Below are 120,643 nucleotides of genomic sequence, written 5' to 3'. Positions count from 1 at the left end.
CCGAGCGTGTGGTAATGAGTACCTATGAGAAGATATTTAGTTTTTTTATGTTCTAATTATTTACTAGGAATACAATTGAAAACAAAACACATCGAAACACTAATTGATTGTATATTTAAAAGTAAAATTAGATTAGATCTCAATTTTACCGCAAGAATCAAAGATAACTTGGAACGTATAGGCGTGTGATAATCAACTTAATTAATCCGGTGATTACATGTGAGCACGTGTCATTCTGGGTATATATAGATTGCATTTTAATACAGATGTTCATTATTAAAAGTTATTAGACTAGTGCTATAATATATGAGAAGAGAAAAAAAAAAAAAAAAAGTGCTATAATATATAATAACTTTCCTGCTTTTGTAAGTAGTCAACACGCTTTGGCAAAGTATATAGTTGACAACAACCTAATCACACTTGTTCCATCTCAAGGTGCTTTCATTGTTCAAGGTCGAAATGGTAAGTATTGTGTCACCTTATTCCCGAAGGAAAGTTGTCAGTGTCCATCTACTACTACATGCTTTCATATCCTTGCAGCAAAAATGAGCATTGGCCAAGAACCCATTGAAAAAAGAACAGTAGTAAATCTCAGACTTTTAACAAAAAACAATAGAAAGAGAGTTGACAAAAAATCAGGTAAAAAACAACCTAGACAGAACGATTACGATCCTGTTGTAGAACCAGCACCAGACTCGGCTTATTTAGTCAACACACCAAAAACACCGTCACAAGGACATTCAACACAAAAATCACTACAAAAATCCGCATTAAAAACAAAATCAAAAACACCACATTCTAAAAAGAAACTACACTTCAATTTGGAGACCGTTAACGAGGACGACAATGATTCATGTCATATCTCACCAGACGAAAAAAAAAGATAACATAGTTACATTAGATGAGACACCACCAAGTAAAAAAATGAAACTTGAATTTCCAACTCCGCCGATTTCGATTGAAATTGAACAGGAAAAAAAACCATGGGTAGGTACACTTACACAAGTAGACAAAAAAATAATTTCAGATAGAAAGTGTTTAACTTCCGACATTGTTAATTTTGCACAAAACATTCTTTTAAAACAGTTTCCATTAATCCAGGGTTACCAGAACACATGTTATGCTCCAGTTTTCTGTAATCAAAAAAAAAAAAAATGGCTTTCTGAGACAAGTTTTACACCTACACAGGGTCCGGCTGTACAAATTCATCATACAGGACATTCACACTGGGTTACTTCTTTAACCAAACAATCAAATGAAGTTTATATATTGGACAGCATGTACGACACACTTACAACATCTTCAGAAATACAACTTTCACAAATATATTCACATGGTAAAAAAAGTCTGTTGGTCAAGATACCAGAAGTTCAGAAACAAACTAATTCCATAGATTGTGGGTTGTTTGCAATTGCAAATGCTGTAGAATTTTGTTTTACAAGTTTTTCAGGTGGAATACATGTAGAATTTGACACAGAAATTTTTAGAGAACATCTTGTGATTTGTTTAGAAAAAGGTGAATTTATTCCATTTCCAAAGAAAAAAAATGGCATGAAAGGTAAACCGAAATATAAAACTAGTGTGGTGGAATGTAACTGTCAGTGTGGCAAATGTGATTCAGTAGAAGACATGTTAGGGTGTGAATGGCAGAAAGGAGTTAAAAAATGCAACATTTGGAAACACGTTTCGTGTACGGGGATAAAAGAAGGTGACACATTCCTGTGCTCTAAACACATTACTAATTAGTGAATAAACACCAATCAGTGACTTTGAAGTTTTTATTACTGTCAAAACTTAATTTAATTTGTTAAGAGTTTGCTTCCGATAAAAAGGAGATTTTACAGTTTTTAATTTTTGTGTTTTTTTTTTTTATTGTATTGTATGATTATTTATATATATATGTATGTATGTGTATGAAATGTTTTTGATTAATAAAATATAAGCCCATGCCCTTTCAATGATCTGTCTGCTACCTTTAATTAACTGAAAAGAGATCAAATTAATCAACATAACGAAATAAGTAAATATTTTTTTAATGAACAAACCAATAATTATGTTTTCTAAATATGTTCACTTTCATGATATATATCACTGATAAAGCTTAAACTGCAAACTTTGAATAGAATAAAACAAAAAAATCTTTGAGAATTATTTTAAATTTAAAACAAATTTCTTCACTAGTTCCAATGTAATAATGTACTGTCCTAGCATATTTGTTTTACATTAAGAAATGATTAAAAAATAAAGTTATATTTTTTTGAATGATTTGGTCCTAATAATATCAAAAAAGTATGCCAGACAATGGTAATAAAAATACTATTTCATTTATAATTAAAAAATTACGTTGATTTCCGCCATTTATTCAAACATTTAAGATAGTTGGCTACTGTCCTGGCAGATTTTTTTTATGTTTACAAAATAAAAGTTCATAAAATTTTATATTTTCATAAAGCTGATAATACAAACTTTCCAATGAACACACATTTTCTTGCCAGACATGCATTTTGAACAAAATATTCAAATTTATCCATTGATTTTAAGCGAATTTCAACAAAATTTCTGACGCAAAAGGCTACTGTCCTGGCAGATTTTGTTTGTGTTAATGAAATAAAAGTCCATATTTTTTTATATTTTCTTAAAGCTTATATTTCAAACTTTCCAATGAACCAAAATTTGCTTACCAGACATTCATTTTGAAGAAGATATTTAACTTTATATTTTGATTTTGAGCTGATTTCAACAAAATTTCTAACGTAATAGGCTACTGTCCTGGCAGATTTTTTTACCTTTAAAAATCGAAAATTATATTAATTTCTAGATTTTTAGAATGAGTATTCCCTAAACTTTATAATCTTACAAAAATATTATGCCAGACAGTTGTTTTGGAGAAATTATTTCAATCATAAGTAAATTTTTCTCGGCAATTTCAGCCATTTCTTTTTTTAAATTTAACTGTCCTGGCAGATTTTTTTTAACTTATTAATTTTTTATTTTATTTTTTTTTACAAATAATGTAAGTATATACCCTGTTCTTTATTATACAGTTTAAATTTTAACAATATGTTGGTTAAAACAAAAGTTACAGATGAAAACGTATCGAAAATAACTGTCCTGGTTTTATCTGTCCTGTTAATAGACCTTCCCACAAAATCTCAATCGGCAAACCTCGGCAGATTTTTATGAAATCTGCCAAGCAAGACATCTCGGCACATTCAAAAATCGGCCCACTAATGACAAATTCTCTCATAATACATAAATTACATAAATTTATTTAGGATTTAGGATTTAAAAATTTATTAAGAAACAATCTTTTCAAAATTAGACCTTCAAAGCTTATTACAGAGAGGCGAAAGATACCAAAGGAACATTCAAACTCATAAGTCGAAAATAAACTGGCAACGAACACCATGGCAAAAAAAAAAAGACCCGGGCAAGGACAAACAACTGATAGATCCGTGTTTCTACTCGCTTGGCTTTATAATAATTAATAACTATATTTCTGATCTAAATTTCTATTCTATAAACTACATATGTACAGTTATGCTACAAATCTACAACTCAACTCCCAGTTTTAGGCTACACGTACTGTTCTTATCTATGGTCATGCATATTCATCAGCTTTGTAGGCGTGACAAAGTCGCATACGCGATAATGACCAGCCACTACACACTGTTATGATTTCATCATGGAAGTAATATTGCTTCCATGATTTCATTAACCAGTATTAAAAAGATAAATATAACATCCCCGCCCACAAATTAGAAAATTCTATAAATTTCTTACTGGTAAATGAAATCTGTATATTTAAAAATTATGATTATAAAAAAAAATCTGAATATACACACATTAAAAAAAACTCAAAAGTTCTCATTAAAATATTATGTTTTAAATTTAGTAACTGCAAAATTTGGTAATCAAAAATAAAACCAAAAAAAATAAAAGAATTAGAATAAAAGGTTTCTTTTTCTTCGTTAAAATATGCAGTAAAAAAAAATTCATTATGTCAAAATGTATATGAAAACAGAAAACAATAAAACATTTTTCAATCAGTAGAATCAATGATGATGGTTTAAACCTGAGACTACTAAAAAAAAAAGCAGAACAAAATTGTTCATCCTAGCCCCCCATAAAAATCAAATGGTAGCTCCCTTATATTCTTAAGGAAGTTCGCTTCTCAATTTCAAAATAATAAGCTTTTCATAAAACTAGTATATATTGATAGGGGATAATTAAAGGAACCAAAAGAGCGAAAAAATATATAGGTCAATGTGCTTGTTTTCGAGATATTAGCCATTGAAATTTTGGCGGTAAAATGTTCTCTCTTGACTTTTCATAGCCTTACCATTGAAAAGTTCAAGTTCTCAAAAACTATTAAAAAATAACAAAGATTTTATAAGACTTTTACAGATGGCTTATAATTATACATGTAAAAGATTTATAAAAAGAAAAATGGAGGTCAATGGGCAAAATTTGTTAAGGCATTCACATAGATAAAACCAGAGGATTCCGAAAATCTGACAAAAATTCCAAAACATGACAAGCGAACTTTATTAGTTTGTCAGTCTTGAAATTTCAACATATAAAATGCACTTATAGAAGAAGATGTTTTATTTCCATTAAATGGGCTCACAAAGAGCATAATACAATCGATAAGACATTAATAAGACATAAAAAAACAACAAAAAAAAACCCAATAATCAAGTATACATACAAAGAAAAGAAAAAGCAGTTTGAACATGAATGAACTCACTGAATGAACTACACACACACACACATAAATATATTTATATATACCTTTAACAATGTTTTACCTCCTTCTCAGGCACACACCAACACGAAAAAGTTCTTTAAATAAATTGGCAATGTATTGGATATGTAACTTAACTGTGCAAAAGCCACCAAGGGACGGTACTGCATGGCAAGGTGGGAGATAGAGACACATGGTATACATGTATGTAAATAGACAATTTGATTATGATATTATGAGTCATGAGATGCACAAACCTGGTATGTCATCCTCGTGCCTGATGCAGAGGGGTTGATGGATATTGTAAGGTGACCCGACTGCAAGAGGCACCAAGGGACGATGCTAAATGACATGCCCAAGTGCACATAGTACTAAATAGAAAATTACTTATATATAATATGTATGGGAATAATTCTGATTGTCAATGATAACTTGAATAAATACAAGAAGGTACATTATAATTATTGGTGAGTCTAGGTAACCACCATGCCATCCTCGTGCCTGATGCAGAGAAGCTAGATCCATATTTTGCCTTCGTCAATCAGATCACGAACAGATATTAATGTATCAACATTCTCTACATTAAGTAGTCAAATTAGTTTTTTGCTAGGAATCAAGTGCTTAAGGTTAGGACAGAGTGAGTTAATCATGGAGTACATGCAGTTTCTCCTAGTTAAAGATGATGTGCATGAAAATAAAAAAATGTTTTTCATCATTAATTTCATTTGAGGTGCACCTGAGACAAACTAATACCTTGATATCTACCTTGTTCAATTCTTAGTCTATGTGACGAAATACGCAATCGAGTAAAATTTCTCCTCCACTCAGGGGATCGCAATGAAATAAGATATCTTTCAAGACCAAAATTTGTCTTGAAAGTGCTATAGTTACAGAGCTTTCCATCAGCACAGTTGTGCATTTGGAGTCTCCACTGATCCTCATAAAACGGTACAGAATGTTTGTGTATACAAATTTAAAGCTATAATTGCTTGCAGAAGCTAAACTGTCAAACTCTTTTAGATTCTTTAGAAAGAAGTTTAAGGATCCATACCATGATGGAATTTTTGACTCGTGTAGTAATGTTGACTCTAAATATGCCTCCTTTAGTAATAGAAAAGATGAACCCAAATTTTCAAGCCTGTGTCAGTATCTGATCATAGATTTTGCAATGTCAAAATGCAGATGTAATCTATACCTAGTTCAGAAAGAGTGGCAAAATTTGTCGCCCTTTTGCCAACGCCAAGTAATACAAAATTTATGATCAGTGACATTTTCATGCATTACTCAAACAGACTCGCCGTCTAATGAGAGGAAAGCTTGACATAGCATTTACTTGCAGTTTATGCAAGAACACGACCTGAGAAAATGCTCCTGAGGAATCCAACAGCAAGGACAGCGGGATATGGTACCTTCAATATTTGCTTGATTATATATAGCAGACGATCAAGTTATGTAGAAAGAACACTAAGTTCAACATTCACAGTGGTACAGTCAGTTATGAGAAATCCAACAAAAGCTATTCCCCAAGCATCGCCAGTTAATATACCACACCGAAATAGTTTACCACGTATTCTGTCAACATTGGTACCTAACAGGACATTCAACGTTGCAAGTTTAACACATGAACGGTCATCAATAGAGCAACACATGCAACTAAACTACTGAGCCCATCAATACCTGGTGTGCTGCAGACACATACAGCCATACACAGTTCAACACAAGCTGTAACTCGAGCGTCACCAATATGCACACCACACCGAAACGACGTCCGAAGAGTGCCAATGCGTATAGTGCAACCATTGCCACTAAACAGAACAGTCAATGTGCTTCCTCTATCGCCCTTACCGCATCGTTTGATTTCACTCATTATCAAAAGGAAAACGATGACCAGGAGATTGTTGAAAAGTAAGAGATTCGACTTAGTGCAGTTAGTGCAGTTTTATATAAGATTAAATATGAATATAAATATCACATGGGAAATTTAATTCAGTTGAAACTGACATATTTAAGGTAATAGTTATTCTTATTATCACTATGACAAACTGGTCACGTTCTCTCGCGCTGATGACACAATATAAATATATATATGTTCCAGTTCTCACATACGGTAAAATATCAATATTTTGTTTCTCTCAAAATAATCATAATATAATATTGTTTTTTTTAGATAAATGTAAAATACATGAATTAGAACTATTTCGAATAATAGGCCGAGTTTGTACTGTGCCGAGTTTGACATTTCCCAAGTTTGTAATGTGTCGAGATGTCCTGTATTTAATATGCAAACTCGGCCTTTAACAAACTCTATAAGACTATAAGAAGAATTCGCAGTGGAAGAATTTAAGTAAGACTAGAACACACCCGCGACATCGCGGGTCTGTGATTAAAGTACCTACGCCTTATGTTTAGCCTGGAATTTTAGTATTCGTATTGTCATCTGATAAAGTCATGCTGATTATAGCCTTAGTGCACGGTTTTCTCTGCTTTTAAAATCTTTCTGTTTGAACCCGTCCTGGTTTTCTTACTACAAACGGAAACTACATGGCCTACTTCGATTCGTCAAACTCGGGTTGATGACTAGAGTCAGTGTTAATGCGCGTGTGCGCACCCGGGCTTCCCGAATCGAAGTGAAAACTCTTCTCGAGTTGACTCTCAAAATGGTGGATATAAATATAGCAGCAGTAGTTAGTTTTCTTTTTTATATACGTCGATAATAAACAACATGTTCAAATTTTTAACATTATTGAACTAAAGAACTTTTATCATTTAATCTTTCCCGGCAGTTCTTCCCAGGTCATTACATTCATTTTAAAACTCGTGTTGTAAGTAAAGAGAATGGATTGTCGTAATACATTCACATCTTACTCTTAGCAACTAAAATTCACGAAAATATCTTTTTTCTCTGCTCTATTTATAAACATCACCGACAGTATTTACACACGAAAAATATTTATTCGATTCCCAAAAAAAAAACAAAAAATAATTTCACTAACAGCCCCTTTCTCTGGCTGTATTTTGTAAAATTTTCAAGTAGTCTTTGTATCATACTTTTCTTTGCTGGAGCTGCTTGAGACGCCATTTTGAAACTCTACTAAACCTGCCCCAACCCAGGATTGATGTCGAGTTAACTCGGGTAGGTTCATAAGGTCAAACTCGGGGGGTTCGATTGTCAGTCGAGTAAACTCGACAGACTCTACTAACCCGAGTTGGACGAATCGAAGTAGGCCCATGTGACATATACATATGCAGCTTCCGAAGCCAGTACATAGTTGGAACTTTCATGTTATTCGGTTTTGCTTGTAAAGAGATAGCGAAATGTTTATGTTTGTAAACGATGTCATTTTCCAAAAATTGAGTCAGTTAGAACTGTGACATAATATATCGCAAGTCTCGTAAAATCTCGTGTAGTCCTGTAATTAGGTCATATCATAAGGAAAACCCTACGAGATTCTAATCCCGTTAGTATAATAGGCTATAGGTTGGTTCCCTCCGTAAAATATTCAGTATGCCTTCGGAATATGCAAATATTAAAGTCATCACTGGGACACAATATATTGTATAACAGTCCCAACCATCATGATTAATTTCGTCTAAATAATCAATAAAACACAAAGGATTTGTATAGTAATCCTAAACAAATCCTTGAAAACACTAAAGGAAACCTGTAATTACGTTTTTATAATGTCACTTTATTTTAAAAAAATAAAAAAAACTTATTTATAGCAATACACTAACTTAAACACGATTAAATATTTATTCCACACCAAAACCAATAAAAAGGGTGCGAACAGACCCAGGGTGCGAACGTGTGGGGAGCGAACATTCAAGGGGACGAACGCGAATGGGAGCGAACAGACCCGGATTCGTATAATAGTCCCAGGATTTGTGATTTCCTTTTGCAGAACTTCAATACAAAATTAATGGCAAACATTAATGATATTATTGGCAGCTTTATCAGCAGGGACCAACAAAATCCTCGCCGAGTTCTGTTAGCTCCGACTGACTTATAGGCCGAGTTTGTATAAGGCCGGGTTAAACAGCAGCGCTTCCGACAAAACCGGAAGTTGAATATTTGAGCATGATTCAGTAAATTTTTTTTGTGATAGTGCTATCTTCTACACTACAAAAACTACAGTGAACATGCTACCAACAGACCCTTCTAAAATTTCTAAAGTTGTGGTTCATCCACTCGTTCTTTTGAGTGTGGTAGATCATTTTAATAGAATGGGAAAGGTTGGGAATATGAAAAGAGTTGTCGGAGTCCTTCTTGGGGCAAACCGGCAAGGTGTCCTCGATGTCTCCAATAGTTTTGCAGGTAATATTGCGTTTTGATTCTTTCATCAAATAAATTAAAAGTAAAATACATAGTACCAGGCACAGAAACATATGACGCCCAATAATTTCCAACAGAGATGTTTCTTGCCGGGTCGGAAAACTACTGTCTGTAGTCCATTTTGGGATCAGGTACCGTTTTATGTTTAAATATAATTTACCCTTGAAGCTTCTGTAGGCCTGTGCATAACGTAATTTAATGAGCAATAATATCAAAACATCAAACTAGCTGATTGGAACGCTTTCATGTCGATCCGGCCCCAAGTTGATCCGGCACTAGTCGATCTGTCCCCAATATAAAAATATTTATAAGGAATAAAAATAAAGATATATAGAAATTCAGTGTCATTCATAAATGTTTATGAATTTAATAATTAATATAAAAGGTCGATGGTAAAGAAGTTGGCCTTTGACGAATATATGAATATTAAATTTACATTTATTGGAATATTTTTATGCCCCCGCCGTAGCGGAGGGGGCATTAAGTTTTACCCTTGTCCGTCTGTACGTCCGTACGTCCCAAAATTGGTTTCCGTTCTCTAACTTGAGTTTGCCTAAACCAAATGTTATGAAACTTATACACAATGCTAATATTACCATAAATTACAGATCAAGTTTGAATTTTGGTGGCGTCACTTTAACCGTTCTAGAGTTATGCCCCTTTAGTAATGGAAGAATTCCAAATTTTTTTGTTTCCGTTCTCTAACTAAAGTTTGCCTCAACCAAATGTTATGAAACTTATATACACAATGCTTATTACCACACAATACAGATCAAGTTTGAATTTTGGTGACGTCACTTTAACCATTATCGAGTTATGCCCCTTTATAAATCGAAAAATTGCAAAATTTTTAGTTTCCATTCTGTAACTTAAGTTTGCCCCAATCAAACATTATGAAACCTATACACAACACTTATTACCACAAAACTCAGATCTAGTACAAATTTGAGTACGTCAGTATGTCCCAAAGTTGGTTTCCATTTTGTAACTTTAGTTTGCCTCAATCAAATGTTATGAAACTTATACACAATGCTTTTTACCACAAAATACAGATCAAGTTGAATTTTGGTGGCGTCACTTTAATCATCGAGTTATGCCCCTTTAAAAATCGAAAAATTGCAAAATGTTTAGTTTCCGTTCCGAAACTTAAGTTTGTCCCAACAAAACATTATGAGACCTATACACAATACTTATTACCAAAATACTCAGATCAAGTACAAATTTGGGTAGCGTCACTTTTATTGTTCTTGAGTTATGTCCCTTTATAATGTTGTATGCAAGCGGGGGCATCATTCTCCATTTATCTATTTTAAGACTTTTATGACGTATTTAAATGGGTAACTATGGTTGCAAACTCCATTGGAAATTTGAATTGAGATTATGACCATATCTTGAGGGAAAGAATTTTTTTTTTGGAAAAAGGGGGGAGGTGAAAAAAAAATTGATGGGGGGGACAATTTTTTCTCATTTCAGATTTCAGAAATTTAAAAGAAAATTTCTTCAAATATTTTTTTTGGGGGGGGGGGGTCAATTCCCAACAGCATAGTGTATTGCACAAAAGCCAAAAAAAGGGAGGGTAAATCTTTTTTTTTTGGGGGGGGGGTCAATTAGCAACAGCATAGTGTATTGCACAAAAGCAAAAAATTGAATATAAATTCAAATCATATAACCAATTCTAAGTTCTTTGACTACAGTTATTTTGTGTCAGAAACCTATTATGTATCAAATATTTAATTACAATCCAAATTCAGACCTGTATCAAGCGCGAATATTGTGTCCATTTTTGTCCCAACTGTTCAGGGTTGGACCTCTTCGGTCGTATCCAGCTGCGCTCGGCGAAGCAATTTATTGTAGTTTCAGGACAATAACTTGTGTAAGTGTATGGATCTCTCTGGAATTGTACCACGAGGTTCCAAATCACAATGGGAAGGCTTGGAATGAGTTTGGGGGTAATTGCCCCAAATGTTCAGGAATTAGGGGCAAAAAAGGGGCCAGAAACAAGCATTTTTCTAGTTTCCAGACAATAACTTGTGTATGGATCTCTCTGAATTTGTAATCCAAGGTTCCCTACCACAAAGGGAAGGCTGGGATTGAGTTTGGTGGTAATTACTCCAAGGGGGAGGGGTAAAAAAGTTTGGAGGAGATTTTTTTCAAATTTTTTTGGAGGTTTCATATTTTTTTTCTTCAAGATTTTTTCAAATTTCAACTTTTTTTCAAAACTTTTCTGGTGGGGGGGGGGGGGGGGGGGGGGGGGGGAATGGAATTTTTTCATATTTTTTTTTTTTTTTTCTAAAAATTTTCCATTTTTACATTGATTATTTCTGATTTATATATAGAGCAACAAATACTGATATGGCAGGAGATACACACCAAACAGCGTGTGTAAATTATTATATATAACAGATTAACAGTATTGCACAATAACAAGAAATCTTCAATTGCACAGTATTGCCCAATAGCAAGAAATCTTTAATTGCATAGTATTGCGCAATAGCAAGAAATCTTCACTTGCACAGTATTGCGCAATAGCAAGAAATCTTCAGTTGTGCAGTATTGCGCAATAGCAAGAAATCTTCAATTGCACAGTATTGCGCAATAGCAAGAAATCTTCAATTGCACAATAGCACAGTATTGCGCAATAGCAAGAAATCTTCAATTACACAGTATTGCGCAATAGTAAGAAATCTTCAATTGCACAGTATTGCCCAATAGCAAGAAACCTTTAATTGCACAGTATTGCACAATAGCACAGTATTGCACAATAGCACATTATTTCGCAATAGCACAGTATTGCGCAATATCACAATAATGAGCAAGAGCACAGTATTGCACAATAGATAGAAATCTTTAATTGAACAGTATTGCGCAATAGCAAGAAATCTTCAATTTAAAATAAATACAAATCTTTTAACCAATTTCAATGGGATTAATTTAAAGTCTTTAATTTTTGGGGGTTCTAACCTTGTATTATAACTATTTTGGATATTGGGCCCCATTTTTAAATTGGTCTACATTGAGGTCAAAAGGGTCCCAAATTAAACTTTGTTTGATTTCATCAAAAACTGAATTAATGCGGGTGTACGATATGTTGAATCTTATTGTGCATTTAGATTTTTTATTTTGGGCCCTGTTTTCAAATAAGTCCATATTAAGGTTTGAAGGGTCTAAAATTAAACTTTGTATGATTTCAACTAAAATTAAATTTTTGGTGTTTTTTATATGCTGAATCTAACCATGTTGTTAAATTTTGGATATCAGACCATTCTAGGTAAATTAAATGTCCTATTTCAAATTTTTAAGCTCTTTGACCACATTTATTTTGTGTCAGAAACCTATATTATGTCAAAAATTTGATCACAATCCAAATTCAGACAGTATCAAGCTTGAATATTGTGTCCAAACTTGCCCCAACTGTTCAAGGTTCGACCTCTACGGTCGTATCAGGTTGTGCTCAGCGAAGCATTTTATTGAATAATTTATTTACAAATAAAATATGTGTTATGTTATTGTTTGTATTAAATTTCTTATTTTACAGTTCCATTTGATGAAGATGACAAAGACAGATCCGTGTGGTTTTTGGACCATGACTATTTAGAAAACATGTATAGCATGTTTAAAAAGGTCAATGGTACGTTTAATTAAATTCGTATGAAATGAATACATTCTGATCAATATTAGAAAATATTTCAGTCAATGTACATGTATATACTGTGGATTCATTTATTTTCCTGTGTACTTATTTTCGTGGATATTTGATTTTGTGGTTTTGTCAAAGTTCGCATATACGGCTTAATTTGTGTAATAATTCTTTGAAATTAATTCATCTTTATTATAATTAAAACTTCATGATTAAAGTAAAAAACAGCATTTTTTGCTGCATATTTATCTAATTAAAAAAAAATTCATCAGTGATTTTTTCATAAAAATTGGAACAAATAATCTTCATACAGTATCTAATAATGCTTCCAAAAAATATTTGAGCCAGCCGGACATTTTTTTGTTGTCTTATCCCGATTTTAATCCCTTAAGACTTAGCAACAAATGAGGATTTTTTTTACTCTCTTTTGTGTTTTGAGCAAAAACTAAAGAAGATTGAGAGAAATTAAACAGACTAAATGATCAGCAATACAAGATCAACAAAAGAGAGATTTTTGTCATGAATTCTATTTTTGTCTACAATGTTGGAGAGTGTCCTTTGTTGAATATGCACATAGACCAAGGTGAGTGACACAGGCTCTTTAGAGCCTCTAGTTTGTTGTTATTGGCTTTGAACTAGCTGTCAGTAACTTTGAGTACTCTCAGATATGTACTTAATGTCTGTTTTGTTGTAGGAAGTTATAAATACCCTGCCAAGTCCTGTCTGTGTTCTTGTGATCTGATGAGTTCAAAAGCCATTATAAATTGATTTTTATGCGCCCGTTTACGGGACATATTATGGTATACCTCTGTCCGTCAGTCGTCAACATGTTGGACAATAACTCAAAAACGCTTTAACCAATTTGTATGAAACTTTTGTGAATTGTTTATATCTATTGACATGAGCTCCCTTTCGATTTTTATAAATTTAGAATTTACGTTCACGAGTTATGGGGTTTTATTCATTAAAAAAGAGGAATTTTCTAGTTTTCAGACAATAACTCAAAAATGCTTTTAAGTATAAGCAGTTTTCATGAAACTTTGGTGAATTGTTTATATCTATTGACGTACATGACGTAAGCTCCCTTTTGATTTTCATAAATTTTAGAGTTTACGTTTCGGAGTATATCTATTAAAATAACCTCCCTTTAGTTTTCTGATATGACATTGAGGAGTTATGAAACTTTATTCTTTGAAAAAGCGACTGGCGTATCATGTGCTCATGGCGCAGCTCTTTATTATAATTTGTTCTTATGTTGTACTGATTCACTGCTTTCCCAGGTTAAGGGGAGGGTTGGGCGCACGCTAACATGTTTAACCCCGCCACATTCTGTATGTGCCTGTAATTCAGTGGTTGTCGTTTGTTGCTATATATCATATTTGTATTTCGTTCATTGTTGTTTTACATAAATCAGGCCGTTAGTTTTCTCATTGAATTGTTTTACATTTGTCATTTTGGGGCCTTTTATAGCTGACTATGCAGTATGGGTTTTGCTCATTGTCGAAGGCCGTACGGTGACCTATAGTTGTTAACTTCTATGTCATTTGGTCTCTTGTGGAGAGTTGTCTCATTGGCAATTATACCACATCTTATTTTTATATTCAAAATTGTGAACACTGATATTGATATTGATTGGATAAAAGATTATTTGCAGTGGACAGAATATTAACATTTTTATTATACCTTATCCTGCGCATGCTTTAAGATTAGAAACTATATAAGATGTACAAGTTTTGCTGCTGGCTATAAATAAAATTAAAAAATCCAAATCCAGAAATGAATTTAAAACATAAATAAAAGAAGAATGTGTCTGAGGACCTGAATGCCCCCGCTCAAGATTTGCAATGAAAACGGATGGACAGACGGAAGGAAAGACAGTCGCTCAAAGGTAACACTTAATGCCCCCATCCTCTACGGAGGGAGCATAACAATGCAAAGAAAACTGAACAAAAAGCTGAAATGCAATATGATATCATACAGTTCACATTATTTCTGTCGATAGAAGTTGGTAAATTTTTTTCTTCAATTTGAATTCAAAAGTGCTACAAATAAACGCTGAGTTTCAACAAATGGAAAGAGTCCTTTATTAGTCCCCAACCGACAAAGTTGAAGGGACTATAGGTTTGCACTCCGTCCATCTGTCTGTCTGTCCATCCGTCAGTCAGTCCAGCAAATCAGTTTTCCACACTTGCTTTTTGCTTGAAGATATTGATTTGATATTTGGTATATAGTTTTATAATGACCAGTTACAGATCAAATTTGAATTTTATTTCAGTCTGATGATTTTGTGCAGAGTAATGGTCCTTGCACTTCAAAATTTACACAAGTAATTAGTTTTCTGCACTCTTTTTCTTCATGCTTGAAGATATTGATTTGATGTTTGGTATATAGTTCGACCATGACAAGTTACATATCAAGTTCGAATTTTGTTCGGGTCTGATGATTGTGTGCAGAGTTATGGTCCTTGGACTTCGAAAATTTACACAAATAATCAGTTTTCCGCACTTTCATTTGGTTATGCTTGAAGATCTATTGATTTGATATATATGGTATAAAGTTTTACCATGACAAGTTACAGATCAAGTTCAAATTTTGTTAGGTTTGGATGATTTTTTTGCAGATTTATGGTCCTAGGACTTAGAAAATTCAAGCAAATAATCAGTTTTCCACACTTTTTTCGTCATGCTTGAAGATATTGATTTGATATTTTACCTTTCATGAGTTATGGCCCTTTATAAACATAAAAATTGCTAAATTTTTTGTTTCCATTCTCTAACTTTTGTTTGCCTCAACCAAATATTATAAAACTTATACACAATGCTTATTACCACAAAACACAGATCAAGTTTGAAATTGGGTGGCGTCACTTTTACCTTTCTTGAGTTATGCCCCTATATAAATGGAAAAATTGCTAAATCTGTTGTTTCCATTCTCTAACTTTAGTTTGCCTCAACCAAATGTTATGAAACTTATACACAATGCTTATAATCACAAAAAACGGTCTTAATAATGTGAGTCCTGCATCTGTATGTGGAAGTTGACTTGTGCATATTTACAAGTCTGTAGACACATTTTCTATTTATTTTACGAAAATTTGCATACAAGCTATTTTTCACTTAGTTAATTCAAATATGTAATAAAAAATAGACCTTCATGTGCTAAATTTTGAGATAAATGGGGTTGAAAATTTAGACATTTACTTAAAATTTCTGTTTCTTGGTTTTTCTATCCTTTAGACAGACATACTTAAATTTTTTGTTACAAAAGATAAACACATTCGATTTTTGTAAAACGTTTTGGAATATTTTCTTTAGAAAAGTTTGCTCTTAATTTGTGTAATAATTCTTTGAAAGTAATTTTTATTAAAACTTCATGATTATAGTAAAAAACTGCATTTTTGCTGAATATTTATCTAATTAAAAAAAAATTCATCGGTGATTTTTTCATAAAAATTGGAACAAATAATCTTCATACAGAACTTATGATTTTCTAATCATTTGTCATTTAAAAGAAAAGGGGTCCATGTACTTGTTTTCAAGGTAATGATTAAAATCCCTTGAAAAATGCATCTTTTTGCGATATGTCGCAGTTTGACGTCGCGAAAAATAACATAATACGTTAGCAACGTCTCCTGTAACTATCTTATGTCCTTAAATGACTTGAATACAGTAAATTCAGAAATTATTGGGTGCATTTGTTATTGGGATTTTTGAAGAAAGGACAAAAATGCGAGGTTTAATGATTGCAATTTCAGGAAAATCTGCATAGTATTAGATATCAGAATATGAGTTCTTATTATTGCGATAATCACTAAGTTGCATTATTTGCATTAATAAAAACCTCACAATAATTTCTGAATTTAAAGTATTTAGTTTGTCAAACTCTGCACTCTTCATTTCCTAGGCCTAAATGTGGTTGAAATTACTTTCACCAAAAATCTTTATTTTAGGTCCACAACAAAAATAGATTATTACCATTTCAGAAAAAGTTGCATACAGATATACATGTACATGTATCAGATATCAGAATGCGAGTTTGTATCATTGCAATAAGTTATTATTCACATTAATAGAAACCATTAATAATTTTTGAATTTACAGTACATTGTTAGTGGCCCAAAATATCAAACTGGAATCACTTCATCAATCCTTTAAATTAGGGAACTTAAATGAATTGTGTTGACACAAAACTGTGGACAATTACAAACATAATGACACCATTTATACAACCAAATTTTATTGTTGATACATATTGATTAATGTATATAAATTGAAATCTCAAAATGGCAACATGTAAATCATTGCAGAATTAATTTTTTTCAAATGATTGAATGTGTGTTAGTCATCAGATGATCTACTTCAAATAACCCATAGTTAAATAAGGAGATGTGGTATGATTGCCAATGAGACAACTATCCACCAGAGTTCAAATAATGTGGCTGTAAGTAGTTTTAAGTCACTGTACAGACATCAACAATGAACAAAACCGGTACATCGTTTTCAGCCAGCAAGGGAAAAAGAGAGAGTTGTAGCTTGGTGGCATTCCAGTGGGGGCTTACAAGGTACTCTAGACTCAGAAAAAAAAATAGAGACCAGAAAAGACAGGACTTAGCCGCTTGACTATGTATAAAGTGTCCCCTTACTTTACCTTAGAGATGCTGCTTTATACTTAGAAAAGAAAGATGTTGGGGACTTAGCCAGAGTGAGCAGAAAATGAGACATAGGAACAACAGAGTACAATTTTTGTAGATGTATGGCCAATATATATATATATATAAACTAGTCTAAATTGAAAACAACGTTCAAACCTATGATTGCGTTGGATAAAAACCGACATTTTTATACGTTTATACAAATTTGTACACCATATCCGGATTTCGACAATTAATGTCTCTTCAGTGATGTTAGGGATCGAAACGGTATTTGGAAGGCCATATAATTTTCTTCAATTTAGGATAGACTCCTGAATTTTAAAGAGTCGAAATAGGATGAACGGATCATATAAACCCTAAGGAAAATATAATACAAGCCCAAACGAAAAAATATAAACTAGTCTAAATTGAAAACAACGTTCAAACCTATGATTGCGTTGGATAAAAACCGACATTTTTATACGTGTGCATGTAAAACATATTTCTTGGTAGAGGGGTCTAAATACAGCACAAACAACATTTTCCAAAAGACCAAAAGAGTGAAAAAGTATATTATATATATATATAAGTCTAAATTCAAAACAATGTTTAAACCTATGATTGCATTGGATAAAAACTGCAATTTTTATACGTGTGCATGTAAAACAAATTTCTTGGTAGAGGGGTCTAAATATAGCACAACATTTTCCAAAAGACCAAAAAAGTGAAAAAGTATATTTTAACAAAACGCATTTGACTAGCAGGTCGAACAACGGATGTTCTTAAACCCTGTTGACTGCCATGGCAATTGCCAAATAAACGGATCACCAGATGTAACAAAATGGATCTTAATTATTAATTTAATACCAAACAGAAAACAATGAACTTGGGGAAAAGATGGTATACCGCAAACATGAGGTGCAAAAATTTGTACACCATATCCGGATTTCGACAATTAATGTCTCATCTGTGATGTTAGGAATCGAAACGGTATTTGGAAGGCCATATAATTTACCTCAATTTAGGATAGACTCTTGAATTTTGAAGAGTCGAAATAGGATGAACGGATTATATAAACTCGAAGGCAAATATAATACAAGCCCAAACGAAAATATATATATATATATATATATATAAACAAGTCTAAATTGAAAACAACGTTCAAACCTATGATTGTGTTGGATAAAAACCGACATTTTTATACTTGTGCATGCAAAACAAATTTCTTGATAGAGGGGACTAAGTACAGCACAAACAACATTTTCCAAAAGACCAATAAGTGAAAAAGTATATTTTAACAAAACACATTTGACTAACAGGTCGAACAACAGATGTTCTTAAACCCTGCTGACTTCCATTGGCGATTGCCAAATAAACGGATCACAAGATGTTACAAAATGGATCTTTTAAAATTTAAAAATTTAATACCAAACAGAAAACAATAAACTTGCGGAAAAGATGGTATACCGCAAACAAAAGATGCAAAAATTAGTACACCATATCCTATTTCAACAATTAATGTCTCTTCAGTGATGTTAGGGATCGAAACGGTATTTGGAAGGCCATATAATTTACCTCAATTTAGGATAGACTCTGAATTTTGAAGATCGAAATATTAGAAATAGGATGAACGGATCATATTAACCTGAAGGAAAATATAATACAAGCCCAAACGAAAAAATATAAACAAGTCTAAATTGAAAACTATATATATATATATATAAACAAGTCTAAATTGAAAACAACGTTCAAACCTATGACTGCCTTGGATAAAAACTGCAATTTATACGTGTGCATGCAAAACAAATTTCTTAGTAGAGGAGTCTAAATACAGCACAAACAACATTTTCCAAAAGACCAAAAAAGTGAAAAAGTATATTTTAACAAAACGCATTTGACTAGCAGGTCGAACAACGGATGTTCTTAAACCCTGTTGACTACCATTGGCGATTGCCAAATAAACGGATCACCAGATGTTACAAAATGGATCTTAATTATTAATTTAATACCAAATAGAAAACAATAAACTTGCGGAAAAGATGGTATACCGCAAACAATAGGTGCAAAAATTAGTACACCATATCCGGATTTCGACAATTAATGTCTCTTCAGTGATGTTAGGAATCGAAACGGTATTTGGAAGGCCATATTATTTACCTCAATTGAGGATGGACTCTTGAGTTTCGAAGAGTCGAAATAGGATGAAGGGATCATATAAACCCGAAGGCAAATATAATACAAGCCCAAGCGAAAAAATATAAACAAGTCTAAATTGAAAACAACGTTCAAACATATATATACAAGTCTAAATTGAAAACAATGTTCAAAACTATGATTGTGTTGGATAAAAACCGCAATTTTTATACGTGTGCATGCAAAACAAATTTCTTAGTAGAGGGGTCTAAATACAGCACAAACAACATTTTCCAAAAGACCAAAAAAGTGAAAAAGTATATTTGAACAAAACGCATTTGACTAGCAGGTCGAACAACGGCTGTTCTTAAACCCTGCTGACTTCCATTGGCGATTGCCAAATAAACGGATCACCAGATGTAACAAAATGGATCTTAATTAAAGATATATATATATATATATATATATATAGGCCAATCTGCCAGCTTTACATTCGCCTATGAAGATTGATGCCTAGGTTGGGAATTGAACCCACGTACGTCTACTCCATTGTTCTCTATGAACATGTAAATATTATAAATGCAAAAAATGCAGCTCTAATGTGAACATGGTAAATTGACATCATTGTAGCCTTAATTTTTTACAGGGACATATAGCTAGACTGTTTTTTTTTAGGCAAAATGTATTATATAACTCTTGAAAGCAATAAAATACCATCAGTAAATACTAATTATATTTACTGTTAAACAATAAGAACAAAAAAGTGGTCATTACTTAGTAAACATTGGAATCCACAATTTTGACATAGGAAACCAACACTTTTTATACGACCCAAATTTATTTGCGTTCGTATTATGTTATGGTGGTGTCTGCGTCTGCATCTGAAGACATTTTGGTTCGCAGACAATAACTTGAGTATAAGTGCATGGATCTCTATGAAAATTTAGCACAAGGTTCCATACCACTAAAGGATGGTTGGGATTGTTTTTGGAAACTATTGTCCTAGCGGTTTTGTAATGAGGGGCCAAAAAAGGTCAGTTTTACTGGTTCATAGAAAATAAATTGGTTCACAGACAATAACTTTAGTATAAGTGTATGGATGTGTAAGAAATTTTAGCACAAGGTTCCATACCACAATAGGATGGTTGGGATTGATTTTTGGGGTTATTGTCGTAGCCGTTTTGTAATTAGGGGCCAGAAAGGGGCCAAAAACAATTATTTGTCTGGTTTTAAGACAATAACTTGAGTAAAAGTGTATATACATGTATCTCTGTTAAATTTTAGCAGAAGGTTCCACACCACAATAGGAAGGTTGGGATTAATTTTGGGGGTTATTGTCATAGCTGTTTAGGAATTAGGGGCCAAAAAGGGCCTAACAAAAACAATTATTTGTCTGGTTCAGAGACAATAACTTGAGTATAAGTGTATGGATCTCTATTAAATTTAAGCACAAGGTTCCATACCACAATAGGAAGGTTGGGGTTTATTTTGGGGTTATTGTTGTAGCTGTTTAGTAATTAGGGACCAACAAGGGGTCAAAAACAAGCATTTTTTCATGTTTCAGGACAATAATTTGTGTATGAGAGTATGGATCTCTATTAAATTTTACCACAAGGTTCCATACTTCAAAAGGAAATCATGGTTTAGTTAAAAGGGGCCAAAAATCATTCTTTTGTAATACTTTGTATAAATTGCTAATTTCTTTAGCAATTTCAAAGGGGTTTAATTCAAAGTCTTGAGTTCTTTCATTTGGGTTCTTTAATATGCTGAATCTAATTCATTATTTTTTATTTGGATTTTCGGTCTGTTTTTGAATTGATCCATATTAAGGTTCAAAGGGTCCAAAATTAAACTTTGTTTGATTTCTTCAAAAATTGAATTATTGGTGTTCTTTGATATGCTGAATCTAACCATGTATTTAGATTTTTAATTTTGGGGCCTGTTTTCAAATTGGTCCACATTAAGGTCCAAAGGGTCCTAAATTAAACTTTGATTTAAAAAAAAATGAATGGTTGGGGTTCTTTGATATATATGCTATATCTAAACTTGTATTTAGATTTGTGATTTTGGGCTCAGTATTCAAATTGGTCTAAATTGGGGTCCAAAATAGAACTTTGTTTGATTTCATCAAAAAATTGAATTATTGGTGTTATTTGATATGCCCAATCCAACAGTGTTTTAGATGTTTGATTTTGGGCTTGGTTTTTAAAGTTGGTCCAAATTTGGGTCCAAAATTAAACTTTGTTTGATTTCATCAAAAATTAAATTATTGGTGTTTTCTAATATGTGCAATCTAACAGTGTTTTTAATTTTTATACGCCCGTTTAAGGGACGTATAATGATATACCGTTGTCCGTCCGTCCGTCGTCTACATGTTGGACAATAACTGAAAAACGCTTTAACCAATTTGCATGAAACTTTAGTGAATTGTTTAAATCTATTGACGTGAGCTCCCTTTTGATTTTTATAAACTTTAGATTTTACGTTTCCGAGTTATGGGGTGTTATTCATTAAAAAAGGGGGATTTTCAAGTTTTTCGACAATAACTCAAAAATGCTTTGAGCAGTTTTCATGAAACTTTGGTGAATTGTTTATATCTATTGACGTAAGCTTCCTTTTGATTTTTATAAATCTTAGATTTTACGTTTCCGAGTTATGAGGTTTTATTATGCCCCTGTCGTAGTGGAGAGGGCATTAAGTTTTACCCTTGTCCGTTTGTACGTCCATCCCAAAATTGGTTTCCGTTCTCCAACTTTAGTTTGCCTCAACCAAATGATATGAAACTTATACACAATGCTTAATACCACAAAACACAGATCAAGTTTGAATTTTGGTGGCTTCACTTTTACCGTTCTAGAGTTACGCCCCTTTACAAATTGAAAAATTGTTGAATTTTTCGTTTCTGTTCTCTAATTTTAGTTTGCCTCAACCAAATGTTTGTTTGTTATTCTGTTTAAACTAATTTTCTGAATGCTAAAATGCTAAATATATATAATTTTTTTTTTTTTGATGAAGCGAACTCCTTTTAAACAAAGCTTATATTGTGTATTAATGAACATGTATTTAGATTTTTGATTTTGGGCCCAGTTTTCAAGTTGGTACAATTCGGGGTCCAAAATTAAACTTTGTTTGATTTCAACATAAATTGAATATATATGGGGTTCTTTGAAATGCTAAATTTAAACATGTATTTAAATTTGGATTTTTGGGCCCATTTTCAAGTTGGTCCAAATCGGGGTCCGAAATTAAACTTGGTTTGATTTCAACAAAAATTGAATATATAGGGTGAAATGTTGAATCTAACCGTGTATTTAGATTTTGGATTTTGGGCTCTGTTATCAAATTGGTCCACAATGAGGTCCAAAGGGTCCTAAAATAAACTTTTGTTTGATTTCATCAACTTCATCATTCATTCTTTCCATGTATTTAGATTTTGGATATTGGACCATAATAGGTAAATGTCCAATTTCAAATTTTTCACTTCTTTGACCCCATTCATTTTGTGTCACAAACCTATGCTGTGTCAAATATTCAATCACAATCCAAATTCAGAGCTGTTTTAAGCTTATATGTTGTGTCCATACTTGCCCCAAATGTTCAGGGTTCGACCTCTGAGGTTGTATCAGGCTGCAGCCAGCGGAGCATTTTATTCCGTCTTGGATTTAAGGATATATTGCGCCCATTGCCAGCATATCATGCATAATCAGTCGTGTGAAAATATATATCTTTTAATTTGTTTTCTACACTTACATGACTTACTATTCTATATATGTTTCAATTAATTTTATGTTTTAATTTCCTAAAGAATGGGACATCGTTCAAAGAGACGACGAAAAAAAATGTAGGTGGCACTGTTTATGGGCGTAAACATTTTACATACAAGTACTTTTTGTGTCGATAGATTGACCTTTATCTGTCAGATCCAGGCATTTGCCGTTCAACTGAATGTGTGCATTCAATGAATGAACATTTGCCTAATAGGTTATAAAGATGATCTGCTATCCACTGTTATACATATATTGATATGATATAAAGCAGCACTCCAGATTATAATGATAGTAAGATGATGCATATAAGTGAAGTGTATTGAAACAACAGTGAGATTAAAATCCCTATCATTTATTCATTAACCAACTTTAACAGATCTTGAGGTCATCCGAGTAGACAGTACTTCAGTACTTTGATTTTCTTAAGGCCTTCACATATTGAGCTGATTTATAGCATGTGAGTCTACTATGATGAGTTACAGACCAAGTTTACTTTGGTTCTACTCTGCTGATTTTTGCCAAAACAACAGGCTTTGTACTTTGATCATTTTGTGAAAATAACAGTTTTACAGATTTTTTTACTGAACGCCTTCACATATTGATATGATTTTTAGTATGTGAGTCTACTATGATGAGTTACAGAATGAGTTACGGGCTTTGGACTTCGAAAATTTCTTGAAAATAACAGTTATTCAGACTTTCATTCTCAAATTTCCACTCCTAAAAATAGCTTCAAGCTTTTTTGAGAGGGGGTCATTCGACACATCTAGTTATTTATGTCACAAATCAAGATGATCATACACTGTTATATATAAATTTCATTCCAGTATGTATATGATAGCTAAGCTGTTTTATTAACTGGATTTTCGAAGTAAATCAGTTATTGATTTGGGGATGTATGGCGGGCGGCTGCCAAACAGTGTCCATTCATTTACATGAAAACGCTTTGAAGAAATTTAGATATGTTGTTTCCTGTGACCAAATGAAGGTCCAGTTCAATTTTCATGATTTTAGCTTTTCTCGTTGTTAAGTTATAGCCCTTTCCTAAGAATTCAATTTTTGATGAATTAATCCATTTCTGTACAAAGGGAAATAACTAATTTTTTAAAAGATTTTTAAAAGACATTGTATTAATGATAAATATAATTTTGTTTTTTTCTTTCTTTTCTTTGGTAAAATGTTTGAAGAATTTTGTGGTAGGTTTGTTTGTTATTCTGTATAATCTAATTTTCTGAGTGCTATAATATATAATTTTTTTCATATGAAGTGAACTCCTTTAATTAGATAATAATCTATTTTTATTAAAGGATATATTTCATTATAACTACATTGTGTAGATAAAGTTGATAGATAAGTTGTAGATCTATATTAGTTTGTGACAAATGAAAGAAAAAATATTTGGAACTACATGTATTAATTATATTTGATTATAATTTGAAAATTGATATACATTGTGTTACATCATATCTAATTTTAGAGAACTATTTTTAGTTATTACATTTTTTGTAAATCATATCTAATGTTAGAGTACTATGTTAAACCATATATATAAGCTCTGTTATCTATACCCAAGGGAAATTGACATGTTTTCATTAAATTTGATGGAAAATTGAACTTATGCTAATTTTGATGCCATAGATAGAATGCTTCCAAGAAAACCCTATAAAAGTGATGTTCTGATAATTGATTATAATATTAAAATGGATCCATTATTGGAAATTTTCGATTATTTGATTATTATATTCAATAATAGATATAAGTAGAAAATATTTAGAAAATGTTACTTTTTTACAGAAACCTTTAAGGGATTCCTGTAAATGTAAGGAATCCCTTTGATTTTCCATCAAATGTCCATTTTGTACATAATTACACATTGCTTTGGGGTACAGTACTCTGTAAGTTTGGGTAATTCTACTTTGATACTGTAAATGACTTGCACAAGTGTTCATATATAAGGGAAAGTATATTACTGATTTCCTACATTATTTGCATATAAATCAAAGGATTATAATAACTAAATCAATGGAGCTCGCTGTCTGATTAATCTATTATAATTTACCAGCTTATTCCCAACACTTACCGATAACACAATGTGATAATGGCCATAATATCCTAATGAAAGGTTTTAGCTTAAAATTTAGGCTATTTAGTAGCTATATCAACCTACATTTACTCCTTTAGAATTTTCAGCTTCTCTGCTAAGCAGTTTCATACAGTACATATGTAGCAACTAACAAGAGCAAAGAAATTTGATCTTGGAATTGGAATCACAATAAAGTGTCTGGGTAGGGGGACATATATTCCCGTAGGCACCTTCTTAGCTAGCAAGATAAAAATCATAGTCCCGACTGCAAAATATTTGCCACAAGACTATAAACACTAACATGAGCATGATGTTAAACACATGGCATGAATAGGTTATCATCCTGATTATGCTTGTAATATTTGCCACTGAATGTTAAAACTTAAATACAGCCTTAAATATATCAAATCACACAGTGTAACACCCTATAGACGTTTTAAGCAGAGCCAAAAAGATACAACTGGCTTGTTATCAAGCACATCAAGAAAAGAAAACTATACACAATGTATAAGTAAAAAGGTTTGCATCAAATTTATTGAACAGAGTTATAATTAAACTTATATCCTTGTTGGTTTATGTCTCGCCTGCGATGAAAGCCGAGGAAGGCGAGACAAAGGTGTGGCTTTCCGGCGACCTCACGATGGCTTCAACAAAAGTTAAGATTTCTGTTTAAGTTAGTTTGATAGGAACTACTTGTGATAGATCAATGATATTTTGTATGAAGTTGCATTACTATCAGTACATATTAGTTTGGCAACTATTTTGAGACCCTGCCCCCTAGATCATGGTCAAGTGACTTTCTATTAATTACCAATTTTCAATGTTAAGTTTTCTGCTTAAGTTAGATTGATAGGAACTACTTACAAAAGACTATGATTTTTATGCCCTGGCCGTAGCGGAGGGGGCATTAAGTTTTACCCTTGTCCGTCTGTACGTCCGTCGGTACGTCCGTCGGTACGTCCCAAAATTGGTTTCCATTCTCTAACTTTAGTTTTCCTCGACCAAATGTTATGAAACTTATCCACAATGTTTATTATATGTACCACAAAACACAGATCAAGTTTGAATTTTGGTGGCGTCACTTTTACCGTTCTAGAGTTATGCCCCTTTACAAATGAAAAAATTGCTGATTTTTTTGTTTCCGTTCTTTTACTTAAGTTTGCCTCAACCAAATGTTATGAAACTTATCCACAATGTTTATTACAACAAAATACCGATCAAGTTTGAATTTTGGTGGTGTCACTTTCACTGTTCTAGAGTTATGCCCCTTTACAAATGGAAAAATTGCTGAAATATAAGTTTGTGTTCTCTAACTTTAGTTTGCCTCAACCAAATGTAATGAAACTTATGCACAATGCTAATTACCACAAAACACAGATAAAGATTGAATTTTGGTGGCGTCACTTCTACTGTTCTAGTGTTATGCCCCTTTAAAAATGGAAAAATTGCTGAATTTTTTCGTTTCTGTTCTCTAATTTAAGTTTACGTCAACTAAATGTAATGAAACTTATTACCACAAAACTCAGATCAAGTTCAAATTTGGGTAGTGTCACTTTTACAGTTCTTGAGTTATGGCCCTTTATAACGTTATATGCAAGCGGGGGCATCATATGTGTCCCATGGACATATTCCCCATTTATTTCTATAAAGTTACATTACTGTATGTACATCTCAGTTTGTTGACCATTTCAAGGCCCTGCCCTCTAGTTCATGGTCCAGTGACTTTGAATTAATAAGCAATGTTACGGTCCATCAGATTGTCTTTGTCTGAATTTTATGCTGACAGGTGAGACATATCTCTGTGGCAACAGTTTATTTAATATAAACATTTGTTATTTTATAGCTCGTGAGAGAGTTGTTGGTTGGTACCACACTGGCCCCAAACTTCACCAGAATGATGTTGCTGTAAATGAATTGATGCGGCGATATTGTCCCAATTCTGTAAGTAGTACACCATGTATTGAGTAGTATAAAGCACAATATAATAGACCATGGGAAAAGATAGAAAATGCCCTTTTTTAGCTCACCTGACCCAAAGGGTTTAGTTTATGTGTAATCTCAGCCTTTCAATCACAAACTTAATTAACATAAAGTTTTTTGGAGTATATTCAGTTTGTGAGTGAAAAAGCAGGCAGAGTTTACACATCCATAGAATAAGCTTTATTGACTCCTGTGCGTTGCAATATGTGGGGGGATATGGTGATGGTCTCTGTCTGTCCGTCCATCCAAAACATATCATGATCAATACTCAAAATAAAGTTTGACATAACATATAGCTTTGATCAGTCAGAGATATAACTCTATAGGGTTATTACAGAAAATAACTTGCGTGTGTTATTACAGATACTTTCATGAGTTGTCTACTCTTTATTCCTTAAATTTTCTGAATCTGTAATAACATATGTTTGTTATTTGTAAAATAAATCAAAAATATTTTAATTTATAGTGGGCTCTAGGGAACTCTAGAGACTTTGCGCAGAAACTAAATGCATAGCCTTGATAACTAATTTTTTAATTAAAATAATACATTTTTGATTAACCATGGTAAATCAATGAGACGAGGCTTTTAAGGGATAAACTAAGCTGTAATAACAAGGCTTAGTTATTAAAGGAATGTAACTTATTATATGAGACACTTGGGAATTACTGGGAAGCTTGCGCAGAACCTTATTACATGCTCTGGTCATTATTTCTTACATTAAATTAAAATACATTGTAATTAAGCATGATTTATGTCAGAGCAAATGCTTTGGAGTGATATAGAGAAACTGTGATAACACCCTTTAGTTATTCCAGGCATATTTTTTCTGTAATAAGATAGGTGTACTAAGCAAGATTGGCAAACTATGAACTGTTATATCTTTCTATAGTTAAGTATACATAAAGACAATAGTAATATCAATAGAACTTGTATACATTTTCACTAAACTAATGATGTATATTGTCCCTTTGAAACATGTAACATACATATGTTATCACAGTTCTTTGATTTTTTAGTCCACAATAACAAATGTATGTTATTTTTCTGTAATAACCCTATAGAGTTATATCCCTGACTGTTGATAGTTGGTAGGATTTATTATTTGTTGTAATATTCTCTTGACCATGCATGCTATATTTAAGAAAAAATGTATGTAAGTCATAGATTTGTAGGAAATTTTCAGATGGCCTTGATATTATATTTGTATTTTATCCAGAGCATTTATGAGGGATAAAATTAAGGAATTTAATGCCCTAGTCCATGTGAAAATGGCGACTTCTATCATTTTAAAATTTCCTTTGCCTATTATCTCAAAAATTATAATAGATAGATGGAAACTTTAAACAAGACAAGATCTACAAATAAGTCAACATGACCAAAATTGTCAGATGACTCCTTATTAGAGTTATTACCTGTTAATGATGATTTTTACCAATTTTTTCCGTTATTGCCTATTAACTTAAAAACAAGAATAGATAGAGGGATTCTTCAAAAAACTAAATTTGCCTGACAGGATCTACATATAAGCCAATATAGAGGAAATCATCAGTTGACTCCTTATTAGAGTTATTGCCCTTTAATGGGCCTAATATCTTAAAAAAATATAATTGATAGATAGAAACTTTTAAAAGCAAAATGATCAGCAAGACAAGATCTACAAATAATTCAACATAACCGAAATCGTAAGTCGACTCCTTATTGATGTTTTTGCCCTTTAATGACGATTTTCCCCATTTTTGCCTATTATCTTGTATATACTGTAATAGATAGATAAAATCTTCAAATAGCACAAATGATCAGCAAAAAAAGATCTACAAATGTGCCATAATGACTGAAATCTTTAGTGGATCTGTTATTTGAGTTATTGCCCTTAAATGATAATTTTTTACATTTTTATGCATTTTTATGCCCCTTCCGCAGTGGAGGGGGCATTAAGTGTTACCCTTGTCTGTCCGTCCATACGTCTGTACATCCCAAAATAAGTTTCCATTCTCTAACTTTAGATTGCCTCAACCAAATGTTATGAAACTTATACACAATGCTTATTTCCACAAAAAACATATCAATTTCGAATTTTTGGGTTGCATCACTTTTACTGTTCTTGAATTATGTCCCTTTATAACATTATATGCAAGCAGGGGCATCATCTGTGTCCCATGGACACATTCTCCATTTATTTTTGACTATTATCTTGAAAACTGTAATAGATAAATAGAAACTTTAAAAAGGAAAAATTATCAGCAGGATTAGATCAGCAAACATGTCAACATGACTGAAATTGTCAGTTAACTCTTAAAGGGAAAAATTCAGGATTTTTTACTTATCATCTAAATATGTTCATCATAACATAAAAAGCACATTCACAAAGTTTTAAATTTATATTCCCTCTATTAATGGAGAAAATCAAGTATTTGTAACTTTTTTGGTTGACATACGTCATAGGGTTGTGATGTTTTAACCCGATTTGGCGTATGCTGGGAAAAATTAAAATCAGTTAAAGTTTTAATCGCTTATGGAATTTTTACGTAATTAAAAGCACACAGATGCATAATTAATTTCTGGTAGGCGGTAATGGTAGCCTTTTCCTCAATTCTTCTGCTCATATCGTAATCTTTGATATATGTATGATGGCTTGTTTCGAAGCTTTGATATTTTCACATGTGTGGTTAAATTTTCATGGTACGAAGTGAGATTCATTTTTCCAGTAAGTTAGCACACCCCGAAAAATCCTTTCGAGATGAGGCTCCTCGAGGTAAAAAAATCCCTTTTTTCACACAATAAGTTCTTTGAAAATTTAGTTCTTTGCATACATTTAATAACACCATAGTTTTTACACATTTATTCTATGGTCCTTTACTCCCCAAATCAGCATAAATGGTTAAGCTCAGTCACTTGTTAAAAATTGAAACATGTCCAATATCACTACACAGAGATTTTTTGTTTACGCACAACTATTGAGTTCCTCAATTTGAGGCACATTAGAGATATTGACCCATATTGAAATCCATAGTTCTGATTTTTCCAAATATTCTTGTGTGATCTTCTTCAGTATGACTTTCTGAATAAATCTGTGTATTTTTGTCCATTTCTGAAAGAAAATAAAGTTGTTTCAGCACTATAAGGCATTGACCCTTTTATAGCTATATTTATTAATTCTGAATACAATGTGTAAGTATAATTGATTTCTTCCAGTATACCTTCACAGGTCACAATATGGATAAAACATCTGATGATAACCTTCAATTACAATATACAGACCCTGTTAAAGCATTGAATAAAATTTTCTGATGTCTGAAAGTGCATTTTGACTGAGAAATTATGCAAAAATGTAGATTTTATCAAAAACCCTAAAAAAATACTTAATAATTTTTACCACTGAAAATTTTGTATTTTCAACCTTAGAAAACCACTCTAAACTGCTGAATATGTCATATTTATCATATAATTAAAGCACAATGAAGTGCAAATTTTCAAAATTTGTCCTTGCACATAATTCTATTTAAAAAAAAGTTTTTATGCCCCACCTATGATAGTAGAGGGGCATTATGTTTTTCGTTCGTTCATCCGTTCGTCCGTCTGTCCCACTTCAGGTTAAAGTTTTTGGTCATGGTAGTTTTTGATGAAGTTGAAGTCCAAACAACTTGAAACTTAGTACACATGTTCCCTATGATATGATCTTTCTAATTTTATTGCCAAATTAGAGTTTTAACCACAATTTCACAGTCCACTGAACATAGAAAATGATAATGCGAGTGGGGCATCTATGTACTATGGACACATTCTTTTTTTAAAATGTACTTCAGTGAAAACCCTTTATCACTGAGAAATGCACATTAGGTTTTTAAGTAAACATTATGACATCACACGTGTAATGATTTCATTAAATAACAACTGATTAAAATAATGCTAAGCACAGTTTGCAGTGTTACATAATGAACAGTTGCCTCTGGGTTTAACTCAAAATGTGGAGTCATAAAGATCAGTAACTAAGCATTTTTAGCTCACCTGGCCTGAAAGGCCAAGTGAGCTTTTCTAATCACTTGGCGCCAGTCGTCGTCGTCCGTCGTCGTCTGTTAACTTTTACAAAAGCCTTCTCCTCTGAAATAAGGTATTTAGTTTAAAAAATGTGTCCGATGACCCAGCCGGTCAACCAAGATGACGGACATGGCTAAAAATAGAAAACATAGTGGTAAAATGCAAGTTTTGCCTATTGTTTTGAAAACCGCTATGAATAGAGAAAATCTGACAAGGCAAAAATGTTCAGAATGTTGAGCTCTACCCATTGTTCATTTACGTCAAAACTGTCAGGTGACTTCTTGTGGGAGTTATTGCCCTTAGATGATGAATTTTACCATTTTTAACTGGATTTTTCGAAGGAAATATCGGTTATTAAAATGGTGATGTACGGCGGGCGGCTGCCAAACAGTGTCAGCACAATAACATGAAAACGCTTTAAATTTTTTTTTTCAAATTTAAATATGTTGTTTCTTGGGACTTAATGAAGGTCTAGTTCAATTTTCAAGATATTAGTATATCTCCTTTGTGAGTTATTGCCATTTTTAATATCCAAAAGTGGAATTTTTAAATATTTTACTCTTGTTATCTTTTTTATGACTTAGCATAATGTCTTATCTCACAATAAAAATTGGAGTGACAGATTTATTTGAAAATTATCTATTTCCTAAGTGGTAATGATTATAAGCTATATTATTAGACATTTTGAATTTAATTACATTATTAATTATTAATTAGATCTGGGTTATATCTTAGCATATAATATCATTGGAGTGACAGATTTATTTGAAAATTTTCTGTTTCCTAATGAGATCTGTAGGACTGTATATATAAAGTTTGAAATTTATTAGTAGGACTGTATAAATGAAATTTGAAATTTACTGTTCATTATTAGACATTTTGTAGATAATTAAGTCTCCCTAAACCATATATATTCTTACCCCCACCCCCTTTCAATTTGAGAATGAGCTTTTATCTTGTAAACGGTTGAGATCCCCACCCCTAAACCAAATATATTCTTGTATGGGACAATAAAACAAATCAAATGAAATATAGGGGAAGTCCATGGGGGTCACCCCCACCCCCCTTCTTTTTGAAAACTTGTAAACGGTCAAGATCCCCACCTAGAAACCATATATATTGTTGTATGGGACAATAAAACAAATCTAATGAAATAAAAGGTGAGTCCCCTGGGGTCACCCGACCCCATCCTGTTTAAGAACTTGTAAACCGTCGAGATCCCCACCCCTAAACCATATATATTCTTGAATGGGACAATAAAACAAATCAAATGATATATAGGGGAAGTCCATGGGGGTCACCCCCACCCCCCTTCTTTTTGATAACTTGTAAACAGTCGAGATCCCCACACCTAAACCATATATATTCTTGAACGGGACAATAAAACAAATCAAATGAAATTGAGGGGGAGTCCCCTGGGGTCACCACCCCCCCCCCCTTTTTTTTGAAAACTTGTAAACGGTCAAAATCTCCACCACGAAACCATATATATTCTTGTATGGGACAATAAAACAAATCAAATGAAATATAGGGGAAGTCCAGGGGGGTCACCCCCACCCCCTTTCTTTTTGAAAACTTGTAAACGGTCAAGATCCACACCCTGAAACTATATATATTCTTGTATGGGACAATAAAAAAATAAAATAAAAATAAAAGGCGAGTCCCCTGGGGTCACCCCCACCCCCTCCTGTTTGAGAGCTTGTAAACAGTCGAGATCCCCACCCCTAAACCATATATATTCTTGTTTGCAATAAAACAAATCAAATGAAATATAGGGGAAGTCCAGGGGGGTCACCCCTAACCCCTTTCTTTTTGAAAACTTGTAAACGGTCAAGATCCACACCCTGAAACTATATATATTCTTGTATGGGACAATAAAAAAATCAAATAAAAATAAAAGGCGAGTCCCCTGGGGTCACCCCCACCCCCTCCTGTTTGATAACTTGTAAACAGTCGAGATCCCCACCCCTAAACCATATATATTTTTGAACGGGACAATAAAACAAATCAAATGAAATTGAGGGGGAGTCCCCTGGGGTCACCCCACCCCCCCTTTTTTTTGAAAACTTGTAAACGGTCAAAATCTCCACCACGAAACCATATATATTCTTGTATGGGACAATAAAACAAATCAAATGAAATATAGGGGAAGACCAGGGGGGTCACCCCCACCCCCTTTCTTTTTGAAAACTTGTAAACGGTCAAGATCCACACCCTGAAACTATATATATTCTTGTATGGGACAATAAAATAATCAAATAAAAATAAAAGGCGAGTCCCCTGGGGTCACCCCCACCCCCTCCTGTTTGATAACTTGTAAACAGTCGAGATCCCCACCCCTAAACCATATATATTCTTGAACGGGACAATAAAACAAATCAAATGAAATTGAGGGGGAGTCCCCTGGGGTCACCACCCCCCCCCCCCCCCCTTTTTTTTGAAAACTTGTAAACGGTCAAAATCTCCACCACGAAACCATATATATTCTTGTATGGGACAATAAAACAAATCAAATGAAATATAGGGGAAGTCCAGGGGGGTCACCCCCACCCCCTTTCTTTTTGAAAACTTGTAAACGGTCAAGATCCACACCCTGAAACTGTATATATTCTTGTATGGGACAATAAAAAAATAAAATAAAAATAAAAGGCGAGTCCCCTGGGGTCACCCCCACCCCCTCCTGTTTGAGAGCTTGTAAACAGTCGAGATCCCCACCCCTAAACCATATATATTCTTGTTTGCAATAAAACAAATCAAATGAAATATAGGGGAAGTCCAGGGGGGTCACCCCCACCCCCTTTCTTTTTGAAAACTTGTAAACGGTCAAGATCCACACCCTGAAACTATATATATTCTTGTATGGGACAATAAAAAAATAAAATAAAAATAAAAGGCGAGTCCCCTGGGGTCACCCTCACCCCCTCCTGTTTGATAACTTGTAAACAGTCGAGATCCCCACCCCTAAACCATATATATTTTTGAACGGGACAATAAAACAAATCAAATGAAATTGAGGGGGAGTCCCCTGGGGTCACCCCACCCCCCCTTTTTTTTGAAAACTTGTAAACGGTCAAAATCTCCACCACGAAACCATATATATTCTTGTATGGGACAATAAAACAAATCAAATGAAATATAGGGGAAGACCAGGGGGGTCACCCCCACCCCCTTTCTTTTTGAAAACTTGTAAACGGTCAAGATCCACACCCTGAAACTATATATATTCTTGTATGGGACAATAAAAAAATCAAATAAAAATAAAAGGCGAGTCCCCTGGGGTCACCCCCACCCCCTCCTGTTTGATAACTTGTAAACAGTCGAGATCTCCACCCCTAAACCATATATATTCTTGTTTGCAATAAAACAAATCAAATGAAATATAGGGGAAGTCCAATGGGATCACCCCCACCCGCCTTCTTTTTGATAACTTGTAAACGGTCTTGATCCCCTTCCCTAAACCATATATATTCTTGAATTGGACAATAAAACAAATCAAATGAAATAAAGGGGAAATCCCCTGGGGTAACCCCCACTACCCTTCTTTTTGAAACTTGTAAACGGTCAAGATCCCCATGCGGAAACCATATATATTCTTGTATGGGACCATAAAACAAATCAACTGAAATATAAGGCGAGTCCCCTGGGGTCACCCCCACCCCCTCCTGTTTAAGAACTTGTAAACGGTCAAGATCCCTACCCCTAAACAATATATATTCTTGTATGGGACAATAAAACAAATCAAATGAAATATTTGGGGAGTCCCCGGGTTCACCCCCACCCCCCTACTTTTTGAAAACTTGTAAACGGTCAAGATCCCAACCCTGAAACCATATATATTGTTGTATGTGACAACAAAACAAATCAAATGATCACCAAGACAGGATCCACAAATAAGCAATAATGGCCGAAATCTTCAGTCGACTCATTATTTGAGTTATTGCCCTTTAATGATAATTTTTAACATTTTTTTTGCATTTTTTGCGTATTATCTTGAAAACTTTAATAGATGAATAGAAACTTTAAATAAAAGAAATTATCAGCTGGATAATATCTACAAATATGCCAACATGACTGAAATTGTCAGTTAACTCTTGATAGAGTTATTCCCCTTTAATGAGGATTTTTACTAAAAAGTGGCCATTGTTGAAGATGCAGGTGAGCAACACAGGCTCTTTAGAGACTCTAGTTATATAATATCAAGACCATAGCAACAGTTTTCATATCAGCATATTTTCAACATCCGACTGTAATTTCAATTGCATAAATACTATAAATAAACAATTTAGAGCTTGCCTAATAAAACAAAATGCTTACCAGTAATTCAGAATTTTATAAAACCTCTAAATTGCCATCTCAGGTTAAATTGGAATGATATGTCTGAAACTGAAAGACAAAAAATTGATTCAGGTTGTGTTATCATGTCATTTAAATAAAAACTGTATTATTGAGAGAAAAAAAATCAAATACTTGAAAGTTTTATCCCATAAAAAAAAGAGAGATGCTTCTCCCTTGTGGCTTCAGAACCTTCATTTTAACCTTTTTTTAATCAGTAGTTCATGTAGCTTAATAGCTGAATAGGTGAAGCACTTTGTTTTTAAAAGGTTTGACCCTCCCCCTTTTTCACTGATTTGTGATTTGTTACTGTGCATTAAAATATAGCAATTCATTCTTTTTTTAAAATATGTTTGTCTGTTTATTTGCATGTTTTAGTGAGCAGCTGCTAATTAATGGTCAAATTATTGGTGTAAAACACATGTATCAAATTATACTCGTAGGAAGTGTGTAATTTCCCTTGATTATCAGCTATTCCTGTAGCATACATGTGTAGACATGAATGATAATGGCATAACAATGTCTTTCGTGTGTCATGTTGACTTACAATTTAACAATGTTAAATGTTTCCATAAGAAGGTAGTCCCATTTTCAAGTCAATGACATGTGCCTTTCAGCGTCTCATGTAAACAAAAATTTTGATTGTGCCTAAAAGAAGTGTTCCAGCCCGGTGCCAGTAATACATTTCAAAAGCGAAAATTGTTGCTGATCTTTATAAATAAAGTTAATCTAGAACCAGCTTTGATAACTAGGTATTTATAAAAAGACAACTAACCTTCATATTCACAATTTTCTCTGGTGTACAAGATGCAATCATGCATAAATCAGTCTGACAACTTCTAAGATACAGCTTATAAATTGGGCACAGATACATATTTCATTTCTCAGGAAGGCGGTAATGATAGCCTTTTCCTCAGTTCCTCTGCTCAAATCGTAAACTTGGATATGTATGATGGTTTGTTTCAAAGCTGAGACATTTTCACATATGTGGTTCAATTTTTAGGGTACGAAGTGAGATTCATTTTTCCAAAAATCCATAAGTGATGTGGCTCCTCAAGGTCGAAAATCCCTTTTTTCACACAATAAGTTCTTTGAAAATTTAGTTCTTTGCATACATTTATGACTCCATAGTTTTAACACATTTATTCTATGGTCCTCTACTCCCCAAATCAGCATAAATGGTTAAGCTCAGTCACTTGTTAAAAATTGAAACATGTCCAATATCACTACACAGAGATTTTTTGTTTACCCACAACTTTTGTGGCGCATTAGGGATATTGACCCAGATGACTGTTTATCATCCTTCCCTACCGCTATATCAGCTTCCTCAACATATCTGTAAAACTGGTATCCAGTTAGCGCGTGCAAGTGAGGAGACATTATCAAGTGAGCAGGACTTATCAACAAATTCTCCCAACATATTGCCTTGTATTGTAATGGTGATAAAAAAAAATAAATTCTTTTAATAAAATAAATTACACTTGCAGTACATATTTTACAATGAACCATTTCTTTTTTCCTAAAATTACTTTACATTCTGAAACGAGATGTTGATAAAATGGTGTCGATGGCAGTCTTGATAAGTTCTGCAGGGACTACTTTTTTTCAGAACTGAACTATTTGACCTAATTTGAACTATTGATCTTCTTCTTTCAAATACTGCCCACATTCAACATGATGAATATTCTGGCAAGTTGCGCATGATTAAAAACAGGTTAAAAACAGGATAAAAACAAATTGTTCTGTTGATTTAGTTTGTGGTTTTGGTGACTTGAGACTTGAATATCTCAAGAGACTTTGCTGTGGCGGTATCTGGTGGCAGTTTGTTCCAATCCTTGACGGTGTTTATGAAGAAGGACCATTTCCTACAGTCTTTGGTGACTGGCTGTAATAGGTAAGTATGTTGTCCTGTTTGGTTTGAGCTTCTTGTTGGTTTTTGTAGATATTTATTCTTGTCTATGGCTACAAGGTCGTTTGTTATTTTGTAACACATGATGAGTCGTGCTTCTTTTCGTCTTGTTTGTAAGCTTTTCCATCCTAATTCATTTATCATGTTGCTGACACTTGATCTATTTCTATGTCTGCTGGTTACATATTGTGCAGCTCTTCTTTGTACCTTTTCAATTTTATCTATGTGGTTTTGCTGGTACGGGTCCCATACTGTCGTGGCGTATTCCATTCGCGGTATTACTAATATTTTATAGGCATGCTCTTTGATGGATTTTGAGCTAATGTGGAGGTTTCGATGTAGGAAACCAAGGCTTCGGCTGGCTTTTCCTGTGATGTTGTTTATATGTTCTCCCCAATCTAGATCGTTTGCGATGGTGCAGCCTAGGTATTTAGTTGATGTTTCATGCACCAGAGTATGGCCGTGGAGTTTATAGTCCCAATTGGTTGGCTTTTTCTTTTTATACGACCGCAAAAAAATTTTTGTGGTCGTATATTGGTATGACGTTGGCGTCGTCGTCGTCGTCGTCGTCCGGCGTCGTCCGAAGACACATTGGTTTTCGCACTCTAACTTTAGTTTAAGTGAATGGATCTTTATGAAATTTTACCACAAGGTTCAATACCACAAAAGTAAGGTTGGGATTGATTTTGGGGGTTATGGTAATAACAGTAAAGGAATTAGGGGCCAAAAAGGGGCCAAAAATAAGCATTTTTGTAACTTCCAGACATAACTTGTGTGTTAGTGTATGGATCTCTCTGACATTGTACCACAAGGTTCCATATCACTAAAGGAATGCTGGGATTGATTTTGGGGGTAATTGCCTCCAAATTTTAGGAATTAGGGGCCAAAAAAGGGGCAAAAAACAAGCATTTTTCTAGTTTCATGACAATAACTTGTGTGTAAGTGTATGGATCTTTCTGAAATTGTACTACAAGGTTCCATATCACAAAGGGAAAGCTGGGTTTGAGTTTGGGGGTAATTGCCCTAAACGTTTAGGAATTTGGGGCCAAAAAGGGGCCAAAAAACACATTTTTTTCTAGTTTCCAGACAATAACTTGTGTTCAAGTGTATGGATCTCTCTGAAATTGTACTGCAAGGTACCATACCACAAAGGGAAGGCTGGGATTGAGTTTGGGGGTGATGAATCATAATGGGGGTTCAAAAAATTTTGGGGGGGGGATTTATTTTTTTTTCCTTTTTTTTCTTTTTTTCCTTTTTTGTTTCTTTTAAAATTTTCCATTTTAAGTTGGTTATTTCTGATTTATATTTAAAATCAAATAATAATGATATGGTAGGAGATACACACCAAACAGGATGTGTAAATTATTATATAATAAGTATTGTGCAATAGCAAGAAATTTTCAATTGCACAGTATTGCACAATAGCAAGAAATCTTCAATTGCACAGTATTGCGCAATAGCAAGAAATCTTCAATTGCACAGTATTGCGCAAAAGCAAGAAATATCCAATAGCACAATATTGCGCAATAGCAAGAAATTGTCAATTGTACAGTATTGCGCAATAGCAAGAAATATTTAATAGCACAGGATTCTGCAGAAGAAGATACTTCCTATAAATTGCTTATTTCTTGACCAATTTCAATGGGGTTTTATTCTTGATTTCATGGGGTTATTTAATATGCTGAATCTAACCGTGTATTTAGTTTTTGGATTTTGGGCCCCGTTTTTAAATTGGTCCACATTGAGGTCCAAAGGGTCCAAAATTAAACTTTGTTTGATTTCATCAAAAATTGAATTATTGGGGTTCTTTGATATGCCGAATCTAACTGTGTATTTAGATTCTTAAATTTTGGTTCCGTTTTCAAATTGGTCTACATTAAGGTCCAAAGGGTCCAAAATTAAACTTAGTTTGATTTTAACAAAAATTGAATTCTTAGGGTTCTTTGAAATGCTGAATCTAAACATGTATTTAGATTTTTGATTATGGGCCCAGTTTTCAAGTTGGTCCAAATCGGGGTCCAAAATTAAACTTTGTTTGATTTCAGCAAAAATTGAATATATGGGGTTCTTTGATATGCTGAATCTAACCATGTATTTAGATTTTTGATTTTTGGGCCCCGTTATCAACTTTGTCCACATTGAGGTCAAAAGGGTCCAAAATTAAACTTTGTTTGATTTCATCAAAAATTGAATTATTGGGGTTCTTAAATATGCCGAATCTAACCGTGTATTTGGATTCTTAATTTTTGGTTCCGTTTTCAAATTGGTCTACATTAAGGTCCAAAGGGTCCAAAATTAAACTTAGTTTGATTTTAACAAAAATTGAATTCTTAGGGTTCTTTGATATGCTGAATCTAAACATGTATTTAGATTTTTGATTATGGGCCCAGTTTTCAAGTTAGTCCAAATCGGGGTCCAAAATTAAACTTTGTTTGATTTCAACAAAAATTGAATATATGGGGTTCTTTGATATGCTGAATCTAACCATGTATTTAGGTTTTTGATTTTTGGGCCCCGTTATCAACTTTGTCCACATTGAGGTCAAAAGGGTCCAAAATTAAACTTTGTTTGATTTCATCAAAAATTGAATTCTTGGGGTTCTTTGATATGCTGAATCTAACCATGTATTTAGATTTTGGATATTGGACCATAATAGGTGAATGTCCAATTTAAAATTTTTAATTTCTTAGACCACATTCAATCTGTGTTAGAAACCTATGCTGTGTCAAATATTTAATCACAATCCAAATCCAAAGCTGTATCAAGCTTGAATGTTGTGTCCATACTTCCCCCAACTGTTCAGGGTTCGACCTCTGCGGTCGTATCAAGCTGCGCCCTGCGGAGCATTTTATTTGTAACTGTGAGGACACTACATTTTTCAGGATGGAACTCCATTTTCCAGAGTTCTTCCCATTTTGCCAGTTTGTCCAGGTCTTCTTGGAGTTTATGGCAGTCGCTGTCTGATGAAATTGTCAAATAGACCACAGTATCATCCACAAACAGTCTCACTGTGGAGTGTAAGCCTTCTGGTAGGTCGTTGATGTAAAACAGAAAAAGACTGGGTCCTAATACTGATCCTTGCGGTACTCCGGATTCTACTTTTACTTTGTCAGATGTTTCGCCTTCAACAACTACTACCCCAGGGTTCTATTGGTGAGAAATTCCTTTATCCATTTGTTTGTTTTTCTTCGGATGCCATAATGGTGTAATTTATGGAGGAGTAAGCGGTGGGACACCTTATCAAAAGCTTTTGAAAAGTCAAGTATTAGCAGATCTGATTGTTTTCCATTTTCCAGGTTTTTTGTGATGTCATCGATACATTCAAGGAGTTGTGTTTTGCATGATCTTTTACTTCTGAAGCCGTGTTGTAATGGGTATAGTATGTTATTTACCTCTGCATGTTTCATGATGTTACTGGTGACTATGTGTTCTATTATTTTGCAGCAAATACATGTTAGGGATATTGGCCTATAGTTAGCTGCTTTGTATTTCTGGCCTTTCTTATATGCCGGAGTGACATTTGCAGTTCGCCAGTCATCGGGTATCTTTCCTTTCTCCATTGAAAAATTGTATCTGATGGTTAAGGTTGGAGCAATTTCACTGGCTAGTTCTTTCAGAATCAATGGCTTGATGTTGTCTGGTCCAGCAGCCTTGTGTGGTTTTAGATTTTTCAGCTGTTTTTCCACTCCATTAATTGTGATGATTATTTGTTCGCTGTCTGGATAATTTTCTGGTAGATCTGACATGAGTTTTTTCTTTTCAAAATCTCGTTTACTGATTGGACATGCAGCAGAGAAGACTGATTGAAATTGATCATTTAGAATATTTGCTTTATTTATTGGGTCAGTTTCTAATTTCCCATTTCTTCTAAGTGGTGCTACTCCATTTTTATCACTTTTCTTGTGTTTGATATAGGTCCAGAATCTTTTTGTTGGTGAATGGATGTCCTCGTTATCTTCTGGAGTTATTATGTCTTCTATATATACTTCCAATAGGCTTGTCTTGATTTTCTTTGGATGGTTTGTTTCAGTTGTTTAAATCTTTTAACATCAGTAGCATGGTTTGATTTCTTTTTCTTTTTATAGGCTCTGTCTCTTTGTCTCATCAGTTTTTTGATTTCCTGGGTTATCCATGGGTTTTTGTCCTTAGTCTTGCATACTTTGGAAGGTATATGCTGGTTAGTACTGCTTTCTAGGTCTTCTTCGAACATGTTCCAGAGTATATTGATGTTTGTCTTCTTGTTCATGCTTTCTTTTTGAATTTTGATATAAAGCAAATTCATATCCTCTTTTATGCTGTCCCATTTAGCTCTTCTATACAGTTGGATTTTTCTTGGCTTTTGTTTGTTTGTCATTGGATTGGTGTTCATTTCTGCATACACAATATCATGGTCTGAAATTCCTGGAATGACATCAAGTCTCATCATTTTACTAGGACAGTTGGTTATAAGAAGGTCCAAAGTGTTTTTATTTCTAGTCGGCTCTTGTACTAATTGAGTTAATCCATTGTCATCAAGAATATCTGTAAGCTGGTAATGTTGTTCTGCATGTTGAGTTCCTTGGCGGACTGTTTTGTTTGTCCAGTTCCATCCTGGTAGGTTGAAGTCACCCCCAATCAATAAGCATGCACTGTTTTGTGAGGCTCTAGTTACAGCTGTTTCAAATTCTGAGAGGCTCTCTTTGTTAGATGTTTTTGGATTATAATATGAGCATATGTAGAGGTCTTTTGTGCCTTTTTGTTGTATTCGTGCCCATATTATTTCACAGTTAGTGTCTAGTTCTGGTATTTCAGTGCTTAGAAACTTGTTGTGTATGGCAATAAGGACTCCACCCCCAGTTTTATTTTCCTTTCTGTCCTTGCGATAGATGTTATATTCTGGAGGGAATATTTGGCTGTTGGTGATTGATGAATCCAACCAAGTTTCTGTCATTATCATTACGTCTGGCTTTGTACTATCTATAAGATTTTGGACTTGGTGTTGTTTGTTTCTGATGGACTGACAATTCACATTTAGGATCCTTAATGGTATAAATGGTTTATTCCTAGTTTCTTGTTTTTCTCTCTTTGGAGTTGATGTGTGTTTTGGTTTTACACATTCTTGTTGGGATGCTGTACTCATATCAAGTGTACCATCTAGTAATAAGTTAAAGCTATTGTTTGTTGAGATAGCTGTTGAACCATAGCATAAGGAATTGTAGTTTGGATTATCACAAATGATACAATCCCATCACACAGAGATGTTTTTATCATCCACAAGGTAGCTATAATCTGACCTGTATTGAGATCAATCTATCGATACAAATGTCAACAATGTGGGGGTGGCAGTTTAAATTATTAAAAACATTTATAGTGAACATAAAATTAACAGTAAAACTTATAATAAAAATTGATTAATTAAATGCACATATATTATACACTCTAGATTAAACATTTCATTTTAAATAATAAAATAGGGGACAAAATCTACCACAAAACAACAACCCTCTTTCTGACAAGTCTAAAATACTTATTTCGTCTGCTAAAACAAAACAAAACAAACATACAAAATGGTTACCGACAAAGATAATGCTTTTGAAGACCAATCAAACAGACATTTTTTACTTCAATTCGGGGGAAATTCAGCAAATGAAAGTCAAAGTCAAACTGAGTGCATGTACAGATACATGTATCACTAATGTCAAATTATTTGAGCCTGAATTACATATACATTTTTTGTACCAAGTTTTCTCAAATTGCTTGTAAAACAAAGAAAAATAATTGTTTCAAGAAAAAAGCACACATACATTGTTGTACAACAATTTATTATCATGTTCACTGCATATTAAATTGGTATCCTGAAAAATTCCACAAAAAGTCACAATTTAATGTTTTTGTTTTGAAAAATGGTGTAAATCATATATATTGGCTATATCTGTATATGTACATTGATAATTCACATGAAATAGACTGAAGAGGGCAAAATATTAAATGATTAATACATGTAAAACATGTTAAGATTCCATTTATAGTATTTACTGTTTCAGTGTAACTAAGTTAGGATTTGAACCTAAGACCTTCTCATAAAGAGATGCTCTGACCCCTGAGCTACCTAGTTGAATACACTGAAAGCATAATTTTTTTCAAGAATCATAAACATGATGTACCTTGTCATTTTAACTCCAAGTCATCAAAAGAATGATATATCAATGTACATGGACAAACAGAATGCAGCGAATCAATTTTGTATAATATTTCAAAAATCCAGGTGATCTGGTTCTGTTTTTTGTCAGTACAGAAGAAAATATCTGACGGAAAATTTGACATGTTTGAACCAAATATGTTTTCCTCAATGATAACATTTGGCAAAGCACTTATAGGAAATGGTACCCCATAACCTGAACCAGAATACCGTCCCAATGCAATTTGGTGGGGTAGTCGTTTCAAAAATAACACCTACCTTCCTTGTCTTCTCACGTACAAATGGCGGGTACAAGGTGCGAGATGTCGAGGTATTTACATACAAGAAGGACAATTTACCAACATCTGTCTTTCTCAAATTAACTTCTCCTTTACGAATTATGACTACTTAAATATATATGTGTACTTTTAGTCTTGAAAACAAACAGCATTTTGATGTGATTCTGGAATTTTTTTATGAAGCGTATGCTGTTCAGCGGTCAGCGAGTAGAAATTTTCTTCTTCTGGTGATATGAAATTTTACGATCTTTCAATATAATCTTTAATTTTTCTTTTTTTTTTTTGTATCAGCTTCAAATATTATACTCTCATATATGCATTATCATGTACACGAAACATTTTTCTTCCTCTAGTTAATGGGAATATTTTACCCTGCATATTTTGGCCACAAGGTGTATCCGCCGTTTAATATTTTGATGACATGTGTTGCCTAGTAATAACAGAGACACTCTGGTAATAACAATTCCCGCGAAATTATTGAAAAAGGAAATTTTGATAAAAAACATTGCTTTGAAAGATGATAAAAATGTTATCTGAATGTGGATTGTATAGATATTGAAAAATATCAGCCCCCTCGACAGAATATGAAGCTAAATGGCTCGTTCGCTACGCTCACTCGACATTTAGCTTCATATTCTGGCTCGCGGGCTGATATTTTTCTATATCTACATATCCACATCCAGATAACATGTACTTATTGTAGCTAATAACCACAATATAAGAATGAAAGAAAATGAACAAACGCGCGTACCGTTTTGCATTGGTTGAATAAAAATTCCTATATGGTATATATTTTCGATTTAATTTCATTAATTGTTGTTGAGATTTTTTTCAGGAAATATTTATTGAACACAAATTATTTACTGATATTGAACTGAAAATATTTTTCGCTTTTATTTACCTTAATAATTTCCACAACCATTTCTACACAAAGTCTGTGTGAATAGTATGTTTCTATTATTTTGTTAATGCATTGTTTAAATCTCGAATAGATGAGAACATAAAACATTTCGTTTGAACACACACTGTTACAGGTTTGAATGTTGTCATTTTGAATGGATTAACAGAAAGAGTATGGAGAGTTTAATATACCAAGATTAAATACCCGATGATAATAAGAAAAGAATAATTTAATTGTATAAATTCAAAATAAAATTAAAATTTTTAATTACGGTATTCAGTGTATAAAATTAAAAAAGGAAAAATTTTCGATTACGTACTATGCAATTAGCGTAAAGATTCAAATATGAAGAATAAAAGAATAATGCTTTTAATGTTATATTTCCCAATTTAATAGAGAGAAACCATTGCACGTGTGTTTAATTTAGTTTACCGTACTTCTTTAACTTGTATTTAAATCTGGCGATGTATAAATGTTAACAGGTGGAAACAATCGTAAAACTATCTAAAGTGTAAAGTTTTCAATGCAAAAAAATACAACAGTACAACGTGCATAATTTTTATGCCCCCGCAACTCCCCAACATATTGTTTTACCCCTGTCCGTCCGTCCTTCCGTCCGTCCTTCCGTCTGTCCTGTCCGTTCGTCAGTCCGTCCCATTATGGGTATATAGCTATTCCAAATAACTCCTCCTACAGTTGAATGCTAGGAAGTTTTCACCTTGCTGGTATTTTGTACATTTATTGAAGGTGTGCATGTGGTCAGTGTTTTGATTTTTATTGATATTTGCTCTTTTGGAAGATAGTTGAACTTTGTCATTTTTGGAGTATATACTTGCATAAGAGGTGCGTAGGGTTTCCGGATCACTCCTCCTACAGTTTGAATGCTAGGAAGTTTTCACTTTGCTGACTGTTTGTACATATATTGAAGGTGTGTATGTGGTCAGGATTTTGATTTTTATTAATATTTGCTCTTTTGGGAGATAGTTGACCTTTGTCATTTTTGGAGTATATACTTGCATAAGAGGTGCATAGGGTTTCCGGATAACTCCTCCTACAGTGAACCATAGACCTATGTGCTCCATTGCTCAACTTTGTGTATTTTAAAATAACACTCTGCATCTGTGGGATCATCATTTGTGTCTCCCAGACACAATAATATCTCAAAGAAAGTCCTACATTGGCTTTGTTATAATACAGTTAATTCAGAGTGGTGAGCAGGGGCATCACTTTGTCTAGTTTAATATTCTTTTTAACATTTTATTCTTACATAATAAAATTCATATATAACAATCACCTAGACGAATTCTTTGTGAAAAAAATGTCAATCATCATGTATTATAAATCTAAGCTAGTTAATTAATTATTATACCCCAGCTTTAAAAAAGTGGGGGTATACTGTATACTCTGTCTGTCCATTTGTCAGTCCGTATACTCTGACTGTCCATTCGTCAGTCCGTCCGTCCATCCCATGAATATTTTTCGTCGCATCTTTCTCAGGAACTACATTACAAGGATTTCTGAAATTTGGTTTCAGGGTTAATATGAGTCAGGTATACCGTGTGATGCGTTTTCAGATTCATCACTCAACAATTTCCTGCTTACCTTATACTTTTAGCGGGGCGGGGGTATCATTTGTGAGCAGTAGCTCACAGATTCACTTGTTTATTCTGTTTGAGGATTTTTTTTAACAAGTTAATTCAAGATCAAAGGAGACTAATTTTCCTCATCAAATGAACTTTTACTCACATATTTGTTTTCTTATGAAAAGAGTGTGTTATAAATGGTCCCTCAATATATCTTTAAGTTTGAAAACATGAAAATTAAATATAACAATTTAATATTATATGATCATTTGGTGCAATACCCTACAGAGTAGCCGTTATTAATCCAAATTAGTAATAATATTAATTTAAGTTATAGCTTAGTAATGCATTACTGACAATGTTGATTTTGAGAACAGTTCTTCTCAACCCCATTGTTCTTGAAACAAGCTTTATTAGTTTCCTGAGGTATAAGTGCCATTGAAGACGAGCTCTTGAGGTACAGACAAAGCAGACAAATGGTGTACCGTTAGTTTGTTTGTTGGGTCAGGAGAGGCCAACCACTTGAACAGAAAAACAGAATTACCGTACAAGCTTGTTTTGTCAACACTATCAATTAGAGTTCCTATCACCTGATGGGGTATATGAAGGCTTCCAAGAATGTACAAGTGACATGTCTGACTCTGAATAGTCAGTTAACTGACTAAACATTGATCTACAGACATCGACTTCTATTTTTGATATTGTAAACTGCATGCATGTACGTTTATAAGAGTGTTTATTTCTCTTATGTCTGACAATAGCAAAATGTCTGCATGGTATAAACATTGCCATATGTTTTTATTAGTTTGGTGGGTGTTAATTCAAGATCGTAATTCAAATAATGATATTTTTTATGCAAAATGAAGGGACTGAAATTTGAATTGTTTCATGTGAACAGATACAAGGTAATTTTACGAAGACAGATGAAGCATTTCTGGGTTTCCGTACGAGTTTAATCATAGATCAGAAATACAACTTGTCTGATAATAAAACAGGGATTTTGTTTCGAACCATCGTATTGAAGTTTTAAAAAACTGATGTTTTAAATAAAGCCACCTTTTCTCTAGTTTTTCTATTACTGGTGTTGAAATGAATGTCTATACTACACAACGGATATGTTTCCTTGGCTTATATGAGTAAAAAATTACAATATAGGGTTGTTGCGAACATTGAAACTGACTTTATATGTGCCATAAATAACGGTTTCTAAGTAACACATGTGTGACCAGCCATGAGATTTTCAGGCTTATGGAGGTATCAGGGTCAAAATGAGTTTTTTTTATTATACGACTGCAAAAAAATTTTTGTTGTCTTATATTGGTATGACGTTGGCGTCGTCGTCGTCCGAAGACACATTAGTTTTCGCACTCTAACTTTAGTTTAAGTGAATGGATCTCTATGAAATTAAAGCATAAGGTTCAATACCACAAAAGGAAGGTGGGGATTGATTTTGGGGGTTATGGTACCAACAGTTAAGGAATTAAGGGCCAAAAAGGGGCCAAAAATAAGCATTTTTGTAACTTCCAGACATAACTTGTGTGTAAGTGTATGGATCTCTCTGACATTGTACCACAAGGTTCCATATTACAAAGGGAATGCTGGGATTGATTTTGGGGGTAATTGCCTCCAAATTTTAGGAATTAGGGGCCAAAAAGGGGCAAAAAACTAGCATTCTTCTAGTTTTATGACAATAACTTGTGTGTAAGTCTATGGATCTCTCTGACATTGTATCACAAGGTTCCATATCATAAAGGGAATGCTGGGATTGATTTTGGGGGTAATTGCTTCTAAATTTTAGGAATTAGGGGCAAAAAAGGGGCAAAAAACAAGCATTTATCTAGTTTCAGGACAATAACTTGTGTGTTAGTGAATGGATCTTTATGAAGTTGTACTGCAAGGTTCCATATCACAAAGGGAAAGCTGGGTTTGAGTTTGTGGGTAATTGCCCAAAACGTTTAGGAATTTGGGGCCAAAAAACAAGCATTTTTCTAGTTTCCAGACAATAACTTGTGTTCAAGTGTATGGATCTCTCTGAAATTGTACTGCAAGGTACCATACCACAAAGGGAAGGCTGGGATTGAGTTTGGGGTGATGAATCATAAGGGGATTCAAAAAATTGGGGGGAGGGATTTTTTTTTCCTTTTTTTTCTTCAGAATTTTCCATTTTAAATTGGTTATTTCTGATTTATATATAAAAGCAAATAATAATGATATGGTTTGGATAGGTAAATTGAAAATTTTTAAGTTCTTAGACCACTTTCATTCTGTGTGAGAAACCTATGCTGTGTCAAATATTTAATTACAATCCAAATTCAGTGCTGTATCAAGCTTGAATGTTGTGTCCATACTTGCCCCAACTGTTCAGGGTTCGACCTCTGCGGTCGTATCAAGCTGTGCCCCAGCAGAGCATTTTATTTTTATCATGTATACATATAGATTCAAAACACCTTGACAAGTTATTTTGCTAGGTTCTTCAAAATACCAAAATTATGATCATTTTTGTTAGCTTCGATTTTATTAAAAGTTTTCATTTTTTTCCACAATTTTTATGCGACCGCAAAAAAATTTTTGTGGTCGTATATTGGTATGACGTTGGCGTCGTCGTCATCTTCCGAAGACACATTAGTTTTCGCACTCTAACTTTAGTTTAAGTGAATGGATCTCAATGAAATTTTACCATAAGGTTCAATACCACAAAAGGAAGGTGGGGATTGATTTTGGGGGTTATGGTACCCACAGTTAAGGAATTAGGGGTAAAAAAGGGGCCAAAAATAAGCATTTTTGTAACTTCCAGACATAACTTGTGTGTAAGTGTATGGATCTCTCTGACATTGTACCACAAGGTTCCATATCACAAAGGGAATGCTGGGATTGATTTTGGGGGTAATTGCCTCCAAATTTTAGGAATTAGGGGCCAAAAAGGGGCCAAAAATAAGCATTTTTCTAGTTTCCAGACAATAACTCGTGTTCAAATAATGTATGGATCTCTCTGAAATTGTACTGCAAGGTACCATACCACAAAGGGAAGGCTGGGATTGATTTTGGGGGGTAATTCCCTCAAAATTTTAGTAATTAGGGGCCATAAAAGGGGCAAAAAAACAAGCATTTTTCTAGTTTCAGGACAATAACTTATGTGTAAGTGTATGGATCTTTATGAAATTGTACTGCAAGGTTCCATACCACAAAGGGAAAGCTGGAATTGAGTTTGGGGGTAATTGCCCAAAACGTTTAGGAATAAGGGGCCAAAAAGGGGCAAAAAATAAGCATTTTTCTAGTTTCATGACAATAACTTGTGTTCAAGTGTATGGATCTCTCTGAAATTGTACTGCAAGGTACCATACCACAAAGGGAAAGCTGGGATTGAGTTTGGGGTGATGAATCATAAGGGGGTTCAAAAAATTTGGGGGTGGGGGGGATTTTTTTTTCCTTTTTTTTTCTTTAAAATTTTCCATTTTAAATTGGTTATTTCTGATTTATATATAAAAGCAAATAATAATAATATGGTTTGAACAGGTAACTTAAAAAATTTTAAGTTCTTAGACCACTTTCATTCTGTGTGAGAAACCTATGCTGTGTCAAATATTTAATTACAATCCAAATTCAGTGCTGTATCAAGCTTGAATGTTGTGTCCATACTTGCCCCAACTGTACAGGGTTCGACCTCTGCGGTCGTATCAAGCTGCGCCCCAGCGGAGCATTTTATTCACATTTATGTTCATGTATTATAGTTGCTATGTCATATAAGTTTGTTTTTTTTGGTTTTTTTTTTGGGGGGGGGATGTTTCAAGTCTTTTTAGCTCAACGGGGCCCAAAGGGGCCCATGTGAGCTTATGCCATCACTTGGCGTCCGTCGTCGTCGTCTGTCGTCATAAACTATTTCAAAAATCTTCTCCTCTGAAACTACTGGGCCAAATACCTTCAAACTTTAACTAAATGTTCCTTAGGGTATCTAGTTTATAAATTGTATCCGAAGTTTTGATCCATCGACAAACATGGCCGCCATGGCTAAAAATAGAACATAGGGGTCAAATGCAGTTTTTGGCTTATATCTCAAAAACTAAACCTTTTAGAGCAAATGTGACAAAGGGTAAAATTGTTTAATTGGTCAAGATCTATCGGCCCTATAATTATCAGACTAATCGATCAACCTATTGTTGGGTTGCTGCCACCGAATTGGTAGTTTTAACAAAATATTGCAGTTTTTATACGACCGCAAAAATTAAAAATTTTTTGGTCGTATATTGGTATGACGTTGGCGTCGTCGTCGTCGTCGTCGTCGTCGTCGTCGTCGTCGTCGTCGTCGTCCGGCGTCGTCTGGCGTCGTCCGAAGACACATTGGTTTTCGCACTCTAACTTTAGTTTAAGTGAATGGATCTCCATGAAATTTCACCATAAGGTTCAATACCACGAAAGGAAGGTTGGGATTGATTTTGGGGGTTATGGTACCAACAGTTAAGGAATTAGGGGCCAAAAAGGGGCCAAAAATAAGCATTTTTGTAATTTTCAGACAATAACTTGTGTGTAAGTGTATAGATCTCTCTGACATTGTACCACAAGGTTCCATATCACAAAGGGAAGGCTGTAATTGATTTTGGGGGTAATTGCCTCAAAATTTTAGGAATTAGGGGCCAAAAAAGGGGCAAAAAACAAGCATTTTTCTAGTTTCATGACAATAACTTGTGTGTAAGTGTTTGGATATTTCTGAAATTGTACTACAAGGTTCCATATCACAAAGGGAAAGCTGGAATTGAGTTTGGGGGTAATTGCCCGAAACGTTTAGGAATTTGGGGCCAAAAAGGGGCCAAAAATAAGCATTTTTCTAGTTTCCAGACAATAACTTGTGTTCAAGTGTATGGATCTCTCTGAAATTGTACTGCAAGGTACCATACCACAAAGGGAAGGCTGGGATTGAGTTTGGGGGTGATGAATCATAAGGGGGTTCAAAAAATTTGGGGGGGGAGATTTTTTTTTTTTTTTTTTTTTCTTTTTTTCCTTTTTTTTTTCTTTTAAAATTTTCCATTTTAAGTTGATTATTTCTGATTTATATTTAAAAGCAAATAATAATGATATGGTAGGAGATACACACCAAACAGGATGTGTAAATTATTATATAATAAGTATTGTGCAATAGCAAGAAATTTTCAATTGCACAGTATTGCACAATAGCAAGAAATCTTCAATTGCACAGTATTGCGCAATAGCAAGAAATCTTCAATTGCACAGTATTGCGCAATAGCAAGAAATATCCAATAGCACAATATTGCGCAATAGCAAGAAATTGTCAATTGTACAGTATTGCGCAATAGCAAGAAATATTCAATTGCACAGTGTTGTGCAAAAGAAGATACTTCGTATAAATTGCTTATTTCTTGATCAATTTCAATGGGGTTTTATTCTTGAATTCTTGGGGTTCTTTAATATGCTGAATCTAACCGTGTATTAAGTTTTTGGATTTTGGGCCCCGTTTTTAAATTGGTCCACATTGAGGTCCAAAGGGTCCAAAATTTAACTTTGTTTGATTTCATCAAAAATTGAATTATTGGGGTTCTTTGATATGCCGAATCTAACCGTGTATTTAGATTTTTAATTTGGGGTCCCGTTTTTTAAATTGGTCTACATTAAGGTCCAAAGGGTCCAAAATTAAACTTAATTTGATTTTAACAAAAATTGAATTCTTGGGGTTCTTTGATATGCTGAATCTAAACATGTGTTTAGATTTTTGATTATGGGCCCAGTTTTCAAGTTGGTCCAAGTTGGGGTCCAAAATTAAACTTTGTTTGATTTCAACAAAAATTGAATATATGGGGTTATTTGATATGCAAAATCTAAACATGTATTTAGATTTTAGATTTTTGGCCCAGTTTTCAAGTTGGTCCAAATTGGGGTCCAAAATTAAACTTTGTTTGATTTCAACAAAAATTGAATATATGGGGTTCTTTGATATGCTGAATCTTACCATGTATTTAGATTTTTTATTTGTGGGCCTGCTATCAAATTGGTTCATATTGAGGTCAAAAGGGTCCAAAATTAAACTTTGTTTGATTTCATAAAAAATTGAATTATTGGGGTTCTTTGATATGCCAAATCTAACTGTGTATTTAGATTTTTAATTTTGGGTCCTGTTTTTTAAATTGGTCTTCATTAAGGTCCAAAGGGTCCAAAATTAAACTTAGTTTGATTTTAACAAAAATTGAATTTTTGGGGTTCTTTGATATGCTGAATCTAAACATGTGTTTAGATTTTTAATTATGGGACCAGTTTTCAAGTTGGTCCAAGTTGGGGTCCAAAATTAAACTTTGTTTGATTTCAACAAAAATTGAATATATGGGGTTCTTTGATATGCTGAATCTAAACATGTATTTAGATTTTAGATTTTTGGCCCAGTTTTCAAGTTGGTCCAAATTGGGGTCCAAAATTAAACTTTGTTTGATTTCAACAAAAATTGAATATATGGGGTTCTTTGATATGCTGAATCTTACCATGTATTTAGATTTTTTATTTGTGGGCCCGCTATCAAATTGGTTCATATTGAGGTCAAAAGGGTCCAAAATTAAACTTTGTTTGATTTCATCAAAAATTGAATAATTGGGGTTCTTTGATATGCCAAATCTAACCGTGTTTTTAGATTTTTAATTTTGGGTCCCGTTTTTTAAATTTGTCTACATTAAGGTCCAAAGGGTCCAAAATTAAACTTAGTTTGATTTTAACAAAAATTGAATTCTTCGGGTACTTTGATATGCTGAATCTAAACATGTGTTTAGATTTTTGATTATGGGACCAGTTTTCAAGTTTGTCCAAGTTGGGGTCCAAAATTAAACTTTGTTTGATTTCAACAAAAATTGAATATATGGGGTTCTTTGATATGCTGAATCTAACCATGTATTTTGATTTTGGACATTGGACCATAATAGGTAAATTAAAAAAATTGAAGTTCTTAGACCACATTCTTTCTGTGTCAGAAACCTATGCTGTGTCAAATATTTAATCACAATCCAAATTCAGAGCTGTATCAAGCTTGAATGTTGTGTCCATACTTGCCCCAACTGTTCAGGGTTCGACCTCTGCGGTCGTATCAAGCTGCGCCCAGCGAAGCATTTTATTAGTAAATAAAATGTTATTTTGTTACTTTAATATTAAAGTTTTAACCAATTTACACTGAACATTCAAACCATGTGAGAACTGGAAAAAAACCAACATTTGTTTGGCAGTCTGCTTATTAAAATGAAGTTTTATTTTATCCATAGCATGCAGCACTGTTTATTATATTATCAAGTCATGCTTGAAATAGAGGTTTAAATTTTACCAATATGGCCCTAGTAATACAATACTGAAATAACTAGGCACACTTTTAATGCAATACTTAGGAAAATCACAGAAGATATACATTAAATGTTAGAAAGGTAGAAAAAACACCCTTATATATAACTACTTGGAAATGATAATATTACCTCCAGTGTGAATGTTCACCCTGAGATGTTCACCTTGGAAATGATAATATTACCTCCAGTGTGAATGTTCACCCTGAGATGTTCACCTTGGAAATGATAATATTACCTCCAGTGTGAATGTTCACCCTGAGATGTTCACCTTGGAAATGATAATATTACCTCCAGTGTGAATGTTCACCCCGAGATGTTCACCTTGGAAATGATAATATTACCTCCAGTGTGAATGTTCACCCTGAGATGTTCACCTTGGAATTGATAATATTACCTCCAGTGTGAATGTTCACCCTGAGATGTTCACCTTGGAAATGATAATATTACCTCCAGTGTGAATGTTCACACTGAGATGTTCACCTTGGAAATGATAATATTACCTCCAGTGTGAATGTTCACCCTGAGATGTTCACCTTGGAAATGATAATATTACCTCCAGTGTGAATGTTCACCCTGAGTTGTTCACCTGTATCAAACATTTCAGAGGATTATTGAATGTGTTCTGATCAGGATGACAGAAAAACAATATATCAGCATTTAATAAGACAAAGCCATAGTGTATATGTTATAATATCCTGGACAATCATGTAAAGTAGAAATCAATCATATCATTGGATATAAACAACATTTATCTGTGAGGACAGGTCTTTGTAAACAAGTTATCATCAGCAGAACATGACATTAGCCTTCATGTCAACTCTTTACACTATATGACTTTTTATTTGTAAAATAACCCAGTAGAGTAAAAGCAGAGGATACCACACATTTGCTTTATGAACATTTGTCTGATTAACAAACAGTAGTTTCAGTTTATTTAACACAACTGAAATAGATTTTTAATTGCCATGTACTGTATTGAATTAAGTCACTATAGCCAAAAAGCTTTGACTCACTGCATGAAAATAGTCCCTGCAGGTTGAATTACTCCCCCCCCCCTCCAGGAAAGCTGGACTCACTGCATGAAAATAGTCCCTGCAGGTTAAATACCCCCCCAGAAAGCTGGACTCACTGCATGCAAATAGTCCCTGCAGGTTAAATACCCCCAGAAAGCTGGACTCACTGCATTGAAATAGTCCCTGTAGGTTGAATACTCCCAGAAATCTAGACTCATTGCATGGAATTAGTTCCTGTAGGTTGAATAACCCAAAAAAGCTTGACTCAATGCATGGAAATCGTCCTTTCAGGTTGAATACCCCCAGAAAGCTAGACTCACTGCATTGAAATAATCCCTGCAGGTTGAATACCCCCAGAAAGCTTGACTTACTGCATGGAACAGTCCCTGCAGGTTGAATTATTGAATACCCCCAGAAAGCTAGACTTACTGCATGGAATTAATCCCTGCAAGTTGTATAGCCCCAGAAAAATTGACATTCTGCATGGAAATAGTCCCTAGAGGTTCAATAGCTCCAGAAATGTTAAATTGCGGTAGGAAAAAAATCCCTGCAGGTTGAATAACCCCAGAAAGCTAGAATCACTGCATGGAAATAGTCCCTGGAGGTTGAATAGCGCCAGCAGAAATGTTAACTTGTGGTAGGGAAATAATCCCTGCAGGTTGAATAACTCATGAATGAAGAATGATATTGTAAATTGAAATTTCCCTTGACTACACTGATTAATTTCCTGTAATCTGAAACCTCTAATAAATAAGAGAAAAAATGTCTGCTGAACAATTTATTGTGAGATAATATTACTTATGCTTGACACTCAATTGTCTGATTTTTGTCAGTGGCTGTTTAAGGATTAGTCAGGCTTACAAATTTTTCTGTTAAACAACATTTTGCTGACGGGAAACCTGAAACTAAACAATCTTCCAGATTATTTTATCAAATAAATGATATAAAAATGTAATTAAAATGTTTCTCAAAATTGTAAAACTATCAGTATGGATTGTAACTTTCATATTTTATTTCAAATTAATCTTTCAAATTCCTATATAATATAAGTATATTAATTTAACTACCAATAGTTAAAATTTGTTTTAAAATTACTTCTTTATTTACTGGGTTTATTCATTTTATTTATCAGGAAATATTATTTAACAGATCAAAAGACTTGGTATCATAGAAAATAGTCATAAATATGTCTGAATTTAAATTTATATGTACACCACTATACCTCGGTAAGATAAAGCAGCAAGTCTGCATGATATTGAAAAATTATTTCAGTTTTACATGAATTCATAAAAATGTATCTGCTGGACTTTTCTAAGTTTTAATTAATTTCTGCTCTTAGAATTAGGCCATCAGGAGAAAGTCGGGGAGTTTGTATCATGATATGTAACTATTTGTTTGTAAATATTTAATGGAAAAGAAAAGACTTCAAAATGTTAGAAAATAGGGTACAGTAATGAAACTTCCTGTACAAACTTGGTGTAGATTCTAGGGAAAGTAGTAGTATTTTAATTTTCCTGGCTTTAGGTTGCCCTTTTGTGTTCCCATGTGAAGAAAGGCAATTTTGGAGTGCTGTGATTGGATGCATGAGTATTATAAAGATATGTTTTTTATTTATTTATGAACAACTGCAGTAGGTTTGTTTATGGTATAAATTTTGAAACAGACGGAATTATTAATTTGATAGTTTTGAGAAGAACTTGTGAAGATGTATTGCTTGTTTATAGCCAACTATGGTTGATTTTAAGAAGTTATAGCCACCTTTGGTTGTACTGGGATTGGTTTTATGGTTATTTGGTGAAGTCAGCTTTCATTATTCTGTTTCTTATATATAACTGAGTAAATCTAGACTTGGATGTTTAAAGATAAAAGAACTTAGCTAAAATTGTGAAGATTTTGATTTTATGAGAATACCTTCCTTGAACTTTCTGCACTTGGAGGTCTTCTGAATTAAAATGCATGATGTAAATTTAAGTAGGAGTAAACTATATTGTCAAGTATTCACAAGATCATTTCTAACACTCTGTTGACCAAGTTCTGACCTTGCAAATAATTGCTTGATCAATTTTTTAAAGGATTTTTTGTCAATTGTCATATCCCTGTAGACATGGTTTACTCTATAGAATTTCTCACATAAATAACATAATGAAGTGGTCAGTAGGGTATCCTTTGTCAGTTAATCTGATTTATCTCCTATGGATCCTTCTTCTAAAATCGTTTTTATTTAATCATTAAGTAACAATTCAATATTTGAGAGAACACAATTTTTTTTATCTCTTTTAGCAAGTCAAGTTCTACTAGAATACTTGTGTTAACTTATTATTTGAGTAATTTTTATTAGTGCTGATCAACTTATGAAAAGAAAAGTTAAACAAATATATTCTGACAAAAAGTCAGGACAAATATATTTTGACAAAAAGTCAGGACAAATATATTCTGACAAAAAGTCAGGACAAATATATTCTGACAAAAAGTCAGGACAAATATATTCTGACAGAAAGTCAGGACAAATATATCCTGACAGAAAGTCAGGACAAATATATTCTGACAAAAAGTCAGGACAAATATATTCTGACAAAAAGTTAGGACAAATATATTCTGACAGAAAGTCAGGACAAATATATCCTGACAGAAAGTCAGGACAAATATATTCTGACAAAAAGTCAGGACAAATATATTCTGACAAAAAGTTAGGACAAATATATTCTGACAGAAAGTCAGGACACTCAAGCTGTATTAAAAGATCATTTGTTTCATTATGATTTAATGGAATAAATATTGGGTAAGAAATATCTAGTAGTTTCAGATAAAAAAAAATGATTCATTCTATGTTATACATAAGGAGCTATACTACACTTTCTAACACTGTTCTGTTTTTCGATAGATAAAAACTTAACTTAAAATATATTGCTATACAGTTATGCACACTTATTGGCCTATATCATGCTGATACTTAATTTATTGCATTGCACAAGGTCATGCTTTTCTCAGGCTGTTTATGACATCTCCACACTAATTACATTAGATGAGTACTGATTGATATTTTAAGTCTGGTAAAACATGATTTATTTGTATGTTGCAGTGAGCTTTGAACTACAATGTTCAGTAACTGCTTGTCTCTAAGATTGGTACTCTGTGTCTTTAGTCTTTTTGTAAGTTGTTTTTGTGCTTCTTGTCGATCAGATGAGTCTAGGCGTTCCCTACTGACTTGTATAATTTCTATAGCTGTTACACAACTGTTTCAGGTCAGGGGGAAGGTTATGCACTCAGAAAAATTCTTTATGTGGTTTTCGTTGAATGCTGCATGTCATATTTGATGATGGTTTATTGTTTTAGCATAAATCAATTCCCTGGTTTTGTCATTTCAATTGGTTCACATTTATCATGACGAAACTGTCAGACAACTCCTCATACGAGTTATAGCCCTTCAATAACAATTTTCACCTTATTGCAATTTTGGCTATTATTTTGAAAACTATAATAGATAGAGAAACTATGAATTCCAAAAATGATCAGCAGGACAAGATTTACAAATAAGTTACATGCCAGAAATCATCAGTAGACTACTTCTAGGAGTTATTGCCCTTGAAAGACCCTTTTTACAAATAATATGTTGTATGATTGCATGAGATAACTCTCCACCAAATACCAATTGAAGTAGTAGGTTAGCAACTATAGTTCACCATACAGCCTTTAATAATGAGCAGAACCCATACTGCATACAAGGTATCAAAGGTCATGAAATGACAAATTTCCCATTTTTGTTGGCCGGGTTCGACAAAGTGGATCTGTAGTGATTACTAGGAGAAGGTCCTTAACATCCTTTAAGAGGATTAAAGTTTGATATCTGTAGAATAATAGCATAAGACAGATCAAGATATGTTAGCAGAAATACAAAACTATATTTTTAATGTACCTCCCTGTGCCCTAATTATTTCCTGCACCCCAATTAGATGCTCATGTACTTGTTTTATGGTTTTGTTAATATAGAGCAGAATTTATCAGTGATGTCAAACTAAGATGTATGTGTTCTATCCCTATGAGAAAGGCATTATAACCTGTGTATGTAGATAAAATGGAATTGTCTATTTTTATCTATTTTAATAGCAATACACATCTGATAATAAAAACTATCCAGCTAATTTGACTAAGTTCCTGATGTGAATTTATAATTAACCTAGAGCTAAAACTGTCATAAACACACATTTTCTGAAGCCTTTTTAACTACTCCTTAGCCAGTTGATAAAGTATCATTTATATCTGACATATTTTTGCCTGATGACAATTCGACTGAATTAAGAGAACTAAGGAAAATTATCTTTGGGCAAAAATAATAAATTGGAATCTGGAGATGATGCTAAGTAAGATCACACAAATTAAGTATTCATTGACCAGATATTTGTAGAAGTCTTGATTGCTTCCTGTTTAAAGGTTTTACCAAGTTTTTCTAATGGATGGAATGGACTGGCTTTTAGTGAAATATGTTGCTGGTTGTTGTTTTGGGTCATACTGTGTGAAAAGTACCAAAATCTTTCTTGTCTTTTTTTTATTTTCATTCACATAAAAAAATAAAAAAAAAATAAAAACAAGTACTATAAGCAGGAAAATTCTTTGTTGTAATAAATGATTATTTTAAAATGATTGAAACACATGCTGCATTGAAAGAAAAATGTGATCTTCAATTCAAAGTTCAATTGTATGAATGCCTTGCATTTTTTAGAGATAAAATATGAATAAAAGAAAATGAAGGGCATATTTCAAATAGACCAAAATAAAGACACCATCCAGACAATTATGTGTTATCCAATATCAACAAATGGAAGTTTGATCATGAATGGCTTTCATTCACATTTCTCTGATGGCAGTTATATTCTGAGAAAATACTCATTACATTCAGCTGTAAACCATAAAGCATTTACTAAGTCTCTTGTTACTGATTGTGGATCTGATCAAATTTGTTTTCTCCATATTGACAAAATTATTGTTTCATTTCCAAATGTAATGAGATTTCTGACAGTCATGTCATATCACCAGTCTCAATAAAAGGCAACGGTTTAGGGAAATTAAGAAACACTACAATTACTCATTCAAGTTATAATGGAGCTAAAAAAAGATACAGTGGAACAAAATTGTTCATTCCTTGGTTTGAAATCTAATAAAGTTTATTATTGCTGAATTTGAAGTTGTTCTGAAGTGCATGCTTTCTGTGGATGAAATTTTGTATGAATGAAACCAACTCATTTATTTCAGTCAAGAAGCTTGAATAAGTTTACAGTACTGGTATCCTTGGCAATAAAAAGAATACAAAATGGTCATACTTAATTTCCATCATATATCCTTTCACTACAACTTTATATTGCATGGTCCTATCACATCTATTTCCTATCACAACTTTATACCTTATTTTTTTTACAACCTTATTTATTATAAACAACAACAAAAAGCATTAAATTCTTTAAATTACATTTTATAACTTGTTCATTATTATACTCCATTCTTCTGTGTGTCTGTTTGTCAATTCACATTTTGTATGTGCTAACCTTTCTCAACCAGGGACTGAATTTCAATGATATGTTCAGAGAATCTTGTTTTCTGGTATTGTATACCTTCTATTTTATTTTTGTGTCCAAATGATGATATTTGGGGATGGCCATACCAAAACATGGAGATTGCCATATCAAAACATGGAGATTGCCATATCAAAACATGGAGATTGCCATATCTGCAAAACAGACAGTTGCCTATAATTGCTTACATCCACTTCATTTGAACTTTGATGGATAGTTGTCTCATTTGCAATCATACCACATCTCCTTATTTTTATGTTTATGCTGGCTATTTCTTTCAATGAAACTTTCATAGAAATTTTCTTACAAAATGCCATTGTGCCTCTTGTATTCTATTTTTGTGAAGCCTGCGAAATTTACCTCTCGAAGGTGAGACATAGCGATCCGTTGTCAGCGGCGGAGTCGTCAACATTTAGGTTCAGTCTGTGGTTAAAAGTTTTTTTGGACATCAATAACTTTGTCAAACCTACAGGGAATTAGATGAAATTTGGACAGAAGATTGTTTATGACCAAAATACAGTATCCAGCGCAAAATTTTGAAAATATTTATTTTCATTCTTCCATATTTTACTGATAAATGGACTTAGTTTTTTTTAACATTTAACAAAGGTTAAAGTTTGTTAGACATCAAATACATTGTCAAACCTTCATAGAATTTTATGAAACTTTTTTATGATTAAGAGATAATGTCTGAAGCACAGTTTTGAAAATATATTGTTATTTTCACTATTTTTCTGATAGATGGACTTTTTTACAGTTAACATTTACTGACAGTCTGGGATTAAATTTTTTTTGACATGATAAGTTTGTTAACCTTCATGGATTGTTATGAAACTTGAACAGAAGCTAATCTTCAAGACCAAGAAATAGCATCTAAAGAGAAAGTTTGAATCTTTTTTAACATTCTGTATTTTACTAATAAATGGACTCACTTTTTAAGTCAATATTACACTTTTACACTGACAGCAGCAATCGTAGGCCAGACACAGGGATCCGCGGAACTCCTTACAAATTTTTCAATCACAATATTGGAATTGTTTGGATAGCAAATCATGACATATCTATACACATTTGGGGGTGTCTTTGTCAGTTGTCTTGTGACAATTTCACTAGTTTTTACTGCTGTTTTCTGCCTATTTGCACTCACTTTTTATACGACCGCAAAAAAATTTTTGTGGTCGTATATTGGTATGACGTTGGCGTCGTCGTCGTCGTCGTCGTCGTCGTTGTCGTCGTCGTCGTCGTCCGAATACACATTAGTTTTCGCACTCTAACTTTAGTTTAAGTGAATGGATCTCAATGAAATTTTACCATAAGGTTCAATACGACAAAAGGAAGGTGGGGATTGATTTTGGGGGTTATGGTACTAACAGTTAAGGAATTAGGGGCCAAAAAGGGGCCAAAAATAAGCAATTTTGTAACTTCCAGACATAACTTGTGTGTAAGTATATGGATCTCTCTGACATTGTACCACAAGGTTCCATATCACAAAGGGAATGCTGGGATTGATTTTGGGGGTAATTGCCTCCAAATTTTAGGAATTAGGGGCCAAAAAGGGGCAAAAAACAAGCATTTTTCTAGTTTCATGACAATAACTTGTGTGTAAGTGTATGGATCTCTCTGACATTGTATCACAAGGTTCCATATCACAAAGGGAATACTGGGATTGATTTTTTGGGGTAATTTCCTCCAAATTTTGGGAATTAGGGGCCAAAAAGGGGCAAAAAACAAGCATTTTTCTAGTTTCAGGACAATAACTTGTTTGTAAGTGTATGGATCTTTATGAAATTGTACTGCAAGGTTCCATATCACAAAGGGAAAGCTGGGTTGGAGTTTGGGGGTAATTGCCCTAAACGTTTAGGAATTAGGGGCCAAAAAGGGACAAAAAAACAAGCATTTTTCTAGTTTCCAGACAATAACTTGTGTTCAAGTGAATGGATCTCTCTAAAATTGTACTGCAAGGTACCATACCACAAAGGGAAAGCTGGGATTGAGTGTGGGGGCGATGAATCATAAGGGGGTTCAAAAAATTTGGGGGGGGGGATTTTTTTTTCATTTTTTTCCTTTAAAATTTTCCATTTTAAATTGGTTATTTCTGATTTATATATAAAAGCAAATAATAATGATATGGTTTGAATAGCATACATGTGAACCTCCCGACAGGTGTACAATAATCCTGTTTTCAGGAGTCTCCTCCTGACCTCCGGTTGAAGAGGAAAATTATAATCCCGTGTATGAAATTTTTCATGAATGAAAAATTTCTGCCCAACATATCATCTCAGGCATCTTGTGTAACTCACATTACCTGAAGTTATATTTTACCTGTAAATCAATTAACATGCATAATTATATGGCTTCACTTGTCAGCTTGGGTGTCAAACATACTGGTAATCAATGATTTTTTACCTCAGGCTAACTGCCGTTGTGTAACAAAAACTGTGTATTTATTGGGTTACTTCCCTTGATTTATCCTGTTTTAAGTTACTTTCCTTTTAATAATGAAAATTTTTAAAAGAATATAAATAAAATATAAATTGAACAAATAATCATAAAAGGATGGTAAATAAATGATTTTAAATGTCTTAGGACAAATAAAAAAATAATAATTTGAAAATTATTTGAGGATTCTATACTTCCTTTCAAGGCTTAATTTGAAATTTATATAATAACTATGACCCTTGTTTTACAGTTAGAATGATTTTCTGAGTATGCAAACATAAGCTATTTGCAGATAGTTAAACAAATGTTCTGGTTGCAATAAATGTTTTATAGAATATGAAGTAAAAAATTTAAAGAACATACTGAAAAAAAAAAATGTTAGATTGAACATGTAAAATATAAAGATGGAGAAACTTTATAAGTACAAGGGTACTATAAACATAATAAATTGGATGGAAAGTTGAAGAAAACACACTTTAAAAGACCATTTTTACAGCACACGGTTACATTTACGACAAAATTTATGTCGATTAAAAACCTCCTGATCTGAGTCCTAATCTCCTGACCAAAATTTCCCAATCTCCTGATCTGAGTTTCACAGTCCATCACATGTATGAATAGGTAAATTAAAAAATTATAAGTTCTTAGACCACTTTCATTCTGTGTCAGAAACCTATGCTGTGTCAAATATTTAATTACAATCCAAATTCAGTGCTGTATCAAGCTTGAATGTTGTGTCCATACTTGCCCCAACTGTTCAGGGTTTGACCTCTGCGGTCGTATCAAGCTGCGCCCCAGCGGAGCATTTTATTTGTTATTATTTTGAATATTATTATAGATATATATAAACTGTAAGCAGCAATAATGTTCAGCAAAGTAAGATCTACAAAAATTTAATATGACCATAATTGTCAATTGACCCCTTAAAGAGTTATTGCCCTTTAAAGACAATTTTACACAATTTGTTCATCAAGTTTGCTAACATTTAAAAATCTTCTCCTCTGAAACTACTGGGCCAATTACCTTCAAACTTTAACTAAATGTTCCTTAGGGTATCTTGTTTATAAACTGTATTCGAAATTTGTATTCATCGACAAACATGGCCGCCATGGCTAAAAATAGAACATAAGGGTCAAATGCAGTTTTTATACGACCTTTTTGCAGCGTATATTGGTATGACGTTGGCGTCGTCGTCGGCGTCGTCCTGCGACGTCTGAAGACACATTGGTTTTCGCACTCTAACTTTATTTTAAGTGAATGGATCTCTATGAAATTTTACCATAAGGTTCAATACCACAGAAGGAAGGTTGGGATTGATTTTGGGGGTTATGGTACCAACAGTTAAGGAATTGGGGGCCAAAAAGGAGCCAAAAATAAGCATTTTTGTAACTTCCAGACATAACTTGTGTGTTAGTGTATGGATCTCTCTGAAATTGTACTGCAAGGTACCATACCACAAAGGGAAGGCTGGGATTGAGTTTGGGGTGATGAATCATAAGGGGATTCAAAAAATTGGGGGGAGGGATTTTTTTTTCCTTTTTTTTCTTCAGAATTTTCCATTTTAAATTGGTTATTTCTGATTTATATATAAAAGCAAATAATAATGATATGGTTTGGATAGGTAAATTGAAAATTTTTAAGTTCTTAGACCACTTTCATTCTGTGTGAGAAACCTATGCTGTGTCAAATATTTAATTACAATCCAAATTCAGTGCTGTATCAAGCTTGAATGTTGTGTCCATACTTGCCCCAACTGTTCAGGGTTCGACCTCTGCGGTCATATCAAGCTGTGCCCCAGCAGAGCATTTTATTTTTATCATGTATACATATAGATTCAAAACACCTTGACAAGTTATTTTGCTAGGTTCTTCAAAATACCAAAATTATGATCATTTTTGTTAGCTTCGATTTTATTAAAAGTTTTCATTTTTTTCCACAATTTTTATGCGACCGCAAAAAAATTTTTGTGGTCGTATATTGGTATGACGTTGGCGTCGTCGTCATCTTCCGAAGACACATTAGTTTTCGCACTCTAACTTTAGTTTAAGTGAATGGATCTCAATGAAATTTTACCATAAGGTTCAATACCACAAAAGGAAGGTGGGGATTGATTTTGGGGGTTATGGTACCCACAGTTAAGGAATTAGGGGTAAAAAAGGGGCCAAAAATAAGCATTTTTGTAACTTCCAGACATAACTTGTGTGTAAGTGTATGGATCTCTCTGACATTGTACCACAAGGTTCCATATCACAAAGGGAATGCTGGGATTGATTTTGGGGGTAATTGCCTCCAAATTTTAGGAATTAGGGGCCAAAAAGGGGCCAAAAATAAGCATTTTTCTAGTTTCCAGACAATAACTCGTGTTCAAATAATGTATGGATCTCTCTGAAATTGTACTGCAAGGTACCATACCACAAAGGGAAGGCTGGGATTGATTTTGGGGGGTAATTCCCTCAAAATTTTAGTAATTAGGGGCCATAAAAGGGGCAAAAAAACAAGCATTTTTCTAGTTTCAGGACAATAACTTATGTGTAAGTGTATGGATCTTTATGAAATTGTACTGCAAGGTTCCATACCACAAAGGGAAAGCTGGAATTGAGTTTGGGGGTAATTGCCCAAAACGTTTAGGAATAAGGGGCCAAAAAGGGGCAAAAAATAAGCATTTTTCTAGTTTCATGACAATAACTTGTGTTCAAGTGTATGGATCTCTCTGAAATTGTACTGCAAGGTACCATACCACAAAGGGAAAGCTGGGATTGAGTTTGGGGTGATGAATCATAAGGGGGTTCAAAAAATTTGGGGGTGGGGGGGATTTTTTTTTCCTTTTTTTTTCTTTAAAATTTTCCATTTTAAATTGGTTATTTCTGATTTATATATAAAAGCAAATAATAATAATATGGTTTGAACAGGTAACTTAAAAAATTTTAAGTTCTTAGACCACTTTCATTCTGTGTGAGAAACCTATGCTGTGTCAAATATTTAATTACAATCCAAATTCAGTGCTGTATCAAGCTTGAATGTTGTGTCCATACTTGCCCCAACTGTACAGGGTTCGACCTCTGCGGTCGTATCAAGCTGCGCCCCAGCGGAGCATTTTATTCACATTTATGTTCATGTATTATAGTTGCTATGTCATATAAGTTTGTTTTTTTTGGTTTTTTTTTGGGGGGGGGGATGTTTCAAGTCTTTTTAGCTCAACGGGGCCCAAAGGGGCCCATGTGAGCTTATGCCATCACTTGGCGTCCGTCGTCGTCGTCTGTCGTCATAAACTATTTCAAAAATCTTCTCCTCTGAAACTACTGGGCCAAATACCTTCAAACTTTAACTAAATGTTCCTTAGGGTATCTAGTTTATAAATTGTATCCGAAGTTTTGATCCATCGACAAACATGGCCGCCATGGCTAAAAATAGAACATAGGGGTCAAATGCAGTTTTTGGCTTATATCTCAAAAACTAAACCTTTTAGAGCAAATGTGACAAAGGGTAAAATTGTTTAATTGGTCAAGATCTATCGGCCCTATAATTATCAGACTAATCGATCAACCTATTGTTGGGTTGCTGCCACCGAATTGGTAGTTTTAACAAAATATTGCAGTTTTTTGTTATTATTTTGAATATTATTATAGATATATATAAACTGTAAGCAGCAATAATGTTCAGCAAAGTAAGATCTACAAAAATTTAATATGACCATAATTGTCAATTGACCCCTTAAAGAGTTATTGCCCTTTAAAGACAATTTTACACAATTTGTTCATCAAGTTTGCTAACATTTAAAAATCTTCTCCTCTGAAACTACTGGGCCAATTACCTTCAAACTTTAACTAAATGTTCCTTAGGGTATCTTGTTTATAAACTGTATTCGAAATTTGTATTCATCGACAAACATGGCCGCCATGGCTAAAAATAGAACATAAGGGTCAAATGCAGTTTTTATACGACCTTTTTGCAGCGTATATTGGTATGACGTTGGCGTCGTCGTCGGCGTCGTCCTGCGACGTCTGAAGACACATTGGTTTTCGCACTCTAACTTTATTTTAAGTGAATGGATCTCTATGAAATTTTACCATAAGGTTCAATACCACAGAAGGAAGGTTGGGATTGATTTTGGGGGTTATGGTACCAACAGTTAAGGAATTGGGGGCCAAAAAGGAGCCAAAAATAAGCATTTTTGTAACTTCCAGACATAACTTGTGTGTTAGTGTATGGATCTCTCTGAAATTGTACCACAAGGTTCCATATCACACAGGGAATGCTGGGATTGATTTTGGGGATAATTGCCTTAAAATATTAGGAATTAGGGGCCAAAAAAGGGGCAAAAAACAAGCATTTTTCTAGTTTCATGACAATAACTTGTGTGTAAGTGTATGGATCTTTCTGAAATTGTACTACAAGGTTCCATATCACAATGGGAAAGCTGGAATTGAGTTTGGGGGTAATTGCCCAAAACGTTTAGGAATAAGGGGCCAAAAAGGGGCAAAAAAAAGCATTTTTCTAGTTTCCAGACAATAACTTGTGTTCAAGTGTATGGATCTCTCTGAAATTGTACCACAAGGTTCCATATCACACAGGGAATGCTGGGATTGATTTTGGGGGTAATTGCCTCAAAATATTAGGAATTAGGGGCCAAAAAAGGGGCAAAAAACAAGCATTTTTCTAGTTTCATGATAATAACTTGTGTGTAAGTGTATGGATCTTTCTGAAATTGTACTACAAGGTTCCATATCACAATGGGAAAGCTGGAATGAGTTTGGGGGTAATTGCCCAAAACGTTTAGGAATAAGGGGCCAAAAAGGGGCAAAAAATAAGCATTTTTCTAGTTTCATGACAATAACTTGTGTTCAAGTGTATGGATCTCTCTGAAATTGTACTGCAAGGTACCAAACCACAAAGGGAAGGCTGGGATTGAGTTTGGGGGTGATGAATCATAAGGGGGTTCAAAAAATTTGAGGAGGGGGATTTTTTTTTTTTCCTTTTTTTTCTTTTTTTTCCTTTTTTTTTTCTTTTAAAATTTTCCATTTTAAGTTGGTTATTTCTGTTTTATATTTAAAAGCAAATAATAATGATATGGTAGGAGATACACACCAAACAGGATGTGTAAATTATTATATAATAAGTATTGTGCAATAGCAAGAAATTTTCAATTGCACAGTATTGCACAATAGCAAGAAATCTTCAATTGCACAGTATTGCGCAATAGCAAGACATCTTCAATTGCACAGTATTGTGCTGTAGCAAGAAATATCCAATAGCACAATATTGCGCAATAGCAAGAAATTGTCAATTGTACAGTATTGCGCAATAGCAAGAAATATTCAATTGCACAGTATAAATTGCTTATTTCTTGACCAATTTCAATGGGGTTTTATTCTTGAATTCTTGGGGTTCTTTAATATGCTGATTCTAACTGTGTATTAAGTTTTTGGATTTTGGGCCCCGTTTTTAAATTGGTCCACATTGAGGTCCAAAGGGTCCCAAATTAAACTTTGTTTGATTTCATCAAAAATTGAATTATTGGGGTTCTTTGATATGCCGAATCTAACCGTGTATTTAGATTCTTAATTTTAGGTTCAGTTTTCAAATTGGTCTACATTAAGGTCCAAAGGGTCCAAAATTAAACTTAATTTGATTTTAACAAAAATTGAATTCTTAGGGTTCTTTGATATGCTGAATCTAAACATGTACCGGTATTTAGATTTTTAATTATGGGCCCAGTTTTCAAGTTGGTCCAAATCGGGGTCCAAAATTAAACTTTGTTTGATTTCAACAAAAATTGAATATATGGGGTTCTTTGATATGCTGAATCTAACCATGTATTTAGATTTTTGATTTTTGGGCCCCATTATCAACTTTGTCCACATTGAGGTCAAAAGGGTCCAAAATTAAACTTTGTTTGATTTCATTAAAAATTGAATTCTTGGGGTTTTGTGATATGCTGAATCTAACCATGTATTTAGATTTTGGATATTGGACCATAATAGATGAATGTCAAATTTAAAATTTTTAAATTCTTAGACCACATTCATTCTGTGTCAGAAACCTATGCTGTGTCAAATATTTAATCACAATCCAAATTCAGAGCTGTATCAAGCTTGAATGTTGTGTCCATACTTGCCCCAACTGTTCAGGGTTCGACCTCTGCGGTCGTATCAAGCTGCGCCCTGCGGAGCATTTTATTGGCTTATATCTCAAAAACTAAACCTTTTAGAGCAAATGTGACATGGGGTAAAATTGTTTAAAGACAATTTTACACAATTTGTTCATTAAGTTTGCTAACATTTAAAAATCTTCTCCTCTGAAATACAGGTGAGCGATTCAGGTAAGTAAGATGTAATTGTAGCTATAGTAACTAAATAACTGAAGAATTTTAATTCGGTTGCCATAGCAACAATGTACCGGAATCTCCAATCAAAATCATAAGGACTTAAACTTTTTTCTTTCTTTCGTCTAATTGTAAGGAAAACTACATTAATGCTAAGAAAGTGAATACCAAGATATATATTAAACCATAAAGGAGCTGTGTATTATTTAATATGCTTTCTAATGTTCATATATTATCTCATTGTGAATACATATTGTACATGTATCCTGACAAAGTGATTAAATCAAAGACCTGTTAATGCAGAGTAAGATGAAAATCAAACAGCATGACCAATGATATTAGGACATGTAGGTGAAAGGGATGCCAAAAAACTTTCAACAACACATACATCTTGTCTATGTAGTTCTCAGACAGTCAAACATAAAAAAAACTAGGAATAAACATGGGATGAGACACTGTTGGGGTCCTAATGGACAGGTTTATCATACTTAATTTACATGTACCGTTGTATGTCAATACATATAGATATAAGAAGATGTGGTATGAGTGCCAATGAGACAACTCTCCAACAAAGTCACAATTTGTAAAAGTAAACCATTATAGGTCAAATTACGGCCTTCAACGCGGAGCCTTGGCTCACACCGAACAGCAAGCTATAAAGGGCCCCAAAAATGACTAGTGTAAAACCATTCAAACAGGAAAACCAACGATCTATATGTTCATATTTTCGCTTACAATGTGAAACAATGAGATTTACTCCAAAAAATTGGTGTACATGCTGCACATCTGTTTCGGTAAAGTTATAATTTTTCGGTACTTTATTTTTCTAAATAATATCTTGCAATGGTGATATAATTACAACCATTTTGTATAATCGAAAACATATTAATGATTCAGGAGAAACTTCAAAGTGAATTACGCAATGAAATCTAAAAGATAAATTGTGTGAATTCAGAACGTGATACTACACGGGATTTTAACCTAAATTATTAATTTTACGTAAAAGATCTATTTGTTTTGTATATCTTAATATAAAATTCAAATTTTCTCAAGTCATAAAAAAATAAAACTTTATTTTACCGCATGATATAATTGGACACACAATATATAACAAGTGCCATGATTACGTTACATGACTTAACATCGACGTTTTCTCATTATGACGTTTACCGCCATAAGCCTGAAAATGTCATGGCTGGCCACATGTATCTGAAAGGGGTCTCCTTACATGTGCATTACTTTGGTGGATAGTACACAAAAAATATAGTCAGACCAGTTTAGTCTCGGGTGCATATTTTATCACATAGGCAATCATACTTCATCTTCGTATTTTGATATGTTCTAAATCTTGAAAGGTACATATATGTGACTTTTTATCCGTGAATTTCAATTTCTACATTGTTACTTTGGGTATTTTTCACTGCCCTTGTACAATTATTTATATATATATATTTGTTATTTTTCACAAAGATTTATACAAAGCAAAATTTATTATCATTCATCAAATCTTTTATATTTTTACGAAACTATCATAAAAAGAACAATGACTTAAAAAAATTTCTTGTTAAAATCTAGTATTGCTTACAACAAACGATCAAAGATCTCAAAGTGGCTTCGAGGTTCCTAGAAATATTTTTCCCTTTGTATGATTTTTTCAATTTTATATCTTTATTCAACAATTTCCTAAGCCTTATAAAATAGGGACATTAGCCATAGAAGTGGCTCTCATTTTCATTAAATAAATATTGATAGGGACGATAAGTGCTGCATTACTTTATATCTGTTTGCCAATCGACAAGAGGCTGTACTTGCGTTAAAATATTTATTAAAAGTAAATGTTTCTTTTTTGTTTGTTTTTTTTTCAAAAAGGGTTCAGAATCATGCCAAAACAGTATTTTTTTCACAAAAATTGCCATAGGTCATGTTTAAAAAGATTTTTTTTAACTTATAATCAAAAAGAACTATTTAAATTTTAATAAATATCGGAATATCATTCATAACAGATGGAATTATAATTTCAAATACGGGTGAGATCATCAACCTCCATTATGTCTATTTAGACACAAAATTGTACACAGGATGTATATTATTGCTGATAGTTTTATGGTTCAACAAATGTTACCTGTGCACACCTGGTACCTCTATAAAGAGGCCATGCATGGACCTGTATTATATAATTGTGTAATACGAATTTTAAATCGACAGGATGTCATTGGAATACCTTACTGAATGTGTTGCTCTGACACGACCTCAATCAATCAGTTATCTAGCCATGCCGATTATCAATTTTGGGAAGAACCGAAACATTTACAAAAAGATAACGTAAACAAATGTTAAAAAGAAAATATTTTTATCAGTGTTATAACAAAACAACCAAGATAGGATCACACTTAAAACTGTGAAAGCATCCAAATAAGTGACTGTTCTAAACTGATCCCGTATTAATTTGATATCATATAAAGCTCAGTGTAAAAAAACACCTTAATTTTTAATAAAACACATCATATATGAACAAAAAAGTTGAGATGTCTGATATTCTGACCTTAACATATAAAACCTGAGACTATAATGCTATATCATCATATTATTTCCCAGCTAAAACCTCTTCCTAACATTGCTCCTTATCAAGTATAAACAAAATAGCTGTTAGATATCATAATAAAAAAATCAGGGTATTCATCGTTTATTAACTTAAAATTTATTCTATGACTCCAGGGACTTTTGGGGTATAACAGTAGGGCTTTTATACCCTGTATTTGTAGCTCTTGTTTAGGTGTTCTTTGTTAATCTTTTATACCCTGTATTTGTAGCTCTCTTGTTTCGGTGTTCTATGTTAATCTTTTATACCCTGTATTTGTAGCTCTCTTAGTTAGCTGTTTGTGATGATTTATTTTGCATAAATCAATGTTCATATACCAAATTTGTACTTGAATCATTATTCCTTAACATACTCCTGCAGTGATGTATAACTGACTAGATAGGAAAGAACCTATTTGATGTAGTACATACTTGTACATCAGCTCTTTGCCCTAGGAGGCTATACCTTATCTATACACCAGTTCTAGAAGCAAAGGGGCTAAGAGACAACCTTGACAATTATACGTGACCATCAGACTTGGACATTCCTATGAGATTGAAATGTACAATCCAGTATAACCAAATAGTATATCAATGAGTTTGCTGCTGACAACAAGGTTATTTAAATTCTATTTTTTATGCCCCCGCCGGAGCGGTGGGGGCATTAAGTTTTACCCTTGTCCGTCTGTACGTACGTATGTCCGTACGTCCCAAAATTGGTTTCCGTTCTCTAACTTGAGTTTGCCTCAACCAAATGTTATGAAACGTATACACATTGCTTATTACCACAAAACACAGATCAAGTTTGAATTTTGGTGGCGTCACTTTAACCATTCTAGAGTTATGCCCCTTTATAAATGGAAAAATTGCTAAATTTTTAGTTTCCGTTCCCTTACTTAAGTTTGCCTCAACCAAATGTTATGAAACTTATACACAATGCCTATTACCACAAAACACAGATCAAGTTTGAATTTTGGTGGCGTCACTTTAACCGTTCTAGAGTTATGCCCCTTTATAAATGGAAAAAATTGCAAAATTTTTATTTTCTTCTAAATATCAAGTAATTTTTAAAATTGGAGTTATCTTCCTTTGTCCATGATTATAGTTGAATCAACTACAATCAATGCTTTATACAATGCAATGTTTAATTTTGACTTCCACTGATAAAACAGATCAAGTTGAATTTGGGTTGTGTCACTTTAACCATTATTGAGTTATGCCCCTTTATAAATCAAAAGATTGCAAAATTTTTAGTTTCCATTCTGTAACTTAAGTTTGCCCCAACCAAACATTATGAAACCTATACACAATATTCATTACCACAAAACTTAGATCAAGTACACATTTTTTGTTTCTGTTTTCTAACTTTAGTTTGCCTCAACCAAATGTTATGAAACTTATACACAATGCTTATTACTACATAATACAGATTAAGTACGAAATTTGGTGGCGACACTTTTACCATTCTTGAGTTATGTCCCTTTATAAACATAAAAATTGCTGAATTTTTCGTTTCCGTTCTCTAACTTTAGTTTGTCTCAACCAAATGTTATAAAACTTATACACAACCATTCTATAGTTATGCGTGTTTACAAATAGAAAAATTGCCTAATTTTTAGTTTCTGTTCTCTACTTAAATTAACCTCAACCAAATGTTATGAGACTTACACACAATGCTTATTACCACAAAACTCAGATCAAGTTCAAATTTGGGTAGCGTCACTTTTACTGTTCTTAGTTATGTCCCTTTATAACTATATGATATGCAAGAGGGGGCATCATCTGTGTCCACATTTATTTATTTTATTGATAAAATATAAAAAATAATTTGGCCCTTGGGAGTCAAGTATTCAGCAAAGGGAAATTTAGCTCCAGGCCCTGTCGATGACACTTGGTATAGATGGACCAAGACCCATGGACATGGACACTCTGTTAACCAACCGGAACAAGATAAGTTCCTATAAGGGGATGAAGCGTTGCTCCATCTCGTAGCAGGTGGCTACGATAAAAGGGGGTTAGATTGGCGTGGAGAGAGAAATAAATGTAGATGTATTACATTTAATGACTTGGGGGAAATGAGAAATTAGACCAGTGGTCAATTTCGAAAGGGTCCAAAAAGTCAGGTGTGAAACAGCTGAGTGACCCCCAAGGTAATAAATGGGAAAAATTGGGTTTTGAGGAATGAAGCCTTCAACTACACACTGAGGAATTCTATTAAACACAATTTTAAACTGTACATAGTTTAATGATATAACACACAACTGTAGTTCATGAAAATAAAATGTATAAGAGTAAATCTTAATGCTACCTATATTTATATATATATACATATATGGAGTTAACTAATAACTGTAAGAAAATTTAACTGTTACAAATTTGTTGCTGTGTGTTCTTAATAGAAGATTTATCTGTTCTAACATAGTGACAATAACTATCAGAACTCTATCTACCCAATTAAGTGATCTTCAGTATTAGCTTTACCAGCACTGGTTGCTGCCCCTATACGAATAGAATTTCCATTATATAGGGCTGCTTGGTATCCACAGGCTTCTAATAAAATTTTTAAATTTGTAATGAAATATTTTCTTTCTAAAGCTGAAAAATTTTCATTAATGAACAATGGATCTGAAAGTGCACATTTCCCTTTAACTGATCTTAATTGTAAGTAGTTCTTTAAATTTGTATAAGGGCATAGCATATTATTTAGCCTATGCAATTGTATGTCAATTCCTTTTCTAAAAAGATCTGTTTTAGACTGCTTTAGGTGAAGAATTGCAAAATCTTCATAAAATGTAACATCAGAAACACATAAATTATATTCTGAATCAAAATTAGATGCATTATCTACAGTAAATTCACCACAACGTAAAAAACCATGAAATGCTACAATACAAACAGTTTCAAGCATTAAGTCTATAAATTCTGAAAAAAAGCCTCTCTTCAGTTTAACACATATTTGCTTTAGTATGTCAGAAGTAATTGGAAATCTTGGCCTGACTGACTGTTTTTGTGAAAGTTTAACTGACTTTAGAAATAAAGAGAGTCGAACCATTGATTTGTGGTCTCTGTCTGATAATTGAAAGGGTGAGGGAATATCGTCCTTGATGCACATATATCTTTTACCACAACAGCTTAATAGTAGAATATTGTAATTTCAGAATTTAAAAACAATGACCAACGAAATAAATTAAAAGTTCTTCAGATATGGGAGGTAATTTATTCCCATTCAGGTTGACCCTATTTAAAAGTAAAAATGTTTTGAAATGGTTATATCCTGTCTCATAAACAGCTCTTGTCCTCATAGCTATACTGCATTAGACCATAGTTTGTTGACTGTGTTTGTTAAGACCACATTACTTCTGACACACATGGGCATATATGAGGGTTCTGCTCTGCCTGGGGAGCCAGTTTTCGAAAGCGAGTCATCTGAAAACGAGACAAAGCATAAGTTTCCTGATTTCTAAACATTTAGAGCGTCCCTTTCTGACAATAGCAACAGTAGCTTCATTATCACACCAAAATAATATCTTTTTACAGGGCCAGATTTGGCCCCATAACAATGTTGCTACTACAATAGGGTATAACTCAAGGAAAGCCATAGAAATTTTTTTAGTTAATAAATTAATAGGCCAATAAGAAGAGAACCATTTGCCTTGAAAACAACCCCTAAAGCCTATTGTAGAAGCAGCATCTGTATATAATTCATAGTCATAACTGGATGTAAAATAACAATCATGAAACATAGTGATGCCATTCCAGTTTGATAAAAATAACCAAAATTCTAAATCTACCTTACACTTTTTGGTTAAATGTACAAATTTATTTAAATGTTTAACAGTAGTTGACAAATTAATTAGGTAAGACAAAAAAGATCTGCCAAGTAAAATAACTCTTGTGGCAAAATTAAAATGTCCTAACAACTGTAATACTGTAGAAACATTATTTTTCGTGGGGTGAAAATTTCGTGGTTTTGTCTCTATATAAAATTTCATGGGGATTTAATTTCGTGGTTTCCATTAAATGGAAGTGATATTATATGTAGGTTAAATTTTCGTGGGGGTTTTAATTTCGTGGATATATTCTTTCCACGAAATAAACGAAATTAAATCCTCCACGAAAATTTCTGCTTTTACAGTAACTGTCTCTTGGTACAAGATGATTTTGACAACAATTTGGAAATAAACTCACATATTCTCTGTACTTTAATATTTGGAAATCTTGCTTCCATTTTGTTTGTATCTAAAATAATACCTAAGTACTCTAGACAAGTTACTGGTCCTTCAGTCTTGTGCTTGACTTTTGGAATATTTAAACGTTTAAAAATGGTCAGCATTATAGCCATGCTTCTTTCACCATCCTCACTAGGATGATCAATAGTAAGAAAATCATCGAGTAAATGTAAAATATTCTTAATCTTATAATTTTTCGCTGCAATATGGCAAATTGCCTGTGACACTGTGTCAAAAATTTTAGGACTAGACCGGCAGCCAAAAGTTTATCTTACATAATAATAATAAAAAGACTGCCATTTGAAAAAAAATAAAGGCCACTGGGATGGCAAGTAAGGACAAATTTTGAACGCATCGGATAAGTCATACTTGAATAATTCTTATAGCATCATCAATTTTAACATAAGACAAGGGACATTCTTCTTTATCAATCATATCATTAATACTTAGAAAACTGTCATTGTCATGTGGAGATGAAAGATCTAAAATCAAAACGTTTTTTCCCAGAGTATTTACCTTCAGCATCACCCAGTGGAATTACTCTATAATTTACAAAAGGTAAGGACTGAAAAGGTCCATGTACAAAGCCTTTTTGGCATTCTGTTTTAATTAACTCTGATACAACTGAAACCTGAGACCTAGCAGAAAAATTAGTTTTACAGTCTTTAGATTCTGAAATTTCTACTTGAACTAAACAATCAAAACCTTGTCTCAACCCTTTTACATAGATATAATACCAATTTTTTATCAGGATGTGATGATAACTAGTACTCTTCCTCCAATTTATCAACATTTATTGGTGTTGAAGCTTCACAAAAGAACTTTTCCTTGGATAGTCATCCTGAATTTGGTTTCTCCAGTTCCCCTTGGAGGACACTGAAGATGTTGAAGAATGAACAGGCATATTGCTATTGGATTTCCTACAGGTTGCGGCACCATGGCCTGTTGCGCGACATTTTGTACACTGATGGAGGAGATAACACACTTTCCTATAGCAACCTTTAGGATTAGTGAAATTATTGCACTATTCCCGACCTTCATGAAATACTCTTGAACGACCTTGCTTGTCTACGGATTGTAGGTTGCTAGAAGAATATGATCTTGAAGTGGAATTTTCAACCTGGACTGATGATTGCAATGGGCAGTATTGTGTAGCATGATCAATTAAATTACAGATTTTACACACATTTACTGAGGATCCTGCTATTATCAAAGAAAGGACGTCACGATCATGAAGGCTCCAATCGACCTTAACATGCCTTTCCCTCAGAAGCACTGCTGCCTTTGCTGTAAAAATTTTATGATAGTCATAAAATTTTGGGCCATAGTAATTATTAATGTTAATAATGTCAGCTTCATAGGCATCTTATTCATCCTGACGATCTGGGTAGGCACCACACATGATTCTTTTGAATTTTCCAAATGCTTGAATAAACTCTTGGATTGACAGATGCCTGTTTAATCTTGGGTCTGGTTTATTTGCTAAATTTACAAGCACCCCGTCTGCTATTATTGAATGATTTACAGGAGACTCAAGTTTACATCCTTACCCTCAATAATGTTTCTTTGTAATGATGGAGCCACAATATCCACATTTGAGTAAGCATTTGATCGGACTCCAGCTGTAGGACGAGTATCCAAGAGATGGTGCTGTTACCAGTGTTGGGCGGTTCTGTACGGATCTGTGCACGGCTAGTGGTGCGTCCTCCATGTTTCTGTTCTGTACCACTGCGCCAGATCTAATTTCTTTGCAGGATCATTTTCTGTAGTCTTTTGGTTGGCGATAAGGTTAACTGTCTGTTGGAGACCTGACGCGCACTGTGCTACAGACTGCGACACTATACTGAAAGATTGGATAATGGCAGCCATGTTGTTGCCACCAACGCTGCCGAACTGCACACTTCCGGTTGATTCATTGATTTCGCTCCGCAAACTACTTCTTTCATCAGCTGCGGGATTGCGCAATTCGTCTGTCACATTTGTGGTACTGTCTGAGGCACTCCCAGAGTGTTGCGTAATAGGATTCAACACGGCTTGTTCTTGTTCACTAAAATTCTCCTCGTTCTGGGCGGTATTACGGTGGCTATTTTGACGATCTTTATTTTCTATATAAAATTGTTTAAGAATAGATTTACAAACGTTTTTGGGTACAACAATCCCCAGCTGCTGCAGTTTTCCCCTAAACTGCTGTGATTGTCTGGATTATTTAAGTCCAAATGTCTGCTTGAATATGGGTGATTTCTTGAATAGAGTCTGAAAGCCATAATTATTAAAAGTTCAATATCTTTGAAACTTTACGAAAATGTTCTTTCAAATTGCTAAGTAAATGTGATTATTAAAATATAACAATTTAAAACACATAGTTTCTTTTAGTAAGATAAACGCAAAAGTCCAATACTGAAAGTTTCTTTTAGTTTGTACTCACATATATAAAGATAAACGCAAAAGTCCAATAACTGAATATTGCAATAACATACGAATATTAACAACTAGTTAATATTATACTTGAAAACGATATTTTGTAACTTTATGATAACTAATGTATGACTTTCACTGTCAGCAGCAAAACTAAAACTGAACAACTACCTAGAATCCTGGGGAATTTTGAGAAGGGTATGTATCACTTCTTCGCCTTATGACCAAATAAGGAGTGTTCATGAAGCTAGAGGCATGTCAGTAGCAAACATGTGCTACACACATGCAAGCTATGATGTGACATGAATAAACAACGCTTATACATAACATAAGCTTCTAATAATCATTTCTAAATAAGGGACTATTCTTTATATTTTTTTTCTTTTTTCTTTTTCTTTATACCAATGCACTTTATATAAAAGAGACATACTAATGAAAACTTCGTCGACAGTGAACTTGCTTTTCTTATAATTGACATTTTACTTCCTCATAAAATTTATAATTCTTTTATTATCAACGAGGTCTTATAAGGATTTGAAAACAATAGTTAGCAGAACTGCTAGGTTATTTTGTTATTAAAAAAGGACAATACCATCAAATTTCCTTCGAAACAAGATTTCTCTAAAGGGTCTTCACACACCAACTTGTGCTTGCTATAGATGAAACTGTTTGCTGTTAGCTTAAGTTTGCACAACCATGTCTGATACAATTCTGTCTTTTTTGTGGGATCTGGAAAACTATGTAGACTTTTGTCATAACCTTGTCAGTATGCTTGACAAGACATTTTAACACTGAATGACGACAACGGTAATCCCTGATTGTTTTGGTACTTTGTGGTTTATAGATATCACATGACTTTTTACATCAGGGATGCTGTCAAGATGGCGACATGTCGAGAACTGAAAGTTAATTTGAAAAATCAATTTTGATCTCTTTGCAAGGAGGATAAAACTTAAATATTTATGAATGTGATTTATTATACTTAAAGAACAAAATATCAATTTTTCATTTTTTGGTGGATTATCCCTTTAATAGAGTTATTAGTCCCCTATCGAAGAAGTCGAAGGGGAGTTTAGGTTTGCACTCCGTCCGTCTGTCCATCCGTCAGTCCGGCAAATCAGCTTTCCACAATTTTTTTCTTTGTTCTTGAAGATATTGATTTGATATTTGGTAAATAGTTTTATCATGACAAGTTATAGATCAAGTTCGAATTTTGTTCCGGTCTGATGATTTAGTCCAGAGTTATGGACCATATCTAATGTTAGAGTACTATGTTAAACCATATTTCTGTACAAAGGGAGATAACTCATTTTTTAAAAGACATTCTTTGTAAAATTATTTGAAGAATTTTTTGGCAGGTTTGTTTGTTATTTAGTATAAACTAATTTTCTGAATGCTATAGATATAAAAAAAAATTATGAAGAGAAATCCTTTAATTAGATAATAATCTATTTTTATTAATGTATATATTTCAATACATTACATTGTGTAGATAAAAGTTGTTGACATTTTATAGATAAGTTACAAATCTATATTAGTTTGTGACAAATGAAAGAAAAAATATTTGGAACTTTTAATTATATTTAATTATAATTTGAAAATAGATATACACTGTATTACATCATATCTAATTTTAGAAAACTATTAATCATATCTAATGTTTTTTTCACTCATATAATCAGTTTTCCACACTGTTTTTAGTCATGCTTGAAGATATTGATGATATTTACTTTTTGTTTACACCATGACAAGTTATAGAACAAGTTAGCATTTTGTTCCAGTAAAATGATATTTTACCCGTTAGGGGACTATGTATTGCCATGCAATACTCAGAATGCTTGTTCCCCTTTTATTACAGTGTTACTAAAAACTGGCCATTGTTGAAGATGTAGGTGAGCGACACAGGCTCTTTAGAGCCTCTAGTTTCGAATTTTGATGTAACTAGAACCAAAGTACAAGTGTGCAAAAAATTATAGAAATCGGGGGTATGCAATTTGATATCGTGTTACCTCAGCAAATAAATATTATCAGGTGATTGTTGGTGAATATTTTATTCCTATATCTTTTAAAGAGAGTAGTGTGAAATTAGAAAATATTTAACTTACACTAGCATTCTTGTTTTTTAGTTCTGTACTATTTATTAAGAATCTAATAAAATGCCAATAACAAGTAATTTCTATGTATTACAGGTATTAGTTGTGATTGATGCCAAGCCTAAAGATTTAGGATTACCTACAGAAGCTTACATTTCAGTAGAGGAAGTCCATGATGTAAGATGATGATTCATATAAAAAATTATGCTTCAATATTTAGGGCCAAAAAGAAATGTCAGATGTACCAATGTGTAAATTTACTTTATTAAGTTTATACTCAGCTGATTTATACTTTCACTGACTAAATAATTGTGTTTTAAAAATCCACTTTTTGTTTGGTTTAGTTGTTCCAAATTTCTTGAAGAAGTCTATTTTTTTAGCGCCTAAAAGGCCAAGTGAGCTTTTCTCATTACTAGGTGTCCTATTCCGTCGTCTGTTAATTTTTACAAAATTCTTCTCTGAAACTACTGTGCCAAATTTAACCAAACTTGGCCACAATCATCATTGGGATATCTAGTATAAAAAATGTGTCTGATGACCCCGCCAGACACCAAGATGGCCGACATGGCTAAAAATAGAACAAAGGGGTAAAATGCAAGTTTTGCCTATTTTGAAAACCGCTATATATAGAGAGAATCTGACAAGGGTAAATTATAATAGATATACAGAAACTTTAAATAGCAAAAATGATCAATAAGACAAGATGTACAAAAAAGTCAACATGGCCGAAATTTTCATTCGACTCTTCATTAGAGTTATTGCCCTATAATGACGATTTTTACGATTTTTATACGACCGCAAAAAAATTTTTGTGGTCGTATATTGGTATGACGTTGGCGTCGTCGTCGTCCGAAGACACATTAGTTTTCGCGCTCTAACTTTAGTTTAAGTGAATGGATCTCAATGAAATTTTACCATAAGGTTCAATACCACAAAAGGAAGGTGGGGATTGATTTTGGGGGTTATGGTACCAACAGTTAAGGAAAAAGGGGCCAAAAATAAGCATTTTTGTAACTTCCAGACATAACTTGTGTGTTAGTGTATGGATCTCTCTGACATTGTACCACAAGGTTCCATATCACAAAGGGAATGCTGGGATTGATTTTGAGGGTAATTGCCTCCAAATTTTAGGAATTAGGGGCCAAAAAGGGGCAAAAAACAAGCATTTTTCTAGTTTCATGACAATAACTTGTGTGTAAGTGTATGGATCTCTCTGACATTGTATCACAAGGTTCCATATCACAAAGGGAATGCTGGGATTGATTTTGGGGGTAATTGCCTCCAAATTTTAGGAATTAGGGGCCAAAAAGGGGCAAAAAACAAGCATTTTTCTAGTTTCATGACAATAACTTGTGTGTAAGTGTATGGATCTTTATGAAATTGTACTACAAGGTTCCATATCACAAAGGGAAAGCTGGAATTGAGTTTGGGGGTAATTACCCAAAAAGTTTAGGAATAAGGGGCCAAAAAGGGGCCAAAATAAGCATTTTTCTAGTTTCCAGACAATAACTTGTGTTCAAGTATATGGATCTCTCTGAAATTGTACTGCAAGGTACCATACCACAAAGGGACGGCTGGGATTGATTTTTGGGGTTATTCCCTCAAAATTTTAGTAATTAGGGGCCATAAAAGGGCAAAAAAACAAGCATTTTTCTAGTTTCAGGACAATAACTTGTGTGTAAGTGTATGGATCTTTATGAAATTGTACTGCAAGGTTCCATATCATAAAGGGAAAGCTGGGTTTGAGTTTGGGGGTACCGGTAATTGCCCTAAACATTTTTTCTAGGAATTTGGGGCCAAAAAGGGGCCAAAAAACAAGCATTTTTCTAGTTTCCAGACAATAACTTGTGTTCAAGTGTATGGATCTCTCTGAAATTGTACTGCAAGGTACCATACCACAAGGGGAAAGCTGGGATTGAGTTTGGCGGTGATGAATCATAAGGGGGTTCAAAAATTTGGGGCGGGGGGATTTTTTTTTCCTTTATTTTCTTTAAAATTTTCCATTTTAAATTGGTTATTTCTGATTTATATATAAAAGCAAATAATAATGATATGGTTTGAATAGGTAAATTAAAAATTTTTAAGTTCTTAGACCACTTTCATTCTGTGTCAGAAACCTATGCTGTGTCAAATATTTAATTACAATCCAAATTCAGTGCTGTATCAAGCTTGAATGTTGTGTCTAACTTGCCCCAACTGTTCAGGGTTTGACCTCTGCGGTCGTATCAAGCTGCGCCCCAGCGGAGCATTTTATTTGCGTTTTTGCCTAATATCTTAAAAACTATATTAGATACACAGAAACTTTAAAAAGCAAAAATGACCAGAAAGACAAGATCTAAAAATAAGTCAAATGTCTGAAATTGTTAGTTGACTTTTTATTGAAGTTATTGCCCTTTAATGAAGATTTTTCCCTTTTTTGCCTTATATCTTGAAAACTGTAATCGATATATAGAAACTTTAAACAGCACAAATGATCAGCAAGACAAGATCCACAAATGAGCCATAATGGCCGAAAACTAAAGTCAACTCGTTATTGGAGTTATCGCCCTCTAATGTAATTAGATTTGTGGATTTTTTTGCATTTTTAACCAGATTTCGAAGGAAAAATCGGTTATTGATTTGGGGATGTACGGCAGTCGGGCGGGAAGCTGCCAAACAGTGTCCGTTCATTAACATGAAAACGCTTTGACGAAATCTTTTCAAATTTAGATATGTTGTTTCCTGTGACTAAATGAAGGTCAAGTTCAACAGAATAGCTGTTCTCGTTGTTGAGTTGTAGACCTTTCAGTAGCAAAAGTGATACTTATTATTTGATTTATTTATTTTGAGTTATTTCCCTTTGAACAGAAATGGTGTAATTAATAAGTATATGGACAGATAGTCTATCAATGATTGTATCTGTTTGATTCATGCAATAATTTCCACCTTTTATCAAGATAACAAACATGTGGTAATTATCAACTAACAAAATTATAATTGGAATGACAGTTTTATTTGAAAATTTAATGTTTCCTAAGTGTTGTTGATGATAAACTCTGTAGGACGGTATAAATATAGTTTAAAATTTACTGCTCATTATTATAAATTTTGAAATTAATTACAGATAAGTTTTATCATGTTTATAGATTATTATTAATTATTATTATAGTATTAATGATGAATGATATTTTGGAAATTTGTTTTTTCTTTTTTTATTTGGTAAATGTTTTGAAGAATTTTGTGGTAGGCTTGTTTGTTATTCTGTATGAACTAATTTTCTGAATGCTATATATATATATACATTTTTTATGGAGCAAACTCCTTTAGAAACTAAAACTTGTATTGTTTATTAATAAACATGTATTTAGATTTTTGATTTTGATCCCAGTTTTCAAGTTGGTCCTAATCGGGGGCCCAAAATTAAACTGTTTGATTTCAACAAAAATTGAATTTATGGGGTTCTTTGAAATGCTGAATCTAAACTTTTTAGCTCACCTTTCCTAAAAGGAAATGTGAGCTTTTGCCATCACTTGGCGTCTGTCGTCATCTGTCGTCCGTCCGCCCGCCCGGTGTAAACTATTTCAAAGATCTTCTCTGAAACTCCTGAACCAATTTCAACCAAACTGGTATCTAGTATAAAGTTTGTGTTTTATTTTCTGTTTCGTCAAAAAACATGGCCGCCATGGATAAAAATAAAACATAGGGGTAAAATGCAGTTTTTGGCTTATATCTCAAAAACTAAAGCATTTAGAGCAAATCTGACACGGGGGTAAAAGTGTTTATTAGGTCAAGAACTACCTTCTCTGAAATTTTCAGACGTAATTAAACATTAGAAATACAGGTATTCAGAAACAAGAAAATCTTATATAAATCTGTCTCCATTAAAGGTGTTCAATTTCTCCTACAAATGACTAACTCAATATTGTAATACAGCGCCTTATCTCTTCATAATTTAAATAAAAAGTTTAGACTAGGGAGAGATGATGTTAACAATAATTTGGTTTGGCTTAGCACTTCTGTTTATAATTAAAAGTATATAAAAAAAAAAAAATCGGCAATACAAGATCTATAAAAATGTTAATATCCAAGATAGCATTTGATATCTTGTTAGGAGTCTTTTTCCGTTGGTGACTAGTTTTAGTGTTTTTGCCTATTATATCAAAATCTATGATAGATAGACAGAAATTGTAAACAATAAAAATTATCAGAAATGCCAAACGGCCGAAACAATTGAATGACATCTAAAGGAGTTGTCGCCTTAAACGAAGACTATAAACTCAAATAGTCTTAAAGGCAATGTGAGCTTTTGTCATCACTTGGTGTCCGTTGTTGTCTGTCGGTCGTCGTTTGCGTAAGCTTTTTCAAAGATCTATAAAACCAAATTAAACAAGATTTGCAATTGTGAGCAATAGCGGATGACACCCTCGTCCGCCAATTGCCACTAAACTGTAGACATTTTGAAAATTCTAAACAGTGAACACACACATATATACATTACAAAACGTCTGTCTGTAAATTTTCTTGTAAACTATTTCAAACATCTTTTCCTCTGAAACTGCTGAATCAATTCCAACCAAATTTAAGCTGAATGATCCTTAGGGTATCTAGTATAAAGTTTGTGTTTTATTTTCTGTTTCATCAAAAAACATGGCCACCATGGTTAAAAATAGAACATAGGGGTAAAATGCAGTTTTTGGCTTGTATCTCAAAAACTAAAGCATTTAGAGCAAATCTGACATGGGGTAAAAATGTTCATTAGGTAAAGTTCTATCAGCCCCAAATTTTCAGATGAATCTAACAACCCATTTGCTGCCACTAAATTGGTAATTTTAAGGAAATTTTGCAGTTTTTAACCGGATTTTCGAAGTAAAATATTGGTTATTGATTTGGGGATGTACGGCAGGCGGGAGGCTGCCAAACAGTGTCCGTTCATTTACATGAAAACGCTTTGAAGAAATTTAGATATGTTGTTTCCTGTGACTAAATGAAGGTCAAGTTCAATTTTCATGATTTTAGCTTTTCTCGTTGTTCAGTTATAGCCATTTCCCAAGAATTCAATTTTTGATGAATTAATCCATTTCTGTACAAAGAGAAATAACTCATTTTTTAAAAGATTTTTAAAAGACATTGTATAAATGATAAATGACATTTTGGATTTTTTTTTCTTTTTTTTTTGGTAAATTGTTTGAAGAATTTTGTGGTTGGTTTGTTTGTTATTCTGTATAAACTAATTTTCTGAATGCTATATATATATTTTTTATGAAGTGAACTCCTTTAATTAGATAATAATCTATTTTTATTATAGGATATATTTCATTACATTTAAAGTGGTTGACATTGATCATAGATAAGTTAGTTTGTGACAAATGAAAGAAAAATATTTGGAACTATTAATTATATTTGAATATAATTTGAAAATAGATATACATTGTGTTACATCATATCTAATTTTAGAGAACTATTTATCATATCTAATGTTAGAGTTCTATGTTAAACCATATTTCTGTTCAAAGGGAAATAACTCAAACTTATTCCATGAGCACATGATAACATCCAAATTTCTTTATAACTGTTTTTTTAAGTGATGTGTGTTATGAAGGTAGATGTCACAGTTGTTATGTGGTATTTTATTTTTGTTGTGTGTGTTAATGTTTAATTTTTACATGATCCTGTTTGGAGTTCAGATTTGCAAATATTATTTTCATTATTAATTAGATAATAATCTATTTTAAATATTCAATCACAATCCAAATTCAGAGCTGTTTTAAGCTTAAGAGCCAGTCTGCCTAAGAATCAGGCAGTGGTGAAAACATGACAAATAAAAACCCACTCAAGTTTACATTGATTTCAGTTCATAATAGGTAGTAATGCACGAAAATTACTTTCTTTTGCGTTTCCTGTTCTGTTAATAGAAGATACAATTTGGTTGAAATGCACTATAAATTAACATTAAGGGGAGATAACTCCGTAATTTGCTATCATTACAACCAAAACTTATCTTGAGTTTTTTGAATTACCAGACACACAGAAACAAAAGACATACTATTTCTGGCTTAGGATGATGGTTTCTTCAAAATAGCATTGTAAGGTTGGCGGGTTTTTTATGACCATGTTTTGTTTTTTATTTGAATCGCCTGATCCTTACAAAGACTGGCACTCAAATGTTGTGTCTATACTTGCTCAACTGTTCAGGGTTCAACCTCTGCAGGAAAATCCGGTTTGCTGTCACTCGACAGCCTCTGGTTGATTATTATCTTGAATATTATTATAGATAAAGATAAACTGTAAACAGCAAAAATGTTCAGTAAAGTAAGATCTACAAATAAGTTTTGTTTGTCCATAATTATCAATTGACCCCTTAAGGTGTTATTGTCCTTTAAAGACCATTTTTCACAATTTGTTCATCTAGTTTGCTTACTTTAAAAAAATCTTCTCCTTTGAAACTGCTGAATCAATTTCAGCCAAACTTGGGCTGATTGAGTTTCAAAGTATATAGTATACATTTTGTATTTTATTTCCTTGTACGTCAAGAAACATAGCCACTATGGCTAAAATGGAACATAGGGGTAAAATGCATTTTTAGCTCACCTGACCTGAAAGGTCAAGTGAGCTTTTCTCATCACTTTGCGTCCGTCGTCCGTAAACTTTTACAAAAATCTTCTCCTCTGAAACTACTGGGCCAAATGCACCCAAACTTAAACACAATCATCATTCAAGTATTTAGTTTAAAAAATGTGTCCGATGACCCCGCCAACCAACCAAGATGGCCGCCATGGCTAAAAATAGAACATAGGGGTAAAATGAAGATTTTGGCTTATATCTCTGAAACCAAAGCATTTAGAGTAAATCTGACATAGGGTAAGATCTATCTCCCTGGAAATTTTCAGACAAATCTGACAACCTGTTGTTGGGTTGCTGCCCCTGAATTGTTAATTTTAAGGAAATTTTGCAGTTTTTATACGACCGAAAAAAAAATTTTGTGGTCGTATATTGGTATGACGTCGTCGTCGTCGTCGGCGGCGGCGTCGTCTGGCGTCGTTTCGGCGGCGTCCGAAGACACATTGGTTTTCGCACTCTAACTTTAGTTTAAGTTAATGGATCTCTATGAAATTTTACCACAAGGTTAAATACCACAAAAGGAAGGTTGGGATTGGTTTTGGGGGTTATGGTACCAACAGTAAAGGAATTAGGGGCCAAAAAGGGGCCAAAAATAAGCATTTTTGTAACTTCCAGACATAACTTGTGTGTTTGTGTATGGATCTCTCTGACATTGTACCACAAGGTTCCATATCACAAAAGGAATGCTGGGATTGATTTTGGGGGTAATTGCCTCAAAATTTTAGGAATTGGGGGCCAAAAAAGGGGCAAAAAACAAGCATTTTTCTAGTTTCAGGACCATAACTTGTGTGTAAGTGTATGGATCTTTCTGAAATTGTACTACAAGGTTCCATATCACAAATGAAAAGCTGGGTTTGAGTTTGGGGGTAATTGCCATAAACGTTCAGGAATTTGGGACCAAAAAGGGGCCAAAAAACACATTTTTTTAGTTTCCAGACAATAACTTGTGTTCAAGTGTATGGATCTCTCTGAAATTGAACTGCAAGGTACCATACCACAAAGGGAAGGCTGGGATTGAGTTTGGGGGTGATGAATCATAAGGGGGTTCAAAAAAGTTGGGGGGGGGGGATTTTTTTTTTTTTTTCATTTTTTTTCTTTTTTCCTTTTTTTTTCTTTTAAAATTTTCGATTTTAAGTTGGTTATTTCTGATTTATATTTAAAAGCAAATAATAATGATATGGTAGGAGATACACACCAAACAGGATGTGTAAATTATTATATAATAAGTATTGTGCAATAGCAAGAAATTTTCAATTGCACAGTATTGCACAATAGCAAGAAATCTTCAATTGCACAGTATTGCACAATAGCAAGAAATCTTCAATTGCACAGTATTGCGCAATAGCAAGAAATCTTCAATTGCACAGTATTGCGCAATAGCAAGAAATATCCAATAGCACAATATTGCGGAGCATTTTATTGGTTATTATCTTGAATATTATTATGGATAGAGATAAACTGTAAACAGCAATAATGTTCTGCAAAGTAAGATCTACAAATAAGTTGTCATGACCAAAATTGTCAGTCGACCTCTTTAGGAGTTATTGCCCTTAATAGTCAATTTTTAACAATTTTTTGTAAATTTTTGTAATCTCTTACAAAAATCTTCTTCTCTGAAACTATTGAGACAAATTTAACCATACTTGGCCATAATCATTATTAGGGTATCTAGTTTAAAAAATTTGTCCGATGACCCCGCCTTCCAACCATCATGGCCGACTTGGTTAAAAATAGAACATAGGGGTAAAATGCAGTTTTTGGTTTATATCTCTGAAACTAAAGCTTTTAGAGCAAATCTGACAGGTGGCAAAAATGTTCATCAGATTTAGATTTATCTGCCCTGAAATTTTCAGACGAATCCGACAACCTGTTGTTGGGTTGCTGCCCCTGAGTTAGTAATTTTACAAAAATTTTGCAGTTTTTTGTTATTATCTTAGATATCATTATAATATCTAATATCTAATACTATTAATTATGATTTTAACCTTATTTTACATGATTTCCAAAGCATCAGTAAATACAGGTGAGCGACACAGGCTCTTGAGAGCCTCTAGTTTTACTTTTGAAGAAAATATGACAGATACAAAGAACATTTAAATGGCATTTTTAAGCCACTCATTAAAATATATTGAAAAGCAAAAATAATCATTGATGAAAGATTTAAGCAAAAAATTACAGGTGAGCGATTCAGGCTCTTGAGAGCCTCTTGTTTTCTAATTTTTGCATTTTTGCCTATTATCTCAAAATTATGATAGATAGATGGAAACTTCAAACATCAAAAATGATCAGGAAAACAAGATCTACAAGGAAGCCATCATGGATGAAATCTTAAGTCAACTCATTATTGGAGTTATTGCCCTTTACTGATAATTTTTACCATTTTTGTGTAAATAGATAAATTGAACCTTTAAAAAGAAGAAAAATGATCAGCAGGATAAGATCTATAAATATGTCAATATGACTGAAATTGTCAGTCAGCTCTTAAATAGAGTTATTCCCCTATAAATTATAATGATGATTTTTACTAAAAAGTGGCCATTGTTCAAGATGCAGGTGAGGAACACATGCTCTTTAGAGCATCTAGTTGTGGAGAGTATTTGGTCCCACCCCCTCAGTCATGGTCTATTGACTATAAAACTTTTGCTTTAAAGTAATGTGTAGCTGTTGTCCTGCAGTCTACTGTTCAGACTGTTGCAATGTATTGTAAATGTGGAAGGTAACAATTGTTTAAAATATAGAAATCTTATATTATATTGCTATTGTAATGTTGTTAATGACTTTCATGTATCACAGAAATCATTTGATGGCTGTTTGTTTCACGCATGTGAATACTTTTAGGATGGAACTCCAACATCAAAAACATTTGACCATGTTCCAAGTGAAATAGGTGCTGAGGAAGCAGAAGAAGTTGGAGTAGAACATCTACTTAGGTATGTACCTATAAAAAAAAAGTATGCGTTTGTAACAAAAAAGGTAGAAATTGTTATTGCGAAAGAAATGAAACCTTTCCCAGAATCAGTTATAGATAATCTGTCCATTTAAAATTTTGCAAGTTGAGCAGTCCCATTGAATAAATACAATAGCTTTTGTTCTCCCTAAAGTTTATTCAATGGAAAGTTTAGATTTCTCCTTGAAAATCCATCATTCATTGATTAATTTAGCTGAACAAAAAATGTAACTCCTGGTTATGAAAATGCATATACCAATACTGATTAAAGGAATTAGGGGCCCAAAAACTAGGATTTTCTGGTTTCTGGACAATAACTTGAGTATAAGTCTATGGATTGCTATTAAATTGTACCACAATGTTCCATACCATAAAAGGAAGGTTTGGATTGATTTTGGGGGTTATGACCCTAACAGTTTAGGAAAAAGAGGCCAAAACAATACTTTTGTAATACTTAGTATAAATTGCTTATTTCTTGACCAATATCAATGGGGTTTAATTCAAAGTCTTGAATTCTTGGGGTTCTTTAATATGCTGAATCTAACTGTGTATTTAGAATTTAGATATTGGACCCTGTTTTTGAATTGGTCAATATTAAGGTCTAAAGGGTCCTAAATTAAACTTTGTTTGATTTCATTAAAAATTGAATTACTGGTGTTCTTTGATATGCAGAATCTAACTGTGTATTTTGATTTTTATACGACCACAGTCGTATATTGGTATGACGTTGGCATCGTCATTGTCGTCGTCGTCCGAAGACACATTGGTTTTCGCACCCTAACTTTAGTTTAAGTGAATGGATCTCTATGAAATTTTACCATAAGGTTAAATACCACAAAAGGAAGGTTGGGATTGATTTTGGGGGTTATTGTACCAACAGTTAAGGAATTAGGGGCCAAAAATAAGCATTTTCTAGTTTCCAGACAATAACTTGTGGAACGGTGTATGGATCTCTCTGAAATTATACCACAAGTTTCCATACCACAAAGGGATGGTTAGGATTTGCTTTGGGGGGTTATGGCTCAAACCCTTTAGGAATTAGGGGCAAAAAAGGGGGAAAAACAAGGTTGTCCTGGTTAATGGACGAATACTTTAGTATAAAACATAATTTAAAGCAGTGTAAGGGAGATAAATCAAATACATCATTTGAATTACCTCCCTTACACTGCTTTTAAATTATGTTTAAAGAAATGCATATTTCTAAAGGAAGACCAGTAAAAATATCTGCAAATGTTGCATCTTTTTTTTTTTACAAAAAAATCCATATGAAAGATTTGACACCATATTTTAAATTCTATTATAAAATATATTAAGTTAGCACTATGGTAAATTTAAATGGGTAATTATGGTTGCAAATTCCATTGGAAATTTGAATTGAGATTATGACCATATCTTGAGGGAAAGAATTTTTTTGGGGGAAAAAGGGAGGGGGGAAGCTAAAAAGAAATTGTGGGGGGTCAATTTTTTTTCATTTCAGATTTCAGAAATTAAAAAGAATTATTCTTCAAATATTATTTTTTTTTCAGATTTCAAATATTGAAAAATTTCAAGAAGTAATCTTTAATTGCACAGTATGGCGCATTAAATATGTAAAATCTATGACCACATTAATTTATTTGTTATGCCGAATCTGACCGTGTATTTAGATTTTTAATTTTGGGTCCAGTTTTCAAATTGGTCTACATTAAGGTCAAAAGGGTCCAAAATTAAACTTAGTTTGATTTTAACAAAAATTGAATATATGGGGTTCTTTGATATGCTTCATCTAAACATGTATTTAGATTTTTGATTTTGGGCCCAGTTTTCAAGTTGGTCCAAATTGGGGTCCAAAATTAAACTTTGTTTGATTTCAACAAAAATTGAATATATGGGGTTCTTTGATATGCTGAATCTAACCATGTATTTAGATTTTTTATTTGTAGGCCCCACTATCAAATGAGTTCATATTGAGGTCAAAAGGGTCCAAAATTAAACTTAGTTTGATTTTAACAAAAATTGAATTCTTGGGGTTCTTTGATATGCTGAATCTAAACATGTGTTTAGATTTTTGATTATGGTCACAGTTTTCAATTTGGTCCAAGTTGGGGTCCAAAATTAAACTTTGTTTGATTTCAACAAAAATTGAATATATGGGGTTCTTTGAAATGCTGAATCTAATCATGTATTTTGATTTTTGGTCCCTGTTATCAAATTGGTCCACATTGAGGTCAAAAGGGTCCAAAAACAAACTTTGTTTGATTTCATCAAAAATAGAATTCTTTTGATTCTTTGATATGCTGAATCTAACCATGTATTTAGATTTTGGATATCTGACCATAATAGGTAAATTAAAAAATTTTAATTTCTTAGACCACATTCATTCTGTGTCAGTAACCTATGCTGTGTCAAATATTTAATCACAATCCAAATTCAGAGCTGTGTCAAGCTTGAATGTTGTGTCCATACTTGCCCCAACTGTTCAGGGTTCGACCTCTGCAGTCGTATCAAGCTGCGCCCAGCGGAGCATTTTATTTATTTTGGGGCCTGTCTTCAAATTGGTCCTTATTAAGGTCCAAAGGGTCCAAAATTAGACTGTTTGATTTAAAAAAAATTGAATTCTTGGGTTTCTTTGTTGTGCTGAATCTAAGCGTGTATTTAGATTTTTGATTTTGGGCACAGTATTCAAGTTGGTCCAAATTGTGGTCCAAAATTAAGCTTTTTTTTTATTTCATCAAAAATTGAATTATTGGTGTTCTTTGATATGTCCAATCTAACTGTATTTAGATTTTTATACGACCACAAAAAATTTATAATGCTATCATGTCGTCGTCATCCGAAGACACATTTGGTTTCGGGACAATTACTTGTGTTCAAGTGAATGGATCTCTATGAAATTTTACCAGAAGGTTCAATACCACAAAAGGAAGGTTGGGATTGATTTTGGGGGTTATGGTACAAACAGTTTAGGAATTAGGGACCAAAAAGGGGCCAAAAACAAGCATTTTTGTAGTTTCCGGACAATAACTTGTGTGTAAGTGTATGGATCTCTCAGAAATTGTACCACAAGGTTCCATATCACAAAGGGAAGGCTGGGATTGAGTCTGGGGGTAAAGGCCCAAACGTTCAGGAATTAGGGACAAAAAAGGGGAAAAAAACAAGCATTTTTCTAGTTTCCAGACAATAACTTGTGTTCAAGTTTATGAAACTCTCTGACATTGTACATTTTTCCATTTTTTTTTGGGGGGGGGGGGGGGGGGGATTATTTTTCATAATTTTTGGGGGGTTTTTTTCCCCAAAAAATTTTCCATTTTTACATTGATTATTTCTGATTTATATATAAAAGCAACAAATACTGATATGGCAGGAAATACACACCAAACAGGGTGTGTAAATTATTATATATAACAGATTAACTAAGTATTGTGCAACAGCACAGTATTGCGCAATAGCAAGAAATCTTCAATTGAAAATAAATACAAATCTTTTAACCAATTTCAATGGGATTAATTTAAAGTCATTAATTTTTGGGGGTTCTAACCCTGTATTACTAATTTGGATATTGGGCCCCATTTTTAAATTGGTCTACATTGAGGTCCAAAGGGTCCAAAATTAAACTTTTTTTGATTTCATCAAAAACTGAATTATTGCGGCTCTATGATATGTTGAATCTTATTGTGCATTTAGATTTTTTATTTTGGGCCCTGTTTTCAAATTAGTCCATATTAAGGTTTGAAGGGTTCAAAATTAAACTTTGTTTGATTTCAACTTAAATTAAATTTTTGGTGTTTTTTTATATGCTGAATATCACCATGTTGTTAGATTTTGGATATCAGACCATACTAGGTAAATTAAATGTCCCATTTCAAATTTTTAAGATCTTTGACCACATTTATTTTGTGTCAGAAACCTATATTATGTAAAAAATTTGATCACAATCCAAATTCAGACAGTATCAAGCTTGAATATTGTGTCCAAACTTGCCCCAACTGTTCAGGGTTCAACCTCTGTGGTCGTATCAGGCTGCGCTTGGCGAAGCATTTAATTTTCATTATTTTGTCAATTTTTTTAAGAACTTTATGGTAAGTTAGTTTGCTATTCTGTATAAATTGATTTGCAGAATGCGATATATAAAAAAAATAATTTTATGAAGCCAACTCCTTTAAAAGTTTAGCTAATTTTTGTCCATCAATGAATAAATACATTGAATTCTTGATGTACTTGGAAATGCTGAATCTAACCGTGTATTTAGATTTTGGATATTGGACCATAATAGGTAAAAGTCCAATTTCACATTTTTCAGTTCTTTGACCACATTCATTCTGTGTCAGAAACCTATGCTGTGTCAAATATTTAATCACAATCCAAATTCAGAGCTGTATCAACCTTGAATGTAGTGTCCATACTTGCCCCAACTATTCAGGGTTTGGCCTCTGCGGTTGTATCCAGCTGCGCTCAGCAGAGCATTTTATTGTTCTTGTAAATTAAATAACAGTGATCTAAAACCGTCAATTTGTGTATTTATCCAAAAATGTATGAGAAGGACATTCTCACCAAAACCAAAATCATGTTGTAAGCAGAGTTATGTATTGTCTTTTTATATGCATTATTTCGTGTTGATAGTGAAGTCCTTCGATGCAAAGTTTTACACAAAATATGTTAAATATTCAGTTTTGTATCAAAATGCCTGCAACATCAACATATATCATCGAATTACATTTTCAATTGTTGGAAATTTTTTGAGGAATATGATAAAGAATTTGAATTCTAGTAGGATTTGACAACTTTTGCATTTTGACTTTATGAGTGAAACAAATACCAGACAATTGGCCTTACCTCTTTCTTTATAAATCTCAATTTAGATTTTCATGAGGAATCTTAAAAATAATTTTGAAGGAATTTGACGTAAAATTGCACCTCAACGGTGAAATGAATCGGAATTCTGAAACCACCTTTGTTGCCATTGTACATTATATACACTGGAAATACAGGTTATTTCATGACACAAAACCTTACAAGCATTTGACAAAAAAGGAAAACAATGGTGCTTGTTTGCTATTTTGGCGTTATCTTGAAATACTTTTTATACGCCTGTTTACGGGACGTATTATGGTATACCGCTGACCGTCTGTCCGTCCGTACGTCATCAACATGTCGGACATTAATTCAAAAATGCTTTAAACAATATGCATGAAACTTTGGTGAGCTCCCTTTCGTTTTTAATAAATTTCAGATTTACCATTTTCGAGTTTTGGGGTTTTATTCATTAAAAAAGGGGGGATTTTCCAGTTTTTGGACAATAACTCAAAAACAATTTCACCAATTTGCATGAAACTTTTGTGAATTGTTCATATCAATTGACGTGAGCTCCCTTTCATTTTATAAATTTCAGAATATATATTTATGGAGTTTTATTCATTACAAAAAGGGGGATTTTCCAGTTTTCGGACAATAACTCAAAAATGCTTTCAGCATTTTTTATGAGACTTTGGTAAATTGTTTATATCTATTTTTGTAAGCTCCCTTTTGATTTTTATAAATTTTTGATTTTACATTTCAGAGTTATAAGATTTTATTTGTTTATAGTCTGACAACAGATTTACTAAGTATTGCCCAACAGCACAGTGTATTGCACAACAGCAAGAAATCTTTCGTATAACCAATTTCAAGTTCTTTGACTACATTTATTCAGAAACCTATAATATATCAAATATCTAATTACAATCCAAATTCAGACCGGTATCAAGTTTGAATATTGTGTCCATTTTTGCCCAAACTGTTCAGGGTTGGACCTCTGCGGGTGTATCCAAATTTGCACATAATGTTTGTAAATGCATAAGATCAAGAAACATAATGGATTACACCAGATTTTTGGGCCCTTTTCACGAAAAACAAAGAAAACTGGTGATTTTTTGCAGTTTTCCAACCATATTTCCTTTTTCATGTTTTTGGAAACATTGTGCGCAGCCAGGAAACAACAAAATATTATAGAGAAGCTTTAGTACCTATAGCTATTTACATAATCTCACCAAATATAAAGTTGTTTCTTGGGTGGGCACATATTTTTCCGATCTAAATCATACACAAAAAATGATACAAAACAAGTAAAATCAAGAAATTTTGCAAAATATACAAATTTTGATATGGTTTGTTGCCATGGTTACTTGTTTTAATGTGAAAATATTCTAATCACCTTGTACCGTAGTATTGTTGGTACAAATTCAAGAATGTTTATGGTAACTTTGAAATATGCACTAATATTTGGGCCGAATAAGGGCCTTATTTCCCTGACTCCTTTAACCTCTATCCGACGTATAATCAATTATTTATTCTCAAAGCAACTAAGAACTTGTGAAATCCAGCGTTAAGCTTGTACAAGCGTAATGTTCTATGATTTCTCAGTTGTAAACAGCATTAAAAACCAATAAGTAGTGCGTAAATTCTTGTTGATAGCATTACTACCGATTTCATCCTCGTAATAATATACATTTGTTTATGAACACTGTAAATATGTATTTGTTTTTGTATGCTCATAAGTAGCATGCATTTTTATACGACTGCAAAATTTTGCGTTCGTATTAAATTATGGCAGTTTTCTGCGTCGTCGTACGAAGACATTTTGGTTTCCAGACAATTACTTGAGTATAAGTGTATGGATATCTATGAAATTGTAGCACAGGGTTGCATACCACAATAGGAATGTTGGGATTGATTTTGGGGATTATTGTCTTTGCTGTTTAGGAATGAGGGGTCAAAATAGTACCAAAAACAAGCATTTTTGTCGAGCCTGCGACTTTTGTCGCAGAAAGCTCGACATAGGGATAGCGATCCGGCGGCGGCGGCGTTAGCTAACTTCTTAAAAGCTTTATATTTTAGAAGATGGAAGACCTGGATGCTTCATACTTTGTATATGGATGCCTCATGTTACGAAGTTTCCGTCAGTCACATGTCCAATGTCCTTGACCTCATTTTCATGGTTCAGTGACTACTTGAAAAAAAAGTTCAGATTTTTTGTAATGTTAAATTCTCTCTTATTATAAGTAATAGGATAACTATATTTGGTATGTGCGTACCTTGCAAGGTCCTCATGCCCGTCAGACAGTTTTCACTTGACCTCGACCTCATTTCATGGATCAGTGAACAAGGTTAAGTTTTGGTGGTCAAGTCCATATCTCAGATACTATAAGCAATAGGTCTAGTATATTCGGTGTATGGAAGGACTGTAAGGTGTACATGTCCAACTGGCAGGTGTCATCTGACCTTGACCTCATTTTCATGGTTCAGTGGTTATAGTTAAGTTTTTGTGTTTTGGTCTGTTTTTCTTATACTGTATGCAATAGGTCTACTATATTTGGTGTATGGAATGATTGTAAGGTGTACATGTCTAGCTGGCAGCCCTCATGAAAAAAAAATTCTGATTATTGTCTGAATTTGTCTGAAAATGTCTGAATTTTTGCTGAAATTGTCTTACATGATAAATGGTGTCTGAATTTTTCTGAATCCCGATATTTCTATTCTGAATTGATGCTGACAATTCTGGATTTTTGCTGAATATTTCTGAATCAATAAGAATTTTATTCAGACAAATTAAGAACTTCTGAAAAGTGTCTGAATTGTTCTGAAAGTGTCAGAATTATGTTTAAGAATGTTAGACGAATTGAGAATCTGTCTGTATCAGTAAGAATATGATTCAGACAAATTCAGAACTTCTGAAAAATGTCTTAATTTTTCTAAATGTGTCAGAACTATGTTTAATAAATTGTTGACACAGATGACTAACCTTTTTGTTATGTTGACACTAAAATGCAAATGTTGAAATCAAAATAGTAATAGTTTAATATGTAAGTAATACAAAATATTCAAAGTCAATGAACCATGACTGAAGGTACAGGGCCAAACAATCTCCATGGAAATGAAATGTGCCAATGCTAATAAATAATTTGCATACCAATTATCAATAGACCATGACAGATGGAGCAGGGTCAGATTATCTCCATGGAAATGAGATGTACCAATGCCAGTTAAACTGCATACCAAATATCATTGACATATCACAATACGTTCCCCATGCATTAATTGACCTTATCACAAACTAATACAGTTGTAAACTAAGCAAAAGTTTCAAAATCTATAGACCATGACTGAGGGGGTATGGTCAAATAATCGCAATGGAAATGAGGATGTATGTACTATGCTAGTTCAACTAGTGGTTCCCCATAAACTGACCTAATCACAAACTAATACATGAAGACTTAGCAAAAGTTTCAAAGTCAATAGACCATGACAGAGGGTGCAGGGTCAAATAATTTCCATGGAAATGAGGTGCACCAATGCTAGTTTAACTGCATACCAAATATCATTGACCTACCACTAGTGGTTCCCCATAAACTGACCTTATCAAACTAATAAAAGTAAACTAAGCAAAAGTTTCACAGTGACAAATTAACTTGTAATACGTTGTTCAAAGCCACTGCCGTCGCCGATGCCGGAAACAGCACACCTATATATATGTCTCGATTTTTTGTTTCTTCAAGGAGAGACGAAACTCTAGGAATTATCGTTTCTGTATTCCTGTGTATTACGAAATTTTCAATGTGCAAAAATATCGAGGATAACTGTATAAAAGGAATGCCATTTTGTATATAAAACAAAGAGAAATGTCGTTCTTAGCAATTATATCTGTTTCATTGCATTTAACAAACATGTTGATCCGTGAAATAGGACCCCATTGATATATTCGAAATTCCTAAGAAGTGACCCAATTTAGGTACAGAGGTGCTGCTGGTATTTTAAACCCCATTCATCGTCATTCATTTATTTCTTAGTTATCACCAGGAACATAGTTCCCAGATTATCACATATATACAATTTGGATCTGATCTAATTGAAAGATACCCATTGAAAGCGGCACAGTATATATGGAGAGCCAAAAGACCCCCCCCCCCCCCCCCCCTCCCATTATGTTGATACTCTTTCAAGGTCAAAACAGATGCAGTCAAACGAAAGAATAGCTTAACGAAAGAACAGCTTAACGATGTAAAATGTTTTCAGACAAGAGGAAAAAAGAAAATATGGAATATTCGTTGACGAGTATTAATAAAAATTAAACAACTGATGTCTGGAATGTTTTTTATATTAAAAAAAAAATGTAAATGGTTTCTATGAAACCATATGTGTCTCACACTTTTGCTGCTGTCAGAGTAAAAGTGCATTGTTGTTTGTCAAAAACATACGTCCACTTCGGGAGTTACCATTTGATTATTAGGGGTGGGGGTGGGGCTAGGATGAAAAATGTTGTCCTGCGTTTTATTTAGTTGTAATCTCCGTCCTGAATACTTATTTTCGCTCTAATCAGTCCTGCCATTTTCTTATCCTGACTTTTTGTATAAATTTTCGTCCTGCCTTTTTTTGCCAAGTTGCTCATCGTGTCTTTTTTTTTTACTCAAAACTCTTTTTTTCAAATTCCATCCTAACCCTCCCCCTAAACATCAAATAATAGCTCCTTTATTAGTAAAATTACGGGAATTTTTTTCTAGTTTTTCTATTTCTAGATCACGAGATAAAAAGTGTAAGCCGAGTTTCACTGATAACATTCCAATATATATTTTTAAAGAAAAATTTCGGCACTGCTTTCATCAGCAATGTTTTGTTTTCAATAAATTCAACAAATATAAAAGTTTGGGTGAATAACAAACAGTTTTCATCAGATTCAGATCGCCCGTTATTCATTGGGTTTTTTCACCGACAAGTTTTAAAATTCCAAAAAAGATCAAATCATTGATCTACTAAGTATAAGTCAATTCCGTTTTTAAAAGGTAATATTTATTGCAGAAATTATGCTATCAACTAACAATTGACATCGCTTACAAAAATTTCGTTTTTGATACGATTTGTGTATTGCATAAATTATACAATCAACTGCTTGAGCATTGGGACTTGACATTGCTTTCAAAATAGAAATGTTAAACATAACTGACATCGAAATACAAAAGCGTGTTGACTGCACGAGGTAAGATTGGTGGGAAATTAAGATACCGGGTTAAATGTTTACTTGATTGACAGGAATCAATTATCGGTGAGGCTCCAGTAGGGAAAATATGATGACGTTTTTAAAAGTTGCCTTTTATTATAAGTGGATTATATACGATCAGTTCGCACAGGGACAGTCTATACAAACGATATGGTACCCAACCAGATTTGATGTTCGGACTCCAGGCCGTTTTTTTCACAGAAACTCGGTTAGCAGGTTAATTGTTTTAATGATAAATGCCTAAAAAAAATCCCGTTTTTCCTGTCCATTTGTATAACTTCCTACGTAAAATACGTCAGTGGTAAATACCTGGGACTATTACAATATCATTTGAAGGACCCACAACAACTTATTAAACTACCAAGCCACTGTACATAATGTATATATATATATATATGTTATTGTTAACTATTTTTTCCTTGTTATATTAATTTTAATTAAGTCCATATGTACATAGCACACAGGTTCCGGGAAGTTTTACACTCCCACCTAGGACTCTACTAACTCCCGTATTCGGAAAAAGAAGAACAGTTAGTATAATAGTCCCAGTAAATACACTGGAAATTTCAGTAGACGGATATTAATAGTAAATTGCTTGAAAATCTCCACAAATTAATCATACAAGTAAGCTAAGACTTCTATAACACGTGTATTATATTAGATTCAGAAATTAGGTAAGATTTTCCTTGTACGATTTATTTATTCCCGACGATTTTTAAATAGTAATCGGTGAGCGTAAAAGTCTATAATCCGGAAAATGATTCGGAGTCGGTTTTCATGTTAAAACACTGCTGAGATCTAGATCTTGTGACGCAGACGACGAAAGAACGCTGCAGAACAGATTAACAAGAACCTTTGTATATAACAGCTTCAATGCCTTCATAATCATAGGAAAAGATGTGGTCTGCCATTCAGAAGATGGTTTTCAACTTGCCCAGAAAATTGACTACAACTTGTGAACTGTCAGTGTCAATCCAACCGCACATACAACTATCCACCACAGCCTGCACAGGCTAAGAACAATGTCAATAATGATGTCCCCAACGAAACGCCAACGGGTATGAGTCCATTTCAATGACAATTTTTTTATTTGGAAACGGCCATTTAATATTGTGGGTGGGAGCAGTGGATTTGGAAAATGAATAATCTTGCCTTGCCCTTAAAGATATCAGAATGAAAAATTATTTTACCCACCAAAATAAAAGATATTTAAGACTTAAATATGTGTGAAAATATCTTTTTTTACAACAAAAAAATAAAACAATCAGGAATCACAAAATAAATATTCCAAAATTCATCCTGCCTCCTCCTGTAACAGAATATTGAATGGTCGTTCCCTTATAAAGTCAGATTATACAATATTTATTCAATGCAAAATTCAAAACATGTAATATAATATGGGTAAACATAGTCCAAATCATTATGAGGTCTTGTAGTTTTAAGGCTATGTTTATAGTCTTGCTGAGCAGAAGCAAGGTGTCACAGAAAAGCAATGAAATTACTTACCATTCAATGAGGGGCGTAAAAGGGGGGTGGGTATCTGCACGGAAGAACGCAAAATAAAATGGCCATTTCATGATGAACGAACAATTAAAAATTTCTTAATAAAGATTTCACAAAAAGTATTACTATTAATTCAGAAATTAATGCGATGTTTTTATTATTCCGAAAAATGCGACAGGGTTGTAATCGCAATAATTTAAACTCGCATTAATGATTTTGAAATTTTGTATATGAAGTGAACAGGATTTGTCTCAATATCGCAAAATTTAAAATCGCACTTTAGTTTAAATGACAATATCTCAATAATAAATGCACGCAATAATTCTGAATTTACAGTATTTTAATTACAATACACCTTATCATTATTTGTCCGCCATTACTGGACTTCACACAGGTTCCCCGTAAAATTTTGACATCATCATACAAAATATATGACGCCACAATGGAAAAGGGATTGTTGTATGACGTCAATAGTTCAAGCAGGACAGATTCTCGGGTCAGCCGGGAATAGGGATAAGGTGTATATAAAAAAGATGTGGTATGATTGCCAATGAGACAACTCTCCACAAGAGACCAAATGACACAGAAATTAACAACTATAGGTCACCGTACAGCCTTCAACAATGAGCAATGCCCATACCACATAGTCGGCTATAAAAGGCCCCGAAATGACAAATGTAAAACAATTCAAATGAGAAAACAAACGGCCTTAGGCCTTGAAAAAGGCACTTAACTCATCAGATGGATACAAATAAAATACATCTAACAAAAACACAGAGTGGACGTGGCAGGTCTAAGTACTGATCTGAAAGTACTTGAAGTATAAACTGACAGCTAGTTCAAAGCCACTAACAACTAATAAAAATAATCATGCATCTAACATGTCTAAGACTAAATACAAGTATGTCATTATGCACTTCCTACTTTTCTTATTTTTGTGACTTGTGTGTGGACCATACAACTTATAGCTATTTATCCACCATGACTGGACATTACAAAGGTTCCTGTAAAATTTGTTTGTCACTTTTTAACTATGAGGCAAACCTATACCATGTATGGACGGCTTTAATCGGTCATGACAAGAAAAATATGAAACAATTCAATTGAGAAAATTAAAAGTCCAATTTATTACAAAACAATTAACGAAAACAAGAGATATTGCATGACAGTACATGAAACAACAACAACCACTGAACTACAGGCTCCTGACTTTGGACAGGCACATATAGAATGTGGAGTTAAACTAAATTTGATTGCACCAGCCGGGACAGTGGTGTTGTGGCACAATATTCGAACAAACTATGCAAAACATTAAAAGAAAAACAAATATGACAAACAGCAAAACACAACAACCACTCAATTACATGCTCCTGACTTGGTACAGGCACATAGAATATGGTAGGCTATTAAATCCCTACCTACCTACCCTAACTTTTTTTTTAGATGTAACTGGAACCACACATACTATTTTATAGAGAACATACGTATGATTGAAGAGATTGTTGTAGCTTAAGTTAAATGTGCATGTGTTTAAAAATAATATTTAGTATGGTTTTAATTGATTGATAACAATAAAAAACAATATTCACTTCTTTTAAAAGATCTGGGCCATTTGAAGTTAGATGAAAGATGATCTGCATCAATGCGTTTATGATAATGTGGGAAAACACCAATTGTTTTGAGGTAAGAATGACACAGAAGAGACACAAAATAAGTCACAGCAACCTTACAATTTATAAGAATATACAAATATTCATTTTTTCTCCTTGGCATAGTCAATGAGTATATTAGTGCCAAAATCATATAGCGTAAGCTCTATGAAAATAGTACTGGTAAAACAATGAAAACTTTGTAAAAATTAATTCTCCTAACTATACTTACACTAAAAATGGTTAATCTTGGAAAGAATATTAAATTGATGATTTTTTGCTTTACATCCAGTCGCAAATACTTCACTTTGATGTCAACTTACCTTCGATTATATATATTAGTTGCACATGTTACTTGTGCGTTATCTATTTAAAATCACAGTATGGGCTGTTAGGTTCCAAGCGAAGGGGGTCGTAAGACACTTTTTGTTTTCAATCAGCACTGATAAAACTTTAATTGATTATTTCCAATATATCTTTCTAAAAAAAACACAACCCATCACATTTAAACAAAGTGTTTTCTGATGGCTCTTTTTGATTTTCACTTTGACAACTGATGAATATTTTATAAGAATTCATAAATTTAGGTGTCGGTATTGATACTTATATTTAATTTTTAGAATTGGCTCGTCAGACGTCAGTGAATGAGACTTATGACTTTATGTTCATGATTTTCAACAGAACTATTAAAAAGAAAAATGGTGCAGATCAACAGTATCTGGTATGTACATGCTTTAGTTTTAATAGTATAAAAATAAGCTGGAAGTGTGGTATGTTTTCCAATGAGACAACTATCTACATGTACTATATAAATGCTTTACAAATGTAGATGAGAGCAATAATAGCTATAGGTCACCATACAGCCGTTAAATTTAAAGCCAATACCTTAAATTTAGCTATAACGCTGACACATTCATTACACATGACAATATAAAGCACTAAAATTCCAAATATATTTGAAATAATGAATTCCTACATTTTTTGCATATACATTGAAAACTAATACATGTACATTGTACTATAAATTTGTATAAGCAATACATGTGTATATGGGACAAGTCGAAATATCAGAGGTTATAAATTATTTTAATAGGAGTTAAGTCTCTTAGAAATGTTAATTTTATATAGAAAATAGCACTCATATGTAAAATTTATGCCAGATTTTTATAAAATGTATATCAATGGCTTACATCATCAATGTCAAGATTTGGATTTAGGGAAATAGAAAGAAATATTATAGAGAATTACTAACAGTTCAAACAAGAATTTGTGGAATTTTAGTTGTTGTCCCTGGGCAGACAAGACATATGCAACACAGGGGACATTGGAATTCTGTTCTTTTATTAGCTTGAAGTTGTTTTTACCTCACCTGGCCCGAAGTCCGTCGTCGTCGTTAACTTTTTACATTTTGAACTTCTTCTAGAGAACCACTGAATGGAATGGAACCAAACATGGCATGAATGTTCCTTATGAGGTGCTGACCAATTGTTGTTACTTTGTAGCCGATCCATCATCCAAGATGGCCGCCAGCGGGGGACTTAGTTTAACATAGGACCCTATGAGAAATGCATACAAATATCTTCTTTTAGAGAACCACTGCATGGAATGAAACCAAACATGGCATAAATGTTCCTTATGAGGTGCTGACCAAGTGTTGTTACTTTGTAACCGATCAATCATCCATGATGGCCGCCAGGGGGGGGGGGGGACTTAGTTTAACATAGAACCCTATGGGAAATACATACAATTGTCTTCTTTTAGAGAACCACTGAATGGAATGGAACCAAACATAGCATGAATGTTCCTTATGAGGTGCTGACCAAGTGTTGTTACTTTGTAACCGATCCATCATCCAAGATGGCCACCAGCGGGGGACTTAGTTTAACATAGGACCCCATGGGAAATACATACAAAGGTCTTCTTTTAGAGAACCAGTGAATGAAATGATACTAAACATAGCATAAAAAAGCCATAAATGTTTCTTATGAGATGCTAACCAAGTGTTGTTACTTTGTAGCCGATCCATCATCCAAGATGGCCGCCAGCGGGGGACCTAGTTTAACATAGGACCCAATGAGAAATGCATACAAATGTCTTCTTTTAGAAAACCACTGCATGGAATGAAACCAAACATGGCATAAATGTTCCTTATGAGGTGCTGACCAAGTGTTGTTACTTTGTAGCCGATCAATCATCCAAGATGGCCGCCAGGGGGGGACTTAGTTTAACATAGAACCCTATGGGAAATACATACAATTGTCTTCTTTTAGAGAACCACTGAATGGAATGGAACCAAACATAGCATGAATGTTCCTTATGAGGTGCTGACCAAGTGTTGTTACTTTGTAACCGATCCATCATCCAAGATGGCCGCCAGCAGGGGACTTAGTTTAACATAGGACCCCATGGGAAATACATACAAAGGTCTTCTTTTAGAGAACCAGTGAATGAAATGATACTAAACATAGCATAAAAAAGCCATAAATGTTTCTTATGAGATGCTAACCAAGTGTTGTTACTTTGTAGCCGATCCATCATCCAAGATGGCCGCCAGCCGGGGACCTAGTTTAACATAGGACCCTATGGGAAATGCATACAAATGTCTTCTTATAGAAAACCACTAAATGGAATGAAACCAAACATAGCATGAATGTTGCTTATGAGCTGCTGACCAAGTGTTGTTACTTTGTAGACGATCCATCAACCAAGATGGCTGCCAGCGGGGGACTTAGTTTAACATAGAACCCTATGGAAAATACATACAAATGTCTTCTTTTAGAGAACTACTGAATGAAATGAAACCAAACATAGCATGAATGTTCCTTATGAGGTGCTGACCAAGTGTTATTACTTTGTAGCGATCCATCATCCAAGATGGCTGCCAGCTGGGGACTTAGCTTAACATAAGACCCTCTGAGAAATAAATACAAATGTCTTATTTTAGAGAACCACAGAATGGAATGCAATATTAAACCAAATTTGGCCTCTATCATTATTTAAGTATCTGTTATGATTTTTATCTTTTTTTATATGATTTCAAAAACCTAATTAGAGTCAAGTGAGCAACACAGGCTCTTGAGAGCCTCTAGTTTATTTACTCAGGTCACAAGATACCTGCACTTACTTGATATAATTTTTTATGTGAAATGATCCTGTTCTATTTTGAAGGGAATTTACTCATAAAGAAAAGAGAGCTGGAGACTCAAGAGAGGCAGGAAAAGAACAGACCAGGGAATCACAGATCCATATCAGATAATAAAATTGAATCGAAAATTTAAAGTTTGAATTTTATGTTATTGAAACTATTAATTTACAAACTTCCTGAAAATTTGGATTTTTTTATTATTGTTTAGAGGCTATGGGTATTTGACCATCATCAATGTGTAAGCACATTGATTTTCATTCAACTTCAAGAACTTCTTTTTAGATTTTTAGGGGAATTTCTGTTGTATAAGTTTCAAAGTTTTGTATGGATATCCACATTTTGAATCATTCTGAATGTTTTCTGAATATATCTGAATCCTTCTGAATCTTTCTGAATCCATCTGAATGTTGTCTGGATATTTCTGAATGTTGTCTGGATATTTCTGAATGTTGTCTGATTATTTCTTAATCTTTCTGATTAAGTTCAGAAGTTTTCTGAATTCATTCTGAATAATGTCTTAATTTATTCTTACATTATTCTGATTTTTGTCTGAATGCTATTCTGATTTTTGTCTGAATGTTCGTATGAAAGTTCTGAATTTTTCCTTAAAAGTCCGAAATCCAGCAAAAATTCAGACATTTGCATAAATGTACATTATTACAGCCATTCAGACATTATTCAGAAAAAAATAAGAATAATTAAGAATACTTGTCAGACAGAATTCAGACACCATTTTTTCATGAGGGAGGTGTCATCTGACCTTGACCTCATTTTCATGGTTCAGTGGTCAAAGTTAAGTTTTTGAGGTTTGGTCTTTCTTTCTAATACTGCATGCAATAGGTCAGCTATATTTGGTGTATGGAATGATTGTAAGGTGTACATGTCTAGCTGGCAGGTGTCATCTTACCTTGACCTCATTTTCATGGTTCAGTGGTCAAAGTTAAGTTTTTGAGTTTTGGTCTTTTTTTCTAATACTATATGCAATAGTTCAACTATATTTGGTGTATGGAAATATTTTATGATCTATATGTCAGTTACGCAGGTTTTATTTGACCTTGACCTCATTTTCAAGGTTCATTGCTCAGTGTTAAGTTTTTGTGTTTTCGTCTGTTTTTCTTAAACTATAAGCAATAGGTCAACTATATTTGTTGTATGGAAGAATTGTTAGCTGTACATGCCTGCCTAGCATGGTTCATCTGACCTTGACCTCATTTTCATGGTTCATTGGTCAATGTTTAGTTTACTTGGTTAATGTTAAATTTATGTGACAGTTGTAATAAAGCTTTATATTTAGGACTATCAACATAATATCAATGATTAGTAAAGAAGGCGAGACATTTCATGTGCACTCTTGTTCTTGTTTCAGGACAATAACTTGTGTATAATAGTATGGATCTCTATGAAATTTTACCATAAGGTTCCATACCATAAAAGGAAGGTTGGGATTGATTTAGGGGGTCATGGCCCAAACCGTTCAGGAATTAGGGGTCAAAAAGAGGCAAAAAAACTAGGATATTTTGGTTTCTTGCAGAGTCAAAAAAGCGAGACATATAGGTATGCCGTTTCTGGCAGCAGCGGCAGCGTCAACAATATATTAGTTTGTGATTAGGTCTAGTTTATCATCAGGTGAACAACTAGTGGTAGGTCAATGATATTTGGTATGCAGTTGTATTAGCATTGGCATATCTCATTTCCATGAAGATTATTTAGCCCAGTACCTTCAGTCATAGTTTGCTTAAATTACATGTATTAGTTTGTGATTAGGTCAGTTTAAGATGAACCACTAATGTTAAGTCAATGATATTTGGTATGCAAATGTATTGGGATTTGCAAGTTTCTTTTCCATGGAGATAATATAGCCCCACCCCCTCATCATGGTTCATTGACTTTGAAACTTTTACATAGTTTACAAGTTAATGTTTGTGTTTAGGTTTGTTTAAAGGCATTGACTTATGAAAAGTCAATGGTATTTGGTATGCATTTATATTAGCATTGGCACATCTCATTTCTATGGAGATTTGTTTAGCCCTGTACCTTCAGTCATGGTTCATTGGCTTTGAATATTTGCATAACTTGCATGTTAAAGTATTGCTGTTTTAATTTCAACATTTGCATTATCAAAATAACAAATAGGCGAGACACATCTCTGTGTTAACAGTTTATTAATGCTGTTTACAACTGAGAAATCATAGAACATTACGCTTGTACAAGCTTAACGCTGGATTTCACAAGTTCTTAGTTGCTTTGAGATCATGATTTCTAATAAATAATTGATTATACATCGGCTAGAGGTTAAAAGAGTGGGGGCAATAATGCCCTTATTCAACCCAAATATTAGTGCAAATTTCAAAGTTACCATAAATATTCTTGAATTTGTACCAACAATACTACGGTACAAGGTGATTAGAATATTTTTACATTAAAACGAGTAACCATAGCAACAAACCATGTCAAAATTTGTATATTTTGCAAAATTTCTTGATTTTACTTGTTTTGCATCATTTTTATACGCCCGTTTACGGGACGTATTATGGTATATCGTTGTCCGTCCGTCCGTCGTCAACATGTCTGACAGTAACTCAAAAAACGCTTTTACCAATTTGCATGAAACTTTGGTGAATTGTTTATATCTTTGGACGTGAGCTCCCTTTCGTTTTTTATAAATTTTAGATTTTAAGTTTCCAAGTTATGTTTTTTTTGTCGAGCCTGCGACTTTTGTCGCAGAAAGCTCGACATAGGGATAGTGATCCGGCGGCGGCGTTAGCTAACTTCTTAAAAGCTTTATATTTTAGAAGGTAGAAGACCTGGATGCTTCATACTTTGTATATGGATGCCTCATGTTACGAAGTTTCCGTCAGTCATATGTCCAATGTCCTTTACCTCATTTTCATGGTTCAGTGACTACTTGAAAAAAAAGTTAACATTTTTTGTAATGTTAAATTCTCTCTTATTATAAGTAGTAGGATAACTATATTTGGTATGTGCGTACCTTGCAAGGTCCTCATGCCCGTCAGACAGTTTTTCACTTGACCTCGACCTCATTTCATGGACCAGTGAACAAGGTTAAGTTTTGGTGGTCAAGTCCATATCTCAGATACTATAAGCAATAGGTCTAGTATATTCGGTGTATGGAAGGACTGTAAGGTGTACATGTCCAACTGGCAGGTGTCATCTGACCTTGACCTCATTTTCATGGTTCAGTGGTTATAGTTAAGTTTTTGTGTTTTGGTCTGTTTTTCTTATACTGTATGCAATAGATCTACTATATTTGGTGTATGGAATGATTGTAAGGTGTACATGTCTAGCTGGCAGGTGTCATCTGACCTTGACCTCGTTTTCATGGTTCAGTGGTCAAAGTTAATTTTTTGAGTTTTGGTCTTTTTTTCTAATACTATATGCAATAGGTCAACTATATTTGGTGTATGGAAAAAATATATGATCTATATGTCAGTCGCGCTGGTTTTATATGACCTTGACCTCATTTTCACGGTTCATTGCTCAGTGTTAAGTTTTTGTGTTTTGGTCTGTTTTTCTTAAACTATAAGCAATAGGTCAACTATATTTGTTATATGGAAGAATTGTTAACTGTACATGTCTGCCTGGCATGGTTCATCTGACCTTGACCTCATTTTCATGGTTCATTGGTCAATGTTTAGTTTTCTTGGTTAATGTTAAGTTTATGTGACAGTTGTAATAAAGCTTTATATTTAGGACTATCAACATAATATCAATGATTAGTAAAGAAGGCGAGACATTTCAGCGTGTGCACTCTTGTTTTCATTAAAAAAGGGGATTTTCCAGTTTTCGTACAATAACTCAAAAACACTTTCACCAATTTGCAAGAAACTTTGGTGAATTGTTTATATCTATTGGCATGAGCTCCATTTCGATTTTTATAAATTTGAGATTTTACGTTTCAGAGTTATTGGGGTTTTATTCACTAAAAAAAGGGGGATTTTCCAGTTTTCAGACAATAACTTAAAAATGCTTTCAGCAGTTTTTATGAAACTTTGGTGAATTGTTTATATCTATTGACGTAAGCTCCTTTTCAATTTTTATAAATTTTCGATTTTACATTTCCAAGTGATGGGATTTTATTCATAAAAAAGGGGTGATTTTCCAGTTTTTGGACAATATCTTTAAAGTGCTTTGAGCAGTTTTCTTGAAACTTTGGTGACTGGTTTATATCTATTAATATAACCTCCCTTTAGTTTTTCATGAATTTCTGATATGACATTGAGAAGTTATTGAACTTTATTCTTTTAAAAAGCAGAGGGCGTATCATGCGCTCATGGCGCAGCTGTTTATTTGTGTATGATTTAGATAGGAAAAATAACTTTATATTTGGTGAGATTATGTAAATAGCTAAAGGTACTAAAGCTTCTCTAAAAATATTTTGGTGTTTCTTGGCTGCGCACAATGTTTCCAGCTTATGCCCCTTTAAGGGATATTTGCATTGTGTTATCAAAGGTATTCATGTAAAAAATATTCCTGATTTATGTTGCTGATAGTAGTACATATTCAATGATGATTTACAGTTTGAGGAGGAGAATGCGTTGAACATGTTCTAAAGAATTGTCATAGGAATGATACTAAAGATTTTCAGCAAATATTTTTGAGAATACTTAAACTTGTTTTCTAAAAATTTCAGAGACATTAAAGATACATCAGTTGGCTCACTGTCCCAGAGGATTACAAACCAACTGATGGGACTGAAAGGTCTTCACTCTCACATCACTGATATTAATTCCTATCTACAGAAAGTATCATCAGGTCAACTACCAGTCAATCATCAAATCATTTATCAGCTGCAAGATGTGTTTAATTTACTGCCAGACGTTAATCTGCAGGACTTTGTGAAGTCTGTTTATGTGAAAACCAATGATCAGATGTTGGTTGTTTATCTTGCTTCGCTGATCCGATCTGTCATTGCATTGCATAATCTAATAAGTAATAAAGTACAAAATCGCGATGCAGAGAAAAATGAAGGAAAAGATATATCCAAAGATAAAAAAGACATAAAAAAAGATGAAAAAGATGGAGAAAAGAAAGATTCTCAAAAAGGAAAGAGCACTGAAAAAAGTGACATAAAATCTGGAAGTAAATCCACTGGTAAAAAGTAGCTATTTAAGTATTTGTATTTGTTTCAATAAAGAATTAAATTTATAACTTGATCTCATTTACCTTTTTGCATGTAAAGTACACTGATAGAGATCACCTCTGGGGTCTTGTGGAGTGTGTTTTCCTTGATTAGGCTGGGGTTGTTTTTAGATTGATTTACAGTCATATCAAATAAAGACTTAATTAATATGTGTTTATTTTTGTCTGCTTAATGTTTTGTGGCAAATATTTCATTGCATATTTAGAATGAGTTTCTGCTTTTTCACAGTCAGCAGGGATTAAAAGTACAGAGTGGTCAGCTGTTTATTATCATATGATTGAACACGTCTGTTTAGCACATAGCAGGTGTGACATACTCATCAACCAATTAAAAAAAAGCTACTAGATTAACAATGATTATCAAATTCACCATTCAAGGACTTATCATCCGTTGTTGTCATACATGTAAGCTTTTTAAGAAATCTTCTGTGAAACCACTGGACCAATTTCAACCAAACTTAACCTGAAACTTAGGGCATCTAGTATAAAGTTCATGTTTTTTGTTCCTGCCTATCAACCAACATGGCCCCAATGGGTAAAAAAAGAACATAAGGCCTAAAGGATAAATAGCATAAATAGTCTTAATACATGTATCTTGAAAACCAAAATAAATAGTAAGTGATAATGCTCAGAATGTTGAAATCTATCCCCATTAAAATTATCAGATGCCTCCTTGTAAGAGTAATTACCCTTCAATGGCAATAGTTAGACATATTTTCAAGTTTTTGCATATTATCTTGAACTTTTTATTTAAAAGATCCATAGAAACTGTAAACAACAAAGGTAATCACTAATACAAGAGCTACAAAAATGCCAATATGATTGAAGAAATTTTATACAAATTATTGCCCTTAAATGATGAATTCAGACGTATTTTGCATATTATCTAGAAAATGTACATCTATCAAAACTGTGCACATAAATTTCTTAAGGAAGGTAACCATTTGATGACTCCTTACATGAGTTATTGGTCCGAGGACACAGTTATCGTCCTTAGATTTTCGTTGTCTACAAATATAGTCCCTAGTGTGGACAGTGTATAACTTGCAAATTTTTTTCATACACTTTTCAAATTTATTTCTTTATATTTTATGCATGAAATATTAAGTAAGGGGATGATATTACATGTTAAAAAAATTTGGGTGCTGAATCTTTATGTTAAGTAGTGATTTGGTCCAGTTAAAAAAGGTCAAAAACTAGTATGTCTGAATCTGTCAAACTGAATTTTAGACCCCCTTAACATATAATTGTCAATATTTTGAGTTAGAGCTGGTAGACTTTTCTATAATTTTGATATTATTTGTCCCAATAGTAGTACACTACACTGTAAAAATCTTTTTGAGATAGAACAGGTGCGATTTTTATGCCCCCGCCATAGCGGTAGGGGCATTAAGTTTTACCCTTGTCCGTCTATACGTATGTACATCCCAAAATTGGTTTCCGTTCTCTAACTTGAGTTTGCCTCAACCAAATGTTATGAAACTTATACACAATGCTTATTACCACAAAAGACAGATCAAGTTTGAATTTTGGTGGCGTCACTTTAACCGTTCTAGAGTAATGCCCCTTTATAAATGGAAAAATTGCAAAATTTTTAGTTTCAGTTCTCTAAAAGAGGGACAAAAGATACCAGAGGGACAGTCAAACTCATAGATCGAAAACAAACTGACAACGCCATGGCCAAAAATAAAAAGACAAACAGACAAATAATAGTACAGATGACACAACATAGAAAACTAAAGACTAAGCAACACGAACCCCACCAAAAACTGGGGGTGATCTCAGGTGCTCCGGAAGGGTAAGCAGATCCTGCTCCACATGTGGCACCCGTCGTGTTGCTTATGTTATTAAAAATCCGGTAAATAGTCTAATTCGGTAAGTCACATTCGTGAAAAGGGAAGGGTATTGTAGTTACGACATAAGGAACATATCCGATATCATCTGTGAAACGGTTATTCCATAACGGTCAACCAACTCGTGATGGCGTCCGTAAAATTTACGAAGGGATGATTTCAACTTCACCATTTGGAACTCTTGGTTTAATAGCTTCTTTGTGAGCAGCAATCCTCTATCAAGGAAATCATGATAGGAAACACAAGCCCGGGAATATCGTAACTTAAGTTTGCCTCAACCAAATGTTATGAAACTTATACACAAAGCTTATTACCACAAAACACAGATTTTACCATAAGGTTCAATACCACAAAAGGAAGGTTGGGATTGATTTTGGGGGTTATAGTACCAACAGTTAAGGAATTAGGGGCCAAAAAGGGGCCAAAAATAAGCATTTTTGTAACTTCCAGACAATAACTTGTGTGTTAGTGTATGGATCTCTCTGACATTGTACCACAAGGTTCCATATCACAAAGGGAATGCTGGGATTGATTTTTGGGGTAATTTTAGGAATTAGGGGCCAAAAATGGGGCAAAAAACAAACATTTTTCTAGTTTCATGACAATAACTTGTGTGTAATTGTATGGATCTTTCTTGAATTGTACTACAAGGTTCCATATCACAAAGGGAAAGCTGGAATTGAGTTTGGGGGTAATTGCCCAAAATGCTTAGGAATTAGGGGCCAAAAATAAGCATTTTTCTAGTTTCCAGACAATAACTTGTGTTCAAGTGTATGAATCTCTCTGAAATTGTACTGCAAGGTACCATACCACAAAGGGAAGGCTGGGAATGATTTTGGGGGTAATTGCCTCAAAATTTTAGGAATTACGGGCCAAAAAGGGGCAAAAACAAGCATGTTTCTAGTTTCAGGACAATAACTTGTGTGTAAGTGTATGGATCTTTATGAAATTGTACTACAAGGTTCCATATCACAAAGGAAAAGCTGGAATTGAGTTTGGGGATAATTGTCCAAAACGTTTAGGAATAAGGGGCCAAAAAGGGGCCAAAAATAAGCATTTTTCTAGTTTCCAGACAATAACTTGTGTTCAAGTGTATGGATCTCTCTGAAATTGTTCTGCAAGGTACCATACCACAAAGGGAAGGCTGGGATTGAGTTTGGGGGTAATTGCCCTAAACGTTTAGGAATTTGGGGCCAAAAAACAAGCATTTTCTAGTTTCCAGACAATAACTTGTGTTCAAGTGTATGGATCTCTCTGAAATTGTACTGCAAGGTACCATACCACAAAGGGAAGGCTGGGATTGAGTATGGGGGTGATGAATCATTAGGGGGTTCAAAAAATTGGGGGGGGGGGGGGGGATTTTTTTTTCCTTTTTTTTTCTTTAAAATTTTCCATTCTAAATTGGTTATTTCTGATTTATATATAAAGCAAATAATAATGATATGGTTTGAATAGGTAAATTAAAAATTTTTAAGTTCTTCGACCACATTCATTCTGTGTCAGAAACCTATGCTGTGTCAAATATTTAATCACAATCCAAATTCAGTGCTGTATCAAGCTTGAATGTTGTGTCCATACTTTCCCCAACTGTTCAGGGTTTGACCTCTGCAGTGGTATCAAGCTGCGCCCAGCGGAGCATTTTATTGATTTATATATAAAAGCAAATAATAATGATATGGTTTGATTTCATCAAAAATTGAAATATTGGGGTTCTTTGATATGCTGAATCTAACTGTGTATTTAGTTTCTTAATTTTTGGTCCCATTTTCAAATTGGTCTATAGTAAGGTCCAAAGGGTCCAAAATTAAACTTAGTTTGATTTTAACAAAAATTGATTTCTTGGGGTTCTTTGATATGCTGAATCTAACCGTGTATGTATTTAGATTTTGGATATTGGACCATAATAGGTAAGTTAAAATTTTTTAAATTCTTAGACCACATTCATTCTGTGTCAGAAACCTACATGTATGCTGTGTCAAGTATTTAATCACAATCAAAATTCAGAGCTGTATCAAGCTTGAATGTTGTGTCCATACTTGCCCCAACTGTTCAGGGTTCGACCTATGCGGTCGTATCAAGCTGAGCCCAGCGGAGCATTTTATTAAAATTGGAGTTATCTTCCTTTGTCCATGATTATAGTTGAATCAACTACAATCAATGCTTTATACAATGCAATGTTTAATTTTGACTTCCACTGATAAAACACAGATCAAGTTGAATTTGGGTAGTGTCACTTTAACCATTATAGAGTTATGCCCCTTTATAAATCGAAAGATTGCAAAATTTTTAGTTTTCATTCTGTAACTTAAGTTTGCCCCAACCAAACATTATGAAACCTACACAATATTCATTACCACAAAACTAAGATCAAGTACAAATTTTTTGTTTCCTTTTTCTAACTTTAGTTTGCCTCAACCAAATGTTATGAAACTTATACACAATGCTTATTACTACATAATACAGATTAAGTAGGAAATTTGGTGGCGACACTTTTACCATTCTTGACTTAAGGCCATTTATAAACAAAAAAATTGCTGAATTTTTCATTTCCGTTCTCTAACTTTAGTTTGTCTCAACCAAATGTTATAAAACTTATACACAACCGTTCTAGAGTTATGCGTGTTTACAAATAGAAAAATTGCTGAATTTTTAGTTTCTGTTCTCTACTTAAGTTAGCCTCAACCAAATGTTATATGAGACTTACACACAATGCTTATTTCCTCAAAACTCAGATCAAGTTCAAATTTGGGTAGCATCACTTTTACTGTTCTTTAGTTTATAACGATTTTATTTGCTCATAGATACAAAAAGGATCGGACACAAGTTTAACCAACTTATGAAGTCTTCTCCTTTACATAATATTACAATAACAATTATACAGAGCATGCACAGTTCAGTATATATATATATATTAAAGGTAATAGTAAAATGAGGCATTTGCAGAGTCAGAGAAGAAAAAGAAACAAAATAAAAAGCCTAACGCAATTAACAAGGAAAAGGATAGAGAATTGAGAAAAAGAAAAGAAAAGAAAAAATATAAATAAAAGAAAAAAAAAAAAAAAAAGGAAAAAATAGGAAATAATACAAATATAAAGAAAAAAAAAATAAATGAAATTCTGTGGACACGATGTTTTTTGTTCAGTCATATCTTATTTGATTATACTACAAGGAATCTTTTTGATTTTTTTATATATCTAAAGACTTCTTTAAAAATTTCACAGTTTTCCTCGTATGTTAAAAGTTTGGCTACCCTCAGTGAGCAACTGTAGATTTATTGTCACTTGTAGACGATGAATGTTGGTTAATAGATCGTTCCTTATATCGGCGTATTTATTGCAATTAAAGAAGAAATGAAATGAATCCTCACGCGGAGCGCCACAAGCACAATATGGACTTTGTATTATATTTGATTCAAATAGGTCGTTATTTAGAAATGAGGCTGAACATCGCAGCTGTGTTAAAATTACACTCAATTTCCGCGGACCATACATAAAATGCTTAGGTACAGTCTTTGCTTCGTATGTATTATTCAACAAATAGCGTTTGAACTTAGATAGGGTATCAAGTGTACGGATAGAATTATCAAGTTTGTTCCATTCTCTGATGGACGAGGGAATAAATGCAGAATTTGTTAAGGAGAGTCGACAAAAGGGGACTATTAAGTCATTGCCATTACGCAGTGGATAAACAGTTGTACTTTGTATAGTTGGGGGAATTAAATCACATAAATATTGTGGAGCGAGACCATTGTACATATTATAAAATAATTGGAGTTTTCTTCTGTGCCTCCTACTGTGAAGGGGTTCCCAGCCAGTCTCTAAATATAAATATTCGGTTTTAGTAAAGATTGGCAGTCCTGTTACAATCCTCGCAGCTTGCAGTTGAAGTTTTTCTAATTTGTTTGAATAGCAAATACCACAATTGTCCCACACTTCGCAAGCATACTCAAATATAGGACGAATATATACCAGATACATTTTTTCTAAGTTCTGTCTTTTCATCTTAAATTTTAATATTCTTAAGACTCCTAAATGCTTTATAATATTTTTGGAAATATTTTCTACGTGCTCATTCAACTTTGCGTCCTGGGAGAGAGTTACACCTAAGTGTTTATGACTTGATGTGTTGGATATTGATCTTCCATTGAAAGAAAAACTTAAATTACTTGGAATCTTAGTATTTGAGCAAATCATTATTTCCGTTTTATCTGGGTTAAAGGACATTAACCAATTTTTTGACCAATCATTGAGTTTGTTTAAATCATGATTAACTACTACCTCTAAGTCTGTTATGCTTGCGGTGGAATATCCCAGCGACGTATCATCAGCAAAAAGTCTAGTCAGTGAAATTAAATTTTCGCCAATATCATTTATATACAGCAAAAATAAAAGGGGACCGAGAACAGAGCCTTGGGGGACCCCCGCAGAAACAATGGACAATGACGAAGACGAATCTCTAATAACTACTTTTTGTTTTCTTTGAAAAAGATAATTTTTAGTCCATGCAAGTAAATTTCCCTTTATTCCATAAGAATTCATTTTATATATAAGTCCATTATGCCATACTTTATCAAATGCTTTGGAAAAATCACAGAAAACGAAGCAACTGAATTCTTTTTTTTCAAGAGAATTTAATATAGTGTTATAAAGTTCAATAAGCTGATGTACAGCTGAATGTTTAGGTAAAAATCCTGACTGATACATATAAATAAGTTTGTTCCTATGTAGATGGTTATAAATATATTTGTAGACTACCCTCTCCATTACTTTTCCTACACAGCTAATTAGGAATATCGGTCGATAATTAGATGGTAGGGATGCATCTGCTTTCTTAAATATGGAAATTACATTGGCTATTTTCCATGAAGAAGGGTATTTACCTTGGGACAGGGATTTATTAAACATAATTTTAAGGGGTTTTGCAATTTTTTGGGGGGATATTTTGAGCATCCTGTGACTGATTTTGTCTGGCCCAGATGCTTTTTTAGGATCAAGAGTAAGAAGTATATCGATTATTTCACTCTCTGTTATTTGAATATCACTAATTATACTTTCCGTTCTATTCTCAAATGGGGGCATCTCAACATTTTGTTCCTCAAATTTTGATATTGACGCGAAGTATTTATTCATTAGTTCACATTTGTCAGTATCGTCATATACAATATGGTCAAAATTTGGTTCATTATTTATATTTTGAATTGGTGGAATTGCGTTATTCCCCTTATTAGATTTGATTAACATCTTCATTATTTTCCAGTAATTTTTAGGACTGGAATTATCCAGTAGAAAATTATCCAAATTTTTTTCAAAATTTTCTCGGGCAGTTTTTTTCATATTATTTACCTCATTTCTTTGTTTTTTAAATCTTATTTTATCACTTTCTTTATTATTTTTTAGAACTGTTTTCCGTAACCTATCGCGAATTCTAATTTCCTTTCTTAATTGATTATTGAACCAAGGTTTGTCATTACATCTTATTGTTATTTTCTTTGTGGGTATACATTCCCTAGCTATTTCCAAAAATATTTTTGTGAATTCATCACACATATCATCGACGTCCTCAAAATTTCCTATCTTGTCACTCCAGTTAGTTTCGTCCAGATTGTTATTAAATTTAACCAAATCTATTTTGTCATTTTGCCATATTTCTCTTTTGAATGTAGTTGATGTTCCCTTTGGGCAGTTAATGTATGCAATAGCTGCATCGTGGTCACTTATATCTTTTGAGATTTTTATAACATCAGAATAAGCGCATATAAGATTTTCACTCAATATAATAGGATCTAATAAAGTACTTGAATTTTCCGTCACTCTAGTAGGCTTATCAATAACATTTAGAAAACAAAAGGAATTCAATATATCAACGAGTTTGTTATTGTTTTCACAAAATAAGTTAGAATTAAAGTCACCGACCAGCACGATATTTTCGTTTATCTGGGTGGCCAACTCGATTGCATATGTTAATCTGTGCCAATAATCTGGGTCAGTCCATTGTGCTCGATATGAGTTGCATAGTAAGAAAGACTTGCCTTTGGCATTTATTTCAACCCAAATAGTTTCGTCAATGGAATTTTCTAGTTCATGTTTTCGTACCATTCGAATCTCGTCTTTGGCATAAATAAGTAGACCACCACCCGCATTTGTTCTATCTTTTCGCTGTATTATATTTGAAAAGCATTCTAGAAAAATAGTACAATCGTCAATCCGTTCGTCAAGATGTGTCTCGGTTAACAATAGAATATCAATATCTTCAGCAAAGTCATGGAGAAAGTCTATTTTGTTCCTTATACTTCGAATGTTAAGATTAAAAAGTGAGATTGTATTGTCTAAAGTATTATTTAGTGAACTGCACGAACTTGATCTTTCTGGACCCGGATTAGTTTCAATGTTACCTACCATAAGTATGAAATTCAATACGAAGAGAAGAAATACTGCATTTACATTTGGATTTAAGCTTTGTAGACAGAGCAGGGCAGCAAAGAGGAACGAGCAACGCAGGTTAGTTAATAGTATATATGTATATGAAGAAGGAGGGTGATTTACAAATCTTCTTGATTTCCTCGTATGAGCATGAAACATTCCTATGGCCGCTCTTTATGTCTCTAGGCTGTTACCCATTCGGTAACAAGACTATGACTAAACATCTTGAGCGACCAAAGTTATGTTTCATTTTCAGTGTGATAAACAAGCCATCGTGTCCACAGTCGTAAAAAAGAATAAAGTATGAACAAAACGTAAGTAAGTGAACTATGTAAACTTTACAAGTAAATCTACAAAAAGTTGAAAGAAAATTTAATACCATTTGGTATGGAATCAGGTGTTTTTGATAAATGGGATATAATCATTTTAGTTAAGTTTTACCTACGATACAATAGTATGTGTATAACAGAAAAAAAGAGGTTATTTACAAAAGAAAATAGCAGGAGTTCAATCACATAAATTTACAAACTTACATATAAACATGCATACATTCATCCACATTGAATACATACTCACATTCAGACGTACAAACATACAAATACAAAGATACATTAATCGTACTATTATATACAAATTTCAACACTCATATGGTATTGATGTAAGTCCAAAGCTCATTATGGAAATGGTTTTCGAAAGTTCGTGAAGATAGGCTATTTAGATAGAACTTCCGAGTGTTACCTTATCATTTAATAGACATTAATTTTCGTTGTTTTAAATACTAGTACTAAAAATGTTGTATGATTATTCATGTATAACAATAGATACGATTATAATATGAATTTAAATAACATACTCTAGTCCACATA

The 120,643-nt window shown here is 33.4% G+C and overlaps 1 protein-coding gene and 5 long non-coding RNA genes across 6 annotated transcripts; 4 read left to right on the top strand and 2 right to left on the bottom strand.

The window, feature by feature from the left end:
* Positions 1 to 8,795: 8,795 nt before the first annotated feature.
* LOC127701332 (26S proteasome non-ATPase regulatory subunit 7-like) lies at positions 8,796 to 111,514 on the top strand. Its single transcript, XM_052205223.1, has 6 exons — positions 8,796 to 9,062; positions 12,616 to 12,708; positions 27,174 to 27,271; positions 80,595 to 80,675; positions 89,934 to 90,025; positions 110,997 to 111,514. The coding sequence occupies exons 1-6, from the start codon at positions 8,888 to 8,890 to the stop codon at positions 111,466 to 111,468; spliced, it is 1,011 nt and encodes a 336-aa protein (XP_052061183.1). The 5' UTR covers positions 8,796 to 8,887; the 3' UTR covers positions 111,469 to 111,514.
* On the bottom strand, positions 48,684 to 63,750 carry LOC127701389 (uncharacterized). The gene is made up of 2 exons (XR_007982005.1): positions 63,632 to 63,750; positions 48,684 to 48,900 (listed from the first exon to the last, which is right to left on the bottom strand). It is a non-coding gene; the product is annotated as an uncharacterized LOC127701389 (long non-coding RNA).
* On the bottom strand, positions 49,972 to 53,629 carry LOC127701401 (uncharacterized). Its single transcript, XR_007982016.1, has 2 exons — positions 53,587 to 53,629; positions 49,972 to 50,188 (listed from the first exon to the last, which is right to left on the bottom strand). It is a non-coding gene; the product is annotated as an uncharacterized LOC127701401 (long non-coding RNA).
* On the top strand, positions 80,686 to 83,773 carry LOC127701372 (uncharacterized). The gene is made up of 2 exons (XR_007981984.1): positions 80,686 to 81,568; positions 81,730 to 83,773. It is a non-coding gene; the product is annotated as an uncharacterized LOC127701372 (long non-coding RNA).
* On the top strand, positions 96,446 to 110,104 carry LOC127701382 (uncharacterized). The gene is made up of 2 exons (XR_007981999.1): positions 96,446 to 97,392; positions 109,637 to 110,104. It is a non-coding gene; the product is annotated as an uncharacterized LOC127701382 (long non-coding RNA).
* LOC127701391 (uncharacterized) lies at positions 100,478 to 106,479 on the top strand. Its single transcript, XR_007982007.1, has 3 exons — positions 100,478 to 101,106; positions 103,821 to 103,921; positions 106,369 to 106,479. It is a non-coding gene; the product is annotated as an uncharacterized LOC127701391 (long non-coding RNA).
* Positions 111,515 to 120,643: the final 9,129 nt, after the last annotated feature.

Source organism: Mytilus californianus, unplaced genomic scaffold (assembly GCF_021869535.1).
Source record: "Mytilus californianus isolate M0D057914Y unplaced genomic scaffold, xbMytCali1.0.p SCAF_5, whole genome shotgun sequence".
Lineage (NCBI taxonomy): Eukaryota > Metazoa > Mollusca > Bivalvia > Mytilida > Mytilidae > Mytilus > Mytilus californianus.
The sequence above is the reverse complement of the archived record's forward strand: the minus strand, read 5'-3'. Positions and strand labels throughout refer to the sequence as shown.

Bases quoted from the DNA above. Each gene is read 5' to 3' on its own strand.
- LOC127701332 (XM_052205223.1), top strand. From the start codon at position 8,888: ATGCTACCAACAGACCCTTCTAAAATTTCTAAAGTTGTGGTTCATCCA. The intron at 27,272-80,594 runs GTAAGTAGTACA...TATGTATTACAG, and splicing joins GGCGATATTGTCCCAATTCT to GTATTAGTTGTGATTGATGC. The intron at 80,676-89,933 runs GTAAGATGATGA...GAATACTTTTAG, and splicing joins CAGTAGAGGAAGTCCATGAT to GATGGAACTCCAACATCAAA.